We start from the raw sequence: 144179 nt of genomic DNA on the forward strand, positions 1-144179 counted from the left end.
GTCCAATAGAAATACATTGATGCACATCCTGGGTGTATTAATTTCAGTCAATATCCAATTATGAACGTAGCTTTATTGTCCAATCAGGTACCGTCTCTGGGGTGTTGCCATCTTCCGGTATTGAGCTTTGCCAAAGCACATGGTTGTGGAATATGTTGCCAGCAGAATCAGGAAATACACATTCAGGCTTAAGGCCCATATACACACCTTTATTTACAGGTGGAGTGTACCCAATCTGAAGTCTGTGGGACTTGAAATATTTTTCTTTCTGAGGTAGTATGCACTTCAATTAAATCAGCTCAAAATCAGACCATCAATCATCCACTTTTCTCACATCCACTTATCTATAAAAGCTGGTAATTATAATAAGCACCATTTTCACACACTGTCACAAACAGCTCTGCCTGCCTGCAGCTTCTAACACACAGCTTGCTCTGTAGTTTCCACGTGCTTTCTCTGCAGCCTCTAGAACACAGCTTTCTCTACAGTCTCTAACACAACCCTGCCTCAGGCTCCACAGGCTTTCTCTGTAATCTCCTGCACAGCCCTGCCTACAGTTCCAAAAATAGTTCTCTCTGCCTCAGTCTCCACGTGTGTTCTCTGCAACCTCTAGCACACAACTCTCTCTGTAGTTTCTATGTACATTCTGAAAAATCCTCAGAAGAGATCCTTACTCCTCTGGTCTCTTCAAGAAAAAGTGCTCATTTACTTTTTAAAAAAAAAACCCTCTTATCCACCAAGAAACCATTTAAAAACACCTTAACTAAGGACAACAGCTTTCAAAATAATTTTTAATATGTTCAAAACATTCTTTTAAGGCAAATTACTTCTCAAATCTTTCTGTGCTTTGCCTCAACTTAGTGTTGCTATGTAGACTGATCATTCAGCTGCCTTGCCTAGACCCTAGGGTGGGCTAGCATTACTATGGTGTTACCATGGCATTGTCTATGGGATGGCAAAAAGGTTTTTTTTCTCTGACTCTGAGAGCTGCACAGAACTTGTTTTTACCACTTTATAGATTGCCCATTAAAATGAAAGGGAAAATGAAACCAATAAAAAAAACTCCACTTGCACAGTTCAAAATCACACCAAACTTTCAGGTTAACTTCTAAATAAATGGAACAGTAGTCCTGTGTCTTTTCATGACCATATTAGCTATTTTAACATTTTTTCAGCTAATTATATTTTTAACTTACACAATTAGCATTTCTTCCCAAGCCAAGGGTTAAATCCATATTTATATGATCTCACCTGGCTACCACCCCCACCAAACCCCAGTTTCTGACAGGTTTTAATTAACGTTTACATTTTAATTTCTATACAGTCACTGTGTAGGCAGCCTTTTGCTGACATCATTGCCCCAAGTCTGTGAGGATTCCTTGGCCCTCACTGTAGGCATGCCGGGGCTTTGATTACAGCCCTGACACTGTCTACTGGCTTAAAGCTGGCAGCGGCAGCATTTCCAGCGCTACTGCTGCAGTGTGGCACCAGCTGCTCTGAGTGGCATTTATCTATTTTAATAAAATCATCGTGGCACTTTTGGGCTCTGCCTGGCTGCCAGGAGCTTCCCAGGTTCCCATGGCCCCAGCAACAATTGAGCAGATATTTATTTTATTATTTACCCTATTTGCATAAGTATCCTTTTTGGCTTGAGCTTATCTTGCACTTCCTGCTGCAAGGAGTCTACAAATATCAACACTTCTGGTGTCACTTCCAGTTCTTGCCCAAAACTCTGTAGCTTCCGCTCCAGGATATTGACTATGGGGATAACCTTGTCCAGAGTGGTTCTTCTGGAACCCAGATCTTCCATGGTACCCTCGAAGGGCTTTAGGACTCGTATCTGAGCCATGAGTACTTAATCATGATTCTCCAGGGGCGATCCATACCTATCTCACTTCCCAGAGACAAGTCGTGATGAACTGTCAATTACTCCACTAACTTCAGCAGCATCAGATAGTTTGAATCCCACCTTCTGCTTACATCCTGAATAAGTCAGTCCCACTGCTTCCTGCTTCTCATGAAGCAACTGCTCTTACTTCATGCTGCTGTGAAAATATCCCACTATCTTCCTGCACCTATCCTTCAAGACTAAGCTGCTGTATTACTCCTTGGCTGCTAGGATGTCCTTTACTGATAGGTGCAGCAAGTGTGCAAAATAATGACTCCTCTCGTAGCCTCCGTCTTCCACTTCCTTTTTAATGCCAGCACTACTGTTTGTAACAAAAAGAACCAGAACAACAGCCCTGTCTCTCTGATCTAGATGCCAACCTTCCATTACCTTCCTTATTACTCCTTCAATCTTTATTAAGGTAATGCTGATATCCATAACCTTGATGTGTAGCACAGCCTGCCTGTACCCTGATGACCCAAGCCCACTAGAGCTGTTGATTGACCCTGTAATTGGCAAGCTGTCACCAGTATGTCGTCAGGGAGAGGTAGGCATGCATAGTGTTCTGACTGGTCCAGATGTTACTGGTGAAATGAATGCTACCTCTCTCCACCATGGTCAGCAGGGTGAGGGATAGTCTGTCTGCTGACTTGACCAGGATGGCACATTGTAAATGGGGCTTAAGAGGTGCAGCAGCCACTTAAATTCGACATTCTTCATGATATGCAGGTGATGGTCATCCAAGGCCATCATTTCTTAGATGCGCTGTGTCACCACGTTTGATGCCGCAAGGCCTCTTACTATGGGACTGTGATATGGTAAAACCCATCTGCTCAAAGGTGGTCTGACACTGATACAGGACTGGCTGATGCTTGCCTATCATCACACTGGAGAAAAAGGCGGGAGGGGGAGGGGCAATTGGCTTAGGACACTGACCCACCTTTCTCTGACTTTCCTAATGCTGGTGCTGCTTTGAGCAGGTCTAAAGTTATCCAGCCTTGTGTGGCCAGACAACATGCTACTTAACCGGATATCTTTAAAAGATAGTTGGCTAAGTAGCACTGTCATAAAAGAATAAAATAGAAATGCATAAATAGGCAGTGGCCCAATCCTCTCCCCCCCCCCCCCCAAAAAAAAAACAAAAATCTTATAAAGGCCTTATCGGGCCATGCTCTGCTCACCTGAAAGAACCTTAAAATATAGAAAGAACCCTGTCCTGGTGTATTATAAAATTATATATCAGTCTATCTCCCCCCTTCTCTCCCACCCACAAGGATTCAAAACATTGTGGCACTCCCCCCCCCACCCCTTCCCCCTGATCCTCCCCATCCCCCAATAACCTTTTGTGCATTGCTGAGAGCAAGGGACTCTCTGCCTTGCTCCTGGCGCCTCCAGCGCTGCCTTGAGCAGGACATTTATCCTGCTGAAAGATGTGACAAGTTATCCAGCTTACTTTAGCCAAATAACGTTTCCACTACATGGCCTATTGAATATTGGCCTCTCAGTTACTTGTAGTAGCTAGGGGTGTTTAGTTTTACAATGTACTGTTGTACTGTTATACTATGCACACCAATACTAGTGTGGAAACCTACAGACAGCAGAACAGATAACGCATAGACAATTTTGTTTCAAAGGGTGCAACGCTAGCTGTTTATGACTATGAGGACTTCTACTTATAAATGACACCAAGTTATAGAAAAGGAGTGAGGGTATACTGAATCCTTTTTCCACGTACAGAAAATCAGAGAGAAGAAAGACAAAGAAAGGTTGCTGATCTACCTGGTCAGAGCAGTGGTCACTGGTCAGAGATACTGCAGCTATTACAATAAAAATAGCTCTCTCTCTGAACTGCACATGCACTCAGAAGCACACTTTTACTCCTGCTTGTTCAATGATACAGCAACTCTGTATCAATGAGCAGATAGATTAAACTGCAGTGTCTCCTTTCTCACAGCAGGGGCGGATTCCCGATGACGGACCGGCCCAGGGATTCGCCACCCCGGCCGGCCCCGGAGATACCACGTGGTCTGCCGAGCTCGGCTCTGTCACAGCCACGCTCGGCAGACCACGTGACTAGAGCGACCAGCCCACCGGGGGATGCCCGATCCCCCGATAGGCCAATCCGCCCCTGTCTCACAGTAATACTGTGATAAAAGGTAGCAATCCAGCCAATCTTGCTTTAAGTTTCTCCTTCCTTTCCATTCTAAATCTTTCACTTTTTTTTGGCTCTGAGATACAGCTTCAGAATCACAACCTCTCTGTCTGAAATCCAGCACACAAATGAGGGAAAAAAGGGAGATTGCTCAGTTACAGTTTGCTTTCAGGTTCAGATTTTTAAAAAATGAGGAACTCATTGCAATCTATGCAGTTGCCACCTGGGATAGGCTTAACCTTGATTAATTCTACTCCCTCCTTATCCCTTCCCACCTCACCTCCATTCTGTCTGGCTTCAGTAGCTTGTGCTGAATAAAAAAATAAAAAAATAAATCTGCAGTTTTGACAGCCCCAATAGAATTTGGGATACAAAAACAAATGCAAATTAAAATGTTCCTTATTTTGGGGGGCACAGTTTTGTTCATTTATTTTATTCACTGATTTGTTTTGGATTACCCATTTGTTTCAAATAAATGCACATCTTAAACACACCGCACTTCCCAACATAGTTCAACCTCTCTGTAGATGTAAGTACATAACCTACGTAACAGTGTACATGTACTTTTACCTACTGCAAAAAGTACGTGTGCATTGAATATGAGCCTGAGACATATTCTTGGGGTTGGAGGGATCTTGGGGCACTGAGTGTATGTGCATTCCTGCCTTTTTTGCCCATCATTTGAGACAGAGCCTTTCACTAATCTTTTAAATAAATACCTCTTCCTCCATATTACTGGCAATCTGTAAGGAGTGAACAGGAGTTTTAAATTAATTATAACTTGCTTTAACAGGGATCTTCATGTGAGAGGCATAGGGATGCTGGGAACATCCATGAACAATGTTTATAAGTTTTCTGACTTGATTTCTTCACAGTGACTAAATATCTAGTTCTTTTTCATTCTGTTTCTCTGTGAATTTTCTTCTCTCTCTTCCCATTATCTTACTGAAAAAAGGCTAACAGACCATGGCTGCACACAGAGAACAGGGTATCATTGGGTGCAGCCATGTTTTATAATGTCCATTCAACTGTCACCCTTGGAGGCTCCTCAGGCAGCTGTTGCTGACAGCATTATCTATATTTGTTCAGTTCTCATCCCTGTACCGGCTTGCTGCAGCTGGACCTCACTTGAAATGCAATTTAAGAATATGTACGCCAGAGGTTTTTCTATCATGATCCTGGAAGGCTTTCATCTCTATAAATAAATACAAATATGACATTTTCCAAAAAGGTTAGAAAGAATGATCTCTTCTTAGAAATGAAAATACTATTATTTTGAGTCTTTTCTTCCTCTGAATAATTACAATTCTAAAAAATAAAATAAAATTAACTGAATTTAAAACAGCATCCAGAAGAGAATGAGTTGTATTCTAACAATCGAATGTTCACTAGCATTTAAAATCCATGCTATGTGAAATTAAATCCACAACAACTGCAAAGTCCCTCTGCAGAGCCACTATGAGCAGAACAAAAGTGAATCCTGTTAAGAATGCAAACTTGTCTCTTAGGTAAGAAGATGCTCAGGTGCTCCTTCCTGTCTGCTGCAAGAAGAGAACCTGGCCATACAGCCGTCTGCTTTTCTTATTTGCTCAGACAATCTGTGTTCTGTAACATTTGCTCCAATTGCAGAAAAGTTTTATTTTGCCCTCTGTTGTATGCTATAGTCTAGCGTAATACGCATTTGGCGGAGGAGGGTATCTAATTTCAGGATTTGGGAGTCAGAAGAACATTATACGTACACCTTGACAGATTACTGAAACTAGAAAGATACTATGTAGTAATTTCTATATATAAATTTTAGGACAAAAATGTTAGCAGGGGAATGATGATGAATCTTAAGTGTCAGTTGGCTTTGCTTACCAAATATAGAGAAGGGCTGTACAGTGGGAGGATCTGAGCCTTTATAAAAACATACACACATTGTGTACTGGTGTCTCTTCGCATTTTGAGGTAAGCTCTTATTCATTTCTTGCTTTGCTCCTATCAGGTTTTAAAAACATTTTTACCATCATCTCCATTACATTTAGTCTGAAAAACCAACAGCAGGTAAGCTTCAGCTCCACTTCCTGCAGCTTTATTATTCTTGCTAGCATACTATGATCTATGCATGATATAGCTTGTACTTCAAACCTGGATTTTAAGACTTGTCCTGTTTTATTCTAAAAAAGTATACATAGCAAATTATTATGAAATGTATGCTATCTTGCAAATGATATGTACATACTGAAAAATTGCAAGCAATAAGAACATTTAAACAGTATGCAACTAGAGGAGCATTTCTGCTATCATTCCAAAAATATACAATCCTAGTGAAATTCCAGCAGCGCTACAGGACAGTTCTGCTGCCATGCAAATTATAGGCATGTTTGCTATTACACAAATAAGATGCAACTCTAATAACATATCCACTATTATGAATAACATTAAATCATATGAACACTTTGTTGCCATGCAAACCATGTGCAGCTTTAGGAATATTTCTGTTAATATGTGGAAAACACCCAACTATTACAAGATTTCTATTATTCTGAAAACATGCTGCAACAGGGGTTGCAATGGATGAGACAGTGAAAGGGACACAATGACATGAAGGACAATGATGCCTCATCCTCCAACTCTGGTGTACCACTGTTAGAAAGGGCCCATTGCCCTTGTGCCTAGCCTACAATGTTTTGTTATGCAGCAAACAGAGGCAATTATAAAAAACACTTCTGTTAACCCTGCAAATAATTTGCAATTCTAGCATCACTTTTGTTATCCTAGAGCATGCAACATTTCTACAATCACACAAATAATATGCACCTCTAGCATTAGCAACTTGTCTTTGTTAGTGAGATTGTTTTAATGCCAAACTTAATTTTGCAGGTGGTGCCTTCTTTCAGTTGAGTTTTTCATCTACTGGTGGGTGATCAATAAGGTAAGGATCTGTAGAACCAAGGGAAATGCTTGTTAGAAGAAAACAAGTACTGTGCCTTATTTGTGCCCTCTGCTCAGGGAGTTTTCAGAAACTTTGGCTCATTATTTCTGCTGTTACCAAATCTCTTTTTCCCCATTCCTTCATTCCCACATGCCCTGGAGTTTTGTGTTGCTCAATAGATTTGAGCTGCATCAAAGCATAAGATTTTCCTGGTGTCTGACCTTCAAGTCTTTTCTTAGGTCATGTGGCTTCTCTATAAATTGAGAGACCTCTGTGGTGCTGGCAGTGCAAGCAACCCAGGCTGCTACAGCAGCATCTGGTGACCAATAATAATTGCTGTGATGCCTTCAGCATCTGGAGGAAGCTGTGCAACCTCCCTGTACAAACGGAGCAAACGTTTGTGAGGATGCTGTCAAAAAATAGATGTTGCAACATGCCTTGTTTAATTTTTTTAAAATGTTTTTATCCAATAGCATTGACCAACTAAATCCATTTATATGGGCTTTTTGGTTCTCTAACCCCATCTCAATAGTCTGCTAAAGTTGAGCAACAAGATTCAAAATATACTGGGATGGGAATCAGAAAATCAGAACAAGGACCAAAATACATTGTACTAGGAATAGGAAAACCCAGAAAAACCTATTTGCTCTACAGCATGGTCCAGGGCTTCTCAAACTTGCCTTGGGGATCCCACAACCAGTCAGGTTTTCAGGATATCCAGAATGAATATGCATGAGATAAATTTGCATACATAAGAAACCTACTATATGTAAATTTATCTCATGCAACCATATTCATTTTGGATATCCTGAAAACCTGACAGGCTGTGATGTCCCTAGGAAAGATTTGGGAAGCGCTGTTGTAGTCACAAATAATAAACAATATAGACATTGAAATTTGCTGAGATCCTTCCAGAACATGATTGGCCTAACATTTGTGAGGCAATGAAGAAATCTTCTATTTATGTTAATTACAAAGAAACACAATACAAATTTTTCTGTCAATCATATTTAACCTCTTCTAAAATGCCCATGGTTTGGCCAGCATTGCAGGATTCTTGTAATCAGCATTGTAGATAAAGACACTTTTAGCTCTATGTGATGGGAATGCTCAAATGTAAAACTTTTAAAGAAAAACCTCTTGATGACAATTCAGGAAATCTCGGTAATCTCCTATCCTGCAGAGTACAGCTTTGCTTTGCTGGATACCTTGCGTCCTGTGGCCATTGATTCCTGTTCACTATGTACTGCTGGTGGCTTGTCTAGAGAAGTCTTATCAGTTCTGCATGTGCCAAATGATTTGAGAAAATGAGCCCAACCAAAAAGTTAAGCACCCTCAATCATAGATTATGGGCAAAAGGTTTGAAAGCTTAGGGCGAGAGGACCTGATCTAAAAGTTATGCCCTTAATGAATTTTCATAAAATAGGTTTTCTGCATTAGAAAGTTACATGTTAACACCTGCTAAGTCGGCGTTTCAGAGGTATAGTTTCATTTTGGATGCACAGATGTCATTTTGAGAAAGTTAGATGGTTAATGTAATGCCATTTTTGCATCTAACTCTGCATCATGTTTTCAAGCCTGTAAATGAGAAGTTGTTTTGTCTGGGAGAAGGTTTTTTTTGTTTTTTTTTTTAATTAAGATAAATATCTAGCTTTATTTTGCATTCACTTAAAAATATTTGATTTGTTATTACCATAGGTTTGAAATATATTTTTTGAATTCTACAAGTGACTTATTAATTCCCACACAGCTTTCGTTGTGACCATGCAGGCATTCTAAATGATTTGCATTTTGTGCTTTATTTTTTGCCTTATCAAAGATTTTTCTTGATTCTGAACAGAACGTTTTGTTTGCCATGAGTCTTTTATCCATTCTTTGCTTTCCACATTCCTTACTATGTTAAGATTGCTATGAAATCAACCACAAATTTTGTTATAGTTTTCTACATTTTCTATCTTAATGTAGCAGATAAGTATTTCTATATTTTTTCCCTTCTCCCCACTCCCACCCCCCCGCCAAGAAAAAAGTAGATGGCTACCTTTTTTGAAATTTCTCTTTATAGATGTTTAAGAATTGACAAAGGGCATGAATGCACATTTTCATTACACTGGATGATGTCAAACGCTGAAAATGAACTTTTATGCATCTAAAATGCTGTGCCTAAGGAGCTGATCCATCAAGGTTTTTTCATGCAACATGGGAAATAAAACCTCAGCGAATCAGGCCCCGAAGGGTGGAACACTTGCACCAAGATTAGGCTCCTGTTAGGTTCTGGAAATTCTCTTAAAATTTGTATGCGCCTAATATTTTGAGAGCAGGAGTTTTTCCACAGGTAAATGGGTGTTTCTCTATGCAAACACAACCTTGGAAAAGTTCCCCTCCCCCTCTCACCGGTGCAGGGGAAGGCAGCGTGTGGAACTGTTCCTCAGGGGAAGAGAGCTGGGGGTGTCACTGGCACCTTTCCTGCATAGTATATGTGAGGGAATTTATTTTTAACTCCCCATGCGGGGAGGATTGCACCCAGGATCCCCACCAGGGTAGATATTTTGAAAAGAGAAGTTCCCTGGGGAGCTCAGAAAATTAGTGTGCAGGCCAGTGAGCACAGGACACCCTAGGGGTGGTGTAAAAAGTTGTGCAACTCCAACTCTCGAAAATTTCCCCTTATCGTTTAATGAAAACAATTTTTTTTGTCAATCACTTACGATCCTGTACGGAAGTGAAAAATTATTTATTTAAAATTTTTGTTCATCAAATGATATGAATACAACATCTCAGGGTGGTCGAGTTTCTGACTCCGTTGCAGATATACTTAATTTGAGTACTTTGTTTTTGGTTTTCAGTTTCTCTTTTGTTTTGAGTGTGGCTCATTTCCAGAAAATCTGGCCATAAGGCTCTTGAAAATTCCTGCCAGCCTTAGGTAAAATACTGCTGGAAAAGGGCCGGCTTTGTGGTTCAGCAAGTTGCCACTGTGGTCGTCAGTCAGCAGTGATGATGAGTGCGAGAGGCCTGCAATTTTACAGTGTCCTAGTGCCCCCAGGAGGTCTGTGTGTTGGATCTGTTTAAAAGGATCACATCTATTTGTGCTTCTTTGACGCAGCTGATAGGCATCCTCCTCTCTTTTCTCACAATAAACAGCTGCCTTTCAAAAAAATGCCAAGAGGAGTGAGTAATAACAGTCACTGTTCTGCCTCCAGACGTATCAATTTCTTTTTCTTTGACATGGTTATTACTATACTATTTACTACTATATATCACTTTTAAAATGCTACTAGACACATGCAGCGCTTTACAGACACCCATAAGAGACAGTCCCTGCTCCATGGAGCTTACAATCTAGTCCGGACAAACATACATGACAAATAAGAGTCTGTGGGAAGTGTATTTATTGTAGAGAAGTTTTTAGGATTTAAACGCAATTTCAAAGAAGGTGAGATTTTAGGCTGGATTTGAATATGGCCAGAGAGGGAGTATGACACACTGCTTCAGGAAGTCTGTTCCAGGTACATGGCACAGAAAGGTGGAAAGGGGGTGGCGAAGAAGAACACAGATAAGAGAAACTCGCCTGATGAATGGAGTTCATAAGGAAGGATGTAGGGAGAGAGAAGACAGATAAGATGCAGCAGAGTGAATGCATTTATAGGCAAGTAAGAGAAGCTTGAACCGTATGCAGACGTGCACAGGGAGCTAAGGTAGCAACTTGAGAGAAGAGGAGTTCCATGGTTACAGCAACAATGAAGAAAGATAAGTCATGCAGCTGAATTTTGAATAGCTTGCAACAGAGAAAGACAGTTACAGAGTGAGGCCCACAAAGAGCAAGTTGCAGTAGTCTAAGTGGGAGGTGATAAGAGAGTGGATGACTGTTTTGGTATCGTGTCTGATGTCATGCATGCCAGTAGAGATGTGAAAAAGTTAGAGAAGGCAGGGTTTTCTATATTTTAGCACTCATTCCTGTTGTAGGTGAATGATTGTGATGGTCAAGTGACATCTATAAATCCAGTCTCCTCAGTGTAAGGGCATGACTGCAAGAGCTGCTGTGTGTGGGGTCCTGCAGGAAATGAGTTCTCCTGTGGGGCAGATGAGATTCCATTTCCCATTGGCCCTACCCTTACTATACTGTATTGAGGTGCTAAAGGGTGTTGCGAGACGTTAAAACCACTTCAGAGATTGACTAGTGAATGATGTGTGCAAGGGAAGGGTGTGTTTTCCCAGGGTGCTGCTAACAATGCACTTTAATGAGAAAGACAGCTCTGATTCACTAAAGAAGAAAGATTTTAAAGATGGGAAAAAGTGGTTTTTAACTTTTTGACACACGTTGACCTTAATTGCCAGTAGTTCATGTTTTGTAACTTGCAAAGCCATTACTGAGTTTTCCTGGGCAACTGCAGAAACTTTTCTCTGTTTCTGGCAGCTGATTTTTTGCCGTTATTTCCTACAGAGCTAGGTCAAACACATTTTGGCGAGAATTCTATAAAGCATGGGCCAGTACTTTTTGCTTCTTCTCCTGATTTTGCATTGATGTCATTTGTTGAGCCTGCTCTGTGCATTTGCCCTACCTTTTTCTAGGGGGATACTGATGTCACAGAAATGACAAACATTTAAAAAAGAATAATGAGGCTTATGCATCTCTTAATAAGACTGATAATGCATTCTACAGTTCTGAGTTGAGTCAGCTCCTTAAGTCCTATCATCTTGACCTAGCCACTTCTATTCGGCCTCCCAAATCTGACTAGTTAAATCTCAGGATAGCATTTAAAATATCCTGCAAATCTTCTCAAATAGCTTATCATTGTGGCCTCTAAATGGGTTAATCATCACTTTTGCTCTTTTTCTTTTAAAGTACTCATAAAAAGTAAGTGCTCAGAAAAGAAAAATATGACAAGGATGAGAATGTATTTAAAGGGGATTTAGAAAACCAGAAGACCCAGAATGGCACACATCCTTACTATAGACGGGCAGGCCCACAGTTTTGATGACATAAACTAACTTAAGTATTTCTTTCTTAGTCGCAAACATGAGCAGAGACACTGAGATGGAAATTTTTGGCGTGGCCGCCCCATATCTCCGGAAGAGTGAGAAGGAAAGAATAGAGTCTCAGAATCAACCCTTTGATGCCAAGACGTATTGCTTTGTAGCTGATCCCAAGACAGAATACATCCAGGGAAAAATCAAGGGCACTGAAGGAGGAAAAACAGTAGTGGAAACAGAGGATAAACGGGTAAGCACAGTTTTTGTGGCAACTTACATTTATATTCAGGGTTCTGGTCAGTGCTGTAGTCCAGAAGTGAATTTTCTGGGGATCTGAAGGTTAATATGGATAGGCACTGTGGCCAGTCCCACACCCCACCCTGCCCCTTTCCCCATCCTTTGTGAATCTTCACGACAAATTTGTGGCAACATTATGTATGCCCTGTCCTTCACTGTCTCCTTGACCTCTGTCTGCTGTTTCTCATGTTCCCTCTATGGTAAAGGCAGCTGCATATTTTACAGTGTATAAGTTGCACCCTCTATAAATTGCCATTTTGATGAAAAAGTTGGTAGATAAGTTGCACCTTTTGATAAGACGCACCTATATGTACAGAGAAGTTAACAGCACGGGCTGAGAGAGAGATTGTGACAGTATATAAGTTGCAGTCACTGAAATCGCTTATACTCCGAAAAATACGGTACTTTATGTATGAATTAATCTTAGGAAGCTGAAGAACAATTATGTAAATATGCTTCCACCTATCCCAGGCATTCCTGAACTTTAAAGGGACTGAGAGGAGAAAGATAAATAATTACTTGCCAGAAGCAAAAACTTTGATGGCTTCAAACATTTACATGTCTAGCCTGATGGTAGTTGTATTCATTTATTTCAGATTTATAGATCGCCTATCAACCTTGCTAAGCAGTTTATAACCAAACATCCATAATTTATCAGATAAAACAGTCAAGACAGATCAAACATTAAATCAATAAAACATATAAGACAGAAACTCAAAACAATAAACTAAATCTTCAAACAGAATAAAAGGTAAAAATAAAAAATAATAAAACAAAATCATAAAAGCTGCAATTCTTTCCTCCAGATAACTCAAAGCGGACTCTAGCCATGACTACTCACAGATCAGCAATAAAATTTACAATAGTTGTCATCATTACCAGTTTAAAATATCTTGTATTAAGAATCATGCAATTATAGGCTCTCATATCCTATTACATTGAACGCCTGCTTAAAAAGAAATGGTTTAAAAAGTTTCCTGAATCTCAATAAGGAACTCTTTTCCTTACTTCCTAATGGTAGTATGTTTCACAGAGCTGGTCCCTGGACATAGAACAGGTGTCATGAGATTCGTCAAGCCAAAACTGTCTGAAAGATGGGGACATCGAGGAGATGCTGAGAGGTGGCTCTTAGAGGCCTTGAGGGTTGATAAAGCTTCAAAGCTGCATTAGAACTAAAAGATGTCAGGCCGTGAAACCCTTTTAAGACCAGTAGTAAAATATTAAACTTTATCCACGACTCAATAGGTAGTCAGTGGTATTTCACCAAAACAAGAGAAATATATTGACACATCAGGTCCTAGACACTACTCATGCTGCAGAGTTTTGGACATATTGATATGCACACATAGTGAAGTTTGTGGCAGCTTTAAGTAAAGAGCATTACAGTAACCTAACAATGAGACTACTAAAGAATGTACTACCGTCTTCAAATCATTTTCATTTTTAAAAGGCCATACATAACTTGAAGAAGGCATATTTAACAACCTTGTTAATTTGCGAATGAATGGAAAGAGTTGAATTCATAATAATGCCAAGACTTTGGGCCTGTTCAGTTATCGGGATATGAATTCCTTCAACAGATAAGTGTTTAGGAAATCTGTCAGAAGGGAATCTTGCAAGATATGAAATCTCATTTTTTCCCAAATTCAACGATTGTTTGTCAACCAGCTTCTTAAGGTTAACAGAAACGAGTGATCATGTCTAGGGCTTCACTCAAAGAGTTTTTAATAAGTATATAGAACTGGATATCATCTGCAAAGATACAATAATCAATATTGAGACCCAAGAAGACTTTACAGATTGGAGTGATATAAATGTTAAAAATGGAAGCCAAAAGTGAGGCTTCATGAGGCATTCCAGTCTTCATATCAAACAAGGTGGATTTTAGGTCATAAATATCTATTCGCTGGGACAGTCCCTCCAAAAAGTACTCAAACCACTTTAAAACAGTGTTACCAATTCACTAAATATTTTTAGTAATAGCTTGTGATCAACCTTATGGAAGCAGCATCAAATGTTGCTGTAAGGTCAAGCAAAACAAGAAAGAATTGTGATCCACTATCAAACCCTCTGTATTTCTGTAGGTCTAAAACAGAATAATCATCCAAAATTTCTCTAGTACTTTTGAGAGAAACAGGAGGTTTGAGATAGTACTGGCCGCACTAATGCTGACTTAAGTGGAATGGGGACATGATCTTCCCTTAGTGAAAAATTTACCAGGGTTTTCACATACTTAGCCAGTTTTGGCCTTAAGCATTTTATAGAGGCTTCAAACACTCATTCATAGTACAAAAATTAGTTTTCAAATTTCCCAAGATTTCACTCACTTCTTCCAAAGAAACATCTTGGAAGGCATCCCATAGTATGAGGGGTTCAACATCATTAGCTAATATTATTACCAGGAAATTGAGAAGAGAGCATCACAATCTTTTTGATGAAAAATTGATGAATAATATCAGGATTTAATTTATTATGTGGAAATTTATTTTCGACATTTGAGGATGTTTACAATATGAAACAGCTCTCTAGTGTGATTTGGAGCAGATTGGATTTGGGTAGTTAAAAATGTACATTTAAAGTTATCTGCTTTGGCTCTATAGCCTTGGAGTTTGACTAAAAATTCTTCTCAATCACTTTGAGATTTAGTTTTTCACCAGCAACCTCATCTGTTTAACTGGAATCAGTTCAGGATTATATCAGAGAGCTTTGTGTGATCAATTATTGGTAAGACAGTGTAAAGGGGCAATTCTATCCAAAGATAAGTGCAAAGTCTGTTTCCAATGGACAATGGCCTCATTGGCACAAAACACATTTACCTCTTCAATCATAGGAAGAGGGTATCTCACTTACATTTATATACTGTGAGATTTTGTGTTCAAGACTGCCTTTTTTCAGTAACATACATAGCCTCCAATTTAATTAAAAAATGATCAGGCCGAGGGACCATCATGCATTTGGTTTAAAAGTCTCTCATGACCTGAGAGGCACTTTGAACTAATGCAAAATCTAAAGTGTGGCTGAGCCTGTGAGCAGCCTGATTAATTATTTGCACCCTGCCTAAAACTTCCATAGAATTTAGAACTAATTCACAACTTTCTGAAAGTGAAAGTACATCAACATGTACATTAAAATCTCCCAGCACCATCATGTTTTGATTATCTGCATCAATAGAAGATTTGATATTGAGAATGGCAATAGGACAATAGTTTAAAACAGTAAGAGGCGCATAAGTAGGACAAATCCCCCAGAAGAAATTAGAAATTGCAAGTATTTCAGTTTGAGAATGACAATCTAGATGCACCCTAGATAAATTAAGAGATTTTTTTTGGTTATAATCAGAAGTCCTCTCCCTCGTCTCATGGGCCTGGCTTGAGTAAAGTAGTGTTTCCTATTCAAATTAGCCTCCTTAAAGGTGCAGGGAATCATGTACAGGGCAGTGATTCCAATACTTCCAGACCGTTTATCTCCTGCACCTTTAAAGGACTGACTCAGATGGAACATGACCCTACTGCTAGGGGTAGGCGCCTGAGTCAAACATTTTGGGGCACAGGCCCCAGAGGCTCACCCGTGGCTATGCCTCTGGTTCAGGTTTATGTGATGCCATGGATTCAGGTCACAGGGATCTGCTAAACCAATTACAGTTTTTAATATCTAGTATATTGCATTCTGGAACGTGTAGTTTTTTTTAATTAGAGGTGGGGTAAGCTGTTTGACATTTGTGCTTCAGTTTCAAGCACTTTGAGTGGAAACTGATGTGAATTCCATATATTATTTAAAATTTAGTTATACTACACATTAGTGCTCTTTCCTTAGGGTATTAATTTATGAGCACTTTACATAAAAGGTGTATTGCCTGAAATCTAGGTGTTTCTATGTATCTATATCTATTTCTCTTTCCCTCTCATGAATATAGTGGTATAGGAAGCTATAGGTCATCTGATCTTTATATCTAGTTGATTGTTCTTTGATGTGCTCTGTGTGTGTATATAATTATTCTAAGTAAGACAAATATTCATCATATGCCTTTTTACCTACCACAGACAATCAATGCTAAGCCTGAGGATGTTTATCCAATGAACCCGCCAAAGTTTGATAAAATTGAGGACATGGCAATGTTGACTCACCTGCATGAGCCTGCAGTCCTGTACAACTTGAAGGACCGCTACAGAGCCTGGATGATCTATGTGAGTACCTTTACAACACAAGAAGGCATATTCAGTTCTGGTGTGCAAAAGAATCTAATGGCTTTCTGTCTGTCTATTCTTCTTCCTACAGACATACTCAGGCCTCTTCTGTGTCACTGTTAACCCCTACAAGTGGCTGCCAGTGTACAACCCGGAGGTAGTCGGTGGATACAGAGGCAAGAAACGCCAGGAGGCTCCACCCCACATCTTCTCCATCTCTGACAATGCCTACCAGTTCATGTTAACGGGTGAGTCTTTCATAAGTGACATCATAGTCTGAAGTGAAACAGCATACAGAGCCCAGTAAAGCTACTGAAACAGAACACTGTTGCTATGGACTTAGTGCTGGATGTTCCTTAGTGATGTGCTGTAGGGGTGTGCATTCGGATTGACCGCATTAGTAAAACGCAACTCATATTTTTTTTTTACTTAAAAAATTGATTCGACATAAACGATCGGATTTCCCACATATCGAACATAGATATGTTCGATATGTGGGAAATCGCGATTGTTGAGCCAAAATAAAAATATAACCCCCTCACCCTCCTTAATCCCCCCCCCCCCTGACTTACCACAACTCCCTGGTGATGGAGCGAGGAGTGAGGACGCCATTTCTGCAATCCTTGGCGAGAAGCATGTGACGTCGGCGGCACGTCGAGTGACGCCGGCGTCACGTGATTCCCGGCTCGTTCGCGCCGGACGGCTCGTTCGGCCCAAAAAGAACTTTTGGCCAGCTTGGGGGGGCCTCCTGACCCCCTCAAGCTGGCCAAAAGTTCTTTTTGGGCCGAACGAGCCGTCCGGCGCGAACGAGCCGGGAATCACGTGGCGCCGCGTCACTCAGACGCGACGTCACGTGATTCCCGGCAAGTTCGCGCCGGACGGCTCGTTCGGCGCGAACAAGCCAGGAATCACGTGACGCCGACGTCACGTGATTCCCGGCAAGTTCGCGCCGGACGGCTCGTTCGGCCCAAAAAGAACTTTTGGCCAGCTTGAGGGGGTCAGGAGGCCCCCCCAAGCTGGCCAAAAGTTCTTTTTGGGCCGAACGAGCCGTCCGGCGCGAACTTGCCGGGAATCACGTGACGCCGCGTCACTCGACGTGCCGCCGACGTCACATGCTTCTCGCCAAGGATTGCAGAAATGACGTCCTCACTCCTCGCTCGATCACCAGGGAGTTGTGGTAAGTCTGGGGGGGGGGATTAAGGAGGGTGAGGGGGTTTAATTTTTTTTTTTGCACATATGTACATATACCCAACTCATTGGATTTTTTTTATGTCCATATTGGCCGCAAGTGGGACCCCCTTTCGGACATAAAAAATATGAACATAAAATTTTGCTCTGCACATCCCTAATGTGCTGCCAATTTCTTATTGAAGTCAGCTCCACTCAATGTGATAATCTTGGTTTCTATAAAACTTTAAGAAGGGGCTCTTGGGAGCCCCCATGGAGCCATCCAGCACATCACTAATGTTCTTCAAGACCTATCCTAATCTCATTGGCTCTTTAAATAGTGCTTTGCTGAATTATAGCCTTTTCTCCCTCTTTTACAATCCCTAGCCCACTCAACAGTATTGTGCAGTCAACAAACATGCACACACACATAAACTTGTACAGTTTGCATTGTCCACCGTTGTGAAGGTTTTACTGATGCGACGTATATAAAAAACTAATAAACTAGAAACTAAACTAGAACTAGAAATAAGAAGTTTGCACAATATATCTCATTTGAAAAAGGGTGAGAAAGAGGATTAGAGACAATGTAGGTAGAGAAAGCAGAGGGTATAGCTGGAAGGAGGGGCACAGTCTGGAAGGAGCTCCGAGCTCTACCTCCTTATTTGCTGCTGTTGCAGCCTCTTTTCCTCATCACATCATTCTTAAAACAGAAGAAGGCATTAGGGCCAGGTCTAGGCTCAGTGGCAGTGGTGATCGCAGTCAGTGACCATGGAGCCTGAGCTAGCTGTTATGCACTCACATGGTTTCCTTTCAAATAAGGAAAACCCATTCATGAGAAGGGGTGAAGCCTGTGAGTGTGTGCTGACTCAGGGCCCATGCTCATCAACTACCTACTGCCACAAGACCCAGGACTGGCCCCAGTAGCTTCTCCCACTTCAAAGAGTTTCAAGGTGAGCAGAGACCATAGCAGCAGGAAGGAAAGGGCTGGGAAGGACCATCAGGGGAATAAAGAGGGGTGAAAGGAAGCACAAAAGCCTAATGGGGCATGGAGGAGCAAGCAAGCAAATAGAGCCCTGGGTGCAAAACATATCTAATTATACCAGTGGAAAGAAAGAAAAGATTTAGGCAAAGGGGAGAGAACAGAAAACAAAAGAGCAAGAGAGGAAAAAGGAACAGAAAGGCAGATAAGAGAGCATGAAAGAGGAGTAAGAAGAAAGAAAATTAGAGGTAGTAGAGCAGAATTTGATAGGATTTTGTAGATGTCACAAATTCTATCTTCAACCTAGGAAAGGCAGGTAACTTACTGAGTGCCATAAGCCAGTTCTAAATCCCTCTCTTGTTTACTTGAACAGATCGTGAGAACCAATCTATCCTGATCACGTGAGTGGAATGCACAACTCTCAGATTTATTCTCGTTTATCAGTAGACACACACATGTTCTTCAGTGTACTGCTCTGTTTTTTTCTTGGCAGTGGAGAATCTGGTGCTGGGAAGACTGTGAACACGAAACGGGTCATCCAGTATTTTGCAACAATTGCAGCTATGGGTGACGTGACCAAGAAGAAGGAGGCAGCTGTTTCATCTAAGGTAAAGTAGGTCTTTCCATAAGGAGGAGAGACTTCATCTGGCTTTTTTTCCCTGATCGATGATAGTCTTTTGAAGTTTGGTGCCCAAAACTGTATACCAGTAGTTCACAACCTAGGGACCGTGGGCCACTAGGGGTCTCCAAGACCATCAGAGGGAGGCCACCAAAGTACAGGGAGGCAACCAAAGTACAACTACTGAGAAATAGAGCTGGTTGTCCTCATCGTTAAGGAGTTTGTTTTAAAGCTCCTGCTGCCTAATCTCAGTGCCTTAATGCCATGCAAAAGACAGGATGATTGCAGTCTCAAGAAGCCCAAGCTGGCATGGATGAGAAGAATGCAGCTGATTGCCACCAGGATGAGTCTGAAGCTGCACCGAGAGGAGAAGTGCGCTGCGACCAGTACCTTCAGCAGCTGCTGTTCCACATGACCAGAGGCAGTAACAAGCAGGATGAACTTGAGCTGTCCTCCTGGCCTGACAGAAAAATCAGCTACATTGAGGGAGTAGTATGGCCATAGTGGTGGTAGAGGGAAAGAGGGGAGGAGGGGAGGAAGACATGGGGACAGCACTCAGAACGGGGTGGAGAAGAGGTTTCAGGGAGCCAAGGGCAGGAGGGAAAGCATAGGAGTGAAAGCACTTGGAAAGAGCCAAAAGAGGGAGAAGGTTAGGAGGGAGTACTATAAACTGCTTGGCACCTTATAAGGGTTCCATAAAGATGCTGCTACAATCTATTGTTTTACTGAGTTGTTTGTATTTATATGAGTTCCTTGACGAGTTACTATAACCTATTGTTGTGCTAAGATGTTTGTATTCTCATATAATTACTCATGTGCTGATTTTATGGTGATGTGTTATATTCTTAGCTTCGTTGCTGACTTATTTCAAGTTTAGTTCCGTTCTACATTTTACCTTGTTTAGGCAGTGTCAATAATGAATGTCAAAATGAGTTCTTACTGAAGTCTCTTTCAGTCTAGAACTGTTAAGGTTACGTTTCCCATATATTGTACCCCATCTTGGGCTAATTTTTTCTTATTCAAAAAAGTAGGTAATAAATCCAAATAACTAAAAGAATACTTGAGATGGGGGCCATTGGGAGAGGGAAGGAGGAAGAGAACAGAAGGCAAGGCACTCAGGAAGAGGCTGAGGGGAAGGAAGGAGGAAGAGAACAGAAGGCAAGGCACTCAGGAAGAGGCTGAGGGGAGGGAAGAGGCACTTGGAAAGGGGCCATGGGGAGGGGCAGCACTCATGAAGGGGCCATAGAAGGAGTGCAGGATGGAAAGTACTTGGGAAGGGGCCTTGAGGGGAGGACCAGGGAAGGGGGCACAGGATGGAGAAGACAGAAGGAAAGGCATTTCTCACTAAACCACCCTCTCCCACAGCCTCATCCAGGCACCATCAACACCTTCAGGAATTTCCAGACTGTCGACCTTTGTATCCTTTCCATTACTGTTTCATCTCTCAACTTTCCTCCACGACAATGTCTGGGTCAGTTAACAAAGCAGTTTCTTATTATAACACTATATTCTCCTCTGCTTTAGACAACTTGCCTCTCCCCTTTATCTAAATTGTAAGGTACACCAAATTCCAGCCTTGGTTCATCCCTAGAATTTGTTTCCTGCATTCTGTGCCCACTCTGCAGAACATCTCTGGCTATAATCCCATGCCAATGCAGACTTCATACTTTTCAAATTTATGCTGATTCCCTTCCAGTCTTCTATTGCACTTGCCAAGCAAGACTACTGCATCCATCTGACAAACTCTTGAATCCAGCCCTCGCTGTCTCTTTGCCACACTCAATTTCCTCCTCAAATTTCCTTTGCCTTCCTTCCCCCCCCCCCCCACCCCTGCTCAGACTATGGCTTACGTCCATGACAAGATTCACTAAATTAGTCTTGAGTTCTCAACCTGGTCACCCTTCCTCCCTCCTTCCATTTCCTTTCTCTACCCTTCCCCTGACCTCCGCAACTTTTTCCTCCTTTTCTGAAGTCACAGTGGAAGAAACTGCCAATCTTCTCTTCTCCTCCAAACTCACTACTTGTTCCTCTGACTCCATTTCCACCCAGTTCGTCAGCTCTGTTTCCACTGCAGCCATCCCTTTCATTTGTCACATCCTCAGTCTATTACTTTCCACTGCTACTGTTCTTGCTACCTTCAAACATGCTGAGATCATATCACTACTCAAAAAACCCTCACTGAAACCTACCTGCCCTGCCAAATTATCATCCCATCTCCCTCCCCCCTTTTGCTTCCAAACCTCATGAATGTGCTGTTTACTGCCGCTATCTTGACTTTTTAATCTCAAGCCATTCATGATCCATTCCAGTCTGGTATTCGCCCTCTACATTCCACAGAAACAGCCCTTACCAAAGTCACCAATGACCTTGTTATGCCTCAAACCAAAGGCCTTTACTTAATCATCCTTCTTGACCAATGTGTTACTTTTGACACTATTGATCACCATCTATTCCTTGATACTCTGTCCTCACTTGTATTTTGGGATTTTGTCCTGTTTCAATTCTCTTCTTATCTCTCCCATCACACTTTTAGTGCTTCTTGTGGCGGATTCTCCTCCACTGGGCCCCCTTCTCAGTATATATCCTTGGTGCTCTGATTTCCTCTCATGGTTTTCAATTTCATCTTTATGCTGATGATTCCCAGATTTACCTCTCTACACCAGAAATTTTATCAGGAATCCAGTCCCAGATCTCAGCCTGCTTGTCTGACATTGCTGCCTTGATGTCCCACTGTCAACTTAAATTCAACATGGTCAAGACAGAGCTCTTTTATCTTTTTCCACAAGGTCACATCCCCTCTTCCTTTGTTCTGTTTTTGTGGTTAACACTGTAATCCTCCCAGTCCCCTAAGCCCGTAGCCTTGGAGTCAACTCTCTTTCTTTTCTCTACACATATCCAAAAAACTGCTAAAATGTGTTTATTTTTGTATTATCTGTAACATCACCAAAATCCATCCCTTCCTTTCTGGACACACTACCAGAACCCTTATCCACTCTCTCATCTCCTCCCACTCAGACCATTACTACCTGCTCCTCACAGGTCTCTTAGTGAGCCATCTCTCTCCACTTCAATCTATTCAAAGTTCATCTGCGCAACTAATCTTTCACCAAAGACGCTACATCCATATAACCCCTCTTCTCAAATCACTACATCGGTTCCCTATCTGCTTTTGCATACAGTTCAAGCTCTTCTTCTTAATCACCTACAAGAACCTTCACTGTGTAGCTCATCACTACCTCTTCTTTCTTATCTTTCTCTATATCCCTCCTTGTACACTCCACTCACCAGTCAAGTTTCTCCTATCTACTCCGTTCTCCTCTACCGCCAATGCCCGACTCCATGCTTTACACTTGACTGCACCATATGCTTGGAATAAGACTTCTTGAGCTGGTGCGTTCTGCTTCCTCCCTTGCTTTATTTAAATCCTGTCCAAAAAAAAACACTTTTTGAGGCTTTGTTTAAATCTTAACCCCTGATTGTCTTGCTTACATCCTCATTACTTTTAAATTTTCTCAATAAATGAAATTCCCAAAGTTCTTTTGCCCTATATATTAGTCTTGATTAGACTGTAAGCTCTATTGAGCAGGCATTGTCTCTTTTATATTTTTTGTACAGCATTGCATACATTAAGTAGTACTGTAGTAGTAAGCTATTAAGGAAGAGGCCAAGGGTGGAGACAAGCAGGGCAGGAGGGAAAGCTCTTGGGGAGGGAAACAGGCCATGGTGGAAGTGGGGAGTAGCACTCATGAAAGGGCCATGAGAGGAGGGCAGGCAGGAGAGAATAGTTTTTATCAGAAACCATTCCTTATTTTATATTAAGTTTTATACATTACAAATGATTCTGGAGTGTATATTATTATTACACATTAATCATTTTTCTGTATGGCATTTAACTGCCTGTAACAATTGAAGAGATTCATGTTGGGCTCTGAGAAATTTTGGGAAGTTGAAAAGGGGTCCATGCTCCCCAAATGTTTGGGAACCCCCTGCTATATACCATACTCTTTAATGAGCGCCCGGTATTAAATCAATTAAATAAATAAATGGTAAAATAATGTCCTCCTCTTTAAGCACAATTCCTCATTTAATGGTCCTTGGCATATTCATGACTTTGCAAGCAGAGATCTGACACTGAGCAATCTCGTTTATGTATGGACCATCTGTCCAGATCCTTTCATGCATATGTTCAAGGGCACTAATGTGCTTGCCTTTTATTGTAGGCTTCTTCTATCCCTCTGGACTTCTCCATTAGACCTCATCTGCCCGTGACCTGCCCAGTTTCCTAGGGTGTATTCAGAGTCTATGCTTTGCTGTTTTAACATTTTCCAATTTTGCTCCATCTCTATGATTCCTGCTTTGCTATACAGGGAATGCCACTACTGCTTCCTTTTATACCCAGCAGTACCGGTGGCCAAATAGAAGCCTGCTCCCTCTGGAGACATTACATATTACAATTCCCAGCTTTACAGTTCATTGACAAGTTTCTAGTTATCAAAAAAAAAACCAACAATTCCCCAGTTGTCTCTTAGTTTTCTTAAATTTTTGTTTTTTATTATATAAAATTTGTGGAACTTCATGAGTACAGTTTATTTATTTATTTTATTTTATTTAGGTTTTTTACTATACCGGCATTCATGAACAGATCACATCATGTAGGTTTACATTCGAACAGGGGGTGCATGTAACAATAAAACTATAAACTGGTGCATGAGGGTTGCAGTTACAATGAACAAGGTAATAGAAACTGGGAGAAGAAGAAGAGAGCAGTGTAGGTTAACATAAGTTAATTATTTACAATGCCAGGAGTTTGTATTTGGCACAAACTGTATTCCCCATCAGTCCAGCTTTGTGCCAATTACAAACTGTACTGATGAAGGTCCCACAAATGTTATATAATAAAAAAAAATAACAAAAATTTAAGAAAACTAAGAGACAACTGGGGAATAGTTGGGTTTTTTTGTATTTTTGTGATTTCCTCAGATTTCTGAGTTATTTGGGCTGATATTTGTTGATCTAAGTTTCTAGTTACATGGTAGCACAATCGGTTAATGCTTATGCAATCAAAAGGTTACAATGGGCTGTTAACTCAATCTTCAGACTACATTCTCTCCACTCACTTATTTTGCATAAAACTAGACACATTTTATGAATGTTTCAGTGTGAGGTGCAAATGCCTCTGGATAAGTCTTTCGAAAACTAGCTGGTCTGAGAACTTAGTGAAGCTATAGTTTTAATCTCACTCTGTATCTGTTGTGATCCCCCACAGCAGTACATTGAAGCACATTATGGCTACTGAAATTATAAATTCATCTTCTGTAAACCAAGCCACAGATACATCTGGGAAAATAAATACTTTTCATTTGTAAAATGATGGTGTAGCCTACTGCTATATTAGGCAGTAATTTTAATTAATTGGGCTTTATATAGTAAACACACATATTAATAGTGAGTAACATTGTTGTTCGATTAGGATATTTTCAAGTTACCCCCAGCTGCATAGGATGCAGGTTTGTGTTGTTTTGGTTGCGCATGGAATTCTACATTTATCTACAAAGTACATGGCATTTTAGATCAGTGTTTCTCAAGCTGGTCCTGGAGTATCCTCTAACTAGTCTGGTTTTCAAGATATTCACAGTGAATATGCATGAGACAGATTTACATGCAATGGAGGCAGTGCATGCAAACCTATCTCATGCATATTCATTGTGTATATCCAGAAAACTAGACTGGCTAGAAGTACTCCAGAACCAGCCTGAGAAACATGGTTCTAAGCCACTTTATAAATCTACAGTATACTCTTGATTTCTCTGTCAATGTGCATGGAGCTTTAGATTTTTTTCTCTGTAAAAGTGTGTGGTGTTCTAAAGGTCACTGTAAATTTGCATGAAGTTCTGGAGCTCTCTGTAACATATTTATGTGAATCTTTAGGGCACACTGGAGGATCAAATCATCCAGGCCAACCCACTATTGGAAGCCTTTGGGAATGCCAAGACCATTAGAAATGACAACTCCTCACGCTTTGTAAGTTTCATGTGTTTCCTTGAGTCTTATATCTACAGCTAATGATAAGGGAATGGAACAGCTCCCCAATGAGGAAAGACTAAAGAGGTTCAGACTTTTCAGCTTGGAGTAGAGACGGCTGAGGGGGGATATGATAGACGTGTTTAAAATCATGAGAGGTCTAGAACAGGTAGATGTGAATCGGTTACTCTTTCAGATAATACAAAGACTAGGGGGCACTCCATGAAATTAGCATGGGGCACATTTAAAACTAATGGGAGAAAATTCTTTTTACTCAACGCACAATTAAACTCTGGAATTTGTTGCCAGAGGATGTGGTTAGTGCATTTAGTGTAGCTGGGTTTAAAAAAAGGATTGGATAAGTTCTTGGAGGAGAAGTCCATTACCTGCTATTAAGTTCACTTAGAGAATAGCCACTGCCATTAGCAATGGTAACATGGAATAGACTTGGTTTTTGGGTACTTGCCAGGTTCTTATGACCTGGATTGGCCACTGTTGGAAACAGGATGCTGGACTTGATGGACCCGTGGTCTGACCCAGTATGGCATGTTTCTTATGTTCTTGGTAGGGTGGATGAGGTGGGGCAGGAAGTATAAAGGGTGAAATAATGAAGGCAGTAAGGGGATCCGGGGAGATGAACCTTCCACTCAGCTCTACAGTCCTTGCTTTGGAATCAGAAAGCTGTTTGCCCAGATCCCAAGATTCCTTCATGGTTATCTCTGGTTGTGAGCAAGAAGAACTGGATCTATTCTTGGCCTCTTGCTGGATACTTGTGACCAATATTGGCCACTGTCAGAGGATGCTCGGTTTGATGGACCCAGTACAGCATTTTTTGTGAGCCAATCAATAAATCACCAAACAGCCCCAAAAATACAATTACTCAAAGATCAAATGTAACAAAATCAACAAAAGTGCAAGATTTTGGTCATTAATTTCAACTATTTCAAAAGAGCATAACCACTTTATGTGCTAATGTTATATGTAGGACTGCCACTGTATCAGCTAATACTACATTTTGTATGCTGAAATTCAACTGGTCCACGGTTTTGAATTTTTTAAGTGAAATGCAAATAAAAATAAAAATAAGCAGCATTGCTTTTGAAAGTCACACATTGAAAAACTGCTGCATCCCAGAGCATAAAATTGAGCAAAAGCAGTCATTTGAACAAATAGCAATGCTTAACTTGTAATACATGATTCAAACATGAAAATTGAGTTTGGAAATTGCCAGCTTCAGGGGGATTGTATTCCATTCCAAGCTCACTCATGGACGATCCCTCTATTGCTCAATCTTCAAAGGTCTCATGTCGGGGTTTTCCTAAAATTTGATACATATATTACAAGCTAAGTATCGCTATTTGTTCAAATGACTGTTTTCTGCTCATTTTTATTGCTCCGGGATGTAGAGTTTTTTCAAAGTGCGACTTACAAAAGCAATGCTGCTTATTTTTATTTGTATTTCACTTAAAAAATTCAAAAAAGTGGACCAGTTGAATTTCAGCATACAAATGTAGTATTAGCTGATACAGTGGATGTCCTACATATAACATTAGCACATAAGGTGGTTATGCTCTTTCGAAATAGTTGAAATAAATGACAAGATCTTGTACTTTTGTTGATTTTTTTATGAGCCTACATTAGTGAAAGGCTCTAGTGAGGACTTATAGATGTAACTCTCTTTTGGTGGGTTGGTTGTGTGCCAAAGGGCCTTAAAAGCATTTATAGGTAGGAGCTCTCTCCATGGCTTGTTTTCCCCTCTTTGTTTGTCGCAAGGTGTGGGTCCTTTTCTTTGGTGGGAAGACTGACCTTCTAGGCCCAGGGGGTTGTGGAATATTCTTTCCTCTGTGTGTGACTGTGATGTCTCTCTCGTGCTGCAGGGGACCAGACACAGTATTGGGTGTTCAAAAATAAAAATGTACTTGCGATTTCCTTCAGAATAAATAAAGTCCAATCAATCCAAAATTACTGGTCCCGAGTACATCTGTGACTACATCTGTGTTACATCAGATTTCTTTCACTGAACTCTTTAGTTTTTGTGTTGGTTTCCTCAGTCCCATATCCTGGGATACAGCTTATTCCTCAGACAGTGAGAGGCTACAATATCCCAGTTTGGGCAGTGAAATCTCTAAGGGGCGGGATTTTAAAAGGCCTGCGCGCGTAAATCCTTCCGGATCTACCTCTAAGAGTGTAAAGAATCCCCTCAGTCACAAAAGTGGACCTCAGGTCTACACGAATCCATTTCATCCCCAGCCTGTGTCCTGTATCCCATAGGATGGAGATCCCATTGCAATTCTCCAAAATCTTACTGCTATTTCTCTGAACTCCTGCTGATGTGATTTCCCTGGGAGAAAAGCCTGAGGGTGAAAAAGAACCAAGCTATTACAGCCCAGCTCCAGTGTGAGGAGGGGTGGTACAAAACCCAGCTTCGTATATCAAACCCCTACAAATGGTTCAGAACTCCGCAGCCAGAGTCCTTTCAAATTCCAGGAAAATGGACCACATCTCCCCTATCCTACAAAAACTCCATTGGCTACCAATCCACTATAGAATCATGTATAAATCCATCAACATCATATACAAGACCATCAACCAACTCACGCATCTCGATCTTCAAATACCATTTAAAAAATACACTTCCGCCAGACCTATCAGGGAATACTACAAAGAGTCACTCCAAATTCCAAATGCCAAAACCTATCAACATAAATCTTTGAGTCTCAGAGCCTTCTCTACAGCAGGTCCAGTTCTGTGGAACTCTATACCACCTGATCTAAGACAAGAGCCATGCGCTCTAACATTTAGGAAAAGACTAAAAACTTGGCTTTTCAAAAAAGCATTTCCAAGCCTTGAATAAAACGCACTCAGCAACACAAACTCCTATGTAACACCTGGACCCAAATAAGAATCCTCCCATCACAAACTTCTCACTATTACCTTTTGAGTTTTATCATATCATCACCATTCACTACAATGTCATATTTATTCTCTTATTTATATTATTGCTCATATTTATATACCGTCACATTCTCTCAAATAGGCTTATTTACTTACTCTGATACACTATCACTTGAATTGTATTAAATGTAAATATTGCATTGTTTAACCTCTCTCCCCTCTTCCAGTTCCAAGTTTATTTTCCCTGTTTCATTGTAACTTTCTCACACCTTTCAATTGATTCTCTGTATTTAAAGTTCAAATTTTTATTGGAAATTTGTATTACGTTACGCTATACTTTGCACACATTGTTATTTGTAAACCGGGTTGATGTGATCCCTATCATGAAACTCGGTATAACAAAAATAATAAATAAATAAATAAATAAATAATAAAACCTCCTCAGCAACAAAAGGGAAAACACTTTCAAAGCCCCAAAATAAAGATTTCCTGCAGCCCCTTCATTGACAAGGAGAGGAGCACATAGATCATCTCACCCCTAGCCTCCTGGATTGAGGCTTGTCCCCCAAAATGGGCCAGGATCTCACCACAGGAAAATTCCAAAAGATTCAACTTCTAACAAAAGTCTCTTCTCCAAAATTAGAGGCAGAGCCTCACAGGCAGCTAGTGCACTGAAAGGAATCTCCTCTTCATGAAACACCAAGTTAGAATGGTAGGCCCGAACTTGGACAGGAACAACAAAAATTGTATCCTCAATCTTCAGAAACTAAACCAAAAGACCACACTTGCTATTCACCTAGCACCCCGTTCTGGACTGGGACTAAACCACCACAGTAATCCTCTGAGGGTTGTGCTATTGGGAATGGTTTCTCCCTCATAACTAGTTAACTAAAAGGCAGGGATCTAGGGCCATCTAGTGGAGACCTAGGGGGTCTCTACATAGAGTGGGATGAATAATGAGGCTGCGGTGTTGAGGGAGCCACCACAGAATAGGATGAAAGATGAGACTGCAGTGCTCTGAGGAATGCAATGCTGCACTGGTGGCAGGAGAAAGCTGCTTTGAGAGTAGAGCCCTGACAGGGTTGGATGGATAATAAGGTTGCTATGCTGGGTTGGTAGAAGGGGAAGTTGCAGGAAAGAGAGGGTCTTCACAGGTGGTGGCATGGGGAAGCTGCAGTGTGAACAGAACCATCGTACCATCATGGGGGGGGGGGGGTGCTTTCCTGCAGTCGATAGAGCAGAGAAAGGAATTTTCTATTCTACTATCACAGAACCTGAAGGTAATTTTCTGTGCTTTGCAAACATCGACATTCTAATGCACCTTGTATGAAAACAAAAGATATATCATCTTCCCCAACCTGCAGATGGAGAGAATACAGCTCATGACTGCCAAGAAAGACACTTCCTACCAGAGAAAATGTTCCCTTCTTATCCCAAATGCTCCAGTGTTATTGCAATCATAGAAACATAAAAATCTAATGGTAGATAAGGGCTGTAAGACCCATTTAGTCTGCCCAATTTACTTCTTGGTGCAATGCCATGCACTCCAGTTGATCTCTGTCTTTCCTTTCCCTTCCAGCGATTTTTCTGGGTCAATCCCAAGCTTTCTTGAATTGCTTTTATTTTTGTCCCCACCGCCTCTATTGGGAAGCCCATTTCATGCATCCATCATCCTTTCCATAAAGATATATTGTTTGCTTTCTTTTTGAGTCTGTTCCCTGGGAACCTCATACCATTGGAACGCCTCAAATCTATTTGCAAAATGTCCCAAAATCTCAGCTTTTCTCTTCCCATCCCCTATAGTGTACCCGACAGGGGGGGGGGAGGAGGAGGAGGAGGGGGGGGGCTGACTGTAATCCAGAAAAACAGCTTTATTACCAAAATCATGGCAGGCGCCCGTAGTGTGGTTAGTAGTATATAATAGTTCTGATGCCTCTGATAAACTGTGTTCTCTTTCTTGTCAATGAATACTAGGGGAAATTTATTCGCATCCATTTTGGTACCACGGGGAAGCTGTCATCTGCTGACATTGAGACCTGTAAGTAGCATTGCATTATTTGGGAGCACTTTATAGCTGGCAAGTATTTCCTTAAGCAATCAGACATGGGTGTGTGTGTTGGCAGTGTTGTTAGCACTGTGGCAAAAAAAAAACAAGGCATGGGCTGTAGTCATGGAGGGTAATCTTCCAGGGTGTGTACAATCTCATTGGGTGTGTAAGGCCTCCTGCTTGTATAATCTGATAGTGCATTTAATATTCCCAATGTGTGTAATGTCACAGGGCGTTTCATGGGATTTAGTTACCCAGCTAAATTCCTTTGAAAATTACTCTCCATTTTTAAGATTAGATGTTAGAAGATTTCAAAGTTCCTGGGGGGATTACACCTCTAAGTTTTTATGCAAACATACACTGAGGTTCCATCCACTGGGAGTCTACACACACTGGGAGATTATACATACACCCTGAGATTGCACATGTACTGGACGATTACTCTTGCACACAGGAATACTTTAAGTATGCCCTGAGGTTACAGATTTTTTATAAGACTGCATACATCTCAGAAAAACTGCATATTGTCAACAGATGAGTGGTGTGCTACTGGGCTGGTAGTTTCCACTGATTATGTGTTCAGATGGGTTTTGTGTATTCTCCTGGGGGTATATTTAATTACCTATTGGTTATGCAGGATCATTTTGTTATTTTGTATGGCCCCTAACTCCATCAGCCACAAGTAATTAATCAAGATTTGCCTTTCACTGAGCCATTGTGACTTTTGAATCTGAACCTTGCTTTCCCTGGCTTTCAGTCTATTGCTCTAACCATTAGGTCACTCCTTAATGTGAAACTGGGAATATGTGTTGGTGTTTTACAGATCTGCTGGAAAAGTCAAGAGTAACTTTCCAGTTAAAAGCTGAAAGAAGTTATCATATCTTTTATCAGATTCTGTCTAACAAGAAGCCAGAACTCATTGGTGAGTATGCAGGACTCTAACCAGGGCCTCTAATTACCAGAGATTCCACAGCCAATGTAGGAAACAAATGACTGTCTAAAGCCGCCCTCTCCTTTGTGTAAATTTGCCCAACCCACTACCTCCTTCTGAAACTCGTCTTCTCTCCCAACCTTTTTACAGTTTGTTGGGGTATGCTGTTGTTGTCATGTGTGTTACATAGGGATGTGCAATCATTTTTTCACGATTAGGAAATTCGTACGATATTTCCTAAATCGTCATGGATCAGGAAACAGATAAAACTATTGCATTTTCCCCGAATTTTCGTAAAAAATTTGTTTTTCGGCTTGGTGTGCGCTAACAGGAGTTAGCGCGCACTAACAAAAAGTAACAAAAACTAACATTTTTTGTGAGTGCGCACTAATGGGAGTTTTTGTTACTTTTTGTTATTTTTTGTTATTTTTGTTAGTGGTCCCGTGGCCACACGAACCCGAAAGCAGAAATGATCGGGCACCCGATGCACATCTCTAGTGGAACAGCTCCCCTATGAGGAAAGGCTGAAGAGGTTGGGACTGTTCAGCTTGGAGAAGAGATGGCTGAGGGGGGATATGATAGAGGTCTTTAAGATCATGAGAGGTCTTGAACGAGAAGATGTGACTCGATTATTTACACTTTTGAATAATAGAAGGACTAGGGGGCATTCCATGAAATTAGCAAGTAGCACATTTAAGACTAATTGGAGAAAATTCTTTTTCACTCAACGCACAATTAAACTCTGGAATTTGATGCCAGAGGATGTGGTTAGTGCAGTTAGTGTAGCTGGGTTCAAAAAAGGTTTGGATAAGTTCTTGGAGGAGAAGTCCATTTTCCCGTGGCCACACGAACCCGAAAGCAGAAATGATCGGGCACCCGATGCACATCTCTAGTGGAACAGCTCCCCTATGAGGAAAGGCTGAAGAGGTTAGGGCTGTTCAGCTTTTATACTTTCAGCTAATTATACTTAGGGAATAGCCACTGCTATTAATTGCATCAGTAGCATGGGTTCTTCTTAGTGTTTGGGTAATTGCCAGGTTCTTGTGGCCTGGTTTTGGCATCTGTTGGAAACAGGATGCTGGGCTTGATGGACCTTGGTCTGACCCAGCATGGCAATTTCTTATGTTCTTATGTTATGTGGACGTTGACGTACTTTGAACTATTAAATGGTATGGCATTATATTTTATATGGTATGTTGATATAAATCATCATTGGTTACATTTTAGTGAGTTGGATTATATTACAATTAAACTGCTGGTTCTTCTCTACCTTCTAACACCCTTCTTGCCTCTAATCTAGTATTAGAAGCCATCCTCATGGCACCTTCCTTCTCAGCCTGCTGTTAGCCTGTGGATCATAGCTTCTTTCCATAATTTGCCACTTCCTTCTTCCCTGCCAATTATACAGGCATCTCATGGCTTTACTTATACTGCTTGTAAGAAGCACAATGGCATTTGTATTTCTGTGTTCTTGTATGTTCAGATCTTTATATACAGGATACGGTGGCCCACAGAGTTCATGTTCTTACTGTGACTTGTTGTAGGAAGAATATGACCCAAAGGTTCCAAACTGAGCTACAGAGAAGATGGCAAGACAATTTTCAGCAGGCTTGTCCCGAGTTACCAATCTCTCAGACTAAGCATTATTCACTTCCTTTGCAGATATGCTTCTGATCACCACCAATCCCTTTGACTACCCCTACATCAGTCAAGGGGAGATCACAGTTCCAAGCATCGATGACACTGAGGAATTAATGGCAACAGATGTGAGTGTGATGCTTGCAAGGGAAATGAGCACAGACACCATCTAATATAGAACAGAGAGAGATACCCCAGGGCACAGATAATAGACCCAGGGCTTCTGATTTTAGGTGTTTAGAAACTCTAAATGTAGCTGTTATTTTCCAGTTAAATAGGCTGCTGCTCCACACATCTCTCTCCAAGTGTCCTGTTTTTCTTCTCTAAATTGGTTTGTGGGTCAATACCAAAATTCCTGCAGTTCTGCCCATTTATAATAAAGTGATCCTTGCACCTACTTGTTAACCCCATCTTTGAGACTTTTAATCTTCTCCCTTGCTTTCTTATTTCTAGTGGATTGTTTAGAATTGCAGAGAACTGTTGGGAGACAATCTGGGGTCTCAGAACGTCTTATTTCTCTTTGTTGCATATCTTGTCTGTCTATCTGGATTAGACTGTAAACTTCAAGGAGCAGAGGATTGACGATTATAAGGGTTATGTTTTTTAAAAGCCGGTATAAGAAAGCTGGAAAAAAAAATGTGCAAAAGCTACACCAAATTTAAAGCAAACCTACACCTGTATGATTGCTTTGAAAAGTATCCTACCAAAATTACCCGCACCCAATTCACCTGCTAATTTGTGTGCAGAAACGTTTTGTGAAAATTTACATGCATAATTTGGAAAATCCCAACATATGAACTCCTTCCTAAGGAATGCCGCTGCTCAGTCTGGATATACACATGTAAATTTACCCACGTATCAGGTAGGCAATTTTACAACAAGCCATTTCCATGGGTAAAGCAACATTTTACTCATGGAAATGTCTTTAAAACTTACCCTTTCTGTGTCTGTACAGCGCTGCATATGCGCTATGCAGCTCATGAAAATAATAATACTAAGCTGTGGAGGATGAATTGTACAGCGCACTGCCCTATCCCTTCCCATACTGCACTATGCTAGCATACATTCTATAAAGACATTTACTAAGTCATGTATCACATTATTCTTCTCAATGTTTTAAGGCTTGAGGGTTTTTAAAAATAATTGATCCAAAAAGCTTATATTTACTATCTATAAATTCCATTCCATTGTTCAATTGATTGTGAAAAAAATATGACCAGAGATCAGAAGGGTTAAGCATTGCTTGCATCTCAGCCTGCCAGAATGAGAGGTCACAGTACCAGACTGTGGACATGGCCTTCCTTCAGCCGGAGATAAATCACTATCGGGCCGATACAGTAAAATCGCGGGAGAGTGTGCGAACGCACGCTCTCCTGGCGCGCTCTCCTGGCGCGCTCTCCTGGCGTGCGCACAGGCCACTCTCATGTGCGCGCAATTCAGTATGCAAATTAGGCCTGGCAGTAAAAACAGGTAAAAGGAGGCGCTAGGGACACTAGCGCATCCCTAGCGCCTCCTTTTGGACCGGAGCAGCGGCTGTCAGCAGGTTTGACAGCCGACGCTCAACTTTGCCGGCATCGGTTCTCAAGCCCGCTGACAGCCACGGGTTCGGAAACTGGACGCCGACAAAATTTAGCGTCTGGTTTTCGACCCGCGAGCCGACTTCAAATTATTATTATTTTTTTTTTCTTTTGGTAACTTTCGGGACCTCCGACTTAATATTGCCATGATACTAAGTCGGAGGGTGTACAGAAAAGCAGTTTTTACTGCTTTTCTGTGCACTTTCCCGGTGCCCGAAGAAATTAGCGCCTAAAGGTAGGCGCTAATTTCTGAAAGTAAAATGTGTGGTTTGGCTGCACATTTTCCTTTCTGAATTGCGCAGGAATACCTAATAGGGCCATCAACATGCATTTGCATGTTGCAGGTGCTATTAGGTTCGGGGGGGTTGGACGCGCGTTTTCGGCCCCTTACTGAATAAGGGGTAACGCTGGCGCGTCGAAAACACGCGTCCAATTGAGGGTTAACAGTGCGCTCCATCGGAGCGCACTGTTAACCCTCAATTGGCGCAGAAACACTACGGGGCAAACCTAAGTGCTGAAGATGAGTGAAGCACAGAGCAGCAGATGGGTCTGATTCTTACACTGCCTCAGTTCTTCTCATGCCCGGATTCCCTAGGTTCCGTGATTTCCAAATTGATAATAGGAAACACCACAGTGAAAATAAGGCATTCAGATTCTGGTCTGCTGGATAATATGAATTCTCAGTTACTGCTATTAAACCTTTTTCAGAAGTAAGACAAAAGAGTGGTTAGGTAAAGGACTGTATGTGCTTCTCTTAGTTCTTAAGCTGTAGTTTGAACCATTCATTTTTGCAGACTGCCATTGACATCCTGGGCTTTACTCCAGAGGAGAAACTGGGAATCTACAAGCTGACAGGCGCGGTGATGCACTATGGTAACATGAAGTTCAAGCAGAGGCCACGAGAGGAGCAGGCCGAGCCTGATGGCACTGAAGGTATTTTCACTTAACTCTGTGGGAGGACAGGAGATATTGATCTTAAAAAAAAAAAAAATTAACTAGGTAGTTTGGTTGTCTGGAATTTGCCCTCACTCTATTCAGCTAAAAGTGCACATGGTTGCCTAGTTTATGTGTATTTTTAGCTAGGTTCAGGGGAGACATTATTCGGGATGTATTTAGTTTATTCATTTATTTTGTAGGACTCGATATCCTGCTTTTACAGATAATGACATTAATAGCCAGAACCATGCTAGGAATACATTATGATGCTGGTCACACCCACAACATAAATAGTATAAAAGTAAAAATATACAGAGCAGCACAACCTTAACTGAGCCCTAAACCTACATAAGCGACTGGCTCTTCCCAACTACTACTGGAACGACAGCCAAGTCTTAATCATTCTTCGAAAAGAGATAGAACTCACCTCCAACCTTGCCTCCAAAGGAATCAAATTGCATATCATTGGGGGTGGGGGTGGGGACAAAAATTGAAAAGAGCTACATCAAGTAGCGACTAACCTAGATGCTGAAATTGCTGGGATAGCAAGTAACATACACTGGGGAAGACCTAAGTAACCTAGTTGATTCCTGCTGATGTAGTAAAGTGCGTGAGATAAACTGGTCCTGTCAGGTTAAAACATAGAGGGCAATTTTACAATTGTGCTTCTTTGGGTGAAGTCTGCACATACATTTTTCACACAGACTTTACCCCGAACTTTCAAAGTGAACTTACATGCATATGTTTGCTTTGAAAATTTGTGGGTAAGTGGCCTGGTATACACTCATACAAAATTACACTTACTCTATCAAGGGCATAACTTGTGCAAGAGAACCTATGTGTTAGGAAAGTTAATAAAATGGAAAATGTCATAATGCCTCTATATCGATCCATGGTGAGACCGCACCTTGAATACTGTAAACAATTCTGGTCACCGCATCTTAAAAAAGATATAGTTGCGATGGAGAAAGTACAGAGAAGGGCAACCAAAATGATAAAGGGGATGGAACAGCTCCCTATGAGGAAAGGCTGAAGACGTTAGGGCTGTTCAGCTTGGAGAAGCGATGGCTTGAACGAGTAGATGTGAATCGGTTATTTACACTTTCGAATAATAGAAGGACTAGGGGGGCATTCCATGAAGTTAGCAAGTAACACATTTAAGACTAATCAGAGAAAATTCTTTTTCACTCAATGCACAGTAAAGCTCTGGAATTTGTTGCCAGAGGATGTGGTTAGTGCAGTTAGTGTAGCTGGGTTCAAAAAAGGTTTGGATAAGTTCTTGAAGGAGAAGTCCATTAATGGCTATTAATCAATTATACTTAGGGAATAGCCACTGCTATTAATTGCATCAGTAGCTTGCCAGGTTCTTGTGGCCTGGTTTGGCCTCTGTTAGAAACAGGATGCTGGGCTTGATGGACCCTTGGTCTGACCCAGCATGGCAATGTCTTATGTTCTTATACTTTTTAAAATCAAACACATAGAAATATAGAAACATGATGGCAGAAAATACCATAGAAACATAGAGACATACAATATGATGGCAGAAAAGGACCAAACGATCCATCCAGTCTGCCCAGCAAGCCTATGTTAGCATCTGCTGCGCCATATAGGTCATCCTCAACCTTAGTTTCCCAAAACTTCAAAGTCAGGGCCCTTGTTGGTTGCTGTCTGAATCTAATTCCCCTTTTCCTCTTTTCCCCCTGCTTTTAAAGCAGAGAGCAATAATGTAGTTGCATCAACAGTATGAAGGCTTATTAGTTTAGGGTAGTAACTGCCACACCAGCAAGTTACCCCCATGCACTCTTTTCTTCATTTCCATCCTCTGGTCTTTAAGGGTCCACAGTGTTTATCCCATGCCCCTTTGAAATCTTTCACTGTTTTTGTCTTCACCACCTCCTCTGGAAGGGCATTCCAGGCATCCACCATCCTCTCCATGAAAAAATATTTCCTGACGTTTGTTCTGAATCATCCTCCCTGAAGTTTCATTACGTGACCCCTAGTTCTATTGATTTCTTTCCAATGGAAAAGTTTTGATTATTGTGCATCATTAAAACCTCTCAGGTATCTGAAGGTCTCTATCGTATCTCCCGGCACCTCCTTTCCTCCAGGGTATACATATTTAGGTCCTTCAACCTCTTTTCATAAGTCATTTGATGGAGACTCCCCACCATTTTTGTTGCCCTTCCCTGGACTGCCTCCATCCTGTCTCTGTCTTTTTTGAGATACGAGCTTCAGAACTGAACACAATACTCCAGGTGAGGCCTCACCAAGGATCTATGAAAGAGGATTATCACCTCCTTTTTCTTACTGATTATTCCTCTCTCTATGCATCCCAGCATTCTTCTGGTTTTAGCTATCACTTTGTCACATTGCTTCAGCGTCTTCAGATCTCAAGTCACTATCACCCCAAGGTCCCTCTCTTGCTCCATGCACAACAGCCATTCACCCCCTAATCACATACAGCTCTTTTGGATTACCACACCCCAGATGCATGACTCTGCACTTCTTAGCATTGAATCCCAGCGAACGTATCTTCAATCACTGTTCAAGCTTCCTTAAATCATGTCTCATTCTCTCTACTCCTTCCGGCGTGTCCACTCTGTTGCAGATCTTAGTATCATCCATAAATAGATAAACTTTACCTTCTATCCCTTCCACAATGTCGCGCACAAAGATATTGAACAGGACCAGTCCCAAAACCAATTCTTGTGGCACTCCATTTAACATCGTTTTCTCTTCAGAGCAGGTTCCATTTATCATCACATGCTGTCTTCTATCAATCAACCAGTTTGTAATACACACCACCACCTTGGCACTCACTCCCAAGCTTCTCATTTTATTCACAAGCCTCCTATGTGGGACTGTATCAAAAGCCTTGCTGAAATCCAAGTAGATCACATCAAGCATTCTTCCAATTCTCCAGGGTCTTCTATAGTGAACACTGGACTGAAGTATTTGTTTAATATTTCAACCATTTCTTCGTCTCTCTCCTCATACTGATCATTGTCACTTTTCTATTCCATTATACCACTTCGGACCTTTCACCTTTCCCTGATGTGTCTGAAAAATGTTTTGTCACCTCTCTTTACCTCTTTGGCAATCCTTTCTTCTGCCTGACATTTGCTTTTTTGATTTCTTTCTTAATCTCCCTCAGTTTCACCAGATATTCTTCCCTGTGTTCCTCTTTTTGGGATCCTTTATATTTCTTGAACACTTTTCTTTTTGCTTTTATTTATCAGCCACATCCTTTGAGAACAAAATCGGTTTCTTATTTCTCTTGTTTTTGTTTACTTTTTTAATGTATAGATAAGCTGCTTTTGCAATTCTTCCTTTTAGTTTGGCCCACTGTTGTTCCACCTCTCTCATTTTCTTCCAGTTTTCTAGTTCTACCTGCAGGTATGTCCCCATTTCGACAAAGTCTGTATTTTTGAAATTCAAAACTCTGGTCTTCGTGTGACTTCTCTGATTCCCATTGGCGATATCAAACCATACTGTTTGATGATCACTGGTGCTGAGGTGGGCACCCACCCAGATTTTAGAGATGATATTCCCATTAGTGAGCACTAGGTTGATTATAACATCCTCACTAGTGGGTTCCATTACCATTTGTTTCAACAGAGCTCCTTGCAGTGCATTCACTATCTCTCTACTTCTCTTAGTTTCTGCAGAAGGAATTCTCCAGTCTATGTACAGCAGATTAAAATCTCCAACAATCATCACTTTTACCTTCTTTCCCACCTTTTGGATGTCTTCGACCAGATCTCTGTCTAGTTCTTCCATTTGAGTCAGAGGCCTGAAAAACCAATAAAAATGGATGCACCTTCATCTTTTTTTAGGATGGCCCATAATGCTTCTTCTCTACCCCACCTTCCTTGCAGTTCAGATGCTTGGATATTGTTTTTGAGTTAAAGAACTATTCATTCCCCTTTTCTGTCCTCTCTATCCTTCCTTAACAAGTTATAGCCCTGCATGGCCATATGCCAATTATGAGAATCCACGAACCATGTCTCCGTAACAAGTCTGTCCAAGTCTGCTTCCACCATTAGGGCCTGCAGGTCTGGAATTTTATTGCCCAAGCTACAAGCATTAGTAGTCATAGATTACCAATTTTTTCCCTTGATTTGTTGCACTTCCTAGACACCTTTTCTGATTTTTTTAGCTGATTGATTTTAATTTTTCCTCCCACTTCTTGTATTGCTTGGGGGTGATATGTTAATTTCGTTGGCCATCTCCTGTCTGTTAATATATGATCTGAATTTCTCACTTAGCATCTTTCTTCCTGCTACAGACAAATGTAGGCCATCCTTATCATACAGCCTTTTACTGCTCCATACATGACCCCAGCCTCCAATGTATCCAAAACCACTTTCTGTACACCAGGTTTTGAGCCAGGAATTGAAATTATCTATAAGGCATAGCTTCTCATTTCCCTTTCCATGAACAGGTAATACTTCCAAAAAGGCAATCGTCCTTGCAGTGTGTTTTATCATGTTTCCTAGGTTTTGGAAATCTTTTTGTACTTCTTGTGATCCATCTAGTCTGGCCATCCATCCAATTTATCTAGCCTTACAATTCCCATCACTATCTCAGAGATCCCCTGTGTTTATCCCATGCTTTCTTGAATTCAGATATCGTTTTTGTCTCCATGTAAGTCCCAGGTCCTCCCCCTCACCCACAAATGCCTTACATGTAAAAGTATATGTGAACCTGGGTTGTGCGTATAGTCTTGTGTGCACTGAGCCCAACTGATTTTATGGCAGCTATTCATATGCACAAAACCATGTTTTATAGGTGGAAATGAAACTTAGGCCCTTAGGGGAGTAATTTTGTAACTTTCCACATAAATTAGCCAACAAATATGCACATAAGTAACACCAGTTTTCAAAATAAATTACACACATAAATCCACTTTGTAGATTATCCTGGCAAAACTACACACACACACACAATTACACCTGCTATTTATTGCTTGTAGTTTTGTCTGTAAAATTTAAGCACATGCTTTTTTTAAATCTAAAAGTATACATGCGAGTCCCCAATCTATCCAGACTCTGTCTCCTGGCATGTCTCTCCCTTATGCACATAAAAGTATGCATATACAGTGGGTATGAGTGTAATTTTATGAGCATGTCAATCGCACAATTTACTAAGGGCCATTTCTGGGTGTAAAGCACTACTTTACCCTCAGAAGTCCCTTTGAAAATTGCCTTCCATAAGATCAGTGTTGCTTCTTTAGAATTGAATGATGCGATCACTGGCAACCTTGCTGCAGTATTCTGAAGTAATTATAATCTTCTTGTTTTTCTTTGGAATAGACCACGATAAACGGGCCGATACAGTAAAAGTCGCAGGAGAGCCGGTGAGCACCCGCTCTCCTGACACACGCACAGGCCAGTGTCCTGGGCGCACGATTCAGTATCGGTCCATATGCAAATGAGGGCCCGCGGTAAAAGGAGGCGCTAGAGACACTAGCACGTCCCTAGCGCCTCCTTTTTGACAGAAGCGGCGGCTGTCAGCGGGTTTGACAGCCGACGCTCATATTTTACTGGCATCGGTTCTCGAACCCGCTGACAGCCATGGGTTCGGAAAACGGATGCTGGCAAAATTGAGCATCCTTCTTCCAACCCGTGGGCCGCGGGCAGATTTTTAATTTTTTATTATTATTTTTTTTAAATTTTTGGGGCCTCCGACTTTTCTGTACACTTTCCCGGTGCCTGCTGAAATTAATGCCTGCCTTTGGCAGGCGTTACTTTCTGTATTGCGCGGCAATGACTACTAGGCCCATCAACATGCATTTGCATGTTGTGGGCGCTATTAGTTTCGGGGGGGGGGGGGGGGGGGGGGGGGGGTTGGCCACGTGTTTTCCACGCGCTATTACCCCTTACTGTATAATTGGTAAAAATAGCACGTGGAAAACGCGCAGCCAAACGGGGGCTAACAGTGCGCTCAGCCTGAGCGCACTTTACTGCATCGGCCCGAAAGAGAGCTACAAAACATGGTGTAATGCAAGAATGAATGAATGATAGTTGCCAGGTCATCTTTATCCAGATATGGACACAGCTAGCATAATAGTTGCAATCACATACATTAATGAACTGCAAACTACTGAAGCAACCTGAACCTGCATGGACAGCAAGGAGCCCAGCAGGATTCCTAAACTACCTTACTAACGGGTCTATCCTGTAAAGTGCGGCCGCGTTTACCCTGCTCCTAAGCCGCTTTTTACTCACTTTCCGGCCGCGTTAGCCCTTCCTGCGATCCCGAATCCCCTTTAACCTACTCCTACCGCGTCCTAAATTCCCCGGGCAACCCCTTCCGCACGCGGCATGTATATTGCATGCAAACAAGCGAATTAGCTATTCCCTAGCATCCCGTAACCTGCGCCCCGACTATCGCTAGTTTTCCCTGCTGTTTTGTCGCGCGTTTAACCTGCAAACTTACCGCCTACCCTGACCCCTGCGGTAGAGGCAGGGGTAAGGGTAGGTGGCAAGCTTTCCCCCAGCCCCTGCTCACCTGCCCCGGCCGCGATCATGGGTGCTGGTCTCCATGGCAGCCGCAGTCCTCTCCCCTGCTCCCGAAGACAAAAAAAAAAAGCGAAAAAAACGTTGCAGCCCCCCTCTGATGTCTGGACTGGGGCTGCCACGGAGACTGCAACGGCGAAGCAAAAAAAAAACGGCGAAGCAACAGCGAAGCAAAAAAAACCCAAAAGCAATTTTGGTTTTTTTTTTCCAAAAGCGACAATTTTGGTTTTTTTCCAAAAGCGACTTACTTTTGGGATCTGTCAAGATCCCAAAAGTAAGTCGCTTTTGGACGCCTGCACAACTTACTTTTTTGCAGCCATCAGCAGGAACACGATCATAGCATCCCGTGACGCCAAACGTCGTGACGTCACGTCTTCAGCGGCCAATTGCACGCTTTCCCCCCGTGCAGGCGGCCATCTTCGTCTTCGTCGGGAGGAGCTACGATCGTGTTCCTGCTGATGGCTGCAAAAGTAAGTTGTGCAGGCGTCCAAAAGCGACTTACTTTTGGGATTTTGACAGATCCCAAAAGTAAGTCGCTTTTGGAAAAAAACCAAAATTGTCGCTTTGGAAAAAAAAAAACCAAAATTTCTTTTGGTTTTTTTTTGCTTCGCCGCTTTTGGTTTTTTTTTTTGCTTCGCCGCTGTCAGTGTCTCCCCTCCTCCCGGAGCAAGGCTGCTTTTCGCGCCCTGCTCTGGGAGTAGGGGAGACACTGACAGCGGCGAAGCAAAAAAAAAAAAAAAGCGAAAAAACCAAAAGCAAGAAGTAAGTCGCTTCGCCGCTTCCCTCCTCCCGGAGCAAGGCTGCTTTTCGCGCCCTGCTTCGGGAGGAGGGGAGGGGGGACTGGCAGTCCCGACTTCCTGGTATCTGTCATTTCAAATGACATTTGAAATGACAGATACCAGCGTGGCGTGAAGCCTTAGGCCCGCGCACCCAGGATACTGTATAGGCGCTCTATCCAGTAAAATGGGTTGCGCAGGCCTAAGGCTTCACGGACGCGGTTTACATTTAAATAAAATTAGTGTTCAGGATCGAGCGGTAGGTGAGCTGCACTGTGCGTGCGGCAACCGCGGGTGCCGCAGGCACTAACGCAGCTCTTCCTACCGCTCGGTACTGGATAGACCTGTAAGTTCTAAATCTACCCCCAAAAAGGGAGGTTTCATCTTTAATGGTCTAGCTGCCCTGCATACCCATGACATCTTGGATCTGGAGAGATTCAGTGTCAATGTATAGGATTCCAGCCGTGATCTCACTACCACCTGACATACAATTAATCTGGTGATTATTAATGACTGGCCCTCATCTACCCTTGTGCAGAGGTGGACATTGTCTGTAAAAATGTGACAGAGATTGGATTTTCAAATCCTCACACACCTGCTTTCCAACAAAAATCTGTCCTCAGAAAAAGCAAAGTCTGCAAGTCCTTTGTAACCCATGAACAATTTTCAAAGGGAAAATATGCGCTTACTATCCCTTTGAAAATTAGATAGAAGGTCTGAAAGTTCCCGTGGATTTTGCATCTAGATGCACTGTTTGAAAATTGTGCCCAGTTTTGTAACTTACTATGTGCTAGCAAGGAGGCATTGTACTTAATATTACTGTAATTACTCTGTGATGGCACATTCAAGATTGTGCCCATGCTATCAATATTGTTATTGTTCTGTTATAGTGCCGTTTGTATTATATTTATTCATATGATTATTTTAATTGTCTTTGATAACACTAGAGGTCTTGTACTCATGGTATTATTGGTGTAATTATTCATGATAACATACAAGATACTGCACATATGTGGAACAGAATGTCTTTGTTATCAGACTATTTGTCTCTATTCCTGCTCTTTTGACTCCTGTGTATTTCTCTCTTTGCATACAGTGGCTGACAAATCGGCATATCTGACAGGCCTAAACTCAGCAGACTTGCTTAAAGCCTTGTGCTACCCAAGAGTAAAGGTGGGGAATGAATTTGTCACTAAAGGACAAACAGTGGAGCAGGTGAGCAGGCACATGGGATAGGAAATGCACAATTTCTAAGTGACATCACATTGCAGATGATGTGCTTTAAAGCCATTTCATCTCTCGCCTAGGTACACCACAGTGTAAATGCCCTTTCCAAATCTGTCTATGAGAAACTATTCTTGTGGATGGTGACCCGCATCAACCAACAGCTGGACACCAAACTGCCAAGGCAGCATTTCATCGGGGTGCTGGACATTGCAGGCTTTGAGATCTTTGAGGTTTGTAAGAGTGCACGTTCTCAATTTATTTTCAAGGTTTAAATATCAAATTATAAATGCTGAACATGCCTTGGGTTTTAGTATCATGCTCGTACAAGTGGCAAGGGATAGAATTGGAGATTGAATTTGGTTTTCTTCTATGTGAGGTCAAATGCTAGAGAGAAAAGCACAGTGTGGGTGACCAGCTTGCTGCAGGTGAAGCAGTTCAGGGTTTTCATTTCTTTTTTTTCAAAGCAACTTATGCACTTCACTGATGGCCCCGCCCTGGCACGCCCTAGATAGCCCCTTTTTTATGCACGTGTATGTGCGCACGAAAGTTAAAATACATGCATATTTTAGAAAATACGGAATACATAAATAGGGGCTACTTACGCACAAATATACTAATTTTTATGTGCATAACGTTTTGAAAGTTCAGCCTTTAGTGGCTATACCAAAAGGCCACAATTGCTCGTTCCAAAGGGATGATGACACCTGGTTGAAGACAGTCGCTATGATGTCCAGCTTAAAGGGAATGAGTATAAAACAGGCATAAAATACCCAGAGTAGATGCAAATGAATGCTCTTATAGTCAGTTTGCAGCCCAGCTTCTGGCTGAGCTGGAAGAATAACAGAGGAGGAAACCACCATGCTATAATACTTCTCTGATACAGCAATGTAGCAAATATACAGGAGATAATGAGGTGCAGACAATGAAAGCTTTCTGCTGGCATTTATCATCACAGTACATGCATAAATCAAATAAAAATGGTATACTTATGACCTAAATTCTGAGGCCAGTATCTAGAATATATATAGAATATACAGCCCTTTCACTACAGTCTTAGCTTCCTTTAATACGGATGTATTGCAGTAGTTGAGCTCCATCCATAGTGCTCTATAATATGACCATGCATGTAGTCTTCTTCCTAAAATACATTTTCAAGGCAAGTAAATGTCTGGAAGGCACTGAAGGGATGCATAATTAACCCAACCTAACCATGTCCTAGCTAGCATTGTCCTTAAGAGGAACAGAGGTTTGTCATGCAGCAGAAGCAGAAATAATAGAATCACTTATATCTTGCAATGCCTACACTTTATTGTTATTGCCACAAAAACTGAAAATATTAACTTGAAATTTTCACATCAGTACAATAGCTTTGAGCAGCTGTGCATCAACTTCACCAATGAGAAACTGCAGCAGTTCTTCAACCATCACATGTTCGTCCTGGAACAAGAAGAGTACAAAAAAGAAGGCATTGAATGGACATTCATTGACTTTGGAATGGACTTGGCTGCTTGCATTGAGTTGATTGAGAAGGTAACATCACACTTGGCTTCTGTACAATGCATTGTGTTGCAGGTTGTTTCAGCAACCTACTACCAGCACCATCAGCTTCAGTGGAGAAATGGCAGGTTGCTGTGATGACCCACAAGATGTCAATGGGAAAACTGTAGATTTCTAGCAACTTCTATCTCTATTATGTCTTGAACAAATAGATGTGAATCAGTTATTTACACTTTTGGATAATAGAACAACTAGGGGGCATTCCATGAAGTTAGCAAATAGCACATTTAAGACTAATCGGAGAAAATTATTTTTCACTCAATGCACAGTAAAGCTCTGGAATTTGTTGCCAGAGGATGTGGTTAGTGCAGTTAGTGTAGCTGGGTTCAAAAAAGGTTTGGATAAGGTCTTGGAGGAGAAGTCCATTAACTGCTATTAATCAAGTTGACTTAGGGCAGGATTTGAAAAGGGTTACGCGCGCCTATTTTAAAAAGGCCCAGTGACATGTGTAAAGCCCCAGGATGCGTGTAAGTCCCGGGGCTTGCAAAAAGGGGAAGGGGAGTGGGCGGTCCGGGGTGGGTACTGCCATGTCAGAGATCGCGTGCCGGCAGTCAGCCGGTGCGCGCAACTTACTTCAGCCCCAGGGCTGAAGTAAATTTTGAAATAAAAAAAAGAAGTCATCAAAGGTAGGGGGAAAGGGCGGGAGAGGTAGGGGAAGGGAAGGTGGGGTGGGAGATAGGGAAGTTCCCTCTGAGGCCGCTCCGATTTCAGTTCGGCCTGGGAAGGAACAGGGGAAGGAAGCGTGGCTCGGAGCGGGCTCGGCGCGCACAAGGTGCACAATTGTGCACCCCCTTGCGTGCGCCGACCCCGGATTTTATAACATGCGCGTGCAGAATTGGGCGTACATGTGTCTTTTAAAATATACCCCTTAGGGAATAGCCACTGCTTTTAATTGATTCAGTAGCATGGGATCTTCTTGGTGTTTGGGTACTTGCCAGGTTCTTGAGGCCTGGTTTGGCCTCAGTTGGAAACAGGATGCTGAGCTTGATGGAACCTTGGTCTGACCCAGCATGGCAATTTCTTATGTTCTTATGTATACTTTGTATTTCCAGTTCCCTGCATTAACATATTATTGTTCATTCAGCCCCTAGGCATCTTCTCCATCCTGGAAGAGGAGTGCATGTTCCCCAAGGCTACAGACATGACCTTTAAGAACAAGCTGTATGACCAACATCTGGGCAAATCCAACAACTTCCAGAAACCCAAGCCTACCAAAGGAAAGCCTGAAGCTCACTTCTCTCTGGTACACTATGCTGGCACTGTGGATTATAATATCAGTGGCTGGCTGGAGAAAAACAAGGACCCTTTGAATGAGACAGTCGTGGGATTGTACCAGAAATCTTCAATGAAACTGCTAGCAAACCTTTATGCTGCCTATGCTGGTTCTGATGGTAAGAGATAGGGACAGTAACTTTCATACGTGCGCGTACATGTGGGCACGTTTGTCGGTCTGCACCCAGGGTCGCGACTATTTTATAACATTCATGCATATATGCACGCATGTTATAAAATAGCCTGGCCGTGCACACGTTTGCTCAATTTTAAGTGGCTGCGCCTGTGCATGCAAATCCCATTTCTACCTTGTAAGTGTGGGGGGATTTTAATAGGGATGTGCGCAATGCCATTGCCAGTTTTCCCAGTTCGCTTCCAGTTCACCCAGTTAAGGAATAGGTCTTCCAAACCCCCCTAGTTTAATAGCCTTCCTTCCCCACTGTTGGCCCTGACCCTTAAAACCCTGTTGATCTGCCTAGTTTTGTTTCATCCATAGCAGAAGTAAAGTTAGCGGCAGGGGACCCTGCGTGCGCCAGATTGCATAAGTATTTACTCACACATTTCAGGTTAAAATCATGGAACACCCATGTCCCACCCAGACTACACCCAAAGCCTGCCCCTTTTTGGAAACTTTTCATTTGTGGACGCAGTGAGAGATACTATGCACATTTCCGGGCGGGTTTTAAAATCTGCTCGGCGTGCACCAGCCTGACTTATTCTCACATTTCCTGATTGATGCGCATGTCGGGCTTTTAAAATTCACCTTTTACTTTATATCCACAGTGATCAATTGTGTAAGATAGATAGCTGTACTCTGGGTCTTTAATTCTGGAACTTACACATTATGCCTGCTGTCCTGTCTTGTAGCTGAAACTGGGAAAAAGGGAGCCAAGAAGAAGGGATCTTCCTTCCAGACGGTCTCTGCACTCTTCAGGGTAGGTTTCTTCTACCAGATGTTCAGACAGGCATACATACATATATATATATATATATATATATATCAAGATTCATTCTTTTCCCCGAGGTACGGTATCACACGCAATTTCTCACGTCAGTGATGACAGACACATTTTAAGATCACATGATACACGGTATTCTGTGACATATCACATAACAACTAGACATATATGGGGCCATTGTTCTCGATGTCACAGACGACACGAAAAGTTGGGGAGCTGATGTTTATCCAGTTTAGTATGACAATTGCCAAAAAAAGTAGAAAGCAGGTAGAAAATCAAGAGGTTTTGAGCTATAAACTATTTTTGCATTTATAATGATATTGGCAATATCATAGAAATATAGAAATGATGGCAGAAAAGGACCAAATGATCCAACCAGTCTGCACAGCAACCTTATACCAGTATCTGCTGCACTGTGCAGGTTACCCCCATGCTTATCAGTTTACCAAACCATAAAAGCCAGGGTCCTCGGATGCTGTTTGAATCCAATTTCCTTTAACCATTGCTGTGAAAGCAGAGAGAAATTTTGGCGTCATGAGGTCAGAGTTATACATTGGGGAATTCAAATGTCTGGTCTCATGATGGACCAATCACACTGCTAATTTTGTTTAATTTTTTCATGAGATGGCCAATAATGCATAATATTACTCTATAGTAAACCATGCTGGAATTAATTTTGAGATATCTGCATATGAATGACCAACTTTGGGGTTTATGTTCTATAGGAAAATCTGAATAAGCTGATGTCTAACTTGAGGACAACGCATCCACACTTTGTACGTTGTATAATTCCCAATGAAACAAAAACACCAGGTAATTCACCTGACTGCTCTTCATAGCTTTCATAATTGAATTTCTGTCTTTTATTGTATTCATTTTTTTGTTCCCTGACTTTTTCATACCATTTGTTACAGGGACCATGGATCATCACCTTGTACTCCACCAGCTGAGATGTAATGGTGTCCTAGAAGGCATTAGAATTTGTAGGAAGGGCTTTCCAAACAGAATCTTATATGGAGATTTTAAGCAAAGGTTCGTAATCATAATCTGTCACTTATCTGTATAAACACTTCACAAGTACAGAAGGAATGAGACAGAAACCCCTTTATTCTGAGAGTCACACCTTGTACTATTGCTCACCAACTTTACATGTCTATATGCATACCGCCAGATTCACAGCTTTTATCTTTTCTGGGCTAAACTTTAAAATGATTTCTCAGGATCTGCATGTACAAAATAAGGGATGAGCTGAATGGGCTTAAGTGGATTTGTAACCCCTTAAAAAAGTATGCATACGTTTATAACACTCAAACATTTGATTGCATTAGAAGAACTATTCTGGGGAGCATTTCCAGATTGGTGTTCTGAATCTATGGGCGTGCATTTAATTTTCAAAGACCATGCCAATATCATGCATGATTTACTCCCATTTGTTTTTCACTAAAATATAAGATAAAATCCTTCTGAAGCAGAGCAATTACTTCAAAATACAGACTATGTTGGGTTTGTTAGAATATAATTTGGATTTTGAGGACCTCAATACAATGGATATTCTGCTGCTCTGAGAAGTATTTTGTTTGCAATTCAAAACATATAAAAAAAATGTGATTATATTGTTTGAGAGATTATACTTGAATTTAATTTATTGGCATTCATAGAAACATAGAAATGATGGCAGAAAAGGACCAAATGGCGCATCGAGTCTGCCCAGCAAGCTTATGGTAGTAACTGCTTGCCATACAAGCCACCTTTATAATTATCAGTTTCCCAGACTGTCAAAGTCAGGGCCCTTTTTGGTTGCAGTTTGAATCTGATTCCCCGTTACCTCTTACCATTGAAGCAGAGAGCAATGTTGGAGTTCCATCAACAGCATTAAGGCTTATTGGTTAAGGGTAGTAACCACCGTATCAGCACATTACTCCCATACTTATTTGTTTTCCCAGACTGTGCTATTCAGTGTCCTTGTTGGTTGCTATCTGAATTTCCCTTTTCCTCTTTTCCCCCTGCCATTGAAGCAGAGATCAATGATGGAGTTGCATCAACAGCATAACGGCTTATTGGTTAAGGATAGTACCCACGACACCAGCAAGTTACCTCCATGCACTCTTTTCTTCATTCCTATCCTCAAGCCTTAAAGGATCCACAGTGTTTATCCTATGCCCCTTTGAAATCTTTTACTGTTTTTATCTTCACCACCTCCTCCAGAAGGGCATTCCAGGCATCCACCACCCTTTCTGTGAAGAAATATTTCCTGACATTGGTTCTGAGTCATCCACCCTGTAGATTCATTTTGTGACTCATAGTTCTATTGATTTCTTTCTAATGGAAAAGGTTTGTCAATGATTGTGCGTCATTCAAACCTTTCAGGTATCTGAAGATTTGTATCATATCTCCCTTGCACCTTCTCTCCTCCAGGGTATACATATTTAAGACCTTCAGCCTCTCCTCATGTCATTTGATGGAGACCCACCACCATTTTGGTCGCCCTTCTTTGGACCACCTCCATCCTGTCTCTGACCCTTTAGAGATACGGTCTCCAGAACTGAACATAGTACTCCAGGTGAGACCTCACCAAGGACCTGTACAAGGGGATTATCTTCTCCTTTTTCTTACTGGTTATTCCTCTCTCATTGCAACTCAGCATTCTTCTGGTTTTAGCTATCGCCTTGTCACATTGCTTCACCACCTTCAGATCGCTAGACACAATGACCCAAGGTCTCTCTCTTGTTCTGTGCACAACAGTCCTTCACCCCCCCTCCCCATCACATACAGCTCTTTTGGATTACCACACCCGAGATGCATGACTCTGCCTTCTTGGAATTGAATACCAGCTGCTATATCTTCACCCACCATTCAAGCTTCCTTAAATCACATCTCATTCTCTCTACTCTGTCCGGCATGTCCATTCTGTTGCAGATCTTAGTATCATCCACAAATAGACAAACTTTACCTTCTATCCCTTCCGCAATGTCTCTTACAAAGATATTGAACAGAACCGGACCCAACACTGATCCCTGTGGCACTCCATTTAACACCGTTTTCTCTTCAGAGCAGGTTCCATTAATCATCACGTGCTGTCTTCCATTCGACAACCAGTTTGTAATCCATGCCACCCACCTTGGCACTCACTCCCAAGCTTCTCTTTTTATTCACGAGTCTTCTATATGGGACCATATCAAAGCTGTACTGAAATCCAAATAAATCACATCACGTGGTCTTCCCTGATCCAATTCTGCAGTCATCCAATCAAAAAAATCAATCAGTTTCATCTGAGAGGGCCTTCCCCTGGGGAATTCATGCTGTCTCAGATCAAGCAACCCACCGGATTATAGATTGTTCACTATACTTTCCTTCAGCAGAGTCTCCATTCATTTTCCCACCACCAGCGTGTAGTGTCCAGCCTCCTCTCTGCTCCCTCTCTTGTGAAGCGGGACCACCATCGCCCTTCTCCAATCATTCGGCACCACTCCCATTTCCAAGGATCTATTGAACAGGTCACACAGAGGATCCACCAGCACATCTCTGAGCTCCCTTGGTATCCTGGCATGAACCTCATCAGGCCCCATGGCTTTGACCACTTTCAGCTTTCCTAGCTCTTACCATATATTCTCTTTTGTAAATGGAGTTTTGTCTACCTCACCCCTTCTACAGTCTTGTTAACTAGCGGCGGATGTTTCCATTTTCTAAATAGTGATAAATATATAAAGATGGAAGCGTGGTAGAATTTAGAATATTGTATTTTAGTCATTCTGCTGTTTTGGTTTTGAACATAGCGGTTATTCTATTTTAAAACAGTTAACTGCAACACACCTCAGTATTCAAACACAATTTATGTGGATATCTTGTGTTTGAAAATCGACTTGTGTGAACACGTAAGTCTGATTGGAAATTTAGCACATCTGGCCTATGCCTGCTAATAATAAAACCAAACAGAATATCTGATACAAATGTTGGCATGTGGTTCTTTGCGGTAATCTGGACAAATTCTCAGTATGACCATTCATTACGCAGATTCTGTATGCTTGTAACACTATGTACGTATAGCAGCACCATAGAAATAAGTAGTAGTAGTAGTCAAAATCAACTTTGGTATCATACAAAGAATGAAAGAAATCAAATTAGCTACTAAAAATGTTGGTGTATATCAGTAACAATCACTTTTAAAACCTGCAGATTCCGATCACCTCTCATTAGTGTTGCTGTTGACTTTGGACACCAAAGGACTGTTAGTTTCTTGCCAGGCAATCAGTAATAATTACCTAAATATCCAATAAAATATTGAAAAGCAGTGGCATGGACCACTTAAGTGTCAAAATATTGACAGTTTGACATCTTCATGAGAACCTGCAGACTGCGAATTCCACTGATGTTCCTGAAAACAGCAAAATGAAAACATTGCATTGAGGGAATAAGAGTACATTCAGATAAGAATACTTGCCAGAAGTGTGGGGGTTGTTACAAAGTTTCACACCTGAGAGAGGGATGAGTGGCCTATTCCTGAGGTCATCACCTGGGATTGAGGTTGGCTAGAGTTACAAAATAAAAAATATCAGCATCACACTTTTATCAAGTAGCTTTGGTTTTATTTAACTTGTATAACATTTGTCTCTACCAGAACTTAAAATGATGATATAGGGTACTAGTTTTGTCAATGTACCAGTTTTGAGGTCAGCTAAGTTACAGTTCCTTGTGAATACTCTTGTGTAGCTCTAGCTCAATCTTCACTACCTTGCTGGCTCAGACTCTCTCTAAAGCAGGGGTGGCCAACTCTGATCCTCGAGCCATAAGCAGGCCAGGATTTCAGGATGTCCACAATGAATTTGCATGAGTTGCCCCCATTGTATACAAATCTATCTCATGCATATTCATTGTGGATATCCTAATAACCCGGCCTGTTTATGGCTCTTGGGGATCAGAGTTGGCCATTCCTGCTGTAGAGCTGTCAGTCTTGAAATTATTCCAGAAAGTCAGGAACATGTTTCTCAGGAAAGCTTTCACAAGTTCTAGACAGATGTCAGGGGATAGCGACGATGCTGCAGCCTCTTTTCTTCCCTAGATTCAATAGTGTCACTATAATGGCATGAAACATGTCCTAATTTTTGCTTTTCAGTTTGGGAGTAGGGTAGGGATTCAGGGTGGGAGGGGTCCTGATTCAATGGCTAAGATCTAGTAGAAATTTGGGCTACTCCAGAGCTTAAAATATATTACTATTCTGCCCTGGTTGCTAGTATTCTCTCAGCTTGTAAATTGTATATGAACTGATAATAATGCTAAATTGTTTTTAAAGACTTGTTATATTTCTAAAGTCACGATGAAAATAATCTGCGCACCTTCCATATTGGAAAACAGAATGTTCTTTGTTTCCCTTTACTTAGAAAATAAGTGGAACACTTCTCTTAGAGGAAACTCCAGCGCGTCTCAGCCAGATTCTAAGTTGATTAGTTTATCTTCACTGCTGTTCCAACTTACCATGACTTTGGATGGTTTTTTTTGTTTTTTTTATTTCTTATAACAATGCTCACTACGCTCACTTCTGGCTTAGTGGCAATTATCCACAGAAGGTCTCTTTTAGGCGCCAAAGCCAAATCTTTTATCCTAAACCTGAATTTCAGCTGGATATCTAAGTACATAAAATGCTGAAGAGATCTGATGGTCCTGGTGCAGTGTGGAATATATGCCAAGGAATGAGAATGTATTTTATGTATGTTGTCATTCATATAGTACCCTAAGCCAACAAATTACATGCAGGTGCAGCAAATTCTTTCCCCAAAGAGCTTACAGTCTAAGTTGGGTGTACATGGCCCAGGGAGACTGAGTAATTTGCCTAAGAGTCATAACAAGTGTGAACAATGTCAGAAGAAGAACTTGATTCAGATCTTTTGATTCCCAAACCATTACTCTCTAACCATTAGACCATTCTTTTTCCTATTTAAAATAAATGGAATTGATGCTCAGAACCTAATCCAATGTCTTTGTTATGAAAGTTAAATACATTGTGCTCTGAGTAACTGTATAAATGTACCCAACCTTTCTCCATTTCGAAACCAATAGAAGCAACCTTGGTTGCCTCTAGCCAAAATAGATCTACCTGGGGATTCCATTTCAGAAAAACTAGGAATGATATTTCTGTGCTTCTCCGGACAGATATCGGATTCTGAATGCCAGCGCTATTCCAGAGGGACAATTTATTGACAGTAAGAAAGCTTGTGAGAAGCTGCTAGGAAGCATTGATATTGACCATACTCAATATAAGTTTGGACACACCAAAGTAAGTACTGGCTTTGCTGCAGTGTTGGGATGGAAGGTGGGAGATGATGTGGTTATGAATGGTTGCTCTGTCCTGTGATTTCAGGTTTTCTTTAAAGCGGGATTGCTGGGTACTCTGGAAGAGATGCGAGACGATAGGCTGGCACACCTCATCACTCGCACACAGGCTATCTGCAGAGGATTTCTGATGAGAGTCGAATTCAAAAAAATGATGGAAAGAAGGTAAACTGTTAACCCTTCTAGAACAGTCCTGCTTCCTGATAAGTCAAGTATGTACACAGATAGCCAGTTAGATTGCTGGATTTTCCCCTCCGTCACCTCTACATCTCTCCTTCCAAACTCCCGGGCTCTCTCTCCTTTCTTTTCTTTTTTCTTGCATGATGTCTCCTCTTCATGTTCCTTCTGTACATTCTCTCCTTTTCTCCCTCCTGCATACATTCTCATTTCCCTGTTAATTCTGTGTATACTTTCTTCTCTCTTCCCATCTCATACTGGACATACTGGACATCAACATGGGTATATGAAATACCCTTGAATAATATTAACAGTTTGATGAATGCCTTTCTTCTTGTATAACATACTTTGTGCATTTTGTCCATTGACTTTATGTTTTTGGTAAAAACAAAAACCCATGACAGAAATCCAAGCAAGATACAAAAGACTTTGTAAATGTTACAAAATTAAAGAAAAGAGACAGTCTTTGAATATTTTACACCATGACATGTGTAGAGTTACTATGATATTAGGACTTCTAGGCCCCCTGGGACACTCTATGCAGTGACAAAGAATCAGCAGCACCATCCTGTTTATTCACTCTTCTGGGTTTGACTTGCTAATGTTTTATTTTTACTATGATTTTATTGTTAGATTATTAGGTTTCTAGATTTTGTGTTTATTGCTTTCCTTATTGCCCATGTTTCATATTAAAGTGAATTTTCAAAAGTTGCACGAGCATCAAATCGCCTATGCGCAAGTATATGCTGAAACTGCAACATATACACATACATCAGGGTCCACAAGAAAATTTGCATGTGTGAAAAAGGGGAGTGCATTCCAGGGCATTCCAGGGCAGAGCCAATATTTACATGAGTAAATTGCTATTTTACAACCTGCCAAGTGACGCATGCATGTCTTTTACTTGTGTATATTTACAACTAGTCATTATCTAGTATAAATGATCATAAACTTCTTAAAAGTGAAAAAATGGCTGGGTGGTGGGGGGGATCTAGGTGAAATGGGGAGGACTTCAGGCTGAAGAGTCAGGAGGATCTTTCGCGATTTGCAGATGGACTGGGCAAACTGGTAGACTAATTGGTAAAAGTGGTTATTTCATTGCTACGTGCATGTTAGAAAATCCCCTGACTTAAGTGTGTAAAAGCCGATTTACAGGGAGTAAATGTGTCTAAATAAGATGAATAAAATCACATGCATCCCTTTAAAATTTGAACTACAAGCATGTGATTATAAAATGTGCGCACACTTATCTGACTAAATTCTAACTTATCCAGCTAAATAGCACCTTTGCCGCTTAGATGGAGAAATTTGAACTCTTCCGGAGAAGTAGTGCTTTTTTTTTTCTTAAACTTATCTGGCTGTCTTACATACCCTGATAAGTCTGAAAAGCACTACTTAGATGACAAGTAGTACTTTTCGGACTTATCCACCTAAGTGCTGTTACTTAACCAGAGAAATTGGAACTTATCCGGATAAATGTCGTTACTTTTCTGGATATGTCTGAAGTTGCGCAGCTTGTGGTTTTTACATACATAACCATTTGTGTATACATATGTATTTGTATCATATAACCTGCAAATATTGTAGCCACACAGGTTATAAAATATAGTAGCAGCTTTGTGTGCATCCATATACATGCGAAAATGGGTGCATGCGAGCATTTTTGAAAATTATCCTCCCTGTATTTGTATATTTCATCACTGTGCATTATACTGTAATCTACTTTGAAGAGTATTATAGATGGCAGAATATTTATTTTTAAAATAAGTAAACAAATAAAAAGGACACCAGACTTTCACTCTAGGTAGCATCAAATATGATTTGATTTTGAAGAGAAAAATCCCTGTGACTCCCACTTCTAGCCCAAAACAAAGCACTGAAAGAAAGATATTTTTTTTATAATGTTTAACTGCAAGATAATTCTTTCCCCCTCCTCAGGGAGGCCATCTTCTGCCTTCAATACAACATCCGGTCCTTCATGAATGTGAAACACTGGCCCTGGATGAAGCTATACTTCAAGATTAAGCCTCTGCTGAAGAGTGCAGAAGCTGAGAAGGAAATGCAGAACATGAAAGAGGAGTTTGAAAAAACTAAAGAAGCACTTGCAAAATCAGAAGCTAAAAGGAAGGAACTAGAGGAAAAAATGGTGGTCGTTCTGCAAGAGAAGAATGACCTCCAGCTCCAAGTGCAGTCTGTACGTAGCTATCTCCAATATTAATACTAATTCAGGCAGAAACTCTGTGGAAGGTTTCAAACGAAGCATATGTTGTGTAAATATTTTTCTGCTTCTCATTATTAACACACAAGAACAATTTATTTGTAACATGATTATATACTGTAACATGATTCAAGCACTCTATGGTATCAATAACTGATGGAAAAATCCACATTTTTAAATCAGGAAACTGAAAATCTGGCAGATGCTGAGGAAAGATGTGACCAATTGATCAAAGCCAAGATTCAGCTTGAGGCAAAGATTAAGGAGCTGAACGAGAGGCTGGAGGATGAAGAAGAATCCAACGCTGAGCTGACAGCCAAGAAAAGGAAACTGGAGGACGAGTGCTCTGAACTGAAGAAAGACATTGATGACCTTGAACTGACATTGGCCAAGGTGGAGAAGGAGAAACATGCTACAGAAAACAAGGTACACTGTAAATGTTTACAGATATCCAGCTTCCTACAGCTTTGCAAAGATATTCAGTTGATGGCAAATGTGGTGGATTTCCTTAAACCTTCCTATTTGATGCTTATCAGAAAATTATTAACACAAATACATCTCTTTTAGCTCCTCCTTACCTCTTTCTCACCAGGGACCCATGATATGCACCTTCCAGTATTACTATTTTCCATTTCCTACGACAGGCTCTGTACAATAATTGCCCTCTTTGGTCTAAGCAGGCGAGGCATCCATATAAACTAGTTCCAGCACTTCTCTCTGGTTGGGCCATAGGAATTTCTGCAAGGGCAGGCTTTCCCACCCCCAGAGGCTGGGTGGGAATGCTGCTTCCAAACTTGGCTAATTTGAATTTTGCAGAGAACTTAGCACCAGATGATTTCACAAATGATCCATTTCCACTGTGCTGAAACTAAACACATAAAAAGTAATTTTAACCATAAGATGATCTGATATGACTAGAGACTCATGAAAGGGTCACACATATGCAACCTAAAATCCATTCATCTCATTTTTGCAAAGTGACTTCTTGTACTGGAGGCTCCTGGACACTTCATGACTGTGCCAGCTACAGCTTCCTTTCACTGCATTCTTTGCAGACTGTACCTTTCAGTGATTCGGTAAGAAAAATATACATAGATGAAGTTGTAAAAAACCTTCCAGGACCACACATCCCATGTTCAGATGTCAGAAATGCAGAATGGAGAAACAGTGGTGGGACAGCATGGAAAATGGGTGGTGATGGAGATACAAAATGTGAAGCTTTGTATCATATTTTCTTTTTATTAGGTGAAAAATCTGACAGAGGAAATGGCAGTTCTGGATGAAACAATAGTAAAATTGACTAAAGAAAAGAAGGCACTACAAGAGGCTCACCAGCAGGCCTTGGATGACCTGCAGGCAGAGGAGGATAAAGTCAACTCCCTGACCAAGGCCAAAGCCAAGCTGGAGCAGCAAGTGGATGATGTAAGCACCTCCCTGGATGGACACTGCCTGCAGTAAGGTTTCTCTGTCCTGAGCTTTCAGAGTTCAGATCTATCTGCAGTAATGTTTCTGTGCCCGAAGGCATCAGGAGGTGGCAGAGCTGAGATTTATGTGCATATTTTTGATTTGAAAGAGTACTGCATGTAAATTAACTGACACAAGTTATGCCCTGCAAAGGGCAAGTGTAACTTTGTGTGGGTTAGTTTGCGTGCGTTCTTACGGATAATTTTCAAAGCGAACTTATGCACAGAGCTTCACGGTGAAAACTGGCATAGCTTCTGCACGCTGGCAATGCATAAGTTATGTAAGTTGTCATAAAATTACCATCCATAAGTACATCAATAAACATTACCGATGGGTTTTCTCCAGGAAACTGGATAAGAAATGGAGGAAGCTGGGGACTACAGGCACTAACCAATGGCAAGGCAGTTTGAAAAATGCTCGATGACATCATGATGTCCTCTGACCTCCCTGAGATTTGAACTGGCCTGTTTCCCCTTAGGAAATAAAAAAGAAAGTATTTTAAATGTTAGGGGTGTTAAGGATATAAGAGAAATATGATCAGAGGATCACTGGGTGTTCAACTATCTGTAGCACACATTTGAATTAAATAGGATGAACAGTTCAAAATGTATTAATGAGACAGACCAACACAGAAAAAATGAGATCAATATTCAAAAGTCATATAGACAAATATCTGAAAAAGTTATCTGTCTAAATGGTAAAATGGTGATACTCATCACCAAATATATCTACATTTTAGTTCCATAAATTTGGGGTGGGCAGGAGATATTTCAGGGAGGAGTGCTGTTAGCCGCATAAGTTATGCGACTATCTCTGATATTCGGACTTAGCCACTTAACTTATGCAGACAACTCTGGTCATGCCATACGGCTGTCCTAAAGTTAGTCAAATGTACTTATCTAGCTAACTTTATGATAGCCAGGTGTATTCAGCAGCACTAACATGCTGCAGAATATTTCAGTTAAATTAGCTGGATAAGTGAACTAGCCACTCTGGGCTGAATATTGGGGCCAGATTAATTACCCACTTGAAGACAAAGCATTGGGTTTTGTATTGAATCCTGGTTTCAATTCGTAGCCAGTGCAGTCTATATAGGATGGGCCTTATGTGGGCCAATACTTTGGCCCTTACTAGGATTCTGGCCATCTTGTTTTGCATGAGTTGAAGGCATCTAAGGCCAGTCAGGGAAATACCATTCAGCAGGGAGTAAGGAATATAGTCGACTGGTGCTTATTCAAACCTACCCTCAAGGTTTCCGACAGAAAAATTACGTGCAGAGAAAGAAGGCACAATCTATGTGGGTGATTTTTTTCAGGGGTAGTAATCAAAGCAAAAGCCTATGTGGACTTTTGCTTTGATTACTGGTACAAACCCCCGCAGGTAAAAGACCTCAAGAATTTGTGCCAAAACAAGCAATTTTCATTATTACCCCCTAAATATTACCCCATGAAATGTTTTCACTTTTCAGCTATGGATGGTTCACTGCAGTTTCCAGTTATAAAACCAGCTTGGACCACTTTTTCATAGGCATAGGGTGTTTTCTCTGACTGAGTCTCTGGGAAAACTCTTAAATCTATGCCAATATACGCAGGCTATGAGGCTATGTAATGAGTCCCCAAACCAGAGCTTTTACCCCATTAAAGATCAGATAGTGACCTGGACTCTGATATTGTGTTCTAGCTGGAAGGTTCCCTGGAACAGGAGAAGAAAGTGCGCATGGATTTGGAAAGGTCAAAGAGGAAGCTGGAGGGTGACTTCAAACTGGCCCAAGAGACCATTATGGATTTAGAAAATGACAAGCAACAACTGGACGAGAAACTAAAGAAGTAGGAGAAACAAGCACTTATATTTAAAAAAGGAATATTTAATATAAGATTATAGTACAATGAAATGCAATTTTACGTCATAGAACATTTTTCACATATAGGGGGCAATTCTGCAGCAGATATAAAGTGTCCACAAAAACATACTTTCCTAGCCACATTAATCTATTTTAATGCAAGTAGATCTGTTTGAAAATTGTCCTTCCCGTACTCTTGATCTGTTCAACAGATCAAGAGCAAATGCACGGAAACAATGACAGCAGTGAGTTTTGAGTCAGGATTTGAAGAGAAAGTGAGAAAAAGAAATACTAGTGAGTCGTTCCAGTCACAAGAGACAACAGCAAAAGATGAGAGATGTTCCCTCACATTATTGCTACATTGTGCCTTGGGAGAAAAAGAAGATAAGAGTAGAGTTCCAGGGGAGGATGACTAGAAATAAGGTTAAAGAACTGAAAAGGCAATGTATAACCAGGAAGGGAGATGCTGAAAATAAAGGGACAGGAGCTAGTAGCATTCTCTGAGGATTGGAGCAAGGTAGTCCTCCTCCTGGAAAATGTGAGCGGCATTCTGAATATTGCTCTCATGCTAAGATTATTTGCTCATAATTATCCCCCTATTACAGGAAGGACTTTGAACTCAGCCAGCTTCTAAGCAAAGTTGAAGATGAACAAAATCTAGGGTCTCAGTTCCAAAAGAAAATCAAAGAGCTCCAGGCAAGTAGCATGTACACTGCACCTCCTGGGCTGAATCATTCCAATTCCTTTCTTTCATTATCTTGCTCTTTGTTTAGACACTTCCTTACTGTTCACCCATACTCTGTCTCTATCTGTTTCCTTCTTTGTCTCTCTTTCTCATCACACTCTTGTTTTGGGGGTTTTTTTAAATTAATAAATTAGCCCTTCAGGAGAACGTAGTACATAGTGTTTATTTTGATATCTATGTGCCATTTTGAAACCATGCCTTGCTTAATACCATAATTCTTTTTGTATGCAGGCTCGTATTGAAGAACTGGAAGAGGAGATTGAATCGGAGAGGACAACCCGGGCAAAAGTGGAAAAGCAGAGAGCAGACCTTGCACGGGAGCTAGAGGAGATCAGTGAGCGGCTGGAGGAGGCTGGAGGTGCCACATCAGTACAAATTGAACTCAACAAGAAGCGAGAGGCAGAATTCCAGAAAATGCGCCGTGATCTTGATGAGGTCACACTGCAGCATGAAGCAACAGTGGCCACACTCAGGAAGAAGCATGCAGACAGCGTGGCAGAATTTGGGGAGCAAGTTGACAATCTTCAGCGTGTGAAACAGAAACTGGAGAAGGAGAAGAGTGAACAAAGGATGGAGATTGATGACCTCGCCAGTAACTTAGAGTCCATCTCTAAGTCAAAGGTGCAGCATTTCTGTATAGGTTTAGTAGCATAGTACTGGCAAGTTTGAGAGTGTGGAGGAAGTAGTACTCACAACCCCAAGGAGGGGCAATGGGACCATGAGTCATTACTAGTTGGACCTTATAGGTCTGTTCAGGGATGCACACGTGTATGAATAATTTGTGCTCCATGCTCGTAGGCTGGAAACAGGTTGCAGGATGCCAAACCAGACACAGAATTAAGGAGTCTAATAAAATGTGTTTCAATGATATGCACTGCTAAATGTCAGCATATAAAGCAATGACCGTATAGTCTGCCTTGAAAGTAAGGTAATGATGTACTGTGGTAGGTCACAATATATTATTGTGTAACTCCTGGGCTAGTTATTTTCAGATATTGGGTCCAGAGGTCAAATCTCACACACAGGCTTTACGCTACAGCTTCCCAGAAGGTGGTCACATCTGAATGGTCAGGATTCCGAATGGAGGCATGCAAATTTTCTAGAGCCCTGTGCATTGCAGGTGCTTAAATCCCAGTTAGAAGTTATTGTATTTTGGCAGTGATGAGCACTTAAGACACTATACAGTAAAAACATAAGAAATTGCCATGCTGGGTCAGACCAAGGGTCCATCAAGCCCAGCATCCTGTTTCCAACAGAGGCCAAACCAAGATCCCATGCTACTAATGCAATTAATAGCAGTGGCTCTTCCTAAGTAAACTTGATTAATAGCAGTTCCCTGTACGTACCAGGATCAGTCCAGACCGCTGGGTTATGCCTCCCTTCCATCAGATGGAGTCAGAGAAAAACTGAAAAGCACCCCCAGATAACCTGACTCCAGCAGATGAAGGATGGTATAACCTGCGGTCCTGACCCTTTGCAAAATTCTTTATTTGATTGATTAATAAGTGAAGGGGGTATTCTAACCTTAGTACCTTTGACTAGATCAACTTGTAAGTAGTAAAAAAAAAAAAAAAGGGGGAAAGACTGAGATCACTTTGTAATAGCAGACAAGGCTGGGCTTCTGCCCTTGGCCTTAATACCCGGAGAATATTGGCACAGCCCAGTGAGTTGGGGGGGATTTACTAGTGGGCCAGTCCCTCCTCCCTATACAGTGCCAGAGACATCTTAATTCTTCTGTTGGGAGCTACAAATTGCATATTAAGCCCAGGGATGTACATTCCCCTGGTTGAGTAGCTCTGACAAAGAAAAAATAAATACATAAATAAAAGACAAAGGATAAGCTTTTTAAACAGAGCAAGCCTGCTGAAATCTCCCGGGGATCCGGAGGGGGTGAATTGCTTCACTCAGCTGATTTTCTACTTACGGCTTAGATTGCCATGCCGCGAGGATCGCGTTGTGCAGCATGTGGAGAGCCGGCAGCGCATGTGGAGAAAATTGACCATTTAATCCTACTCTCTGTTTCCTGTCTTTTAACCAGTTTGTAATCCATGAAAGGACATCGCCTCCTATCCCATGACTTTTTAGTTTTCTTAGAAGCCTCTCATGAGGGACTTTGTCAAATGCCTTCTGAAAATCCAAACACACGACATCTACTGGTTCACCTTTATCCACGTGTTTATTAACCCCTTTAAGAAAAATATAGCAGATTTGTTAGGCAAGACTTCCCTTGGGTAAATCCATGTTGACTGTGTTCCATTAAACCATGTTTTTCTATATGATTTTGATCATTAGAATAGTTTCCACTATTTTTCCCAGCACTGAAGTCAGGCTCGCTGGTCTATAGTTACTCGGATCGCCCCTGGAGCCCTTTTTAAATATTGGGGTTACATTAGCCACCCTCCAGTCTTCTGGCACAATGGATGATTTTAATGATAGGTTACAAATTTTAACTAATAGATCAGAAATTTCATTTTTTAGTTCCTTAAGTACCCTAGGATGCATACCATCTGGTCCAGGTGATTTGCTCCTCTTTAGTTTGTCAATTTGGCCTACTACATCTTCCAGGTTCACAGTGATTTGGTTCAGTTCATCTGACTCATCACCCTTGAAAACCATCTCCGGAACTGGTATTTCCCCAACATCCTCATTAGTAAACATGGAAGCAAAGAATTCATTTAGTCTTTCTGCAATGACCTTATCTTCCCTAAGAGCCCCTTTAACCCCTCGGTCATCTAACGGTCCAACCGACTCCCTCACAGGTTTCTTGCTTTGGATATATTTTAAAAAGTTTTTATTATGAGTTTTTGCCTCTATGGCCAATTTCATTTCAAATTCTCTCTTCGCCTGTCTTATCAATGTTTTATACTTAACTTGACAATGCTTATGTTTTATCCTATTTTCTTCAGATGGATCCTTCTTCCAATTTTTGAAGGATTTATTTTGGTTAAAATAGCTTCTTTCACCTCACCTTTTAACCATGACGGTAATAGTTTTGCCTTCCTTCCACCCTTTTTAATGCGTGGAATATATCTGGACTGCACCTCTAGGATTGTATTTTTAAACAATGTCCATGCCTGTTGAACACTTTTAACCTTTGCAGCTGCACCTTTCAGTTTTTTTCTAACTATTTTCATTTTATCAAAGTTTCCCTTTTGAAAGTTTAGTGTTAGAGCTGAAGATTTACTTATTGTCCCCCTTCCATTTATTAGTTTAAATTTGATCATGTATGATCACTATTGCCAAGTGGCCCAACCACCATTTCCTCTCTCACCAAATCCTGTCTTCCACTAAGAATTAAATCTAAAATAGCTCCCTCTCTTGTTGGTTCCTGAACCAATTGCTCCATGAAGTAGTCATTTATTACATTCAGGAACTTTATGTCTCTAGCAAGTCCTGATGTTACATTTACCCAGTCAATATTGGGGTAATTGAAATCTCACTAAAAAGACGTCATGCAACTGTAATTTTTCTTAGTCAATGTGCTATTATTTATAGGACCATCATAACACCTGCGGGCATACCAGCATATTTTAGCTTAAGGTCTTGCCACTTCAGGTCGTGTTTAATCATTGGCCCAAGTCCTTTATTCTTTTTTGCATATTTTTAGTATTTTTAATATTTTTTAATATTAATATTTTTTAATATTAAACATATTAAAAATACTAAAAATATGCAAAAAAGAATAAAGGACTTGGGCCAATGATTAAACACGACCTGAAGTGGCAAGACCTTAAGCTAAAATATGCTGGTATGCCCACAGGTGTTATGATGGTCCTATAAATAATAGCACATTGACTAAGAAAAATTACAGTTGCATAACGTCCTTTTAGTGAGAATTGTGTTCGTTGTGTCTTGAACATAACTGTTAATATTGTGTGTGGGTAATTGAAATCTCCCATTATTATTGCACTGCCAAATTCGTTAGCTTCCCTGATTTCTCTTAGCATTTCATCATCTGTCGGACCATTTGTTCAGGTGGACGGTAATATACTCCTATCACTATACTCTTACCCAACACACATGGGATTTCTACCCATACAGATTCTACTGAGCATTTAGTGTCTTGTATGATCTTTATCTTGTTGGACTCTATACCCTCCAAGACATAAAGTGCCACACCCCCACAAGCTGATCCTCCCTATCATTGCGATATAATTTGTACCCTGATATAGCACTGTCCCATTGGTTATCCTCCTTCCACCAAGTCTCTGTGATGCCAGTTATGTCAATCTCATCATTTACTGCTATATACTCTAACTCTCCCATCTTACTTCTTAGACTTCTGGCATTGGCATACAGACATTTCAAAGTATGTTTTTTTGTTGGTATTAACAACCTGCTTTTCAGTTGTTAGGGATAATTTAGAAATCATTAGCTTCAGTGATTTTTTACATATAGGCAATGAACTACGTTTGCTTTTATTGGAACCTCTCTGTTGGGATGCCCTAACTCTCCTGTTTCATTAGTATCCTTCAAGGATACATTTCTTCGAACCATGCTCTGTTGGGTGACTGTCGGCTTTCCCCCTTGTTCTAGTTTAAAAGCTGCTCTATCTCCTTTTTGAAAGTAGTGCCAGCAGCTTGGTTCCACTCTGGTTAAGGTGGAGTCCATCCTTTCAGAAAAGTCTCCCCCTTCCCCAAAAGTTTCCCCAGTTCCTTACAAAACTGAATCCCTCTTCCCTGCACCATCATCTCATCCATGCATTGAAACTCTGGAGCTCTGCCTGCCTCTGGGGACCTGCACGTGGAACAGGAAACATTTCAGAGAATGCATCCTTGGAGGTTCTGGATTTCAGTTTTCTACCTAAAATCCTAAATTTAGCTTCCAGAACCTCTCTCCCACATTTTCTTTTGTCATTGGTACCCACATGTACCATGACAGCCGGCTCCTCCCCAGCACTGTCTATAATCCTTCTAGGTGACAAGTAAGGTCTGCCACCTTCGCACCAGACAGGCAAGTTACCAGGCGGTTATCACGTCCACCAGCCACCCTGCTATCTACATTTCTAATAATTGAATCACCAACTATGATGGCCGGCCTAACCCTTCCCTCCTGGGCAGTAGCCCTGGGAGACTTGTCCTCAGTGTGAGAGGACAGTATATCACCTGGAGAGCAGGTCCTTGCTACAGGATCACTTCCTGCTACACCAGGTTGATGTTCTCCCACTGGGAGACCTTTCTGATCCAAGGCAGCACTGGAAGCTGAAGTGATTTCCAACAATATTTTTACTGATATGTTTCAAAGTGATGAAGATGATCTTTACAGCTGTCTTGTTCACTTAAGAATGTTACAAGTTAGATTTTTGATAAATTTGTGATCTCTCAGGGTCTTATTAAACTCTAAGATGGTAAAGCCAATTTTCTGTTCTTCCCTTCCCCATGGTTTAGGGCAAGTTTTTTTTTTAATCTTCCCTCCCATGGAGTTAATAGTTACAATTTGTTTAGTCCAGTTTAGATAGTGTCCAAATGTAAATTCACATATCTCATACTTCTCCAGTAGTTTTTTGTCAAATACTCTTTCTCCTCATAGCATCAGATTGATACTAGCTGTAGTCCTCTTCTCCCAAGATCTTCAGTAGATGCCCATGAATCCTTGAATGGGTTTGCAATGATGCCTTTCTTGTCTCTTGCCTTCTCCTGCACTGGATTGCTGCAAATCATCCCTTCTTTGGATGCAAATGATCAAAAGTTCCTTCTCAGTGAAGGGACCTCTCCCTTTTGCATATCAAAACAAAAAGCTGAGCCCCTGGTTAGTGGGAACCCAGAAAAACTAAAATGAAAATCTTTTTACCGAAAAGAGGGAAAAACAACACAAGTCCTGGAAGATGGGAAAAAACTCCGAGCTCAATAAAAGCAAATGTTCTTAAAAATGATTCTTCAAAATAAAGGAAGGCTCTCTGACTCCACATCTATCCCAGGTCTCATTTAGAGAACCCCAGAAGCCTTAACCTTGTCAACACAATCAGATGAAGGCATGCTGCCTCTGCAAAGGAAACTAAAACCCACTACAAAGTAAAATGGTGGTCAGAGCTTAAATAGCAAAGGAGCTCACTATTTCACCTCTCCCACAAAGGGGAGCCAAACAATCGCAATACAATACTGCTTTTGCCCTATCACAGAGGTTCCCAAACCTGTCCTGGGGGACCCCCAGCCAGTTGTGTTTTCAGGATATCCACAATGAATGTGCATGAGATAAAATTTGCATGCTGTGGAGGCAGTGAATGCACTGGGAACCATTGCCCTATAACCATGGGCTATTCAACAGGATCTTTACAGTTGTGTTTATGTTCTTACACTGTGTATGTTTAAATGGTTTAAACTAAATAAATAAATAAATAAATAAATATACAATGCCACCATTTTATTCAATGCATATACCATCAGAATATGCAATAGGCGATGCAGAAGTATTTAAGATAACTTGTACATATAGAGAGATGGGAGACTGGATTAAAGGTAACCGGGAATCAGGAATAATATCCCATGGCACCTCCAGTCTTAGGGAAATAAGTGTTTGAGAAGCAGGACATATTCTTTTGCCTCGTCAATCAGTGCATTGTACTGTGCAGAGAAGATAAACATGCTGCTGTTTGACAATTTTTCAGGCTAACCTAGAAAAAATGTGTCGCACATTGGAGGACCAGCTGAGTGAACTGAAGAGCAAAAGTGAGGAAAATCAAAGGAATGTAGCAGATCTGACAATGCAAAGAGCCCGTTTACAGACGGAGTCAGGTAATGATTACCCTAAGACCTCTTGCAATCTGCAAAATCTGTCCTCAGACTGCGTCAGGAAATTACCAACCCAATCTCTAGATTCATCAAAATGCTATAATTTTGCATGGATAATTCCTACGACAAGAAAAAGGCATGTTTATGATAATTTTAGAATTACTGCACCATGCACTATCTTACTGCTTCATGTAGGTAGTTTACTGCAACATGCAGTAAAGGTTTCACAATGTATTTGGACATGAGAGAGAGAGAGACTCTCTTTATAAGGCCTGCATATTAGTGAACTATTTATATCACTATAGGAGGGCCAACTAGTAACTTGAGGTGAGGTTTTGTTGATGGTGTAGGGTTTTGGGGCCAGTTTTACATGCAGAATGAGATGTATGAACAGCACAGTAAACCTCAGCGAAGATTTGACATAATTTGGAGTGAGGAAAGTCACACAAAGATGAGATTTCTTCAATGATCTCTCACCCTAGCTTGATAAAACCCTGGTAGAGAGTCCATCAAGCTAGAGTGAGAGAACATTTACTCACACCAAATGATGTCAAATCTTCATTGAGGTCTACTGTGCTGTTCATACATCTCACTCAGCATGTAAAAATGGACCCAAAATCCTACAACACCATCAAAACCTCAAGTTACTAGCTGGTCCTCCTATAGCAGAATAAATAGATGACAACTATGTGTGCCACCCCAGAGGTGCTCTCTCTCTCTCACAGCCTGAAGTGCAATTTGCAGTGTTTATCATTGAATTGTGTTATGGCTGTTTCGGACAGCGTAACACCAGGAAAAATGATGTAGTTATTTCTGGCGTGCATTATTTATTTATTTATTTATTTAGCATTTTTATATACCGACGTTCTCGATACAAATATCAAATCAGGTCGGTTTACATAAAACAAAACAATCGCGGTGAGGCGTTACAATAAACGGAGTTTCAGAACATGAGAATAATAAATATTAAATAAACAACAGTGACTCATCAAATGACGAGAATCTATATAGTAAATAACATGTAATAAAATAGATAATGGTGTAAATAACTAACATGAAATAAAATAAATAATAAATAGAATAGTATAAAATATATATGTAAAGACAACAGTAACTCGTTATGATACGTGAAACATGTATGCTTTCACAGAGTGCGATAATGCCCCTCATTTTCATTAATCCCACCCCTTTGAAAAATTTGCATTTGCGCTACATTAACTATTGCATGTGTTATCGCGGGCGTTAATGCCATAACACATTTTGATGAATGACCCTGCAAGAGATCTGACAATGCACAAAACCCATTTGCAGACTAGGTTGGTCAAAAAGCCACAGAAATTTTAATAAAAGTCTGAACACTGCAGCTGTATCATTAGGCTTACATAGCAACATAGTAATAATGGCAAAAAAAAGTCCAAATGGTCCATCTAGTTTGCCCAGCAAGTTTCTTATGGTAGTAGCTGCTGCTCCATGCAAGGTACCCCCATGTTTCTGTTAAGGGTAGTAACTGCCGCTCTGTGCATGTTATACCCAAGCCTTATGTCAAGAGTAGTAATATTTACAATCAAAACCAAGAAACTGTCAAAACCATTGCAAAATTACTACTAGCAACATTTTTATGGGTTGAGGAACCTTCTTGATAATTTAGACAATGTGCTTGAATGTGCTTCGCTTTTGGACTTGGCTGTAGAAGAGTTCTGTGCTTGTTCTCTAATGTCTGTGTATCAGTACCCCAGATCGTAGAAGCTGGGGCACAGCGTTGACAGTCATCTGAATCCAATTCTCCTTTTTCCCCCTACTGTTGAAGTGGAGAGTGATGTTGCAGTTGCGTCAAAATAATCAAGGCTGATTGGTTAAGGGTAGTAATCCCCATGCCTTCTGTTAAGAAACCACCCCATGCACTCTTTTCTTCATATCCAACCTCCAGCTTTTAGGACTCTACAGTGCTTATTTATTTATTTATTTAGCAATTTTTTTTCTATACCGGTGTTTGGACCAAACCTTCACATCGGTTTACAATCTTAAAATACATAAAAACAATTTCATAAATAAAACAATAATAACTAGCATTAACTAATAATCTACAGAATTTCTTACAACAAAAGAAACTACCAAATCTACCAGTTGTATCGCACATCCATCTTATTTTTCATCTGCTTCTTAAACACATTATCTTGACGTGCTCAGTTATTATTCTCAGCATAGGCCTGTTTGAATAACCATGTTTTTAGTAGTTTTTAAAACTCTGTCTGACTTGTTTCTAGCCTTAATTCCACTAGTAGAGTATTCCAGATCTTAGGGGCTGCGAAGGATAATGCCCTTTCTCTTACTGCTGTTAATCTAGCGGATGATAGTGATGGGATTGCCAGTAATCCTTTATTTGATGATCTCAAATTACGCTGTGGAGTGTGTAATCTTATAGAAGCATTCAACCATTTTGAATGTTCTGTATGTATTGCTTTGTGTAAAATTGTCAAAATTTTATATTGTATTCTTTGTTCAATTGGTAGCCAATGTAAGTCAATAAGTATTGGTGTTATATGGTCATGTTTGCGGTTTCCGGTTAGTATCCTAGCTGCTGAATTCTGAAGAATTTGCAAAGGTCTCAATGTAGAATACGGTAGTCCAAGTAGAAGGGCATTGCAGTAATCAATGCCGCTAAAGATCAGGGCTTGTAACACTGTTCTAAATTCTTTTTTGTTCAAAAGTGGTTTTAGTCTCCTTAGCAATAATAATTTGAAAAACCAGTCTTTCGTTTTTGTTTCTATATGCTTTTTAAAGTTCAGTTCTGGGTCTAAAACAACTCCAAGATCTCTGATTTTTGTGGCCATCGTAATCTGATTGTTTACATATTTAAACTGATGGTTCTCGTTACTCATTCCTCTTTTCCTTTCCAATAGCATTATTTCTGTTTTTTCAATATTAAGACTTAATTTCATCTGTGATAATAACTGCTTTATAATATTCATATATATTTCTGTTATTTGAAAGGCTTTTTCTAACGTATCTTTAACTGGTTTTAGTATCTGTATGTCATCTGCATATAGATAATATGACAATCCAAGGCCTGACAGAAGATGACACAATGGTGTCATATATATATTGAACATAATTGCAGATAGTGCGGAGCCTTGTGGTACCCCTGTTTCAAGCCCTTTTGAATTTGTGTACTGTTTTCATCCACCTCTTCCGGAAGGGCATTCCTGGCATCCACCACCCTCTCCATGAAGAAATATTTCATGATGTTGGTTTAGAGTCACCCCCCTCAGGAAATATTTCTTCATGGAGAGGGTGATGGATGCCTGGAATACCTTCCGGAAGAGGTAAACAAATTCCAGAGTTATAGTATATGTAGACCCTACCACAAAATGTTTCATTAAACATTTCTCTTGGATGCTATCTGCATATTGTAAAAAGAAATATTTGAAAAATATTCCAGATGATTAAAGGGGTCTCAGTTGATGCTGTCTAAAGATACATAAGGCTGATTCTCCAGTAATACATATATTATTGTAATATATTGTGAATAATAGGGAATATCCTATGTATTGTATATTATGGCTAACATGCCTTGCTTTGGTGTTAGGGGAACTGACCCGTCAGCTAGAAGAAAGAGAGAGTCTAGTATCCCAACTCTCCAGAACCAAGCAAGCATTTACCCAACAAATAGAAGAATTTAAGAGACAACTGGAAGAAGAATCAAAGGTAGAGTACTGAACTATAGAAATGAATTATAGATGCTGTGCTTTCATACTGTATCAAGGTTCCACTCACCGCAGTTTGTCCTGTGATGTGGTGCTGAGATGCCACACATGGCTCTTTGTCCTATGCTGGAATGATACTAATGTGCCATAGGCCACACTTTATCCTGTGTTGCTGTCATAGATTGCTCTCTTTTCTGTGCTGATATGGTTCAGAGGCTCCATATGCTCGATTTTTTAATGTTGGATTTCATGGCGTGGCACTGTCAGCCTTTGTAGGGGAGTTATAAAGATCCTGTGAACCCAGAGGCGCATACTGTTTAGAAAAAAAAGAGTTATTCACCCACCCACCGGTCAGTGGAAGAGTTTGAACAGGTCATTTTGTCTCTGTACAGTCAAGCTTGCATTGTAATCTCCTTCAGGCTAATGAAAAAAGGTACAAAATGTGCTATATTAATCATAAATGCTATCATGCCCACGGTACAAGCATAAACATTCTCTTGTAATATGACAGCGTCCTGACTCATATATTTTACATGATCATATTTGCGAAAAGTCCTAAACAGCAGATCAGACTGGTTTAGTCCAGACTTTATGGGGGTAAATTTCTAAATAGCCCGCCTACATTACGCAGCAAAAACAAGGTAAGTTACCCCAATTTTCAAGCAGACATGCGTGCGTAAATCTGCTTGACAAATTATCCTACCAATTTTAGCTGCACACAATTATACCGCTATTATATGTGCAGAAGAGTTTTGGGAACATTGACATGCACACTTTTGAAAATGTTAATTTATGCACGGAAGTCCAACCCCCTCCCCCCTACCCAAATTCCACCTCCAGGAAAACCTCCATACAGTTTGGTTAACCTTATGTGTGAACAGGACATATGCATATGCATTTACTTGCATATCAGGTGGGTAGTTTTATAATCTGTCAATTCTGCAGATAAAACACGGTGAGGATGTTATTCAGCGTTACTTATCCAGTTATGTAGTGGTGGCTGTGTATCTGGCCCTGCTGAATAGCCGCCACTCAGCCGGATAATTTGTTATCCGACTAAATAGTTAGCCAGCTAAGTGGTGGACGGAAGGAGGAGCTAGCTATCCTTCCTTATCTAGCTAACTTGGATATTCAGAGTTAGCCGATAACTTATGGTCGGATAACTTATAATGTGGTCAGCCCATTGGGCTGTCCTAAATTTAGCCAGATATACTTATCTGACTAACTTCAAGATAGCTGGATATATTCATCAGCACAGCCATGCGCCTGAATATATAGGCTAAGTTAGCCGGATAAGTTTACCTAGCTAGTTAGCTGAGCCACACATCAGCTCAATATCTACCCATGGAAATGGCCTTTAAAATTACCCTCTTTTTGTCAGAAAATAATTTGGATGCTCAGTGCTCAGATTATAATCTCCTGATGTCTATTTGCTTCACAGGCAAAGAATGCACTGGCCCACGCCCTGCAGTCTGCACGCCATGACTGCGACTTGTTGCGGGAACAATATGAAGAGGAACAGGAGGCCAAGGCTGAGCTTCAGCGCGCGCTCTCCAAGGCCAACAGCGAGGTTGCTCAATGGAGAACCAAATACGAGACAGATGCTATCCAGCGCACAGAGGAACTGGAAGAGGCCAAGTACGAATTATTTTTTATGCAGAGTTCTGAGATGTTGGATGGTCCTTGCACAGGGGAGCTCAGTAATCCAGGAGAGCTCAATAATCCTCATTTCTATATTGTTAGTATAGCTCCTATACTATGGATCCATCCCAGCACCAGAGCCCCTAACATTTCTAGGTAGTTAGCACTGTACAGTGCATAAACTTTCCCTCTTAGTGCTTATAATAATCATTGCTTGTTGACTAATGATGGTTAGCTTCCTTGTACTTTGTCTGTGGTTTTGCTTGCTCTTAGTTTTCTCATGAGCAGCCATGCCACATTAAGGAGTATCCTTGGCCATGTGAAGGAGTATTGTGGGAGTCAGGGGCCATTGATTTCTGTTGTTTATGGGTGAGAGAAAAGCACAGAGGATTGACTGAAGCAGAGACTGCCCTTCTCATGATGTGCTGATGTGCCAAGAACCTGTGCATTGGGCTAGGGAGTAACATACAAAATCTCACAGTGCAACATTGTTTTAGGAAAAAGCTTGCTCAGCGTCTCCAAGAGGCTGAGGAGCAAATCGAAGCTGTGAATGCAAAGTGTGCATCACTGGAAAAGACCAAGATAAGGCTGCAGGGTGAAGTGGAAGACCTGATGGTGGATGTAGAGAGAGCAAATTCCCTTGCAGCTGCTCTGGATAAGAAGCAGAGGAACTTTGACAAGGTACTAGTAACAAGAAGGGAATATGTGTACTGTAGTAGGCTGGACACATTATAATTCATTTAAACAAGATAAGTACAGTTCTATACCAATGCTTTCTGAACTTTCCCCTGTTTTTCTAAACCTCATTGCAATACATTCTGGGTTTAGTCTTGTGCTTTTTTAAACTTACCTGCAATATGGTCCTTAGCATCTGTCTTTAGCAGAATGCATTGGCTTTTGTCTTGGTGAAGAGTTACTGCACGTTAACCACACTGAGGCCGATATTTAGTACTACTTAGCCGGATAAATAGGGACTTATCTGGCTAAGTGGCAGTCATGGAATATCCAGATATGTTGAGCTGCCACCACTTAGCCAAATAATTATGTATCCGGCTAAGTAGATAGCAGGATACCTTGGGGGGCAGGCAATTAGCGAATCGAGGCAGGGCAACTTAACTGGCTAAGTGCCTATATTCAGCTGTGCTTCTGAATATCCTAAGTTATCTGGATAAGTTATATCTGGACAACTTAGATAACTGGATATCTTTGAATATTGGGTCTTCATAGTTCATTAAGAAAACATCTTTCTTTTTCTGAAGATTCTTGCAGAATGGAAGCAGAAATTTGAAGAAAGTCAGTCTGAACTGGAAGCATCCTTAAAGGAGTCCCGGTCACTGAGCACGGAGCTCTTCAAAATGAAAAACGCTTATGAGGAATCCTTGGACCATCTTGAGACCTTGAAACGAGAAAACAAGAATTTACAGCGTGAGTTTTCTAGTTTGGATTATGCTGGATATGCTTGGGAAAAAGTGAAAACATCTTGCCATATTCCAGGGTAGATTTAGCAAGTTGCCAAGCAGAAAAAGAACCAGGACCTGCAGTAACTTAGTCTGAGTTCTGTTTTACAGAGGAAATAACGGATCTTACTGAACATATTGCTGAAACTGGAAAAACCATCCATGAACTTGAGAAATCCAAAAAACAGCTTGAACAGGAAAAGTTTGAAATGCAGTCTTCATTGGAGGAGGCCGAGGTATTCCATCATTTGCAATGTGACAGGGAGAGGGAGGCCAGATGGGGCTGTGGGTCAAGAGGTCAGCTAGGAAATTGGAACTTCCTATACCAACTGCTGTCAATGTTCTCTCTGACCTTGGGCAAGTCCTTTTATCCTTCTTTGGCTTATGTTCTTCAGCAGTTTAATAAGAAGTAAGACTGAATTTCCTTGGGGTAGGAAGCACACAATGGATTTGCTTTGTATGGCACCATGTAAACTGTTGGAATTCACAATTTGAAAGGCTTCGGGGCCACATCAGTTTAGTGTCTTTCAGAGCCAGATCTGTACAAGTAACTTTTCATTATATGTAGCAAGAAAAGGCCTCTCAGCTTTTTTTAAACAAGAGTTTAGCTTTTTACTTCCATTTTATAACTTGATTTCAGATACTTTTTTTTTAAATAGAAGAGTAGGAGAGATGGGCATACTGTCCAATCAAAAATCCATAAAGATCTCCTTGAAATGTAGAACTTACCCAAATTCAGTTTTATTGTGCTGGAATATAGCTAAATTGTTCATACAAATCCTTGACTGCTGATTGGCTTGTTGAGTTCCATTGTATTTTAATGAATATTATTATTATTTAATCTGAAAGGAAAGGTAACACTATTTGGATTGTTACAGATATAAGTCGTAAAATCTCTGAGGTCCATATTCAAAAGCATTTAGCTGGCTAACTCAGAAGTTAGACAACTAAACAAATATTTGGACACATCCAGCAAAATTCTAGCTGGTTAATAAGATAACCTGCTAAGTTAGGGGCATTCTGGGAATGTAACTGGGAGGAGTTGAGTTAGCTTGATAAGTCTGGTTGGGACAAAGACTTGTCCGAAAGTTAGCCAGCTATAATTAGCTGGCTAACTTTAAAATAGCTGGCTATATTCAATAGTGTGGTTTTTTTTGGCCAAGGAGGTTGGAGGGAAGTCTCCTCTGGGCTTAATCTCAGTGCTGCTCCTTTGGATGGCTGGTGTCATCACAATAGTGCAGTTGTTTTTCCATTCTAGGTCAACATGCAGCCCCATGGTACCTAACCCAAGTTGATCCTGTTGGATAAGAAACTCATCTTTGAGTATTCTATATTCACAGCTATAGTCTGGGTTTTAGGATCAGTCTGTTAAGTTCAGTTTTTAAGGGTGATTTTACATTGAAAGTTGTTGCCTTAGTATAATCACCAGGCTCCCAGTCCTCCTATATTTGAATTTTCCAGAATTGCAGGGTGTCCTACAATAGTGACATGTAAGATTCCTCAGGAACCCCTCAGCAACAGAAAAGCAAACTTCCTTCCTGTAGCCTTTAGGAAAACAGATTTTCTAATTTTCAAATCCTGTACTTTTCTTCTCCTTCCGCAGGCAGCTCTAGAGCATGAAGAGGCCAAAATCCTGCGCATCCAGCTGGAACTGACACAGGTGAAAGCAGACATTGATCGTAAACTTGCTGAAAAAGATGAAGAGATGGATCAGTTAAAGAGAAACCACCTGAGAGTGGTGGAGACCCTGCAGACCTCGCTGGATTCAGAAATCCGAAGCCGAAACGAAGCCATCCGACTTAAGAAGAAGATGGAAGGGGATCTGAATGAGATGGAGATTCAGCTGAGCCATGCCAACCGCCAGGCTGCAGAGTTCCAAAAACAGCTGCGCAATGTGCAGGGCCTGCTCAAGGTATATAAGTGCATGCACGTGTACACATGTGAAGGTCCACAAACACCCGCACAACATGCAAAAGCAGCTTGGGGCCTTTTACTACTCTTACTCCCACTACTACTTATCATTTCTAAAGTGGTACTGGACATAGGCAGTACTGTACAGATACGCATAAGAAACATTGCCTGCTCTATAGAGATTACAATCTAGTCAAGACAAACATATATGGCAAACAAGAATCTATGGTAAGTATATTGATTAGTGGTCTTAAAATCAGCCTCACAAAAGGTGAGTTTTTAGACTGGATTTGAATATGGCCAGAGAGGGAACAGGACATATTGACTCAGGAAGTCTGTTCCAGGTATATGGCACAGCAAACACAGTTGGGAGCTGGCAGTGGTTTTATTTTACATGTACAGCTACACAGTTCCAGTTAGGGGCTGAGATACTGACAACAGGAATATGTCCTGCAGTAACCCTAAGCCAGGCCTTAGGTGCAAAATAATAACCGCAGTAATGCTCTGGCCCATAATATGGCTCCCTACTGCTGTAATTAAGAACTGCCCATCAGTAATGCCAGAAACTCATTTGTCTAGGATACACAGCTGCACCTGGATGATGCACTACGAAGCCAAGAGGACCTGAAGGAGCAGCTTGCGTTGGTGGAGCGCAGGAACAACCTGCTGGTGGCTGAGCTTGATGAGCTGAGAGCAGCTCTGGAACAGACGGACCGAGCTCGAAAACTGGCTGAGCAAGAGCTGCTCGATGCCACAGAACGTGTACAGCTTCTGCACTCACAGGTAATGACCAGCATCAAAAGCACAGGCTCACAAAAGTCAGGAAAAGCAGACAGAACTAAAGTAATGGGGCTCGACGGCTCCAAGAACTGACAGGGATGCAGAGCGTGTCACCTCCAGGGACTGGATGGTGCAAGGGATTGACACAGGGATGCAGAGTCCTTCCCCCTCTAGGACTGTAGAGTTCAGGGGATTGACAGAGGAATACAGAAGCTTTCCCCTTTAGGACTGGATGTCTTGGTAGATTAGCACAGGGATACAGATCCTTTTTCCTCAGGGAACTGGTACAGGGGCACAGAATACCTGACCCTCCAGGACAGGATGACACTATGGATTTTTTTAATAGATTTTGGCTTTCCAGGACTGCCTGCAGCCAGCACATGCAGCATCAAATGGACTAAAAGTTAATGTTGTTAAATAATTTCTGTTCCCTTCCTTGCGCAGAACACAAGTCTCATCAATACCAAGAAGAAACTTGAGACGGACATCTCTCAGCTACAAGGCGATCTGGAGGATTCCATCAAGGAGGCCAGGAATGCTGAAGATAAAGCCAAGAAAGCCATCACTGATGTGAGTTCCAGCTCCCTGGGTTTTTCTGATCCGATTCTGATATTTTTTCTAACCCCTTCACTCCTGATACGCTGATGTTCTTGGGAGTAACCATTGTTGGAATGAACTTTGATAGTTTCCTCATAAATTTCTGTGTCCCTGAATTTAGTATCCTAGCATAGGATAGCACGTTTCTGGCTGCTCAGGCAGAGACAGATCCCTCAGGTGGCCATGCAGTGCCAGCACTATCTGCCCTGTTTCCTCTCACCATCAGAAGCACGGCCATGAGAGATGCTATCGGTTAGATGGGCATTGCAGTTTTTAGATTTCTCTGTTGCTGTATGTCTGATGCACTTGACTGCCATGGTCAGCAGAACCAGAAGGGAATCATATCACATACACAGTCAAAATACATTAAAAATAATTAAAAAGCAAAAGCACTTATGCTTTACCAAAAGAATACTGGGGTAAATTCTCAAAAGGCTTAGTAGGGTTTTAGCCATGTTTCTTCAGCTAAAAAGATAGCTCATATTTGTCTATGTAGGTACTTTTTGCTATATAAAAATAGGCATTCTTGGAGAAAACTGCAGGCACGTATTATATTTTCTAATATGCTCTCTCATGTTTTCCCATGTAAATCCATCCACAGAAATAACTGGTGCAAGTGTATGTGGGTGCCTTTATACCTGTGTAAATCTGGGTGGATTTTTCAAAGAGAAACTACCCTCTGGAAATTTGCTGAAGTTGTGCGGGTATAAAAATACCCCCATACTGTACCTTGCCACTAAGCAGCTGACTGAAAATGTACCCCGTTATGGAGGTGCATTTTTAACCACCTAGAAAATACGCGCATAAAGTTGCACCACTTTCCAAAACAGATTTCTGTGCACCATTCTACTTTGAAAATGATCCCACCAAATGTACCTGAATACACTTGGCACCTGCTACTGTGTGCTCAGAAAACATCTAAACTGTGCGTACCTGCTTCGAAAATGCAAAAAAAGTGTGCGCATTAGTCCAAACCCCCATCTCTAGGAAAACTTCGGCTCAGTCCAGGCACCCGTGTGTGCATATAGTACATATACAGGCAAGTTTATATGCATATTGAGTGGGGCAATTTTATGAGAATGCTATTCCCACAGGTAAAGCATCATTTTACTTGCAGAAATGCATTACGCCTACCTGTGGCACAATACAGCATTCAGGAGGTAAAATGCCCAATTTAGAAAGCAATACTGGTGAAGCAAACCCAGAATATACTATGCATAAATATTAGCGTGCATAGATAAACACTAACCAGATATTTTGTGGCAGTAGCACTCCAGGCAACAAGATTAAATGACTGGCGTCAGTAAGAGAAACCATCTCTTCCCCCTGTCTTAGGTTCTTCCCATCAAATGTATAACGATGCCTATGACAAAGCAAATTCTTTATATATATATATATACCATGAATCCAGGCTATTAGCCGTTCTAGGCAGGTTGCAATAAAACAGACACATTCTATAATTGTCACTGAGACATCACATTACAAATATAAAAATACAGGTAGACATAGTCATAGCAGGCAAAAGCTATTTGAAATAGGTGAGCTTTAAGCTTTATGTCACACACACCAAGCACACACACACATATATAAAATGTTGGCAGCCAACCAATTTATAGAGATTCCATCTCAATAATGATAAACAAATTGAAGGGATCACAATAATGTGTATAAACTCTCTAAATGGATTATCACCATCGTGAATATCCGCATATTGAAAGTTGGGGGGAAGGGAGAAACCAACTCAGTAACAGGAAAAACAGAGATCTTTGCTGGGGTTCTATGGGGGATTGTGGCTGTATATGAACTATTTATTCACAATGATAGTTTTTTTTATTTTGGTCTCGTGTTTGCCATTTCACAATTTTGGTATTTGTTTTTTTTGGCCAGCAATGATTGGAATCTGACTTTAATGCCAAAATGCCATATTTATAAGCTGTTTATGAACTGTCTTTTATTTTTTTCTTACAAGGGTACAACATTAAAAAAATATACAGTACATTAAAAAAAAACCCAAAAAAAACGGACATGAGCTGCAAAGGAAAACAATCTGCGCTAGGATCTCCCATGCTGTACTTTCCAGGCATATGTTAGCATCACTATGAATAGTTACTTGGCAATAGTAACATACTCCTAGACCAAAGCCGTGTGTTCCCTTACACCTTTCCATTGGCTGCTTTTACCACACACTTCATGCAGTTCTGTCCTGTGCTTTACGTTGCAAGGCTGCTATGATGGCTGAGGAGCTTAAGAAGGAGCAGGACACCAGCGCTCACCTGGAGAGGATGAAGAAGAACCTGGATCAGACAGTGAAGGACCTGCAGCTTCGCCTGGACGAGGCCGAGCAGCTGGCCCTGAAGGGAGGCAAGAAGCAGCTTCAGAAACTGGAAGCCAGGGTGAGTCTCAGTATCACTGTCTTTACACTGACCCTCAGCATACCAGGGAATCATTCCTCGTCCTCATTCCTGAATGAGTTCTCACGCGCGTCTTCAGGGGATCATTTCTCATGTGCTGTTTTTTCACTCACCACCAGGTGTCATTGTAAGAGCAGCACTTGGTTCTCTCTCTACAAAGAAGTTGGCTATAGTCCCTGGATTTCTTAGTACATAGAGTGCACTATCATCTTCTCCTTAGCCTCCAATCATCTCATGGTCACGAACTGCGTTTTCTTTGTGTTCTACAGATTCGAGAATTGGATGGAGAGCTGGAACAGGAGCAGCGACGCAGCGCAGAGGCCATTAAGGGTGTTCGGAAGTACGAGAGAAGGGTCAAGGAGCTCACTTTCCAGGTTAATGCATTTGGCAAAAGAAGCAAACACTTTCATGGGGTTTTTTTTTTCCGATTTGTAAAACTGGAAGCTAACCTGCTTGCTTTTTTTTTTTCCAGGGTGAGGAAGACAGGAAGAATGTGCTGAGGTTGCAAGACCTGGTGGACAAACTTCAGCTGAAAGTGAAATCCTATAAGAGACAAGCTGAGGAGGCTGTAAGTAACAGAGGCTGCTGCAAACCCGACAGAGGTGTCCTGGTTTCACCATGTTACGACATTCCTGATGCTGTGCATTAATGTTGTCTCAGCTGTGGTGTCTTGGTGATTTACAGGAGGAGCATTCAAATGTTCACCTCACCAAATGCCGCAAGTATCAGCACGAGCTGGAGGAGGCTGAAGAGCGGGCAGACATTGCTGAGGCTCAAGTCAATAAACTCAGAGTGAAGACCCGGGAAGTTACTACCTCAAAAGTGAGAACATTTTCTTAGGCACTGTGCTATACACTTGCTCTGCTCATGCAACAGGCCTGCTGCTGCGAAGTAAGCATCGGGGACATGATTTTGACATACATAATCAGGGTTTGAATTCTCATAATGTTTTTCTTGACAAAATCATATATCCAGGGGGAGGGGGTACCTCCAGGTAATCATGATGTCTCTGAGGAGAAGTGGGGGGGTGGGATACCCTGAGAAATTGGGGCCCAGAGCAAACTCCTGGCACTGCAGGACACTCTTCCTGCCCACACAATGCAAGCACTGTAAGAAGCCTTTTTGAAATCTCATGGGCCATCTGTACTGATATCATGTATTGTGAGATCAGCACAGCTGGCCTGTGAAATTTGAAAATGCATTCTCACAGTGCCAGCAGTTTTTGAAAATATGTCTCAAAGTTCTGCTTCACACAGTTCTGGCTGAATTTACACTCCGTACACAAGGAATCCTGGGCTTATCTAGGCAGACTCCCATACATATGCAGCAAAGCAAAAATGCCCCAAATTGCTTATCCTGCATGCTTCATTGCAAGATAAAGTTTCAAAGCCTAATCTGTTTGTCCCTTCCAGGCACATGTCCGTACAGATACAGTATCCCTCCCAGGCACATGTCCAAATAGACCTGACCCTAATCAGCCTGATCTTTCCAGGCTTAGCAACTTACAGATGTAAATTTCACCCAGGTATTCTATGATTATGGATACCATGAACTCTACCCTATACCCCCAGGAAATATGCAGAATACAGAAAAGTTGGAAGTCTGGTACAGACATTCTAGAGACTAAGCAGTTTTAAAAATAACAGTTCTTCCAAATATTTCTCCACATCATTCCTTCCTCATTTGTTTTAGTACTTCTAGAGCATTAAAAAAATGAGACAAACTCATTATGAGACTGAAAGCTATTGGAATGCAGGGAGACAAACTGAGATGCACTAACAGACATGCACTGTCCCCTCCAATCACAAAGACATCAGCCGCCTTTTCTTTGATGGTGATATTTCCAGATCCAGGGCCATGGAAGAACACAGAAAGCCAAATTTTATTTTTTTCCATAGACACAAAACAGGAGAAAATCTTTAGATGCAGAGACTGAGCGTCTGCATGTAAAGATCTGGTGACATTTCAGCTGCACTTAGGCTACTAAGTTTTGGGCTGAAAATTTGTCAGATTTAGTAGCCTAAAACTGGTCCGCTATTTCATACCTCGGTTAGGTGCCAAATGCTGGCAATGGGCACTGAGCTTCTAACTTATTTCCCCTGCCTTGGCTCTGCTCAGCTCCAGGAAATGTCCTTTTATGCAGATCTAGGCACCTAGATCATTTGAATAATGACCCTTTTGCATGTTTTGCCCTTTCGCTTTAATCAAAATGCTGATGGCTCTTTCTGCTTTGCAGGTGGTGATTAGCAGTGAAGAATGAACTGTGTGACAGAGTACGGCTGAAGAGACCCACACTGCAGGTGCTACGCTCAGATACTGAGGGCCTGTGTAACAGAAACTGTCATTGCTAATTTAGAGGGCTGCGAAAGTCTACTTCCTGTTTACTGAACTATGAACGATGCCCTGATTTACCAAGCCATGGTTTCCAAAAACAGCTTCCAAAGGCGGCTGCTTCTCAGTCTTCCTTTCCGTGGTGTGGCAGCCAGAAGCTGGGAGTCTGAGGATACCTTTTAGAAAGAATACAAAAAGCAGCAGAAAAAAATCTTTGAATACCATTGGCAACTACATCAAGGTATTACTTATAGGATGGTAAAACCTTAATAGACTTTTCGTTTCTTTTCTAACGACCATGAGAGTACAGTTGGGAGAGCAAAGGCCCTTAGACAGGGTTGAGTCTGACCATTAATACAGCAGTACTAGCCAGAATCTTCAAAATATTTGCCTGCTTGTTTTTCGGCTCTTAATAATTTCTCTTTGTGTCTTAGTTCTTGGTCTTCTTTATTTTTGCCAGTACAGTGTTATCCCTTACTTTTCTGTGCCCACTATGGTGCGCATCTAAATCAGTCCTCATCAGCGCCCACTGCACGCATCACATTAGCACATGTGAAGCTGAAGCAGCAATGTAGCACGAGCAGCTGAAGTAAGAGGCCTGAGAAGATTTCTAAAATCTTTATGTGCACATAGGAGGTGTGAATCGGAAAGGAAGGGGACCTGAGCGTAAGAGCCTTAGAGGGACCAGTGGAGCCAAGAAAGAGGCAACTGGATATTTTTAAGAATTTAGTACTCAATGCTGCCTCAGATTGAAGGCCGATATTTTTCCTAAGGTCAGGGTGCTCATTTAAAGTATAAGGTCTTTAGATGTTCAAACATCTCCCACACAGCACACACAGTTTTAATACTGAGCAAGTGAATAATCAGGGCATGACTGAGATGCAGTTTATGAATTTACAATTGTGTGTGTATTTCCCTGGAAGACTGAGATAAGCATTCTAATAAATGAACAATTCTAGAAACACACACAATGTGTGTCTCATAGGAAGCACTCATATACACTGGTAACACACAATGCGTCTCTCACAGGGAAGACTCAGATACACCAGTAACCATGGTATCACAATGTGTCTCTCACAGGGAAGACTCAGATACACCAATAACCATGGTAACATACAATGTCTCTCTCACAGGGAGGACTTGGATACACCAATAACCATGGTAACACAATGTGTCTCTCACAGGGAGGACACCAGTTAATATAGTTGTCAGATGCTCAGATATACACTTGTAGCCATAGAAACACACACAATGTGTGTCTCATTAGAAGCACTGAGACATATACATAAATATGGAAACAGAATATGACTGGGCCTCCTCAGAAACGTTCAGGCACAAGTAGCCATGGAAACATCCACAAGGAGTCTCAGAAACTCTCAGACATGCGTCACCAGGGAAACACGCATAATGTGTGTTTCCTTGGATAACTGACAGTTGATAGTTACATTTGCTGCAGTGTGGCCTTTTCTGTTATTGAAACTTTGAAAATAAACTTTTCTGTGCAAACATTTTGTGTGGTCTTGTTTTTCTTATGAGCTCGGTGTATAATCTAGAATACTGTAGAGCCGTCAAGCGGGCACGCTTTGTAAGAGGGAAAGTTTTCAGCGCAGGGCACTGCATGCCCTTCCGCTGTCCTTCCAGAAAAATAACTTATTGACTACAGGACTGGAGAACAGCAGACACCAGTTGCTTCTCCCACCTGGACATAGCAGCTAGTTAGCTCAGAAATCCTCCAGCTTAAACCATCACGTCTGTAGCTTGATTTCCATCTCCTTCCTCTTTCTCTGCCGTCTCATGCCTTCTCTTTTAAAACGTATTTTCCTCTCTTTTCATTCTCTCTTTCTTTAGCATTTCAATTCTCGCTCCTCCATGGGTGCATCCATCTCTAGTTCACAGCCCATCCCTTCATTTTTAGGAGTTCTTTACAGGAAGTGCTGGAAGAGCATCTAACGTCAAGACGAATTTCCATCCGTTCCCTTTTTCATCTTACATGCGTAATTTACAAAGACATGTGCTTGACTTTCAAAATGATGCACTTAAATTCTGAGGCATCAGAAAAATAGGCATATATGTAGGAAGCAGCAATATGGTATCTGTTTCCATATCTGAGTCTACGTGTATTTGTCTTATGCCTTAGAACTTACATGCATTAACTGTCTAACAGATAGTTATGTGTGTAAGCAGAAACGAGTCATGGATAGAAATCAACATGGACACACACACACACTCCATTTCTCTCATACACACTTGCATACATAACCCTATGTCTCTAACACACTCTTCTTCATTCTCTCTCTCTCTCTCTCTCTCTCTCTCTCTCACACACACACACACACACACACACACACACTATCTGTCTCCACCATACACATGCAGAGAAATTAAAGTTACCTCTCAAACACACAAAGCCTCGATTTCACACACGCACACCCAAAGATACACATACATACAAACAGCCTCTCTTACAAAAACACACAAAGGCCCTCTGACTTGCACAAAGTACCTCTCTGTCTCTCTCTCACACACACACACACACACACACAAAATCAACCTTTCTCTCTCAAACGCACACATACAAAAACCCAAAAGGGTAGATTTTCAGAGCACTTACGATAATCAGCTTTATTTTAGCTTCCTGTTTTAGCCTCAGTTTCAGCTGCTTACAACGTAACTGGTTAGGTTGGGGCTGAACTTAGGTAAAAAATAGCCAGCTAGATTTAAGCCAGCTCAAGGGCCTGATTGTCTAAGCTCTTTTCCTATAGACACAGAATCGGAGAAAAGTTTTAATGAATCAGACTAAAAGTTAGATGACAACACTAGAAGTCTGCACCAGCCAGCTAACTTCTTTTCCCTGACCTAACCCTGTCACTGGACTTCCAGATTTAGAGTACGTAAACAGAGCCACTCAGAAGGGGGAAGATTGCCATGTCTCATTCTCGCTCATATATACATACAGTACATATGTCTCCTTTTCGCACATTCACACAAACATACACAGTTTGGAAATTTGTAAAGAACCTCTTTGGACATGTTTTCGTACTCCATGGATTATACCTTTCCAATCCTCTTTCCCTTCTCAACAACTCTTCTCTTACATTTCACCCTTCCTGGTTTTCACCCTCACTTTCTCTCCTCTTGCCTCTTCCCCTCCTCTGTCTCCTCACCCCTTCATGCCTCTTCCCTCCCCTCATCTCTTATGCCTTCTCCATGATCCCCTTGTTCTCACAATTCTTCATTCAGCTTACCTCCCTTATAAGCCTTTCCTCTCCCATCTCCTCTCCCTCTTCCATTCCTCGTCCCCCTCTCAGTTCCTATCTCCTTCCTCTTTCCCTATTAACCCAGGTCTCTCTTTTGCAGCCCTTTAGCCCCACTCTCAGTTTTTCTTCTCATGGCCCACACTCCTTCTCTCCCCTACTCTGTCTCAGCTTCTTCCCATTTCCCAATCACTCTCTTCTTCTCCTAACCAGTCGCCTCTCTTGCTCCCATCCTGTGTCCCTTCTCCCACCTCCTCTGCCCTGCACAGCCCATGTCCCCTCTCTCCACATCCTCTCTGCCTGCCCATATCCCTATCTTCCTTCTATTAGCCTATGTCCCTTCTCTCAGCTTTTCTCCCAATATTTCTCTCCCTCATAATCTGTCCATTCTCCCAGACCCTATCTTCTCTTAGATCTCCCCTCCCAGCCTGTCACCCAGCCCTTTTTCACTCTCCCAAAACCTCTCCACTTCCCAGTCAGCATCCCCTCTTTCAGTATCACATAGATTTCTCAGCAATCTGACCTCTTGGGCTCAAAGGGACCACAGAAGATAACATCCAGAGAAGGTTTTGGTCTCTTTTCTGAGTGTGATTTGACTTAAATGGTGATAGTTCAATCTAAGTTTTTGTTTAAACAGATAATTCTCCACTTAGTATTGGTGTATCTAGAGCTAGTCCAGTGCATCAGAAGCAGCATGTGGAGGACCTGTGTTTTATTCCTGGGTCACGTCTTCTGCTCCCTGGGCTGGCCAGGCTTTAGGATATACAGACAGCACATAGGAGGATGTCTCAATCATGCATCAGGCTCATGGTCCCAATTAGCCAGGATTCAGAAGGACCTGTGGTTTGTGACCTCTGGCTGAATGTCGCTGCAATGACTGGACTGAGTTGGGGAGAGGGGTGGAGAAGATATAAAATAGAGGGAAACTGCAAATGAAGCTTCATGGTATCATAAACCAACAGAAGCTGGTTCTGATTGACCTGAAAGCTCATAAGAGCAAGACAAAACTGCTGGGACAATAAAACAAAAAAGAATTGATGTGCCAGTTTTGAGCTACACACTTCAAGAAGTCAGAAATTTGAGAGAATCTAGAGGTCAACACCCAAACTGATTAGCAGCCTGGACAGGATGAGCTATGTGGATAGATTCTCCCTCTACCAAGTTATGCTGCCGGGAACGGCTCTTTTTAACTACAACTTAAAATCTGCACATGGTGAAAGTACACACGTGTACCCATCATGAAAATCCACTCAGGCGGATTCTTCCATTCTATCTGTGAAATCCCTGATTTTATCTGCCTAGTTCCTGACTAAGGCATTGAAAATTCACCCCATCATATTTTAGCAATATTGCAGTGTCTTCCCACTTTTTGAAAGGGTGGACCACGTGGCATTCTGTAGCCTAATGCAAAATATAGCAAAAGTTACTCTTCAGGATAAAGAGTACTCAGGTACAGAGGGGGGGAGGGGGGAGCTCAGGTGAAACTCCTCCTTTCTTTCCATCCTATCTCTTATCCTCCTCCTTCCCTTTTTGAGTAGTATCTAAGAAGATCTATAAAAAGATGGAAACAAATACATTTGGCAAGCTACCAGAGAGCTGGTGCTCTGGTAACTCTCCATATAAATTAAGTTCTTTTTATAGATCTTCTTAGATACGGTGGGTGCTAACAACTCTCTTTGGGCCTGATTCAAAAGTGACATTTGCCCAGTTTTGCCTATGAAAAATGTCTTTATTGAATAAGGCCCTTTAGTTCCCTCTTATTAGGCTAAGGATTGTCCGATTTTGTCCTTGTGTCTCTACCCGCATTGCTTCTTACTGGGGAGATTAAACGTCTCCTCCTGTTGAATTCTTTCCCTCTAAAATATCTCCTGTCATGTCTTGGAAATGTCAGCCTGCCTGTGGTGGTAATTTAATCAGGGCCCTACACTGTGTGAGCATGCAAGGAATGAATGCCAGACATGACAAAGACTTTCATCCTATTCCCAAGGAGCTCTTTAGGGGTCCTCCTGAGAAAGAACTTCTCCTTAGAGGGGATGCAAAACAGAGTATCATATTTAGTTAATCTTCTTATAGTCTCTAAGGTATTGCAAGACTATCTAAAGCACAGGACAAGTGCCAAAAATGAGGCCTGCAGTTGTTCTTTGCTTGGCAGGGATCGCAAAGCCGTACTGCAGATTGTCCAAGAGAGCCCTAAAGTTAGAGGCAGGAGGGGTATTGATCTCAGCAAGAAGGCAAGTTTCAAAGTTCCAGTCCATGCTCTACAAAAAAAAAAATCAAAAAGAGCTGCAAGGAGACAGGCAAATAAAAGCACATCTTGCTTCCAGATTTCAAAGCACGGCCAACCCTGGGTGGCTAGAGCGGCAATAAAAATATAAAAGCCCTTTCTCCGTTTGGGCCTTGCTGCCTGTTTTCAAACCAGAGCACCATATAATATGTTCTTTCTTTCTTCTGTGACCCGGTACAAATGCTGTTTGGTTTGGCTCCTTCAGTCCCTTCCACATTGCACATGCTTAGATCCTGATCAAAAAGCAGGCCTGCTTTACATAGCGCATGTGATTACAAACTGAAAAGGCACTTGGCCTCTCTCTGTTGATAGATCAGACATGGAAAGCCAGACCCTTAGCTCATGCTTGAAGTATTTCTTGTTTCCTGATTGGCTAGAAGTCATGTGTTGAATTAGTAAGTTTCTATTATTTACTCCCCAGAGGTTACTAATTCTAAAGTCTGTAACAGATTTAATCAGTGTGATTGCAACCTGTAAACTGCCTGTTTACATCTGAGAGGGAAGCACTCTGTTGGAGGCCCCGGTGTCCTGAGTCTTTTAATTGACTTTCGAGGGCTCAGTGATGATATTCCTCGTATCTGGGAACCTGTAAGAAGTTAGGGTGCTCAACTGACTCCTACTTTTATAACAGGCTGATCTACTCCTAGTTTTATGCTAGTACATGCATGAACTTATAGTTCTGATTTTCTGAAGAAAAGCAGAGGTACAAGCCATATATGCAATCTAGGTAAAATCAGGAATGGATTGACCCTTTCCTAAAAAAAATGGAGTCAGCTGGTAATCTGAGCAAGAAGTGATAGGATTCCAGAAATAAAAGCGCCAGAGCTGTCTCAGGCAGCCCATCTCCTCTGTAGGAGATGCCCAAGTTGTCTCCCCTCTCTTCCAACAGGATTCCCGGCCTAGTAGAGCAGAGCTGGCGTGGAAGAAGGGAGAGCAGCAATGCTGCTGAGCCAAGGAGTTGGAGCGGCAGTGGCAGTGGCTGTGCTGATGGTCCCTGCACCCCATCCTCCCCTCCCTACCATGCTGCACATGCTTCCTATTTGGACAGAAGTATTCGGGCCGGGAGAGGAGGAGGAGACAATCGGTATAATCTAGCATGCCAAGGTTTGAGAAGGGTGGGAGAGTCAAAGTGGGATGATGGGCATGGGGGGGGGGAGGGCAGGTAAAAAGCTTTAAAAGGAAAGATTGGCGTGGGGGAAGAAAGAGTGCCAGAGAGAGGGGATGACTGGAAGAGGGAAGAAAGAGCCAGGGGTAGTTGGGGGTTTGTGGGGGGAGGGAAGTGAGGGAGATTGATGTGCTGACAAGTTAAAACGGGTGAGAGAGAACCAGAAAGGGGGGGGGGGGGAGAAGGTTGGTAGAAAGGTAACTGAGGGGTGGGGTGTGGAGATTAAGGGAAAAGAGCCGGAGAGGGGATGGCTGGGAGGAGGAATTGAGGGGGTGAAATGGAAAAATGGGAAAGAAAGTCAGAGAGGGGGAGATTGGGAGACGGGAATGGTTCGGGCAAGAGACACAGTGAAGAGGAGAGGGCTAAGAGGGGGTAATGAAGGTGAGAGTCAGGGAGGTAGAGGATTAGGAAAGAGAGTGAGATGTTAAAAGAAGAAGGAAGGGTCAAAGAGAGGAAGGTTGAGGGGTGAGACAGTTGAGAGGCGTGAAGAGGTGGTGATGGAAGGGGCAACCCGGAGGCAAATAAGATAAAGTGAAAGATCAGTGTCTGTGACAAATATAGGGGAGGAAGAGATAAAGGCAAGAGGAGAAAGAAGGAAAAGATGGAAATGAAAGCCCGAAAAGGAGTCAGAAGAGGAAAATAGCAGCAAAAGAATGGAACGAGAGTGATTAGAAAAAAAAAAAAACGCCCAGTCAGTAAATTAGATGTGGCTTGTGAAATAATTTGATGAAAATAAGCAGTGTCTCACCACACAGAACAGATCTGGTGAGGGCCCGGTGACGAGAAAGAGGCAGCACATCCCTGGCTATGTGTGTAAGAGCATGTGGCCCTGCTCTAGTCCTATACGAATATAAATTATGTGGGCGCTTCTCACTTTCTGCTGGAAAGTATGTTTTAATTCTTTTTCCAAAGTTGCATTAAAATGCTGTGTGAAGTAGACACTGGGCACATGATTACATTGACAATTAGGTAGCACTTTCCATTGTGTGGGTTTTTTAAAAATATTTTTCATACTCATTTGAATAGTCTAGAATGATTATGTAATGCATTTTGCTTCCACCTTCATATCGGACTGCTCTAGTTTTACCAGCTCTATGCACCAAATCCTATTTTTGACATTTGTTGGGATTGGAGGGAGGGTTCTGCTTGCAAGTTCCCCCCTCAAATCTCCCTGAAGTCAACTTTGCTAAAGTGGGCTGTCTGTTATTGGTATTTCCCAGAGAAAAAAATTATTCTTGTATTGTGTAGGGATGTGAATCGTGTGCCATATCGTCTTAACGATAGAAATCGTCTGGCAGGAGAAGAAAATCGTGTTAGGCACAATTTTTTAGTTAAAAAATCGTTAAAAATCGTTTTTTCCGATTAGTGCGCACTAACAGAAAATGATACAATTTGACACTTTTCAGGTCAGTTAAGGTCAGTTTAGGAATGAATATGTATTCCTATTGGCTGCCCTCTTATTTATTCATGTTACCAAGGTTCCCACTGACAATATATGGGGGATGGGAAATGGAAACAGTTGGTAGCTTGACAAAAAAAGTAATGTGATCAGTCAATGTGACTAGAACTTGTGCCCTAACCCTGATACCAGGGGTGTTGTGATCTTCCTGCACACAGTGCCCTAACCCTGGCACCAGGGGTGTTGTGATCTTCATGTACACAGTGCCCTATCCCTATTAATACCAGGAGTGTTGTGATCTTCCTGCACACAGTGCCCTAACCCTGACACCAGGGGTGTTGTGATCTTCCTGCACACAGTGCCCTATCCCTATTAATACCAGGAGTGTTGTGATCTTCCTGCACACAGTGCCCTAACCCTGACACCAGGGGTGTTGTGATCTTCCTGCACACAGTGTCCTATCCCTATTAATATCAGGAGTGTTGTGATCTTCTTGCACACAGTGCCCTAACCCTGGCACCAGGGGTGTTGTGATCTTCATGTACACAGTGCCCTATCCCTATTAATTATATCCACAAAAGAGAATACACGAATTCACCAATACAATCTCAAATTTATAATTTATTAATGAAACATATAAAATAGATCCTATCTAGACAATAATTTCTATCTAGCACAATCATTCCTCCATACCACAATCATATCTCAATTACAGTCATACCATACCTATAAAAACATCATATATAAAAAATCCCAACACCAATGTGTAACACTTCTTATTTTTATAAATCTAATATCAAATGTCATATTGCAATAATCTCTGTAATACTTCTAATAATTTTATCACAAACTGTAATAATGGTGATGCGATATAATTCCGTGTCAGCAGAACCCGATAAGCACAGGTTCAAACATCACACTCTATACTTTTAGAAGATTACAAATCAGAGAGTTTTTTGGAGACATTCCGTTGGATATGGGGGTTAATAATTTATATAAACCTTCACGGTGGATGCCCCCCACTCCACCCAGTGCTTTGTTACAAGCCTTTCAAACTTTGGTTTTGAGCGATCTTTCTATGTTAGAACAATCTATTGAGTTTCCCTCATATAATCTTACCAAAGAGGAATGGCAGGCTTTAAAAGAGTTACGTGATGATAAGTCCATTATCATCACGTCTGCGGACAAGGGAGGTGGGGTGGTAGTCATGGATGAAGTTGACTACCACACTGAGATTATGAGACAATTGAGAGATGAACAGTTTTACAGGGAATTGAAGAGTGACCCTACATTACAGACGCATGAAAAGGTAAATAACCTCTTACAGGAAGCCTTTGATGGGAAACTTATTTCAAAGAAAGAATTTAATTTTTTATCGGTAACTCATCCTGTTATTCCACACTTCTTCATTCTTCCTAAAATACATAAGTCTCTTACGGTTCCTCCAGGAAGACCTATAGTGTCTGGCATCGGTTCAATTTTGGAACCGTTGGCCAAATACTTAGATAAAATATTACAACCGAAATTACAATCGATTCCTTCTTACATCAAAGACTCTATAGATTTTCTTAATCATATAGATCAGCTTCCATCTTTTTCAGAAGATATTTTGTTATCAACAGCAGACGTGACAGCTCTTTATACAAACGTGCCACAAGATGCAGCATTAGAGATGATAAAGGCAGTGTTGCTTACTATGGATTTTTCAGACAGAAAACGTCTATTTTTGATTAATATGATAGAAGTGGTGTTAACTTGTAATTATTTTTCTTACAAACATCATTTCTTTCTACAGATATCAGGCATCCCTATGGGGTCCCCGATCGCTCCTACGGTGGCTTGTTTATACGTCGCTGAATTTGAAAACCAAATGGTTTATAGATCTTGTTGGTGGGAGAAAGTATTGTGGTGGGCTAGATACATCGATGATGTTTTTTTGATTTGGAGGGGGACAACAGATGAATTACAAATTTTTTGGCGGGAGATTAATGCAGCAAATCCTCATTTGAAATTCACTTTTGACATTAATTCAAAATTGTTACCGTTTCTAGATATGAAGATATACATTGTGGGAAATAAATTAGCAACCACAATATATAGAAAACCTACAGATAAAAACAGTCTGTTACATTTTAATAGTTTTCATTCTAGACAATTAAAGACCAACATTCCTACGGGACAATTTTTAAGATACAGACGACTTTGTTCGTCTGTAGAAGATTTTAAACAACAATCTGTAGTGTTGAGTGATAAATTTCTGGCTCGAGGATATTCCAAATCTGTTATTAAAAAAGCATATAAAAGAGCACTGTACTCTAATAGAGACAATTTATTAATTAAAGCACGTAAGGATCCTTTATCTAGGACTGTTTGCTCTATTCCATTTTCCTCCAAATCTTCTAAAATCAGAGAGGTGGTAAAAAAACATTGGAAGGTGTTATCTCCGTTAAAAAATTTTTCAGACAGTCCAATTTTTGCTGTCAAAAAAAGAAAAAATTTATGGGACAACCTTAAGACATCGATTAATGCCTTTGACAGTGATACAAATATAATGGGTCAAATAAGCTGTGGGAATTGTTCAGTTTGTTCTAACGTTTTACAGATACAACAGTTTTGTCATCCTCATTTAAAACGGCCATATATTCTTCCAGATAAATTTAGTTGTACCTCGGCAGGAGTAATATATGCAATTTTGTGTCCTTGCTCTTTAATTTATGTTGGACAAACGATACGTCCCATAAAATTTCGCATCATTGAACATAAAAGCAGGATTAGATTGGAGAAGATTAATGCTCCTTTAGTTAAACATTGGCTAGATGTTAAACATGACATCGATGATTTACGATTTTTTGTGATTAAAAAAGTAAAGTTGCAGCAGGGAGGTGACTTAGGTGCTGTTTTGAGAAGGGTAGAGCAAAGATTTATTTTTGATTGGCATACGTGCGAACCTTATGGACTTAATGGTCCTATTGAGTGGCAAGCTTTTTTGTAAGCAATTTATTGCTGCTAATACTGTTTAATAATTATGGCATTGGTTAAGAGGATAATGAGGGGCATTATAAAACCTACGTTTAGACTTAGGGTTGCATATGACGCCGCTATACGTGATGCCATCAGTTCCGGAGGAAATGTGAGTAGGGAGTTGGTAGAACGCCTGTGTCTGATACTTTTGAGCTGGTATTAAATTGTATATTTTCGCTATGTTTTGGTTACAGGGTGGTTCCCTGGAATTAGCGAAATGATGTTGAATTGTAACATGTTTTACCTATACTTGGAAAATTAAATGAAGTACAAAGCACTTTAAATCTGGCAACGGAGGTTGCAGACTTGGAACGCTGCTAAGAATTTAAAAAAGATCCTACAAAGGTAGATCCTTTTTTATTGTTTGCTTGGAGAGAAGAGGGATTACAGGCAATGGTGGTGATTTTTACCTATATTGATGGTTGTATTCTATATAGGTATACTTAAGACGACAGTGACGAAAATATCCCTGATGAAGCCCAGGTGATTCGGGCGAAACAAGGAGTCCTTGTCGGGCGGGTCCAATGGACGATGTCACCGTTTTTGGAACATTTAGAAAAGTATAGAGTGTGATGTTTGAACCTGTGCTTATCGGGTTCTGCTGACACGGAATTATATCGCATCACCATTATTACAGTTTGTGATAAAATTATTAGAAGTATTACAGAGATTATTGCAATATGACATTTGATATTAGATTTATAAAAATAAGAAGTGTTACACATTGGTGTTGGGATTTTTTATATATGATGTTTTTATAGGTATGGTATGACTGTAATTGAGATATGATTGTGGTATGGAGGAATGATTGTGCTAGATAGAAATTATTGTCTAGATAGGATCTATTTTATATGTTTCATTAATAAATTATAAATTTGAGATTGTATTGGTGAATTCGTGTATTCTCTTTTGTGGATATAATCATTTGATATAAGAGAATTATAGTATAAACTTACCCTCAGTGTAGTATACCTTACTATCCCTATTAATACCAGGAGTGTTGTGATCTTCCTGCACACAGTGCCCTGTCCCTAATACCAGGGGTGTTGTGATCTTCCTGCACACAGTGCCCTATTCCTGATACCGGGGGTGTTGTGATCTTCTTGCACACATCCCGGTATCAGGGATAGGGCACTGCATTCAGGAAGATCACAACACTCCTGGTATCAGGAATAGGGCACTGTGTGCAGGAAGATCACAACACCCCTGGTATTAGGGATAGGGCACTGTGTGCAGGAAGATCACAACACTCCTGGTATTAATAGGGATAGGGCACTGCATGCAGGAAGATCACAACACCCCTGGTATCAGGGATAGGGCACTGTGTGCAGGAAGATCACAATACCCCGGAGGAGTGAGGGTCAGGCAGCTCCCCCCTGTCTGTGAAGCCAGCCTCTCACTAGTAATGCAGGGAGGGAGCTGTCTCAGCCTTCACCATCCTACCCCCCCCCCCTCACCCACACACCATTCACTGGCTGGGACATGGGGGAGGGGAGGAGTGAGGGTCAGGCAGCTCCCCCCTGTCTGTGAAGCCAGCCTCTCACTAGTAATGCAGGGAAGGAGCTGTTTCAGCCTCACCATCCTCCCCCCCTCACCCACACACCATTCACTGGCTGGGACATGGGGGAGGGGAGGAGTGAGGGTGAGGAATCTCCCCCCTGTCTGTGAAGCCAGCCTCTCGCTAGTAATGCAGGGAGGGAGCTGTCTCAGACTTCACCATCCTCCCGCCCCCCCCTCACCCACACACCATTCACTGGCTGGGACATGGGGGAAGTCAGGAGTGAGGGTCAGGCAGCTCCCCCCTGTCTGTGAAGCCAGCCTCTCACTAGTAATGCAGGGAGGGAGCTGTCTCAGACTTCACCATCCTCCCCCCCCCCCTCACCCACACACCATTCACTAGCTGGGACATGGGGGAAGTCAGGAGTGAGGGTCAGGCAGCTCCCCCCTGTCTGTGAAGCCAGCCTCTCACTAGTAATGCAGGGAGGGAGCTGTCTCAGACTTCACCATCCTCCCCCCCCCCCTCACCCACACACCATTCACTGGCTGGGACATGGGGGAAGTCAGGAGTGAGGGTCAGGCAGCTCCCCCCTGTCTGTGAAGCCAGCCTCTCACTAGTAATGCAGGCGGGATAGGGCACTGCATGCAGGAAGATCACAACACCCCTGGTATCAGGGTTAGGGCACTGTGTGCAGGAAGATCACAACACCCCTGGTGTCAGGGTTAGGGCACTGTGTGCAGGAAGATCACAACACCCCTGGTATCAGGGATAGGGCACTGAGTGCAGGAAGATCACAACACCCCTGGTATCAGGAAGAGGGCACAAGTTCTAGTCATATTGACTGATCACATTACTTTTTTTGTCAACTACCAACAGTTTCCATTTCCCATCCCCCCAACCATCACCTCAGTTGGAACCTTGGTAACATCAATAGATAAGAGGGCAGCCAGCCAATAGGAATACATATTCATTCCTAACTGACCTTTACTGACCTGGAAAGTGTCAATAATTTGTATCATTTTCTGTTAGTGTTCCTGAGTTTCCATTTCCATTTCCCATCCCCCCAACCATCACCTCAGTGGGAACCTTGGTAACATCAATAGATAAGAGGGCAGCCAGCCAATAGGAATACATATTCATTCCTAACTGACCTTTACTGACCTGTAAAGTGCCAATTTGTATCATTTTCTGTTAGTGCACACTAACGGGAGTTAGTGCGCACTAACTGGGAGTTAGTGCGCACTAACTGGGAGTTAGTGCGCACTAACTCCCGTTAGTGCGTACTAACACGATTTAACGATTTTTAACGATAAATCGTTAGAATTTCTATTGTATTGTGTTCTATAACGATTTAAGACGATATTAAAATTATCGGACGATAATTTTAATCGTTGAAAAACGATTCACATCCCTAGTATTGTGTGTACCACGGGTTTATTCCAGGGCCTGGGAAAGAGCTCCTACATCTTTTATATTCAGTGGTGATTTCAGGGCCTTGGGGAAAGTCTTGTATTTCATTTTCTACACTCAGGGATGATTCCTGTGTGTCCTGTGTACAGGGGTGGTTTCAAAATCTGAAAAAGAATCCTTTGTCTTCTATACTCTGGGGTCATTCCACGGCCTCAGAGAGAATCCCTTATGTCCTATATACAGGGACGGTTCCTAAACCTGGGAGCGAGTTCTGTATCTTGTAAGTACAGGAGTGATTCCAAAACCTATTGAAAAAGTCCTGTATCTGCCATATTCAGGGGCGATTCGAGTGCCTGGAAGACAATCTTGTATGTCCTATAAGCATGTATGGTTCCAAAGCCTAGGATACTCCTGCATCTTATAGACTCAGGGTCGTACCTGGGAACTTTGCTTGTTCACCCTATTAGCAAATGAGTGGGGGTAGGGAATTGCATTATATCACCAGGTCAATTACACCAACAAAGTAAAATGCTTCTTTAAGACTGCAGAAGATCTAACTTTCTTGTACTGTTGGGGATTCCTTCCTGTTTCCTTCAGATCCTACCTACAGGTAAGATGCATCAGCATCTTTTTTCTATCATCTCTTTCTTGAATTCCTGCTCCACTTTGACCACTCTCCCCCTCCCTTCTTTCTCTTTCCTATCTAGTCTCCTCCTATCATTTTCCCTTTATTACCTCTTCCTTTTTTCCACTTCCCTCTCACCACTTTCTCTCCTTTATCCTCTCCTTTTTTTCTCTTCCTTCCCACTACATTCTTCTTCACTGCTGCGGGGGTCACTACCTCTCCTCTCTTCTCCATCAGCTGTCTTGGGCTATCAATCTTTCTTTTTTTTTTTTTTTGGACACTGAAATCCTAGACCCAGAGAAAGCCTGGGATTTGCAAGAGATCTCAAATTAGTTCTGTAAACTCCAGGTCAAATCTAACAAATTCTCTGCGCCTTCTGGCACTCTCTCTTAATTCTCACCATGCTCTCAGTCACCTTTACTCCCTCTGCCCTAGGGTTGCCAATTCATGAAATTATTTTTCACTGACCTACTTCCAGATTTTTACTAACAACTTTTACTGTTGGCATTTTGTGCACACATGGATTTATTATGCTGAAATTCACTATTTTATGCATTGCGATATAATCCCCAGCTCCTAAGCAGTGCAGCCTCAAAGCCTGAGTCTGTGGTACTGGAGATCCAGACCATCGTTCATGACATTTTTACTGACATGAAATTACCCTTATGGACATATCCTTTTCTTTTTTTTGTACCAACAGTCAGTAAATTTACTGACAGCAATTCCTTTATGCCCTCTCTCCCTTCCCTTTCAATCTATCCTTACCCCATGTCCCCTCTCACGGTCTCTGTGTGCATCCTATTTAAGCCACAGAACCATAAAAAAAAGAGCATGACAGCAGATAAAAAACTAAAATGTAGATTTTAAAATGAGCACACACACATCCATGTGCACGCGAATGCGATCATTTTATAACATACGCACGTTGGCATGCACACGTTATGAAATGCGATATCCGCGCACACATATGCGCCAGATTTTAACATCCATGTGCGCATGTGCGGGCAGCCCGCAACTTGTGCGTGCGGGGAGGGGGAGAAATTTCAAAAGTCCGTGCGGTGATGCGATCAGGCCTTTGCCCAGTTCCCTCCCAGTCCACTTCAATTAAGGAGCGGACTGGGAGGGAACTTTCCTAACCCTAACCTTCCTCCCTCTTTCCCTCTCCTCCCCTTATCCATAAACCTGCTCTATCTTTCCCCATTTTTTAAATTTTAATACTACTGCTCCTCTTGAGCGTAAGTATCTTCTGTATGCCGGCTGGCTGCCGGCGCGTGCTTCTCTGGGACAGGGCCTCATGCCCTATCCCAGAGAAGTGAGAGGGAAGTCCCTGCTTTCTGTGACAGATTTATAATGGCGACTGCTTCTCAGCTCGGGAGGAAGAATGGATACAGCAGTGGACATTTAGAACTTTTTCTTGCAAGATGCATTGTTTGGACACAAGATGGTGCCGGCCATCCATTGCTCCTACCATGTGACAGGGGCTGACCAATGGCACCGGTAGCCCCTGTGACATAGTAGGTCAAAGGCTATTGGCGCCATTTTGAATACCGGCAGCCAAGGGTGTGAGTGCAGGAGATGGTTCCCGGACCCCCCGCTGGACCACCAGGGAGTTTTGGTAAGTCTTGGGGAGTCAGGAGGATGAAGGGTTTCTTTAAATTGGCTCCTTTAGATGGCCGAATAATTCGGCGAAGATTCGTTGTATTCATGGGGAATCGCGATACGTTTCGCTTCCCCACGAGTACAACGAATATGGCCCTATACATTGCGGATTACAAATACGTAGGAAACAAATGCACACCCCTAGTAAACATGCATACCTCTTCTTCTTAGTTACAGCATGAACTCTGGAGTGTGGTAATTAATTGGTAGCATGCAGGGCATGGATAGTTAGGCCACACTTTGTTCAGCACACACAGCACTTCCTTATTTTCCCCCTTTTGAGCTTTCTACTTTGAGTCCTTCCAGCCTCTGTCTTATGCCCAAGCTGAGTGAGACAGGTTAGTGCAGGGCTTCCCAAACCTGTCCTAGGGACCCCACAGCCAGTCGGGATTTCAGGATATCCACAATGAATATGCATGAGATACATTTGCATACCATGGAGACTCAGTGCATGCAAATTTATCTCATGCATATTGATTGTGAATATCCTGAAAATCCAACTGGCTGTGGGGGCCCCCGAACAGGTTTGGGAAGCCCTGGGATAGTGTGTGCACTGTCTATGGAAGTTGGTATGCCATACAACATTTTTGCTAATGTTGGTGTGCTTTGAGCTTGAAAAAGTTAGAAAACGCAGTTCTATAGTCAGGGGTGATCCAAGAACCTGGAAGAGAAACCTGCATGTTCTATTCTCAGAGTGAACCCCAAACTCGGGTGAGTCCTGCATGTGATATACTCAAGGATGATTGGGTAAGAATGTGAATGCACTATGCCCAGGGCTCATCCTAGGGCTTGGGAGAGAGTCCTGCATGTTGGAAGCTCAAGGTTCATGCAATGAATTTAAAGTTGAAATATTGCCATACTGGATCAGACCAAGCCCAGTTAGCTTTTTTTTTTTTTTATAATTGTCTTTATTGTATTTTCAACAAAAATTAACATTGAACAATGTTTAAACATGTAACATAGTAACAGAGAAGCCCCTATTCCCGTTCCCCCCAGCTGCCATCCCTCCCCTTCCCCCGCCTTTGTCTCCCCTAGTTTCTCACCCAAGAGGATATTTAAGAGATGTTAGAATGTTAACAAGTGCAGTCATTTTAATGATTACCCTAGTGTGCCAATTTCCTGTTGCAAGTAGCGGATATGACATGAGAGCTTTCAAGCTGCTTCTAAATATTTGCTCTGTAATGCTACTGGGAGGTGTTTAATAAAAGGGCCCCAAACTTTCTAGTTGGTCACTTTTTTGTGTTGCTTGGAAAAAATCCAGGTTCGGTGATCAAGGTTCAGGAGGGTCAACATTTCAGCATGCCAGAAGTCCATCTTCGGAGGTTCTTGCTGAATCAATTTGGATAAGATACATTTCCTGGCTACGCCTATGCCTTTGATCAAAAGCATGTAGTCCTGGCATGTCCAACTTATTTCCTCATCTACAATGCCTAGTATAGCTACAGATGCCTTCTTTGGGATTGGGCACCCCAGTATCTCTGCCAGGTAGTTCAACACCAAATTCCAAAACCCTTATATTGAGCGGCATTCCCACAGCCCGAGGCCCAGCAAAGCCTGGGCCTCCGAGCATTTTGGAAATTGTGGGGACAAGATAATTTGCATCCGAAAGGCTCTAAGAGGTGAGATAGTAATTCTGTGTACTACCCGTAAATATTGTTCCCTCAGGCCGACCGAAGGTATAGCCTTATAAAAGAGAGTTAAAGCCGCCAGTAGGTCCTCTTCAACATGTCAAAACCCAAGTCCTGATTCCAGAGCTTAGCCAAGACTCTCAGCACTCCATGGGAAACTGATGTCTGTAACAATTTGTAGATATTGGCCAAGGACTGTTTCCTGCCTCGAAACAGGGCCATTAATCTCTGAAAGGGGCCTGAACTATAGGAGGAGGTATCTAACCCAAGATGCTTGGAGATAAAGCTTGCAATTTGGTAGTAATAATAAATATTATTTGGTTGAAACCCAATAAGTCCTGACATTTAGTAATTAGATATATCTTTTGGGTCTGTGGATCGATGAAGTCAGAAAAAGTAGAGTAGCTCTGTTGTGCAGCATTTAAATAAAACTTCTCTTCTTGGCCCGGGATAAATTTAAGATTTCCACATAAGGGCATCAATGATGACATTTTCCAAGGGAGCAACATCCTCTTACGAGTAGCACTCCAGCCAAACTGAGCATATCTCACCAGGATATTTGTATTCAGATGTGCAGGGAGATCTTTCATACCAGCATGAATCAAAAAACGTAGGTCTAAGGGTTTCGCTAATTGGTGATCCAGCTGCACATCTGAATAACAGTTACTGTCAAAAATCCAGTCTCCAACTGACCGGAGTGCACACGCCAGATTATAAAGTTGTATATTGGAGAAACCCCCCCGCATTCACAGGAATCATTAGTTTCCTAAGTGCTATTCTCGCCCTACGATTTTTCCACAGAAAGGAGGTGCTCAATCTGTTTAGGTTGCTTATATCTGAGAGGGCAATAACAAGAGGCAGCATTTGTTGAACATAGAGAAATTTTGGAAGGAGAGACATTTTAAAGAGAGCTATACGTCCCATTAAAGAAAGAGGCAGTTCCATGCAACCTATAGTTAAGTTTCGTATATTCTCTTTAATAGGTGGAATATTCAATACATACCATTGAGCAGTATCCCTATGGAGGTGAATCCCCAAATATTTAATCAAATTGTGTACCCAGCATAGGGGCAAATCCGGCCAGGTCGCTTGTAAGTGACCCAATATGTCTAACATGTCAGACTTTCCCAAATTTAATTTAAGGCCTGAAAAAGAGCCAAAGGTGTCAAATATACCCAAAATTCTCGGGAGGAGTGTGCGTGCTTGAGGGATGATGTCATTGGCGAACAAAAATGTATTCGGTAAGATAGTTCTATCGCAAATAGTAGCTTTGTCCAAGAGCCGTTGAGGAGCATGCACTAGGGGCTCCAATGATAGAATAAACAATAGTGGTGACATAGAACATCCCTGTCGAATGCCTCTTGTTAAAAAGAAAGGGGTTGACAGATGATCATTCACCATGACCCTCGCCCTCGCCATGACCCTTGCCCAGGATAGCCTGAAGAAAGAAGCCGGAGAATCCCTTCTTGCCTAACACATGCATAAGAAAGGGCCAGGAGACTCTATAGAATGCCTTCTCCACATTGAACTCCATTAGAATGGGGTCCACAAATTTGTGATGGTGACAGAGATGCAGCAACTGGGCGATACGTCTAATATTTATACTTGATCTCCTCCCTTTCACAAACCCAGCTTGGCCTGGGGATACCAAGGTCGGAAGGATATCTGCTAGATGATTAGCCAGCACTTTGTCATAAATCTTAATATTGACATTAAGTAGAGAGATCAGTCTATAAGCCGAAGTGACTATGGGGTCTTTACCAGGTTTCTGCAGAACAATAATGGTGGCCATTTGAGGAGTCTCCAGCATAGAACTAAGTAGCTCCGTCTTCAGTGTCTTGTAAAAGAAAGGAGATAATCCATCAGGTCCCAGAGCCTTGAGACTCTGAAGACCTTGAATCATTACCGAGATTTCTTCTTCTCGAATTGGGGAGTTCAATTGGGCCTCCTGTTCAAAGGTAAGTTTTGGCATCGAGATCTGCTGCATAAACTGATCCCTTGCCAATAAGTCTTCCTTATCTGCTGTATATAGCTGCTGGTAATATGATTGAAAAAGGGTGGTAATTCCCTTAGCTGATGAAACTATATTCCCTGATTTATCCTGAAGATTAGCAATGTGGGTTGGTTTTCATTCCCCCTTCATTAAATGTGACATCATCTTCCCCACTTTGTTACCGTATATAAAGAGTCTGTGTTTTAAGGAAAATAAAGAGGAAGTTGCTCTCTTATGTAAAACATCATTAAGTGCAGCTCTCAGCATTGTAAATTCTTTTTGAATCTCAGGGGTGGGAGTTAAATTTAGAGTTCTTTTACATTGATTGAAACTGAGGGTCAAGTCTAAGATTTGTTTATCTAGCTCTTTCCTGCACCTAATTGAGAATCCAATAATATCACCCCGGAGGACTATCTTGGCAGTTTCCCAAAACAGTATGGGGTTGCAGTGATGTTGTATGTTGTGTAATTCATATTCCCTCCATTTAGAGATCAGAAAATCTTTAAAGTCCTTGTCTTGGACAAGCCACATTGGCATTTTCCAGTTTGCTGGGTCCCAGGACAGTCCAGGCCTCCTCAGGACTCACAACACCGGACAGTGACCTGAGACTACCAAGAGTTCTATGCCTGAGCTCTGAAGTTGCGTAAATAAAGAATCAGCAATTAAAATGTAGTCAAGCCGAGCTTTTGAATCTGCTGCTTGTGCGATATGGGTAAAATCCTTCATCCCTGGATTTAACACTCCCTATGAGTCTAATAACTGCAAGGAGTCACAAATGAAGGGCATGCCTTCGGATTACATGGCCTAACATTAAATTGGTTTAGTTCATATCTAAAAAACAGGTTTTTCCAAGTTCAGATCAACAACACATTATCAGAAAAAATTAATCTCAAAACAGGAGTTCCACAGGGATCAGCCCTATCTGCGACCCTTTTTAACATATATATGCTGCCATTATGCCACTTACTTGCAGGACTAGAAACTATACACTACATTTATGCTGACGACATTCAACTAATTCTACCCACAGAGGACACTTTAGAAAAAACATTAAACCTAGCCAACATGTACCTAAGCATCATTTATTTATTTATTTTATTTTTTTATTTAAGGCTTTTATATACCGACTTTCTTGATACAAATCAAATCAACTCGGTTTACATCGAACTAAGCATAACTATAACCAACCAATTAACAAGTGCCAATTTAGAGGAGCATAAAGTTACATTATAACAAGGATGCCTTAACTGGGAGATGGAAAAATAAAACAACTACTGACACAAATGGAACTTGTAATAAATATTGATAAAACAAAATTTCTACACTTAGAACGAAAAAATTCTGAAATCAGTCAAACCTCAATAATACTCAAAGACAACCAGAAAATTAAACTAGCTGGAAAAGTTCGTAACCTGGGAATAATTCTAGACTCTGAAATCAATCTGAAACAACACATATCAGTAGAAGTAAAGGAAGGTTATGCAAAGCTCATGGTACTCAGAAAACTTAAACCACTACTAACTCAAAATGACTTCCGAACAATACTACAGGCACTAATTTTCTCCAGCATGGACTACTGCAATGTCCTTATGCTAGGACTACCTAATACGACATTAAGACCACTGCAAATACTTCAGAACACAGCAGCTAGAATACTAACCGGAAAAAGAAGGAGGGACCATATAACTGAAACCCTAGCAGAGTTGCATTGGCTACCAATTAAACACAGAATTAAATACAAAATGTATCATTCACAAACTAATTTATGATGAGAAATCAGATTGGTTAAACAACACAGCATTACGGGTACACACTTCACACAGGAACCTCCGATCAGCAAATAAAGCACTCCTAACCATTCCATCAGTTAAAACAGCAAGACTGACCCAAGTGAGAGAAACAGCCCTATCACTAGCAGGACCCATAATCTGGAACACAATGCCTCCAGAGATCAGACTACAAAGTGATCTCAAGGCATTCAAGAAAAGTTTAAAAACATGGCTTTTTAAACAAGCATTTTACAAAGAGAAGAGAGAATAGAGAGAAATTTTTCAGGAACGACAGAAAGGCACCGACACACAGTACTTAGGACTTTACAGTAGATTAGTATATGAACTCTATACAATAAGCATAACTATAATACTATGTGTGATAAAACTACCCGTGTACATACCTTGGTACAATTGGTCTTGAACTACTTCGCTAATTGACTATGTCTAATGATTTATTGTAACCGAACCTTTGGCGGCACCTGTTAGAATGTACTATAGTACACTTTCACCTACATTAAATATGTGCCTACATGTAAACCGTTGCGATGGTATTTAACTTAGCAACGGTATAGAAAAGTTTTTAAATACATAAATAAAATGCCTTTATTCGGACCCAAAGATCTCCCGGGAGCTTGGGAAGAGCAGTCCAAAACAGGGTCTGCCACACAGTTAAAATCGCCGCCTATCACAAGTGGCGCCCGGTTGAGGGACATTATCTGGGACACAATTTCTGAAAAAAAATCTATGGTCATATTGATTGGGTTCGTATATAGAGGCCAGAATGGTTGGTTTCCCAAAGAGAAGGCCTTCTATGATGATATAGCAGCCCCTGGGATCAGCAATAGCACGCTGCTGCTGAAAGGAGACAGATGTGTGTTATTATAGCTACTCCCCTGCTATGCGATGATCCGTGTGCTAAAAAATTTTGATTGAATCCTTTCTTTTTTAATTTTGTGGGCATTAACAGTCGTATGTGTCTCCTGCAGAAATATTATAGACCCTTTGAGTCTATTAAGGTTTGACAGAACTTTTTCCCTTTTTATTGGGGTTCCCAGGCCTGCTATATTCCATGAGATATACTTCACGGAATTAGCCATGGTGCATGTTAACATGGGAGTAGAGTACAGCCTTTTTATAATATCTATGTGACATTTTTAAGGACATGACCAAATGATTGGCATTAAACTGTAATAGATTCCTATGTCAGTAAAGCATACAATATCCACTCTTGCTAGATACAATATCCTGGTTAAGATAACTGCCTTAGCACATCTGCTATTTCCTCTTGGAGATCGCCTGCTATCCCCCCCACACACACACCCTCCCCCCTTCCCCCTACCTCCCTCCTCCCTCCTCCCCATGAATAATCCCTAACGCCGGAGGGAGAAAAACCCTCCATCGGAGATCAGCTTAGAGCGCGTGGGTGCCTTCCCTCCTCCTCCAATGTTCCCCGCCATGAAACCTTAGTCCATTGGATAGTATAGGAATCCTTAAACCTGTAAGTCCTGAAGTGAAATTAAATCCTCAAAACCGCCATTATGTAGTTGAATCCACTTTCTGGGATGTGGAAGAGAACAGTGAAGATGATTAGCATCCTCCCAACAGGGAGATTTACCATAAATTCAAACTAGTTTCTAGGTAGGTGTTTGAAGAAACCAGGGGATTAGACTCATAAACACTAAGCCATGCTTTCTTTCCCCTTCTCAATTCGCCTAGTTAAGCTTCCATAATGAAACTGCCGTTCGCTGCCTCTTTCACGTGGTTGGTGGTGTACTTTTCTTAAGGAACTCCTCTGCTGTTTTCGGTGTCTCAAAAAATGTTATCCCATTCTCTGTTCAGATTTTTAGTCGTGCTGGGTACAATAACGCGAATCGCAGCTGGCAGTTTACCAGATTGGTACAGATAGTAGAAAATGCATGCCGGAGTTGTGAGACTAGTAGAGAAGTCTTGGAATATCAGCAAGACGCTTCCCTTCATGTTGAAGCTCCTTTTTTTGTGGTATGCTTGAAGTAGTTTCACTTTGTGTGCATAGTTCAGTATTTTTGCCACCACAACTCTCGACGATTTTCTATCTGCTGCTACAGCCCCGACACGATGGGCCCGTTCTACTTTCAGGTGTCCTACTAATTCCGGTAGGCCGAGTTCAGTCGGGAGCCAGGTTTCAATCAAGCTAGATAAGTCTGCCTCAACAATCTGCTCGGCAAATCCCACGAACCGCAGGTTTGACTGCCTTCTATTTTAGAGTCTTGTGCCGCCACAGTTTTTTCCAAATTTGCCATCTTGACTTGCAGGGCTAAAATTTCGTCCTCCACAATGCTCACCCAGCCCTCCACTATGTCCATGCGTGAATTATAATCAGCGAGTGAGTTCTTAACTTCAGCTAGTTGCGAAGAAATTTCGTTGAAGCGAGAGTTTAATGCTTCCACGACTGTGGTGGTAATCGTCGCTACTGCTGAGTCATTCCAGGCCCCATTTTGTAAAGTTGGTTGTGTGGTGGCCATTTTGGGATCAGGTTTGCACAGCTTGTCTTTTTCTTTTCTGGTTGGGCGTATAGACATGCCATCCCTTAAAGAAGCAATTGTTGCCCAGTCCAATTACTTGCACGGTCTTGCTGGGGTTGTGTTGTTCAAGGGAAAGAATAGTCATGAAAGCACACTGTTAGAGGCATTTTTGGAGGGAAGGCACCTGGAGCGCGAGGCAGTCATGTCCTCTCTGCTCACCGCATCACGTGATCTCCCGCCCAGTCAGCTTTTACCAACAAAGCTGCCATTTTTTCTAAGAGATTGAGTGGAAGGCAGGACGACCACTGAAACATTGACCAGGTTGGGCAGCAAGAGCAGACAGCACTGGTCATTTATGTAGTGAATTGTATTACGAGATAAGTGATTTTTTATATGAATAACATTCTTGAACTATTATTTATATAAGTAGTGAAGTGCTTAGCAGAAATTTCATAGCTAGAAATGTTGTAATAAGAATACTTTTGAAAATTTTGAAATGTTTGTAGTATGAAGAAAATGGTAAATGATTTTACAACCAATGTGTTCTTCTGTTTCCTGTTTGAAGCCCATTGCGAGCAGGAGACAGGTGATTAGTCTTAGGGCACACCGTAATTTCTGATATCTTTTCTTCAATAGGAGTTTTTTACTTTTGTAATAATTGTTGCAGTATAAGTTTCTTATATTTTTTAGCTTAGCTATATTTTAAAATAAATGTCCACCCCTGATATAAACTCTTAACCTTTGCAGCTGCACTTTTTAGTTTTTTTCTAATTTTATCAGTCTCCCTTTTGAAAGATTAATGCTAGATTGCATTACGATCACTGTTGCAAAGCAGCCCCACTACTGTTACCGCTTGTACCAAATCTTGCATTCCACTAAAAATCAGATCTAAAACAGCTCTTTCTCTCATCGGTTCCTAGACCAGCTGCTCCATGAAAAAGTCTTTTATTTCATCTAGAAACTTCACCTCCCTAGCAATTACCGATGTGACATTTACCCAGTCAATATTGGGGTAATTGAAATCTCTTATTATTACTGTGCTGCCAAATTTGTTAGCTTCCCTAATTTCTGTTAGCATTTCATCATCCGTCTGTTCATTCTGGCTAGGTGAATGGCATATACCCCCACTGCTGTATTCTTCCTCATTACACATGGAATTTCTATCCATAAAGATTCTACTTTATTCTACTGCAGGATCCTGTTTGACTCTATGCCATCCTAACATATAGTGCCAACCCCACCACCACCTCCAGCAAGTTGATCCACCCTATCAAATTGAGATATAATTTGTACCCTGCTATAGCATTGGCTATCCTCGTTCTACCATGTCTATAAGATCCAATTATGTCTCTCTCTTCATTCAGTGCGATACATTCTAACTCACCCATCTTACTTTTTAGACTTCTGGCGTTTACATATAGACATTTTAAGGTGTGTTTTATTTGTATATAGAACTTTCTTAGCAGCTGATAGGGATGATTTGGAATCTTTTAACTCAAGCTGTTCTTTACTTAAAGGCATGCGCTAATTTTGCCTTGATTGGAATTCCTCTTTCGGAATGCTCTAACTCTCCTGTTTTGTTAGTATCCTTCAAAGGTACATTCCTCTGCACTGCCGAGTGACTGTCAGCCTTCATTTTCTAGTTGCCAACTGCTGGTCAGGTTCCTGAAGTCCTGATTCTCTTAGATAAATAAGAAATAAATTAAATGGATATAATAGGAATAAAGCCAGGACTGGATGAGTCTAAGCAGTGGAAGTGGAGTCGGTAGTCCCTCAGGGTCTGAGAAAGCCTGACACACCATGGTTCAGTTTAAGGAGGTTTGTTTCATAGGGAATAATAGTGCTAGAATATTAAACATGGGTACAAATTAACTGAACATGCAGCTCTTAGGATTCTGCTGTGCTGTGCTGTGAAAGGCCCAAGCCACTTACAGACCCAGAAGTGACAAACTTAATCAACCAAGAAAGCCTGTTGTGCAGCTTTAGCTGTCTGAGTGCAGGAGCACCTTCCTCAGCAGCTGATGTGTATTGCTCTAGTCTCACAGGGAGCCATGCCATCTTGTTGATTATGGAACTAGGCTTACTAGAGAATTCCAGGTCTTCAGAGAAATAAAGAAAAGCCTGCACTTTTAAATTCTACGTAATCAGAATACTGTCATTTTAGTTATAGGAGTCCATCTGATCCAAAACATTGATCTTTTTATGATATAATATTAAAAGGTTTCCTTTCTGATATTTCCTGAATGTGGACTCTTCTCCGATGCATAGGAGATGTACTTTAGGAGCAGACCCTCTGGTGTATCAGCTCATTTTGATTATATATGTGCTTGCTCGAATCAGCTGTACCTACTGGCAATATGATTTCATTTTTTTACTCCATGTCATCAGAAACAGGCTGAGCCAATTCTGGTTTTGCCCCAGTGCATCTGTGAACTTGCAGGTTTAATATCATGGAGAAAGCAGAAATACAACAAGGCAAAACCAGGACTGGCTCATCCTGACCCTGATGATATGGAGTCATTAAAACCTACATAGAAACAGAATACGACAACAGATAAAGACAAGAGCCATTTAATATGTCTGTAGCCCTGCTCACGCTCTTTAGCATGAGGTGGCTGCAGGGGTTCTTGTCTGAGGGGAGTGGGGGCTGAAGGGGAATAATCTCCAGAGACCTCCAGTGGCAGAATGCACTCTAGCTTAACTTCAGCTGAAATCATAAAACACAACATGCAGGGTTGCTCTATGTCAGGGCTTCCCAAACCTGTCCTGGGGACCCCACAGCCATTTGGTTTTCAGGATGTCCACAATGAATATGCATGAGATCAATTGGCATACCATGGAGACTCAGTATATGCAAATTTATCTCATGCACATTCACTGTGGATATCTCGAAAACCCGACTGGCAGTGGGCTCCCCAGGACAGGTTTGGGAAACCCTGTTCAACAGAATGAATACTTCTTCTGCTCCGGTGTTGTCAGAGGGCAGGGTTGTTCAATGAAGATGTTACTTGAGTAAGAAAGTCTTTACATTTCTCTAACATAATTTCTATTAACTTCTGCCTAGTCTGTTACTTTCAGTAGAATATTGCCCTTTTTCCAGCACTGGAATACACCTGGGTCTTTTATTGCCTTCAGAACATGGGAAGTTCCATGCTGGGTCAGACCTATGGTCCTCTGAGCCCAGCATCATATCTCTGAGGGGGTCACTTGACATAAGTACCCAACAGATCCTAATGGGGAGATTTGTTCCCTGTTGTTCATTCCCAGTTCCCAGCAAGAAGAGATGGTGAGCCCACAGCCTCCCTGGCTAAAAGTTATTAAGAAGGTAATTTTGAAAAGCTATTCATCTGGGTAACATAGTAAATGACAGCAGATAAAGACCCAAATGGTCCATCCAGTCTGCTCAGCAAGTTGTTTAGGGTTTTCACCACTGCTCTATGCAGGTTATCCTTGTCCTTTATATTAAGGGTAGTAACTGCCTTTCCATGCAGGTTTCTTCCATTCAGAAATGTTATTCCAAAAGTTACCACAGGTTACCCTGTTTCGCCACATCCATCCTCTCGCCACCTTGGATCCTCTGTGTTTATCCCATATCCTTTTGAATGCCATTACCATACTTGCTTTCACCGCCTCTTCCAGAAGGACGTTCCATGCATCTACCACTCTTTCCATGAAGAAATCCTTCCAAGATACTTCATATCATGACCTCTGGTTCTACAACTTTCTTTCCATTTGAAAATGTTTGAGTCATGTGCATCATTAACACTTTTCAGGTTTTTAAAAGTCTGCATTTCTTCTCCCCTCTAGAGCAGTGATCCTCAACCTTTTTCCCATCGTGACACACCTGACGGGTGACGCTCACATGTGTGACACACTGCTCATTATAATTCACAGCAAAAATTTTAAAAAGAGCCCAGTATTACTTTTATTGTTAAGAATGATACAAGGGAAAGATACGCACTCTTTCTCATCAGAAATTACATAAATAGTAAACCAGAACAGCACCAATTTCCAGTACTCGAACAATTAACCACCTTACCTAAGAAAAGTCAACACTGAAAATATTACACCAGGCCTTAAGACACCAATACACCTCCTATTAGAAAAACGGACCAAGCCAGGCTGCTATAGAGCCCTACACAGAAACTACACACCAGCAGAATACCTCACCTGAATCACATGTGCTGAACCTCACCTAACAAAGAATAAAGAGACCATAAAGCATAACTATTTATTTATTTATTTACAAGTTTTTGTATACCGTCATTCAGTGGGTTCCATCATAACAGTTTACAACATTTGCATAAACCTTCTAATACATTTTCAATTCCTAAAATCATACATAAAATACATAAAGCATAAATCATACATAAAACAACTAGAAACATGCAGACAAAAACTAAACTGGAAACCGCAACAAGCCAGAGACCCTGTATGCAGGGCAACAAAGGAAAAAGAGAAACTTCACCAGTTTTCAAAACAAATCAAGAAAAATAAAATCAATAGCAGTAAAACCATACTAACAAAAAGAACAGATTATTTCAAAACAGCTGATGAATGGAATATCCAATAATTAAAACCATATAAAAAATGTCTAGATACCAATAAAATATTTCAAAACAGCAGACACAAAGATCCAATAATTAAAAATAATGATTAAAAAAATTGCTCTGCTCTCCACACCTGGAAACATTCGATTCCAGGTGCCCTGAGATTGTTGTGAATTTGGGGGGGGAGGGGGGGGTGTTTGCAACTTTCTCCTCTCTCTCTCTCACACATATACACATGCTCTCTCTCACATACGTAGGCTCTCAATCACACTCAGGCTCTTAATCATATATACACATGCTCTCTCTCACTTAAACATATAGGTTCTCAGTCACACACTTTAATAAATGCTGTCTCTCACACACACAGGATGTTAATCACACACAGGCTCTCAATCACACACATACATGCTGTCTCTCACACACACACACACACACATACACATACACACACACAGGATCTCAAACACATACGCTCGCTCGCTCACTCATTCTCTCTCTCCCCTCCCCCCCCTCCCCCACCAAACAGCTAGCGGCAGCAACAGCCTCCTCTTCCAGCCCTCGCAGCCTCAAGAAAAGAGTCCCATCGGCTGTGGGGACTGACATTGCTCTGGGCTGCACTGCTCTTCTGCTTCGGGCCGGTGCTGCAGCACTTATTCCTAGCATGGTCTCTTCTTCTCGCGCACACGGCCGCTGGTCACCACTTCCTCTTTCGGGCTGTGAAGGGCAGGAAGAAAAGACCATGCTGCGAGTGCCACTGACTCCAGCTTTCCTTCCACGTTCCACCCGGGCTATCAGCATTTCAACCACGGGCGGAGGAAGAGTTCTCATTTCGCTGGGGCAGCAGGGGATTGGGAAGTATGGCAACACACCTGCGTGTGTTTGGCGGCACACTTGTTGAGAACTGCTGCTCTAGCGTATACATACTTAGGTCTTTCAGTCTCATCTCATTGTAGACTCTACACCATTTTGATTGCCCTTTCTGAACTGCTTTCATCCTGTCTCTATCCTGTTGTAGATCTTAGTTTCATTTACAGAAAGACAAACTTTTCCTTCTAACTTCTCCGCAATATGGCTCACAACGATAGTGAACAGAACTGGCCTCTGAAGCAATCCTTGAGGCACTCCACTTATCACTCCTCTCTGCTTAGAGAAGGTTCCTTGTGCTACTACTACGTGCTCATCTGACAGCCAACCAATTTCTAATTCATTCTGCCACCTTGGGACCCATTCCCAGGCTTCTCATTTATTCATGAGCTTCCTATGCAGCTTTGTTGAAATCCAGGTAAATCACATCAAGCGCTTGTCCTAATTCTCTAGTCACCCAATGAAAAAAAAACTCAATCAGATTTGTCTGAACAACCTTCCTCTGGTAAAACCACGTTGCCTTGGATCCTGCAATCCACTGGATTATACATAGTTTATTATCCTTTCCTTCAGCAGAGTCTCCATAAATTTCCCACCACTGAGGTGAGGCTAACTAACCTGTAGTTTTCAGCCTCTTCTCTGCTACCAATTTTGCGAAGAGGAATTATTACCACCCTTCTTCAAACTTGGTTGCCTGAAAATTGCTCAGCTTTTACATGGCCAAAAGTATGCTCAGAGATCAACACTTTGCACACTTTTAGCCGGGTAAAAAGTAGGTGGTCCCAGAGCATGATTAGACTGGGGAAGGAAAATATCACTCAGATTACATTTTCAACTCCATGCACATTATTGTCAAGGGAAAAAGTAGCCGTAGAAAGAGCAGCTGCAAAATCTCAATAGCCACTTATTTTTCCCAGGATAATTTCAAAGGGAAAGTGATGCTGGCACTCGCCCTTTGCAAACTGGCGCAAAGCCCACAGTTACCCGTGGACCCTCTGATGACACGGGCCGAGCGCTGACAGTAGCTGCGCAGGAGCTTACTTCCAAGGCCCTGCTTGTTGCAGAAAAACTGCCACAAAGCATCCCCAGCTGAAAATCAGTCCGGATAAAAGATCTGCTGGGTAGCATGCTCAGTGGTTCCTGTCTGGCTGCTAGAAATAAAACTTCACTTTAATAGCACAAGAGGGCAGCAGAGCCCGATCCCAACAAGCAGACAGCATTTGTCTCTGTATCGGCAAGGGAAGAGGATAATAAATAAATGGATTTCAGGCCTCTCCCCTCACTCTTTAGGAGGGAAATTATTGCACAGGGCGCAGAACCTCTACCCTTAAGAAGAAAACTTACAGTACAGAGCACTGCGCTCCCGTTAGGAGGGACAGTCCCTCTTTTGTTGAAGGCTTTCAGATTCTTTGCTTGGCTCCACCGTCCTTGGATGGGAGCATCCCTTCCACAGCTGCCAGAGCATGCTGGAGATTTTTAGGATATATTTGCTGACAGAAAAAAAAGACAGAACATGGTGAACGTGATGAAGACTGCAACCTAGTGCAGAATTACTTCGGAATTAGTCTTTTGCACATATAAACTGACATGGTTTTAACTTGATTTGCATATCTTATGTATAAAATTAAAAATTAAAAATAAATAAATAAAATAAATATGCAGGGCTGAGTTTTCCCTCAGTGCCTCCTTTGTGTAGACACAGTCAGGGCTGACCCTAGGGGGCTGCAGGACAAATCATCCTCTGCTCCTCATCTTCCTTCCATCATCCTCTCTCCTCCCTGGCATGATTCCTCCCTCCCTCCCTTGGGCAGTAGGAGATGGGGGGGGGGGACAGTACCACTTACCTGTGCTTGCATCTTCCTCTGCTGGCTTCAATCTGAAATCTGAACGGGGCAGAGCCCCATAGTATCGTGAGACCCACCAGTCCCACATGGTTCAGTCTTGAAACTGAAGTCAGCAGAGGAAGATGCAGACACAGGCAAGAAACACTAAACTCTCCCTGCCAGTGGGAGGGGGAGAGGATCATAGTGCGCACACAGGGCCCAAGGTGGTCACTCTAGTTCACCTCCCCCAAGGATGGCCCTGTACACAATTCATTCAAAATACTGCACAGTAACACAGGGGTCAGAAATTTTCCTTAAAGCTGTATAAAATGTTGGAAATTTACCAAAGCTGCTTTTTGCTTGTAACCAGAATGTTCGAAAACCAAACCTCCTTTTGTGGCAGGTTGCAAGATCCCATTCTCTCTCTCCAGATCCAGGCTCCTGCTTTTCTGCTGATCATGAGCTCTGCTGCTGTCCCTTGCTGCGCTGCCTGGTACATAATGTCCTGTGCCATAGAAACATAAGATGTCCATGGTCGGTCTTGCCATGGCAGCAGTCCAGCTTCACAGCACTCAGAGAGCTTGTCTTGGGCTCCAATCCAGGACGTGTGTCTGTCCTTTATATTCTATTCCCTCTGGGATTACACAATGATTCTACATAATTCCATGTGCAGACTTTTGGCTCTCGATCTACTGTCTAGAGATCACCTTTCACAAACTTTCATTCAGCTAGGCCAAGAGATCAGAGGACGCCTTTCACCATGCAGGTCCTAAGTGCTGTGCACAGTCTAGAGATGCAGCACTCTCACAATCTGCCAGGAGCTAGTCAGATACCAAGTTTGCAGTTGGGAAACCTGGGGAACCTTATGAACTCCAGAAGGCACAATGCAAGTATTAAGGAGGGCATTAGCAGTACATTTCAGAGCGATACCATCAGGGGTGGATTGCAGGAAAATTTTCAGACTGGTGGATTTTTTCAAAACCTGCCCATGGGGTATCTGACTGACTCCCTCGTGCACTTTCCCTGCAACACATGCTTCAACAGCTCCAACAAGCAAGCCAGACTGACCTTTAAGAGGTACATCATGGGACATGGAGTCTGGGAGAATGGAGCAGTCTCCAACATGAATGCCACCTTTTTCCTGAATAACTAAGTAGCAGAACACACCCTTGAACAATGGCAATTTAGCAGTCACCATTCTAACCATGCTATCAGTTGGGCTCCCCACAAGTTTGGTTACATCTCTTATGTACTGTGTACAGTGGAGAGAGGACTAGAAGTGATCCAGGCTGTTCCTCCAGGGCTTTAAAAAAATGAAAAATGAAGCCCTGGCCAAGACCGGGGAGAGCCACTGACCCAAAGCAGCACAGCTCCAGAAAGAATCCTGCTTTCCCACATGGAGCCAGTGCAGCAGGGCTGGTGCAAAGGTATTAAGTGCCCTAGGCGAACCTTACAGCCCTGCACCCCTTCCTCCCATATGCACACAATTAAAAATTATGAATTTATAACAACAGATTTTACATGGAAAAAGGACATTAAAAATTCTGGGGTTTTTTTATGGAAAATATAACAATATGTATCTATTAAATTTATATGCACTGCAGTGATGCCAAGCAGAAATCTCTGCACAAAAAAGACACTTGGAACCCATAAGGCATTAGGCATATTATAATGCATATTGGGTGTGGGCTTGACCCTCAGAAAGCATGAGTAAACTGAATTACAGTTACAATATAGTAAATCTCCCTTACCAAAACAGCATTAACTGCCAGCACTTAAACAGTTGCAACCCTAGCTATGAAAAAGGCAACTCTGCAAATATTAAATCAGGCCTTTAAAACATCAAGACACTTCCTATTAAGAAAACAGAACAAGCCAGGCGGTTATAGATCCTTGTACAGACTACATGCTAGCAAAATACCTCACCTCACTCACACAAACAGAATATGGAAAGACCCTCACCAAATACAGAATAAAGAAACCATAAACTATATAAATTGAAACATGCAGACAAAAAGTGAACTGGAAACCTCAACAAGCCAGATTTTGTATGCAGTGCAGTAATGGAAAACCAGAAACATCACCATTCCTCAGGAAACATCAAAAAATAAAATCAAGAAATATAAATTATATTAATACTAATAAAAATAATAAATACTATTAGAAAATAATAAATATTTCAAAACAGCTGATAAATAGAACATCTATTAATTAAAAACTCATATACAATTTGTTAAATATTTCCCAAATACTAACAAAATATTTTACATCTGCAACAGCAACATATTTTACAACATCAAATACCACCCAATAATTAAAACTAATAAGGATTTAAAAAAATCCTCAGGTCTCAATACCTGGGAGCTTTAATTCCAGTCACCATGAGATTGATGTGGATTACAAGTGGTAGGGAGGGGGGATGAGACACACAAACTTTCTCCTTCCTCTCATGTGCTTGTTGCACCCGTCAGTCGCAGACGGCTGCGACCTCTCATGCTCACCTCTTTTTTCCCTGCACCGTCAATCATTGGAAGAATGGTGGCCTCCGCCAACCAACGCCGACTTCCCCGGCGTCCCTGGGACAGCGTGGGCGCTGCCAACTGCCATCTTACTTCTGGCATCACTTAGAACCGCGCACGCGCAGGGCTTCCTTATGAATACGTCATGGCAGGAACCTCGGGGGCGTCCCCTCCTGATGACGTCAACACCACTAGTGTACTTATACGGACTGGCCCATTGCTAAGACGAGTTAGCAAGGAGTTCTCTCGCTTGTTAAATCCACTCTAACTTGGATCTTCTGTTCCAGACTCTACTCCTGGCATTCGGACACTCTGAGTACCTGCTCCTCAGGGGCTCTTCCATGTCTTGGCTATCTGCTCCTTGGAGGGCCCTCCTGCCTGGGACTTCCTGACCCACTCCTCAGGTATCTCTGCTGGGACTTCCTTGTGTGAGTACATTCGCCAACTTCTATCAACTTCACTGAAGATTCCACGGCGTACCCTGTTCCTCGGGCCACTACCATTCTTCAGCCTGTCCACGCTACTCTATCTGTACCTCAGGAAATTCCACCATCTTTACCAGGTCTACGGCCTGATTCCTGTATCACCGACCTCTACCTCCTTGGCATCTACAGTACAGCTTCCTCGGCATACCCTGCACTGCAGGCCACTACCGGATCTGCCCTCAGAGGTATTTACATCAGCCTGAAGGAACCCCCGGGTATACCCCGCGCTGCGGGCCACTACCGGACCTTGGTATCTACACCCTCTTCCTGACTACAGTCTTGGTTCTAAAGACTGTGTTTATCACATTTCCCATTCCTTGGGTTATGTACTTTCTTTCCTCCTTAATAAAGTTGCTCTCACAGCTGTGTCCTACGTCGCTGAGACCACTCCCACTGACGGTGAGGCCCACGGGGCTCCTCCCTGTGGGCGGAGACACCTCTCACCTCGGCCCGGGGTTCACAAATCCATCAAAACCATAACAGTGCTCACTCACAGATACACACACACACACACATACAGACACATGTAAGCTGGCTCTTTTACGCTTACATTCATACACACTTGCTCATGTGCTCTCTCTCTCTCTCTCACACACACACACACACACAAACATACATGCTCCCACACATGCATGCTCTTTGACACACGATCTCGGAGATGCCAACGCACGCTCTCACACATACACACTAGCTCTCATGCAGTATCTAATGCTCACACACCTGCACACTGGTTCAAACTTTCACATACTCACACATATCATTGCTGGCTCACGGGCACTCACTCACACTCACACACACATGCATGCTCACTCACATGAACGCTCACATGCTCACACCTACTCTCACATGCTCACACACATGCATGTAATGCATGTGTGTGAGCATGTGAGCATGCATGTGTGAGCATGCATGTGTGAGCATGCATGTGTGAGACCACTCCCACTGACGGTGAGGCATGTGTGTGAGCATGTGAGCATGCATGTGTGAGACCACTCCCACTGACGGTGAGGCCCACAGGGAGGAGCCCCGTGGGCCTCACCGTCAGTGGGAGTGGTCTCAGCGACGTAGGACACAGCTGTGAGACCCCTTGGGCCTCTGAATTAAAAAGAAAACACTTTTACTTACACTGATCAGGGGGGATCCAGGCTGGGTTGCCTGTAGATGGTCCTGGAAGTGTCCCATTGTGTGGGCTAAAAGGCCCCAATGCTGGGAGTGAGAAGGAAAGGAGGAGCAGCATGTGTCTGTATGTGTGTGTGTGTGTGTATCTGTGAGTGAGCACTGTTATGGTTTTGATGGATTTGTGAACCCCGGGCCGAGGTGAGAGGTGTCTCCGCCCACAGGGAGGAGCCCCGTGGGCCTCACCGTCAGTGGGAGTGGTCTCAGCGACGTAGGACACAGCTGTGAGACCCCTTGGGCCTCTGAATTAAAAAGAAAACACTTTTACTTACACTGATCAGGGGGGATCCAGGCTGGGTTGCCTGTAGATGGTCCTGGAAGTGTCCCATTGTGTGGGCTAAAAGGCCCCAATGCTGGGAGTGAGAAGGAAAGGAGGAGCAGGATGGGGGAAAAGGTTATTTTTTTGCTCTGGCTAAGCATAACGGGGGCCAGGAGAAGACAGCAGTGGGAGACCTTCAGTTGGCACAGGAAGAGACAATGGAAGAGAAGCATGGGGAAGCCTTGACAGTGCTTCCTGCCACTGCGGTAAAGCAGGCGGATGGGCACCTGAGGAGAGTAGGGAGCAGGACACAGGCCCAACACTAACCCACATGATTGACCGGATCGGCCCACCAGGACATGCCCAAAGCCCTGATAGGTCAATCCACCCCTGGAGATCGTACTCAATATAACCTGGCTTATGAATGAGGTTCATTTCTAACAAAGTATGTGCAAAATGAACCCATTTGGACATACAAATTCCCCTGAGAGGAATTTGTAATTGCAGGAGAAGGAGCTGGGAAGAAGTCTCAAAAAATACCAGACAAGTGAGAGGTATGGGTCAAAGCTGTGAAGTTTCTCCAGCTGCAGTTCCCAATTTTTTTCACTTGATGGACTAATTGCATGTTCCTGAAAAATGCAACTTAACCAATTCAGTGGCCCCTTTTATAACTAACTCCTTTGTAGCAAGCCTTGGTTATAAGATAAACTGAAGCATTTTTTTGGTTGCAATGTCGATCATATTTCAACCCTCCCTCCCAACTTTCAATTAGGGACACGCACCAGCCTGAGAAGTGAAAGGGGTGTCCATTCGTTGCCACCCACTGGTTGGCAGAAAGGGCCACTGAAGCAGCTAAAACCTTCCCTCCCTCCCCAGGTTTCAATGCACCACTTCCATTACTTACTCAGGTCCAACCAGCCCCTTCTCTCCCCAGGCCTTAGCATATCACTTCCATTACATGCCAAAGCCAGGCAGGACCCTCCTCAGCGCTGTCGAGGGAGCCATTTTTAAAAGGGAGATTTTTAGCACATGTCCTTAAATTGAAACCCTCCACCCCACTCTACCATCAATCCCCTCATATGCCCCTCCCCACACTTATTAAAATAAAATGTAAGATATTTCAACCACAATCACATACATAGCAGCCACTTTCCCCCCTCCCTCTCCTCTCCTGTATCCTCCTCTCTCTCCCCATGCCTTCCTCTTTTTCCCTCCCATCTTCATGCCCCTCCTTTCTCTCATCTCTCCCTTCACCCCATGCCTCCCTGTGTCTTTCCCTCCTTGCCCCATGTACCTCCTCATGCCTTTTGTTCTTCCTTTCCTATATGCCTTCCTCTCTCTCTTCCTTCTCTACTTATGTGTATATTTCTCCCTTCATCCCCTGTACTTTCATGTCTCTCCCCCAATCTCTCTACCCTGTGTCTGCATCTGTGCATCTCTGCCTTCCTCTCCTGTTCTCTGTCTCTCTCATTCCTCCATTCCCCATCTCTTCCTCCATGTACAAACATTCAAAGTGTCAAGCATTAAGTGTGAGTCTCATTCATTAAGAGGCAGTCTCACGGTCTCATGCTGAGACCCCTCCTCTCATGCATTTGGCCTCCAGGAGTAGGGGCAGCAAAATCATTGGTGTGAACCCTTACCTGCTGGTGGGGCAAAAAAAAAAAAAAGAAGGGAGGCCAAGCAGTGCCAGAAGAGAGGTCTGGTAAGGCTGCAACAGATCCCATCCCACCAATGCCTGAAGAGACGCCCGGCGGACTCCATCCCACTGTGGCCCAAAAAGAGGGAGAGACCCTGAGACTGTGTGAGAAAGACTGAGAGCCTGTGTGTGTGAGTATTTGATAGAGAGGGCCTGTGTACATGCATGTGAGGGAGAGAGCGAGAGAGAGCCTGTGTGTGTGTGTATGTGAGAGAGAGAGCGAGCGTGTGTGTGTGTGTGTGTGTGTGAAGGAGAAAGAGAGAGCCTGAACGTGTGTATGAAGGCGAGAGAGAGCATGGATGTATGTGTGTGTGTGTGTGTGTGTGTGTGTGTGTGTGTGTAAGAATATATGTGTGTGTGTGAGAGAGAGCATGGTTATGGGTATGTATGTGTGAAAGAGACAGCATGGGTGCATGTATAAGAGAGAGCATGGGGTTTGTGTGTGTGAGAGAGAGCATGGGTGTGTGTGTGTGTGTGTGAGAGAGAAAGAGCATGGTTATGTGTATATGTGTATTTATGAGAGCATGGGTATATATGTGTGTGTATATATGTTTGTGTGTGTATATCTGCCTTTTACCCACAACTCCCCTCCCCACGAATCCACAACAATCAGAGGGTGACTGGAAATAGTTCACAGGTAAGGAGAGAGGGGGATTTTTTTGTCCTTATTTGTTTTAATTATGGCCTATTTGACATGTCTGCTGGTTTGTAATATGTTGTTGGTGTGTTTTGTTAATTTTTTTTAAAAATTGTTATGAGTTTTTAACTATTGGATTTTATTCCATTCATCTATTTTGAAATATTTATTCTTTTGATTAATATAGTTTTACTTATATGGTCGCGAGAAGGGCTAACGCAACCGGGCCACCACCGAGTTGCATAAGCTGCTGGCGCCGCTGCAAGGAGGAGGATCCACAAGGCCCCGCAATGAAAAGGAGGGGGGTTGCAGGGCCATGTAGAGGTTCCTAAACCACCACACGACAAAGATGAAGAGCTGTGGGGCCGCGCGGCGAAGAAAAGGAGGAGCCGTAAGGCTGTGTGGCGGTTCGCAATCTGCCACGTGGCAAACATGAGAGAGCTGCGGGGCCACACGGCGAAGAAGAGGAAGAGCGGCAGGGCTGCATGGCGGTTCGCAACCCACAGCGCAGCAAAGGTAAGATTTGCAGGGCTGCCAGCCTCGTGGTGAAGATGAGGAGGAGCTGCAGGGCCGCGCGGCCAGATGAGTTGGAGAGCTGCGCGGCCAAGATGAGGAGCTCTATGTCTTCCTCTTCCACAAGAATGTGGAAGAGGAAGACATAGCAGCGCCTGGAACCATGCAAAGGTAGAAACAAGAAACTGAGACAGCAGGAGACTGGGAGCTGGGAAGTCAGTGATATATTCCCCAAATTGTTGAGCATTGCAGTCTCTGACTGTGTTTACTATCCCCTGGCAGGGATAAAGCCATCTGCCTCCCTGGTACAGGGGGCAGCCCACAGAGGGTTCAAGAGAGCCCAGATTTATATCCTTGACACACTGCCTGATAAAACTCAAGTCTTTAGCCTGCAGCCTCACTCACTGGGGCAATAAATCTCATTCGGCATCTCTGCGTGTCTGCCTCATTTTTATTTATTTATTTATTTATTTATTTATTTATTTAAAAGTGTTTGTATACCGTCTTTACAAACAGTGTTTAATCAAAACGGTTTACATAACTAAATAAAAAAAACAAATGTAAATAAAGATTTAAATTTAAAAGAACATAAAGATTATCAAATTATAAAAGCTCAAAATTACAAAAATATATAATAAAAATAAAAATCTAAAACAATGAATAGTTTACATAAAAAATAAATCAATATATAATAATGTTGTGCCCTGTGTGATGGAGAAGTAGTTATGTTATTTAGTGTGTGATATATGGAAAGCAGATTGAAATAAATGTGTTTTTAGGGATTTTTTGAAGTGTTTGGAGTTGGATATGGATCTTAAAGAGTCTGGTAATGCGTTCCATAAGATTGGTCCAATGACAGAGAATGATCTTTTTCTGGTGATGTCAAGACGGGCCTGTCGTGGTGATGGGATGTCTAAGAGATTTTTGTCCAGTGATCTTAGATGTCTGGTGGGTTTGTAAATCCGGAGAATGGAACATAAGGTAATTGAATTAGGAGTGTAGATGAGAGAGTGTATAATGGACAGGATCTTGAATTGTATTCTGTATTTAATTGGTAACCAATGTAATGATTGAAGTATCGGAGTGATGTGATTTTTTATGGAAGAGTTTGTTAAGATACGTGCTGCTGCGTTTTGGATCAGTTGAAGTGAGTGAAGTGTGTTATCTGGGAGACCTATATAAAGAGAATTACAGTAGTCAAGCCCCGAAAAGATGAGTGATTGAAGTATAGTCCGAAAATCGTGAAAGAAAAGTAGAGGACGAAGCCGTTTCAAGAGTTGAAGCTTATAAAATGAATTTCTGGTAATTATGGATATGTGTTGTTTTAATGAAAGATCTGAATTAATGGTTATACCTAAATTTTTTGCAGATTTGGAGATGGGGATAGTGATACCGTTAAATACTAATTGAGGGGGGGGGACGACCTATGGATGAATCTGTAATTGATGAGAGGTGGACTATTTCTGTTTTTTTTTTATTTTGTTTTAGTCTATTGTGAGAGAGCCATGTGTCAATAGTCGTGAGGTATAAAGATACTAAGGATAATGTGTGAGTCCAAGAGGTGTTGTATGGTACCATAAACTGTATGTCATCGGCGTAGATTTTGAATTGTATGTTTAGTGAGGCTAAGATGCGGCAAAGAGGTAGTAGATAGATGTTAAAGAGAATATGGGATAGAGAAGAACCTTGTGGAACAACCGATGCAATAGAGTATGGTTCAGAAGAATGATTGTTTATATTGACTTGTTGAATGCGATCAGACAAAAATGAAATAAACCATTGTAATACAGCACCCGAAATACCTATAGATTTGAGAATGGAGATGAGAATTTGGTGATCAACAGTATCAAAAGCCGCAGAAATATCTAAGAAAACAATGATGTGATCTGTGTAAGAATCAAAAGCCCGAAATATAGTGTCAAATGAAGTCAACAGAAGAGTTTCAGTGGAGTGACCCTTGCGAAATCCATGTTGGTTTGTGTGTAGTATGTCATTTTCTGACAGATAATTTGATAATTGAGATAACACTACTGATTCAATCAGCTTAGCTAGGGATGTTAATGTAGCAGTCCCTCCAGAAGACTCCCAGCCCCAGCACACACAGTGCAACACAAGAGATCCCAAGCTACTAGAGATCTGCTGCAGCTCCGCCTCCTCTCCTCATGGCTTCCAATCAGAGCACGGGAAAGGAAGCAGGGGAGGGCCAGAAGGGGATACATCACAGCTCTGCCCTGCCTCTCTCCCTCAAACCCGGAAGCCCGGCATTGGGAGAGAGAGGAGGCAGGCACTTGAGGCAGCATCAAGCCTGTTACATCAGCTTGATTTCTAATACAGTTTTAAAACACCAGGCTGCCTGGGATTTCCATGGGCGCATGGGCTGCCTAGGCAGGAGATGACCTGCGAAAGTAGGCGTCTCCTGCCAAATAACAGCTCTGCTTCCTACCTTCCCTGCATTTCACTGCGCCAACTCCATTGCACATGTGGGCCTGACTGGCCACTTCCTCCCTTTTCTCTGGACCTCAGTGCATCACTTTCCCATCAGATGGGGCAAACTGAAGTCTTATCCTCAAAGCATATCTTGTACAGTAGCACAAAGTGGATTTATTGCGCGCACACACACACACACACACACTGGACCACGTGGGTCTTTTTTCTGCCATCATTTGTCATTTACTATGTTTACCCCACAGAAACATATAATGAATTTTCCCAGTGTTTGTAACTAGGGCCGCATTTATCTATGGGCAAATGTCCCAGGCCCTGCATAGCAATGGGCCCATTCAGGAGTATCCGGGACTCTTCTCCAATGACTACTGTACTGTACTGGCCAGTAGACTCTCTACTTATTGCTCCAAAACCTCCCCTCCCAGCCGGGGGGAGGGAGTTTGCTTAGAGCAGGCAGAGCACAAAGCACAACATAGAAGCGCCACTCTGCTCCTTAATCCAGTCCCTCCTTCCTATCATTCAGGGACAGGATGGGAGAAGAGTGAGCCTGTAACAGACAATGTAGAGAAAAGACTATCCACTCTGCTCCCTTATCTCTCCTCTCCTTTTGTTCTCTTCCCCTCCCCATCTGCAGGGAACAGGAGTGAGTGGTGAAGCTGGAATGAATGGCAGAGCAAAGAAGAATTCAGTTTTTGTATGCATATTTCTATTTCCAATTTGTGGCAATTTATTCTATATTTGTGCAGGTCTTTGTTCTGTGTGTGTGTGACCGAGATATTCTGGTAGTGTGTAGTAAGTTCTGTATTAGGATCAGTTGTAGTCCAGCTTGTCCTATTTTCCCAATAGGAGGTTTATTGGTGTTTTAAGGCTCAGTGGAATATTTGCAATGTTGTGTTTCATATATGGTTGTTGCTATTTGAGTTCTGGGAGTTAGTGCTATTTTAGTACTACAGATGAAACTAATCACATCTAAGATATGTTCCCCCTTCGAAATTGCACTATTTGTCTCTTCACAATTACAAATCTGTCTAGTATACTGTCCCCCAGGCTCATTAGGAAGAAACTGCTCCCCAGTTATAGAATTCATGATCTCCAATTTATCACTCAATAAGCCAATCATCATCCTGGGCGATTTCAACCTACATATAGACACCCTCCCCCTCACAGCCACATGCAAAACAATCACGGATGCACTAGCAACAATGGGAGTAGAAAAAATCATCAAGGGACCAACTCACAAAGCAGGACACACCCTCGATTTAGTTTTTATCAACACCGACACCTGCGACACACACGAAACAAAAATAACTGAAATTCCCTGGTCAGACCACTACCTCATCCAATTCACCCTGACTTTCAACATGAAACTCTCCAGAGACAAAAGCAACATAAGAACCTTCGCATACCGTCCTCCCTTTGACATCGAAACACTGCAACAAAATCTGCAAGAAGAACTCACAAACATCGACCTAACTTCCTCAGAAACAGCCACAACCTCATGGCTCAACATTACCAAAGCTATAGCGGACAAAATAAACCCTACCATCATGAAGACAATAAAAAACCCAAAGCATCAAAATCAATGGTACAACGACAGCATAAGAACAGCTAAACGCGAACTCAGAAAAAAAGAGAGATCCCGGTGCAAAAACAAAACTGCACCACTGCTTAATGCATACCGAACTCATCTAGCAAACCTCAAAAAACGTATTCATAATGCAAAGAAAGACTTCTATTCAAGCAAAATAAATAAATACCACCATAACCCCAGAATGCTATTCAATATTGTAAAAAATCTCACCAAGAAAATCTCACCAAGAATACCACCAGCACAAACAAAAGCAACAAATTTGCAGATTATTTCACTGAAAAAAATAAAAAAAACTAAAAAACACCACCAACAGCACCAACACACACACCCAAATCCCAAATGTGTCTCTGAAAAAGACTGCAACTTGGCCTATCTTCGACCTCGCTTCCTCGATGGAAATCCAAAAAATCATTAAAAAAATGAATCCAGCAAACCATCCCATTGACAGTATCCCCATACATACAATTAAACTAATCAAAAATCCAATAACCAAAATAATAACAGACATAGTTAACCTTTCCCACACCGAAGGGAAATACCCCAAATGTTTAAAATCAGCAATCGTTTAACCATTAATAAAAAAGAGCAACGTAGACCCAGAGAACATTCAAAACTACTGGCCTATATCCAATTACTTTTATTGCAAAAATCATAGACAAAATCGTTCACTCCCAACTCGCTGACTATCTTGAAATGAACAACATACTTCACCCCGCTCAATTTGGATTCAGAAAAAACCTTAGCACAGAACCACTAACTGACACAGTACTCAGAGGGTTCGACAAAGGACAAAGCTATCTACTAATCCTTCTGGATCTCTCGGCCGCTTTTGATACAGTCAACCATTCCATCCTCCTCGACAGACTATCTGAAATAGGAATCACGGGTAATACCCTACAATGGTTCTCATCCAATCTATCCCACAGAAATTTCTAAGTAATGTTCAACAACACTCTCTCGAAGAAAGTAAACCTTAACAAAGGATCTGTCTTATCAGCAACACTCTTCAAAATATACTTTCTCCCAATTTGTCACACCCTAGAACGATTTGGTCTGACTTACTTCCTATATGCTGACGATATACAAATATTGGTCCCTATTCAGAATACCCTAGAAGAAACATACAATAGAACTACCAACTATCTCACAGAAATCAAACAGCTTGTAACCAAACTAAAACTCATAATAAACATAGACAAAAACGAAATACTCATTCTAGACAAAAAAAAACATCAACTCCCCCACGCAACCACTCATAATGGAAAACCCAAAAACTTTAATATCTCCTGTCAATCATGCGTGAAACCTAGGAATCACCATAGACAACGAACTATCTTTCAAAATCCACATAACCAACAAGATTAAGGAAGGATATCACAAATTATTTACAATCAGACATCTTAAGCCCTTCCTTACACAGGATGATTTCAGAACAGTCCTGCAACTATTCATCTTCTCCAATCTAGACTACTGCAATGCCCTACTACTTGGCCTACCTCTCGCAACCATCCGCCTGCTCCAAATCCTACAGAATACAGCCACCAGAATTCTAACAGGAACAAAAAAACATGAGCACATTACCCCAACTCTCATCTCACTACACTGGCTCCCAATAAAATACCGGATAGAATTCAAAGTGCTAACAATTCTGCATAAACTAATCACAGGACATCAAACCAACTGGCTAAGCAAATACATAGAAATCTACGCTCCAAAATGGAACCTGCGCTCGACGAATAAAGGCCTCCTCAAAATACCCAATGCCAGAACCACACAACTGAACACAACCCGTGAGAGAGCCATCTCCATCACCAGCTTCACACTATGGAACTCACTACCAACCGAAATAAGAACGCAACCAAACATCAAAACCTTCAAAAAAGATTTGAAAACCTGGCTTTTCACCACAGCCTACTCAAACTCACTCAATCTACCACATGACCAAACACCTGCACAACCCAACACCATGAAGGCATGGAATAATATATATCATTTTTCTCTCTTCCACTGCAGCCCCACCCAAGTAATCCACATTTTCTTTTTCTCCCACCCATCACCATCACCTTTCCCCCCTCCTGAGATGACCCAGCATGCTTCCACTTTGTCTCTCGCTGACCCCAGCACTTTCCTTGCTCCCTCCCCCTATACGTTTCAGCTCCATGATTTATGCATCCTCACTCTAACCTTAGCTGAGTGATTCCTAGGGATGTGAATCGTTTTTCAACGATTAAAATTATCGTCCGATAATGTTTATATCGTCTTAAATCGTTATAGAACACGATACAATAGAAATTCTAACGATTTATCGTTAAAAATCGTTAAATCGTGTTAGTGCGCACTAACTCGAGTTAGTGCGCACTAACTCCCCGTTAGTGCGCACTAACTCGATTTAGTGCGCACTAACTGAAAATGATACAAATAAACACTTTCCAGGTCACTGAAGGTCAGTTAGGAATGAATATGTGTTCCTATTGGCTGGCTGCCCTCTTATCTATTGATGTTACCAAGGTTACCACTGAGGTGATGGTTGGGAGGATGGGAAATGGAACTGGAAACTAACGAACACCAACAGAAAATGAAACAAAGTGTTCACACTTCCCAGGTCAGTAAAGGTCACTTAGGAATGAATATGTATGTATGTATTCCTATTGGCTGGCTGTGCTCTTATCTATTGATGTTACCAAGGCTAACACTGAGGTAATGGTTGGAGGGATGTGAAATGGAAACAGTTGGAAGCTTGACAAAAAAAGTAATGTAATGATCAGCACTCACGTGACTAGAACTTGTTTGTTTATTATTTTTGTTAGCAGGCACCTGAAATGCTAGTGCATGTTGAATTTGCCAATCACTGTGCATTTTAGAAAGGTGGTCCTGGCTGGAACTGTACACAGTTCAAATATATGTAATTGATTGTTGGTAAGTGTATTTTTTAAGTAGCCACACTGGCACAAGTATGTTTACTTTTCCTCCTACTTAACTCACTAGCTCAGCTTTGTAAGAAGGGCTTCTCTGCTTGTGTGTTGTTTTTGTTTGGTGTGAGGAGAGCAGAAACATCAGATCTTTATTCAATCTACTACAGTCATCTCTTACAGTGCCCTATCCCTATTAATACCAGGAGTGTTGTGATCTTCCTGCACACAGTGCCCTAACCCTGATACCAGTCTGAGACAGCTCCCTCCCTGCATTACTAGTGAGAGGCTGGCTTCACAGACAGGGGGGAGCTGCCTGACCCTCACTCCTGACTTCCCCCATGTCCCAGCTAGTGAATGGTGTGTGGGTGAGGGGGGGTGAGGATGGTGAAGTCTGAGACAGCTCCCTCCCTGCATTACTAGTGAGAGGCTGGCTTCACAGACAGGGGGGAGCTGCCTGACCCTCACTCCTGACTTCCCCCATGTCCCAGCTAGTGAATGGTGTGTGGGTGAGGGGGGGGGGGGGAGGAGGATGGTGAAGTCTGAGACAGCTCCCTCCCTGCATTACTAGTGAGAGGCTGGCTTCACAGACAGGGGGGAGCTGCCTGACCCTCACTCCTGACTTCCCCCATGTCCCAGCTAGTGAATGGTGTGTGGGTGAGGGGGGGGGGGGGAGGATGGTGAAGTCTGAGACAGCTCCCTCCCTGCATTACTAGTGAGAGGCTGGCTTCACAGACAGGGGGGAGCTGCCTGACCCTCACTCCTGACTTCCCCCATGTCCCAGCTAGTGAATGGTGTGTGGGTGAGGGGGGGGGGAGGATGGTGAAGTCTGAGACAGCTCCCTCCCTGCATTACTAGTGAGAGGCTGGCTTCACAGACAGGGGGGAGCTGCCTGACCCTCACTCCTGACTTCCCCCATGTCCCAGCTAGTGAATGGTGTGTGGGTGAGGGGGGGGGGAGGAGGATGGTGAAGTCTGAGACAGCTCCCTCCCTGCATTACTAGTGAGAGGCTGGCTTCACAGACAGGGGGGAGCTGCCTGACCCTCACTCCTGACTTCCCCCATGTCCCAGCTAGTGAATGGTGTGTGGGTGAGGGGGGGGGGGAGGATGGTGAAGTCTGAGACAGCTCCCTCCCTGCATTACTAGTGAGAGGCTGGCTTCACAGACAGGGGGGAGCTGCCTGACCCTCACTCCTGACTTCCCCCATGTCCCAGCTAGTGAATGGTGTGTGGGTGAGGGGGGGGGGAGGATGGTGAAGTCTGAGACAGCTCCCTCCCTGCATTACTAGTGAGAGGCTGGCTTCACAGACAGGGGGGAGCTGCCTGACCCTCACTCCTGACTTCCCCCATGTCCCAGCTAGTGAATGGTGTGTGGGTGAGGGGGGGGGAGGATGGTGAAGTCTGAGACAGCTCCCTCCCTGCATTACTAGTGAGAGGCTGGCTTCACAGACAGGGGGGAGCTGCCTGACCCTCACTCCTGACTTCCCCCATGTCCCAGCTAGTGAATGGTGTGTGGGTGAGGGGGGGGAGGATGGTGAAGTCTGAGACAGCTCCCTCCCTGCATTACTTAGTGAGAGGCTGGCTTCACAGACAGGGGGGAGCTGCCTGACCCTCACTCCTGACTTCCCCCATGTCCCAGCTAGTGAATGGTGTGTGGGTGAGGGGGGGGGGGGAGGATGGTGAAGTCTGAGACAGCTCCCTCCCTGCATTACTAGTGAGAGGCTGGCTTCACAGACAGGGGGGAGCTGCCTGACCCTCACTCCTGACTTTCCCCATGTCCCAGCTAGTGAATGGTGTGTGGGTGAGGGGGGGGGGAGGATGGTGAAGTCTGAGACAGCTCCCTCCCTGCATTACTAGTGAGAGGCTGGCTTCACAGACAGGGGGGAGCTGCCTGACCCTCACTCCTGACTTCCCCCATGTCCCAGCTAGTGAATGGTGTGTGGGTGAGGGGGGGGGGGGGGAGGGGGATGGTGAAGTCTGAGACAGCTCCCTCCCTGCATTACTAGTGAGAGGCTGGCTTCACAGACAGGGGGGAGCTGCCTGACCCTCACTCAAGCAGAGAAGCCCTTCTTACAAAGCTGAGCTAGTGAGTTAAGTAGGAGGAAAAGTAAACATACTTGTGCCAGTGTGGCTACTTAAAAAATACACTTACCAACAATCAATTACATATATTTGAACTGTGTACAGTTCCAGCCAGGACCACCTTTCTAAAATGCACAGTGATTGGCAAATTCAACATGCACTAGCATTTCAGGTGCCTGCTAACAAAAATAATAAACAAAGAAGTTCTAGTCACGTGAGTGCTGATCATCACATGTCAAGCTTCCAACTGTTTCCATTTCACATCCCCCCAACCATTACCTCAGTGGTAACCTTGGTAACATCAATAGATAAGAGCACAGCCAGCCAATAGGAATACATATTCATTCCTAAGTGACCTTTACTGACCTGGGAAGTGTGAAAACTTTGTTTCATTTTCTGTTGGTGTTCATGAGTTTCCAGTTCCATTTCCCATCCCCCCAACCATCACCTCAGTGGAAACCTTGGTAACATCAATAGATAAGAGGGCTGCCAGCCAATAGGAATACATATTCATTCCTAACTGACCTTCAGTGACCTGGAAAGTGTCTATTTGTATCATTTTGAGTTAGTGCGCACTAACTCGAGTTAGTGCGCACTAATCGGAAAAAACGATTTTTAACGATTTTTCAATGAAATAATCGTGCCAAACACGATTTTCTTCTCCTGCCACACGATTTCTATCGTTAAGACGATATGGAAAACGATTCACATCCCTAGTGATTCCCAAGTTCTGGAATCACAGTTGCAGACTGAGTTTTGTGTATATTGCAACCCCTCTCCAGTTTCTCCCCACATGCTGCTTGCAGTGTCTACTCCAGGCTCGCCCCACTACTCCTGTTCTCTGCAGGCTTACTGAGGAAAGGGAGTGGCTGAGCTGAATACAGAGAGGCCCTGAGATTTCTAGTGTTTCCCGGGGACAGTACAAGGGTCTGTAGCGCCCGAAGCAGAACAATATAACACCACCCCACCCCCTCCCCGCCTCCGCAAAACACACCCTGAGTTGAAAGTGCCCCTCATACAGTGGTAGAAATATATATAGTAATATTCTCCCTCTTACAGTGTTCTTGCTCTCTCTATGCCCGCCCCCATCTGGTTCATGCTGAAAATGGTGTATGGCTCCCTGCCCCCTTCTGGCACCATTGGCGACTGCCTAGTTCTGCCTAATGATCGCCCAGGCCCTGCCTGAGATCCTGCAATTGTACATGAGGATGCTGTAGTGCCTTTAGTTAGCCAAGAGAACCGTGTGAGTGTTTGTGCTATTTGGAATATGGCTTCAAGAATCTGATGTGCCCCTGCACTTATGCCATCCGCAAGCAGGGGTTACGTTTCCCTCTGACCCATTTATTTATTTATTTTTCTCACCACCCTCTCATCCATCCCTTCCTTACCACCATACATTTCCACGGTCACCCTCCACCCATCCTACTCAACCTTTCTTCTTCCCATACCACGTCCATTTCTAATGTACCATCACCTCTGCCTTGCTTGAATTCTCAATAGCTCACAGAGGGAAGGGTCTCGCCTTTGCCAGACAAAAAAAGGGGCATTACAGGGGTGTTTCTGGGAGGGACTGAGTTATCTGCTTAACTTTACCAAATATGGCATATATCCGGCTAAGGGGGTTTTTTTCTATAGCTTTCGCATGCGAAAAGGGACTGTTCGCATGCGATAGCTAGATCGGGGTGGAGTCGGCACCGGAAGAGGAGGAGTTGGGGCGGCAACAGGGCAGACACGGTGAAGACATCGCTGACGGCGAAAAGGTAAGGCCCCTTATCACCGCCAGTAATGCGCCCAATAGCACCACCTTTCACGGTGGCGCTGCTGGCTTTCACAGGCCCGCCCCACACTTCACCCGCCCCCTGGTATCGCGCGATTCACTAAAGGCCTGTGATTTTTGAAAATCCAGGCCTAAGTTAGCCGGGTAACTTTAGAACTTCTCAGAAGCAGGTCCAAAGTATCTGGCTTTGTGTAGCCGGATAACTTGCAGCTTATCCGGATATCTTGAAAAGATATCCAGGGAAGTAGCGCTTTTGCTAAAATAAAAAAGAAGATTTCAAGTGGCCTATGGCCAATTTCCTTTCTCCCCCAAACCGAAGAATAAAGATGCCCAATCGGGCCTTGCATCCTTCACCCCACAGATCTGAAGCAGGTCTAAAGTTATCCAGCTTATTTAGCTGGTTATACCTGATAATCGGCTAAGTTAGCCAGATAACCGAACCCCCTGCCTGGAACCACCCTCCTTATCCAGCTATAATTTAGGTGGATAACTGGCTAAAATTGCCAAATTAGCTATTTACGTGGATACGTTTTCAATTATCTGATTAAATGGCTTTTGAATACGTACCCCTTAAAGTTTACATTTCTGCATGTGGGTAACCTGCACAGAGAGGCAGTTACTACCCTAACAGAAGGCTTAGGGGTAGGCTGCACAGAACGGCAGTTGCTACTACCCTAATCTTGCTGGGCAGACTACATAGATCATTTGGGTCTTTTTCTGCCGCCATTCACTATGTTGGTGTGTTATCCTACTAAATGAGCGTCATGTAATTTTACAAGCCCATGTTTAACCCTCAATAACAACTGGTTAACTAATTCTTATGTAATTTGGGTCTTCTCCACCCCCAGATATTCGGGCGGATTTTAAAAGCCCTGCTTGCGTAAATCCGCCCGGATTTACGCGAGCAGGGCCTTGCACGCCGGCGCGCCTATTTTCCATAGGCCGCCGGCGCGCGCAGAACCCCGGGACGCGCGTAGGTCCCGGGGTTTTCAAAGGGGGCGTGTCGGGGGCGGGGCCGAATGACGCAGCATTTCGGGGGCGGGCCCGGGGGCGTGGTTTCGGGCCGGGGCGTTCCAGGGGCATGGCCGCGCCCTCCGGAACCGCCCCTGGGTCGGGTCTCGGCGCGCCAGCAACCCGCTGTCGCGCGTGGATTTACGTCTCCCTCCGGGAGGCGTAAATCCGTGGATAAAGGTGGGGGGGGGTTTTAGATAGGGCCGGGGGGGTGGGTTAGGTAGGGGAAGGGAGGGGATGGTGAGGGGAGGGCGAAAGAGAGTTCCCTCCGAGGCCGCTCCGAGGAAACGGAGACAGGCTGCGCGGCTCGGTGCAAGCCGGCTGCCCAAAATCGGCAGCCTTGCGCGCACCGATCCAGGATATTAGAAGATACGCGCGGCTACGCGTGTATCTTGTAAAATCCAGCGTACTTTTGTTTGCGCCTGGTGCGCGAACAAAAGTACGCGAACGCGCTTTTTTAAAAAATCTACCCCATTGTGTTTAATAATTTCTGTTCTATATCATTTCCTTCCCCTATTGTTATTGCTGTTCATGAGCAAAGTTTGCCGCCTTAGGCAGTATTTAAGTTTGTGGACCTCTTTGCATGGTTTTAACAGTTCCCTTTGGAATTCATTGCTCCCAGTGAAAAATCTTGCAAAAGGCACACCAGTGCAAAATAGAAAGATATCAGAGAAGCACAGAGCTGATAGAAAATTAAAAGCTTCCTACAAAAGAGCCGAAAAAGCTTGGTATAATGCTGTGGGAAACAGGAGAAGCAGCCAGTGGAGCAGGAAAGCACCTTAATATCCAGCCAGCAGGCCAGAAACGCAATCTGACCAGGGACAATATAGGCCAGCACCAGCATCTCGCAGTTAGCTTTATTATTGTTCTTTCTGTTCTTCTTGGTACTTTTATTATTATTACTGTAATATTTATTTTTTTCTACTATTTTTTTAAACCTCTTTAAAATGCATTTATTTCGGAAACACATATACAAATTGTCCTGCCCATATACTATCCCGAATCTAAAAAGATAGAGAAAGGGAGGGAAGGGAAGGGAAGAGAGAGGAGTAAGAAGGAAGGGAAACATAGGAAGAGAGAGGGAGGAAGAGAGATAGTGAGAGGGAGAAAAGGAAAAGGAGGAGGGAGAGCGAGAGGTACGGAAAAAAGAAGAGGAAATGACAGGGAGAGAGAGAGAGAGGGAAAGAGAGAGAAAGAGGGAGCAGAGAGAGGCGGGATAATAGGGAGAGGGAGAAGAAAATAAAGGAGTGAGGGTGACAGAATAAGAAAGAAAGGAAGGAAGGGAGAAATAGGGAGAGAAAGGGAAGAAGAGGGCATGGAAGGGAAGGAGAAAGAGAGATATTATGGTATTGAAAGTTGAACTCTCTCCAGCACTAGAGACTGTCTTCACTGTCAGCAGCCCCAGCAAAAATGCTGCCCTGAGATTCTGGTGACAGACAAAACTATTTTCTGCTGCTTACTTGCCAGGATTGAGTTATCACATTACAAAAGAGCAGCAGAATAGTAACTGCACTGCACAGTCTAAGCTTCCTAAGATCTGTCCCATCCCATGTACCTCAGCTAGGAAGGGTTCCCTAACATCCTACACCGCTCTGAGGCACCTCAGCCAGACAAACCCCATCACCAGCATTCTTTACTGCTATCTGAGGCCCCTCAGTCAGGCAGATCAGGATCTTGCACTGATATCCAAGATATCTCAGCCAGACAGCGCTCTCACCCCCAGAATCCAGACAGAGGCCCCTCCAGCATCGTGCACTGCTTTCTGAGGAACCACAGCTAGGCAGAGATCTCCAGCAGCAGATCCAGGAGGAGCCCTACAACAATCATGGCAGGCATATCCCATCTTCAATAATAACAAAACCTTTTGTATCTTTATATATTATTTTGCATATTCTGCAAGTTTAACCATTTGGGTGCTGCTCCATGAAATGTTACAAATGAGTTAATTCCAGATGCAATAAATTGTAAGCAAATACATCAGGAGTTAAAAAAAAAAAAAAAAAAGCATGTTAAAAGACAAAATGTAAAATCATGCACTGTTTTTTTTTAATCAGCCAGGTGAATTAAAAAGTGCATTAACTTTATTACCATTTTTAACTTCAAAAAATCAGAGACTCTCTGGTTCAGCCTAGGATTCCTAACTAAGCCAAAAGTACTTGTCTTGGGACCCCCTGAGTCAGAGGAACTCTGCCCCCGGAGCAGAGAGCCCTCAACCCCTCTACCCACTCACTAACTAATCCCCTCAACTTCCCCACCCCTCCACCCACTCACTGAAACTACTGCCCCACTCTCCTATCTACCCTCCATCCTGTAAACCACCTATACCCTCCACCCACTAAATCACCCCATCCATCTATCCTTCACCCTGTCACTAAATCACCACCCGTTCACCCAGCCCCCACCCTGCAGGACTCCCAAGCTGCTGAATACCTCTTCCTCACCAGCCATTTTAATGGCGAGGCTCAGCTAAGGTCAATGACTTTAGCTGAACCAGAGTCATTTTTACAATAGCTGCCAGAGAAGACAGGAAGAGCAGGAAGCATTCAACAAGAAAGGTAAATAGAGGATCTGTAGAGTGGGGGGTGGATTATTGAGTGGGTGGGGGAGGTAAATGGGGAGTTGGAGGCTTGGATGCTTAGGGGGTAGGTGGGTGGGTTAGTGAGTGAGTAGGAGGGGAGATTGGTAGGTAGGTGGGTGGGTGGAGGGATGTTAAGGGAGGTAGTTCGGTGGGAAACTCTGTGGGTTCTTGAGCAGAGTCCTTCAGACTCGGGGTCCCAGAGAAATGGGTCTCTGCCTTGGAGGACCCAGGGCAGAGATTGTCTGGCTCGATGGTCCCAGATTCAGGTATCCCAATTCTTACCTATTTTAGGCCTGAAACTTTAACTCCTGGGTCAGACATGGAATAAAAGATAACTTACATTTCTGGAGCTAGTGTGAGTTTATGGTGCTCTACTAGCATTTTTCCAGACCTAGGGTTCCCAAATGCAGTAGCCCACCTTGGACACAGGAGACCAGAGTCCAAGAGGCCCACATCCAGGAACTCCAGGTCTGGGATGGTGATGACACAGCGTCACAAACTAACACTAGCCCCAGAGACATGAGTAAACTTTACTTCACCTCTGACCCAGAAGTTACATTTCAAGTGCTAATACAACCTGAACTGAGCATTCAGGGTTTAACTCTCCAACCTGCACTGGAGAGCAATAGCCAATTCCTTCATTTAAACTGGATTTTCTTGAAGGAGCATTCATTTTAGCACACGTGTTTTGAGCACTAAAAACCTCATTAAATCAAAAGTAAAGTTTAGCTAATGTGAGCAAAGTGGTGTACTAAGCACTTTATTGCATTGGTCTCAGAGTGAATACATTGTCTACATTACTATATTTAGCTGCTCAGTTTCTGGGTGACCAAGACAGATGCCATTTTGCAATATGGCACCAACAGGGCAGGAGCAAGTGGAGATTAATCCTGCCCCCTTTAGTATCTAGTAAGTGAGGGGGGGCAAGGACGTGGGAGGGATGGCATGGGAGGGGGGGCAGTGTTAATCAACTGGGGTGGGGAAGGAATTTGTTTGTTACTTTTTACTGTGTGTTTGTTGCACATAGTGCAAAACAAAATGAAATGCATGAAACCAAACAACATTTTGTTTGTTGTGTCGTTTCATTTTTGAAGCGAAACAAAAAGAAATAAGAAATAGTGCTAACATTTCTTATGTCATTTTAAATTGCTGTGTATATCCCTATTCTTCATAACCCCAGCTAACCTGCCTGAATCTGCACTCAGAGGGGTGGATTTTCAAAGCCCTGCTCGCGTAAATCCGCCCAAAACCGGGCGGATTTACGCGAGCAGGGCCCTGCGCGCCGGGAAGCCTATTTTACATAGGCCTCCCGGCGTGCGCAGAGCCCCGGGACTCGCATAAGTCCCGGGGTTCTCCGTGGGGGGCGTGTCGGGGGCGTGTCGGGGGTGGGCCCGGTCATCGCGGCGTTTCGGGGGCGTGTCGGCAGCGTTTTGGGGGCGGGTATGGGGGCGTGGCTACGGTCCGGGGCGGTCCAGGGGCGTGGCCACGCCCTCCGAACCCGCCCCCAGGTCGCGGCCCGGCGTGCAGGAGGCCCGCTCGCGCGCGGGGATTTACTTCTCCCTCCGGGAGGCGTAAATCCCCGGAGAAAGGTAAGGGGGGGGTGTAGACAGGGCCGGGGGGGTGGGTTAGGTAGAGGAAGGGAGGGGAAGGTGAGGAGAGGGCGTTAGAGGATTCCCTCCAAGGCCGCTCCGATTTCGGAGCGGCCTTGGAGGGAACGGGGGTAGGCTGCGCGGCTCGGCGCGCGCCGGCTATACAAAATCGATAGCCTTGCGCGCGCCGATCCAGGTTTTTAGCAGATACGTGCGGCTCCGCGCGTATCTACTAAAATCCAGCGTACTTTTGTTTGCGCCTGGAGCGCAAACAAAAGTAGGCTATTCGCGCGCCTTTTAAAATCCGCCCCAGAGAGTGCTGCTCAGTGCTCGCATTTAGGGCTAAAACCAAGAAGTATACCAGAACCTGCTGATGAGAAAGATACCCAGAGAATTTGCTTCAAAGATGCTTATGTTTTCTGGTTCAGCTTGGAGTTGTTGCCTTCCGGTGGGGACTGGACCTAAGGTTTCCAACTGCCCGATTTTGGACCGGACAGCCAGGTTTTCAGGCATTCTGTGCAGCGTCCCGTCAGAAATACCGACCAGACGCTAAAAGTCTGGTTTTGCAGGTAACTCCTCTCTCCCACAGTCTCCTAGCTACAGGCAGAGAAAGAACGAGTCAGAGCCTCTCAGAGGAGAGCTGCATTTGTATTCCTGCTCCCCAGGGGCAATTCTATAATGAGGCAGGGTGAGGCAGCCGACTGAGGCGGCAAAATTTTGGAGCGGCAAAAAGCACCCCCCCCTCCCCAAATGCCCAGCGGCTGCCTCACCTTGCTGCCAACAGGGCGCTAAAATCAATCTAGTGGAAGAAGAGGCTGCAGGGCCGGCGTTGGCTCTCATTCCGCTGGTGACTGAAGATTAAATGATGCCATGGGGCCTCCGGTGGCTCCCAACTCACCAGGCCCTGTGCATTGCAAGGGTGGGGGAAGAATGTGCGACTGGAGCCTGGCATCCCCTGTCTCTGTGACTGGAAGAATACTTTCTTTTTAATGCATGTGCGCATCACTACATGCCTGGGACTGGTGCAATGCGGTGTGCATGCGTATTCGGTGGCCCCTCCTTCCCGGGCAGCTGGGAGCTGGTGCAACCCAGTTTGATCCGGCTGCTTGGGGTGGGAGGAGACTCGTTCCTCTGGCTGTGCGCAGTCAGATTCCGATGGAAGAAATCGGGTTGTGCCTCTTCGCTGCTAGGCTTAACGCTGAGGTGCCCTGGGTCAGCCCAGGGCTGGAGTCAGTGTTTCAGTGCTGAGGTGGCTTCACTAGCAGTTTTACATCCTCATTCTTCATTTTCCTTAAGTCTCCTGCATGTTTTTCTAACTTTCTTTCTTTCTTTTTCTTTTCTTTTTTTTTTTTTTTTGCCGCTGAGGCCCTAGAAAAATCAACAGCTTTCCTGTTGGCTTGTGCAACTTCTCCACCATAATGACGAAAATCCTTTTGAGGGCATGCAATGGTATTGAGCCCAAAAAACAGAAAGGAAGGCAGTCTAACAAAGCCATGAGGGATGTGAAAAAAGAGATAGATCTGAAGGTCCTTGGTAGTTGTTTATTAATAAATCAGTTGCCCAGTAGATGCTTGACTCTAGGTCTGAGTTTCACCCATATAGGGGCTGCTTCAGGAGCTACAGAATAAAAGCAATCAATGGGACAATAATTAAAATAATTACATTAATAACAAATAAATATATACCACTGCATATATAAAATCATTAAAAATCCCACATCACAAGATAAATGTATAAAACATAAAAAGATAGACCGACAAGTATTTGAATCAATTCTAACTAGTAAAAATTATGATAAAACAAAAACATATATATTCAAATTAAATAGAAACATACATAACCAAAAGCCATGGCAAGGTTAGTAATAAAAAGTGTTTTTACCTGTTCAAGCATAAAATGCGTTACTTAACAAAATGCACATTGAGCATCCAATGCCTATCAGGAGAAAATGCAGAAAACATGAAAAACATAAAAATTAATCAAAAATTTTTTTTTAATTGTAATTGAAGAAATATGTGTATTTTTACCTCAGTTTTGGAGATGTAATCATGGAAATCCGGAACAGTAGGAAACAGTCTGTTAATCAATTACCTAATTCTTTTTGGTTTTAATATTTTTTGGTTTTTCTATGTTCAAATTTTTTTTTACTACAGTTCAATAGTTTTTCCTTCAACCACCTATTCCCCAGCCTTTAAGTTTTTTATTGGAGTGGCAACCCTTAGTAACTTTTTACTTTTTCTTATTCTTTATTTTTCATATTTTTTTTTATATAGTTCTGTACTCCAAAGGCTCTTTTATGAATCGACAACAATGCAATTATCAACTCTTTAGATTCATAAGAACTCATAATAAACATTAACAGACTCTGCCTCTCCCCGCCCGACTCCTCCCCTCCCCTAATTTGCGATAACCCTTTGATAAATGACCCCATTAGTCAGATAAGTACCAATTTTCAGCCTTATCTGGTTTAGTTATCCGGATAAGTCTAGGACAGCTATTTGGCTGTCCTATAATTCACCAGATAAAAGTATCCAGTTAACTATAAGATAATAGAGTATATTCAGCAGTGAGGCCACACTCCTGAATATCTCAGCTAAGTTAGCTAGACTGAATATTGGCCTCTATGTCCCTAATTATAAAGGTAAGAGTGTGACCAAATGGTCCCTTAATAGTAACTCAGTATCCCCAAGGACAATGAGAGATAAGGTAATAGAGAGTGGGAGAAGTGGTGTAGCTGACATTCCTCAGTGACAGGTGCATTTCTACTGTGAGGGGTTTAACAAAAATTCATGAGCCCACTTGGCTGTCAATTATTCTGGGGTTTTGTCTCCAAGGAAGAGGACTGACTGCTTGTCTCCTATCCAGAGAGGTGGCTGTTGGTCCCAAAGGTGGGATTCTCAGGCCCTAGGGACCAGGGAGATTTTGTCTTGGGGTACAAAAGTGGATTTCTGAGATAATCCAAAGAGGATGACTCAAGGAAGATGGGAGTTGGTTCAATACTCTGTACCTATCTGAGCGAGAAGTTTTCAGTATCTTGGAGAAAGCAGATTTTCTTTGTGGAGGTTCGGAGGGAAGACTGCTTTGTGGAGAGAAAGTCCCACAAAGCTGCTGCCTGAAGGGAAGCATCAGCATAGGTGTTCCTCAAGTGAATCATCAGGATTATTCCAGTTTCCCACTGGGAAGGTGTCTGCATCCAGTTTGCAGGTACTGCTGGGGAAGTACCCAGAGAGGGCCCCTTATGAAGTGCATTACGGTGTAAACAAAAGAGATAGATGCCGAATGTCCTTTAAAAGTATTCAGTAAGACTATCTACCTTAATCATTAGCAAATCATTTTAGTAAACTCTTGTGAAAGGTCACAAGCAGTTCACAGGAAAGGGAAATATGGAAATATGTGACTTCAAACTGTTAAGAAATTATAAGGCATCCCAGGAAAGATAAGAGCACAAGAGCATGCTAATCATCTAGGGCCCAGTATTCAGTATTATCCAGCTATGTAATTTAGCCAGGTAAGACTTATCTGGCTAACTTTCATAGGATATTCAGCAACATGGCTATGCTTCTGAATTTCCCTGTATTTAGCGCCAATTAGCCATAAAAGTCATATCCAGATAAATTAGACCTGCTCTGTGGCAGGTCTAACTTATCCAATTAACTAAGGGGGTTATTTTCAAAAGTCCCTTTTCGCGTGCAATCACTAAATAGGGGCGGAGTCAGCCCCAGAAGAGGAGGAGTCGGGGCAGCACCGGGGCCGACGCTGTGCAGACATCGCTGGTGGCGAAAGGTAAGGACTTTTGTCGCCGCCAGTTTCGCGCCGAATAACTACACCTTTATTCAGTGCGAAAGCCAGCAGCCAGCGCACTGCAGTGGTGCGATGGCTGCCGGCTTTCGCAGGCCCGCCCCCTGCTTCTTCCCCCTGCCCCCCGTTACTGCCGGATTTTCTAAGGTCTGCGACCTTAGAAAATCCAGCTCTTAATTAGATGTCCAAATATCGGCACTTATCCAGCTAAGTAGCACTGCCCTATTACGCACATTACCTGCCCACTGGCTATCCGGCTATCTACTTAGCCAGATAAGTGGCTTATCCAGTGAGTGGTGTTGCTGAACATAGCTGGATATTCAGTGGCCTCCCTTTAGTTGAATGTCAGTACTTATCCAGCACTGAATATTGCCCACATATACTATAAAAACAAACAACAGCATGAGAAAATATAATACAATCAGCTAAGAGTTCAGGTAACTCAGTTCATAATCTCATAGTTCTGGTGTCACCAGAACTTCTGCATAGTCATATTTTCTTGCTCATACCATAGAGCTATCTATTAAAAAATAGACTATGTGAATATTTATATATCATCTCAAAGTGACCATCATATACCTCAGGTTGTTTATCACACTTGAATATAACACACCCGATATTAGGCTTAAAGGTTTATAATCATTGGTCACTTATTTGGGCACAGGACACCAGAGGTGTTTTGATGTGCATAGAGAAGAGAAGAAAAGGAATTGAAGGTTGCGGATAATACAGCACCTCAAAGTTGATTAATACAAAAATACTAGCAAAAATTGCAAACACATCTCAATTAAGTGACCGATGATTATAAACCTTTAAACCTAATATCGGGTGTGTTATATTCAAATGTGATAAACAACCTGAGGTATTGATAGTCACTTTGAGATGATATATAAATGTTCACATAGTCTATTTTTTAATAGACAGCTTTATGGTATGAGCAAGATTATATGTTTTTATGTACACTCATTTCTTGTACATTTTTGGTCTATTTGAAACTATTGTGTTCTTTGTGTAGTCATATTTTCTAGCATTATGTTTCTATTATCTGTTATTTTTCTGGTTGGTTTATATTTACGTTTAATGGATATTTATACCTATTTCTGTGTCTCTTATCTACAACAAAATATGCAACACAATAGAACTTATAATGAGATATCTGTGATAAAAGAAATGAATGTCACAGCTAGCACAGGATTCTATGCTGTTATAAGTCAGTATTGCAGACATGAAAGCAAGCACCATGGTTTTCTCTTTGTTTTCCCACAGACCTACTCAGACTTGTTCTGCATCACTGTCAATCCTTATAAGTGGCTGGTGTACAATGTTACCTGTAAGAGTGGAGACAGTACATCCGGTTATGGCGAAAATGATGTGCACCCATTGTGGATGCTTCATTAACCATTAATGCACTTCAGATAAGACTGGTGTATGAACAATTGATGTTTGAGGTCTGAATAGTAAGCCCCAGAGGCAGCCACTTGAGAAGTGGCGAAACTCGGCCAGAGTCGGACATTTTAACACATCTCTACCGAAATAAATACTTTTAAAGGATATTCGGCATCTATCTCTTTTGTTTACACCATATTGGCTTTCATAGATCGCCTCCCTTCTTGCTTTTGGGGTCCATCCCTTATGAAGTGCACCTTACTGCCAGGATGTGCAGACTTATTTACTGTGACTATGATTGTTCTTCTGGAATTTTACTTTTCTGTACTGATTTGATTGTATTCCTGCAATCAAGTTTTCAATAACAGGATATATTTTGAGCCACAGCCATTATGTGCCTAACAGCCGAATTTTAATTCCCCTGCGTGTGTAAAAACAGGGGTTGTGTGTGTGGCTGGGCCTTGTGAGCGCTGTGCACATCTTCAAAGGGGCCCGGCCATGCGCGTAACCCCCGTTATGTGCCGAAGTGCCGGGCCCAGAAAAAGGGGAAGGGAGGGGTGGTCCAGGGGCGGGGCTGGAGGCGGTCGGTACGGCGGCCATTTGCCGCTGAGCCGGGGAAGGAACTGCCGGCGCACGTAAGTTGCTACTGCTCCAACAGAGCAGTAAGTAACAAAATAAAAAAAACTAAGGAGAAAGGATTTAAGGGGTGGGGTGGGGTGGGGAGGAGAGGGGAAGGGGAAGGGAGGTTGGGAAGGGAGGTTAGGGAAGGGGTTAGGGAAGTTCCCTCCCAGTCCGCTCCTTAAGTGGAGCGGACTGGGAGGGAACTGGGGAAGGCCGGGATGCGTCGCCGCACAAAAATTGCGGAAATTTACCCCTCCCCCTTTGCACGCGCTGCACGCACATGCTCACGCAGATTATAAAATCCGGTGCACATGTGCGAGCGGCCACCAGATTTTATAACAAGCGCGCGCTTCTTTAAAAATCTACCCCTAAGTGTTTTGGTGCTGGAATATTGCAAAAGACTTCTAGGAAACCCTAAAAGTCTCAAAATACTTTTCATCTGCCCTCTATCGGGAGAAGAACCTGGAGGCATGAGTCAGATTGTAGCCTCAGCGCTCCCCAGAGAGCCCATGATCCCAGGAAGCCGACGAGACAGTATATAAGCTTCACATTCCAAAACCATTCCATTTCTACCACATTGTGGGGTAAGTTTTCAAAGGCTTAGTCGGTATCAGCCTACATATTATAAAGAGTTATGCAGGTAGATTGGTTGAATCCAAATTAGCAGGCAAATTTGAATTTTGAGGCTGAGCACTGTATTAGTGGCAGGTGGTTTTATAACCTCCGCAGGCTTATCTGTCAGCACTTTGTTTTTTTATTATTATGCACATTTAGTTGTTAGATGCCTAGAACAAGGGATTGTCCAGCCTATAAATATTTCAATAAATAAAATAAAATTAATCCGCGCAAGTTGATTTTAAGTGATCTGAAGGTAATAGCTAAAAGAAATACATACTTTCACAACGTGAGCACTTTTATCAGCATAAGAAAAAAGGGTGTTTTGGGGTGGGATTAGATCTGAGGAAGGCATGTTCCCTAAATCATGTACTTTATTCCAGCATCCGGCACCACTTAAGCGTAGGGATGCACACCAAGGTTCGAACACAAAGCACGTGCTTTTCTTTGAACTTTAACGTCTGAAGATCACCTGGGAATATGAAGGCTGCAAGGTGCACCTGTACTTTTGCTGTTAGGTACCCTATTGAACTCTTTGCTCTTTTCTGCCTTTGTAATAATCTTTAATCCCGGTACTGCAAGAGTCTGAGTTCTCTGCACCCTGTACTACCCCATTCATTCAGACAGCATTTTGCATTTGCAAGCCGATGGAAAAGAAACTTGTATAAACAAACATATGCCAGTGTTATAAAAACTTATTTAAATTAAATATGTAATTTACTGTATAGAAGTGAAAAAAGGTGCCTTCATACCACCACCACTGTCCTCAATTCTTCAAAAACAGGATGCGTGGAAAAGCAGTCAATTTGTCATCATTGGGCATCAAAACAACACACTTGGGAAAGTGATTCCAATTTTTTTTTCCTCCAACATGGGCCATGTTTTGCTATTTAGCTTTATGAAGGAGCCTCAAAAAGCACAGGTTTCACTTGCAAACTGAAGGCTGCAAAGCTTTAACCTTATTGGGTGCGATATGAAGTGATAACATCACAAGCAAAAGAAAGGAAGCTTGAGAAGTTATCGTACTCAATGTGATTAAAAGTGCTGTTTTGAGCACTGCTTACAGTGTTAGATAATGCTCCATTGGCCACTACTGTGTCCACTGTATGGATAGTATGAAGGGCTGGCAAACAGCTGCATTTGGCTGAAGAATGTAGCAAAATGTCCAAGATGCTTCTGTTATGAAGGCAT

At 42.4% G+C, this 144179-nt stretch overlaps 1 protein-coding gene and 1 long non-coding RNA gene across 3 annotated transcripts; one reads left to right on the top strand and one right to left on the bottom strand.

The window, feature by feature from the left end:
• The first annotated feature begins 6825 nt into the window (after positions 1 to 6825).
• LOC115090760 (myosin-3) lies at positions 6826 to 83364 on the top strand. Its single transcript, XM_029600248.1, has 40 exons — positions 6826 to 6957; positions 11961 to 12172; positions 16260 to 16403; positions 16495 to 16651; positions 18926 to 18953; positions 19046 to 19160; positions 25100 to 25192; positions 30062 to 30125; positions 30958 to 31056; positions 32728 to 32831; positions 35075 to 35213; positions 43610 to 43728; positions 43821 to 43970; positions 45100 to 45270; positions 46382 to 46688; positions 47437 to 47504; positions 48254 to 48341; positions 48443 to 48560; positions 53673 to 53796; positions 53881 to 54017; positions 55968 to 56223; positions 56431 to 56673; positions 57493 to 57669; positions 59392 to 59537; positions 60157 to 60247; positions 60528 to 60917; positions 66901 to 67027; positions 70611 to 70729; positions 72170 to 72366; positions 72867 to 73050; positions 73629 to 73794; positions 73938 to 74062; positions 75430 to 75738; positions 76317 to 76520; positions 76962 to 77087; positions 79337 to 79507; positions 79795 to 79899; positions 79998 to 80093; positions 80210 to 80347; positions 81762 to 83364. Exons 2-40 carry the CDS (start codon positions 11969 to 11971, stop codon positions 81783 to 81785), a joined length of 5823 nt encoding a protein of 1940 aa, XP_029456108.1. The 5' UTR covers positions 6826 to 6957; positions 11961 to 11968; the 3' UTR covers positions 81786 to 83364.
• Positions 45029 to 113413, bottom strand: LOC115090761. 2 transcript variants are annotated; one of them, XR_003856499.1, is made up of 7 exons: positions 113324 to 113413; positions 112824 to 112969; positions 78364 to 78477; positions 70799 to 71020; positions 52000 to 52054; positions 51788 to 51900; positions 45029 to 45177 (listed from the first exon to the last, which is right to left on the bottom strand). It is a non-coding gene; the product is annotated as an uncharacterized LOC115090761 (long non-coding RNA). The 2 variants fall into 2 exon arrangements; XR_003856500.1 differs by lacking the exon at positions 51788 to 51900.
• Positions 113414 to 144179: the final 30766 nt, after the last annotated feature.

The sequence above is a fragment of the Rhinatrema bivittatum genome, chromosome 4, assembly GCF_901001135.1.
Source record: "Rhinatrema bivittatum chromosome 4, aRhiBiv1.1, whole genome shotgun sequence".
NCBI lineage: Eukaryota > Metazoa > Chordata > Amphibia > Gymnophiona > Rhinatrematidae > Rhinatrema > Rhinatrema bivittatum.

Excerpts from the sequence above, each read along its gene's own strand:
- LOC115090760 (XM_029600248.1), top strand. The coding sequence starts at position 11,969 with ATGAGCAGAGACACTGAGATGGAAATTTTTGGCGTGGCCGCCCCATAT. Across the intron at positions 32,832-35,074 it reads AGGAATTAATGGCAACAGAT|ACTGCCATTGACATCCTGGG; the intron begins GTGAGTGTGATG and ends TCATTTTTGCAG. Across the intron at positions 79,900-79,997 it reads TCAAGGAGCTCACTTTCCAG|GGTGAGGAAGACAGGAAGAA; the intron begins GTTAATGCATTT and ends TTTTTTTTCCAG.